The sequence below is a fragment of the Bos indicus genome, chromosome 13, assembly GCF_029378745.1.
Source record: "Bos indicus isolate NIAB-ARS_2022 breed Sahiwal x Tharparkar chromosome 13, NIAB-ARS_B.indTharparkar_mat_pri_1.0, whole genome shotgun sequence".
Taxonomy (NCBI): domain Eukaryota; kingdom Metazoa; phylum Chordata; class Mammalia; order Artiodactyla; family Bovidae; genus Bos; species Bos indicus.
Window position 1 is genome coordinate 40,653,715 of NC_091772.1, and position 144,179 is coordinate 40,797,893.

Genomic DNA, 144,179 nt, shown 5'->3' on the forward strand with positions numbered 1-144,179 from the left:
AGAATGCCTGTGTGTGTGTGTGTGTGTGTGTGTGTGTGTGTGTTTATGTGTTGAGGGGATGGGATCCCTGCAGTTAATTAATGCATGTCGTTCTAGTGAAGATCTTACCTACTGGCTCATCCTTCAAGATTCCTTCCAGTCCTGCTTCCCATGAAGTCTTACTTGAGCTCCTGCCCACACCAGCCTTTTCCTCTTTCTCTCTTCTGAACTCTTACAGTAAGTCCTGTTTGTTTAATTTGTTTGGAGGTAACTATGGCTTTTTTTTTTTTCTTCTTCTTGTACTGCTCTTTCAGTTGCTTATTGCTACTTAATTTGAAATGTGGTTACACTTTACATCATCTTCTACTGCCAGGCCCTGAAGAGGGAACCACTGTCTGGATCCCCCTCAGTGCCTCCAGAGAAGTCAGGCAGTATTTGTGTACGTTCTTGATTCATGTTGGTTTTCACTTCCTAAAACTGGACTCTGTTAATAATTTGGCATAAGGAAGAGACAGCTACAATTCTGTTATGATTGAACTTAAGGGCTAAGTAGGGAGATACTGGGGCTTCCCAGGTAAAGAACCTGCCTGCCAATGTAAGAGATGTGGGTTTGATCCCTGGGTTGGGAAGATCCCCTGGAGAAGGAAATGGCAACTCACTCCAGTATTCTTGCCTGGAAAATCCCATGGACAGAGAAGCCTGGCAGGCTACAGTCCACGGGGTTGCAAAAGAGTTGGACATAACTCAGTGACTAAACAACAACAAGAGATACTGAGGTTTGTGAACCCTTCGGTAATTCATCTCTGTTTCTACTTTAATTGACTGACGATAATTTCTACCACAAAGCCAATACCCTATTCAGGCGATGTTGTCTCTGCAGCAAACTGAAATCAAGTTGATGTATTTCCCTGATGATTTCATATCTCCATCATTTTTTTTTTTTCAATCCTGAATTTCAGCCAGGGCAGTCACATTTGTATTCGAAGCCTGCCAACTCTGGCCAGAAATCAGGTGTCCGCTTAAGACACACCTTGACAAGTGGATTAGATGTTCCAATGAAAGGCAGATAAATGTCACTCATGTCACTATAAATAAAAGTCTAGGCCTGCTTATCAGCTTGTAGGGTTGAGGTTGTACCTTCAATACTTCTGAGTGCTTCACGCTTTATTATCCTTGAAACGAGGCTGTTTCCCTCCAGTCTCTCCACTTACACACCCAAAGGGAATTATTACCATTTGACTCCTTGAAACATGTGCCTTCTGTCAGTGTCCTGTCTTTTGCTTTAGGAGACAATATAACCTGTGGCCTTAAACAGAAATCTGCCAGGATCTTCTGAAATGTCATATTATGGGGTGAAATGTAGCAGGAGTCTTTCATGGTGCTGACCGAGAACGTCTAGTACCTGCTTTATAAGCAAATCACATTCTAGCGGACTTTGACTGTTTGGGGTTATGTTTTAGAGCATGGGATTTGTCACTGAAACCCATGTAATAATAAGTATGATTTAGATTTGTGGTTTTGGTCAAATCCTGTTCTTTGAAACCAAACTATGTATAGCCAGCCAAACTTTGCGAAAATGTCAGTCACAACGTGTCACACTTACAAACATACAGCATCAATTCTAAAAGCATCTGAGGGATACAAGGCCTTGAAAAAAAAAGAGAGATTTTTGTGGTTGGAGAAATTGAGAGATGAGGCATGAAAAAAGGCTCTAAAATGGCCACAGAAATGTAAGCCACTTAATGCAATTTAACCCTAACATCATTTCATTACAGTTTCCCTTTCTCAACACTTTGGGGTACGATGCTCATTGTTTAATGTCTTTGGTTAACTTAAGGTGTGAGCACAGATGGAGAAAGTTGAGAAGGAAATAATCTTTCTGAATACATTCATCAATGTGTACAGATGGAGGCCTTACAAATGCATCTTTCAGTTATCTACATTTCTGAGCTGCATTCTGAAGTTCAGCCAGGACAGGACTGCATAGGAGCACACATGCTTTCACCAACGTCATGTTCATTTGTACCCGTGAATTACACTTGGTGATGATGATTGCCTATTGCGTAAGATCTCAATATATCAAAATCCTAGAAATCTGAAAAAGTAGCTTTGGATTGGGTTCTAAGAGCAGAAATTTGTTGATTCTATTTCCATTTCTTATGTCTTAAGATAGAGGTTCTCAAAGTGTTTGGCCTTGGGACTCCTTTATACTCTTACAAATTATCCAGCACCCCAAAGAGGTTTTGTTCAGGTAATTATACCTGTCAATATTTACCATGTTTGAAATCAAACCTGAGAAAATTTTAGAAATATTTAAAATGCTAAAATAAATAATTATTAATTCATTTAAAAATAACAAGAAGCCCTTAACATGCTAACAGAAGTAACATGCTTATGAAAACAACTATTTTTCCCAAACCCAGATTAGTGAGGAGATTGGCACTGTTTTATATTTTTTGAAATTCTTCAGTGTCTGACTTAACAGAAGACAACTGGGTTGCCACAGCTGTTTCTGATTGGCAATTCGTTGAGAGATCCCATCACATAGCCTCTAGAAATTTCCATTATATACTTTATACACTTGGAGAATGAAAGTGAAGACAGAAAATCACACATTTTTTTGGCTGTGCAGCATGTGGGATCTTAGTTCCTCAGCCAGGTGTTGAACCCATGTCCTCTGCATTGGAAGCTTGGAGTTCTACCCATTCGACCACCAGGGAACTCCCCCAAATCACATCTTAATATTATCATAAAAAGTTTTAACATCATGGACCCACTGAATGAATCTCTGGGATCTTAGGGATCCCTTAACCACATTTTGAGAACTACCGCTCTCAAAATTCAATACCATGAAAATATTAACAATCTACTGGATGCTCATCACAAAATCAATAAAGACACATCCCTGCCTCCAGGGAACTTACAATGTCTTCTTCCACACACATCTCATTTCCAACCCAATCTCACTGAGATTTCAAGACTCCTTGTCAATCTATTTCCTCCCTATCATCTCTGACTACCCCTTTAGATGACTAGATCTGTATCTTTTTAAAATGTCTGTAGCAATTGTCTGTGCAGTTCATTTGGGATATTTAATAAGACTTGTGGTATGAGGCTTGTTTATTATTGGTCAAAATGTGACTTAATTACTTCACTTATTTCATATGCCGTGGCTGTACTTTGTCCTTGCTAGTGATGGATAAGACAGGTGATGGTAGCAAGACAATGATTTATTTTGCTAATGGTGCCCACATAGGCAGCAAAGGCTGTGGACTTTAAATAGATATTTAATAATTTGATTTGCGGCTTAACTAAGGAGTGTGGCAGAGACAATGCTGTGTTCCCCCATCCTGTTTCCTTTTTCTATTTATTGAGTACTCCAAAAGATGAGATTGGGAAATATTTCCCCACAATATTTCCCAATCTTGTCTTCAGCTGGGAGCCAAGTGATTGGAATTTGGTCAAATGAATGTAAGTAGAAATTATGTAAGCCACCATCAAGCCTAGCCCTTCAGAACATTCAGGGCAGCCCTCTTGCCCTGCCTTCCTTTGGTAGTGGCTGTGGTGGTCACATGTTGAGCTAACAGAACCTCAGGATGAAAACAGCTGGATCCCTGAGTCACCATGTGGAGGACAAATAGCCCTGGAGGGAGCTCAACCACACTTTTGGTCAGCTGATGAGATTTCAGCCATTATTTATTATCCCAGCAAAGCGTAGCTTGTCCTGATATATTAGAAGAAAGAGAATATTTACAGATGAGATAAGGAAAATGTAAGATGCAATACCACACGTTAGAAGTCAAGGAGAGCTATGGAAGATGAGAACTGGCAGGAGCCTTGGGCTCTGTGCTGGGAAAAATTTATGGAGAAGAGGGGAAGTGGAAACACGTAGGATTTGAGCTGGCACAAAGACTCTTTCCTATGCAAAGGAGAGGAACTTAGCTCCAAACAGCTTAGGGCAAAAGGATCATTTATTGGCACGTGGAAATAAAGAACAGGTTTACCAACCAAACTGCAGGAAGAGGGATTTAGCTGTACTCGAAACCCACTGCAACCAGGGACTAAATCTGGTTCTCTCATTGCAGACCGGCAAGAAATCCCATTGTGATCTTTCAGCCTCAACCATCTGGGAGGTACTGCCTCACCTTCCTTATGGCTTGAAGTTGAAAAACACTGGGCAAGGACTCTCAGGGACTCAGCTTTCCCAGCTAACCATCCCCATACCAAATGCCTACTGGACATGTGTGCCTATGAGAACATAGCACTGCCCAGGGAAGTCAAATACTTGAGGAAGGGCTCTTTGTAGGAGAAACGAGGGACTTCACCACAGACACAATTCCAGGTAATTATGTTCTTAGGTTCCAGGTTTTGACTGTTCTTAGGTAAAACATGGGCTAACCATTTCTTTAATTTCTACACCAGTGGTTTAAACAAAGTGGCATCAGACCACAGAGAAGGGGGCAATGAATACTGCCAGGTGGCAGGGAGAAACACTTCCCTAGAGACCTCTTGAGGTGAGCCTTTAGGATTGAGTGTGATTTGTCAAGGCAGGAGGGGATTCCAGGGAGACAGACTTCCAGACTTGAGCAAATGGACATACATTCCTCCTCTTCCATGCCTCCCTTCTTATATGTTGAAAAAAAAAATGTATTTAAAGCCATCAGAAAACAAAGGATATAAGTATCCTCTTAGTGCAAGGACAGAGTATTAAATGATCTTTACTTGGACTGAAACAGAAGCAGTGTGAATAAGCAAGAGACTTAAGCCCCCTCTATCGCGGCCTCTCGTCTGTTACAGGAAGATGATGAAAGCACCCTCAGAAGGCCCAGTGACGATCAAATTTGATAATGCCTTGCTGCTGCTGCCGCTAAGTCGCTTCAGTCGTGTCCGACTCTGTGCGACCCCATAGACGGCAGCCCACCAGGCTCCCCGGTCCCTGGGATTCTCCAGGCAAGAACACCGGAGTGGGTTACCATTTCCTTCTCCAATGCATGAAAGTGAAAAGTGAAAGGGAAGTCGCTCAGTTGTGTCCCACCCTCAGCGACCCCATGGACTGCAGCCTACCAGGCTCCTCCATCCATGGGATTTTCCAGGCAAGAGTACTGGAGTGGGGTGCCATTGATAATGCCTTTGTCAATGCTTTAGCACAGTGTAAACTTGCAAATAAGTGCTGGAGAGTGACACCAGCAATTATTTTACATTCATAAATGTAGCTGGAAGGTTGAATTACATGCTACATTGCATTTTATAACCAGTGATAAGTGAGTTGTTTACGCAAACCAGCCGTCATCAGTGCAAAATACTTTAAAAAAAAAAAAAAAAAAAAAACGGTTGCTAACCCAGATTCATGCTGTGGCATAAAATCGGGAGAAAGCAGGAAGCAGAAGTAACGAGTGCGTGTGGATGCTTAGATTCTACATGAATCGAGGTGGGTGAGAAGGAGGAAACCAGTCCGCCAAGGTTCCCCTGGAGCAGCCTGGTACGCAGGGTTCCCGCCCGAGGGTCGCCGGTTGCCGGGGAAGCTCCGAGTCCCGTGCGGCCGAGGACGACGAGCCACGCGGGTCACTGCTCCGGGCCACCCGCTCACTAGCCCCGCCCCTTTCCGGCCCCGCCCCACCCGGCCGGCACCTCCTTCCTGGTCTCTTCCGCGGCGGCGCCGTGACCTAAGTTCCGGTCGCCGGGCGCACGTGGGCGGAAGCGCCGGTGCCCGCCGCGGCTCGTCTCTGTGGTTACCGCGCGTTCGCTGGCCGGGCCGCCGCCCGCTGCTGCGCCGCCGCCATGGGAGTCCCGGCCTTCTTCCGCTGGCTCAGCCGCAAGTACCCGTCCATCATTGTCAACTGCGTGGAAGAGAAGGTGAGGGGGCGCCAAGCGGCCGCCACGCCGACGCCTAGAGCACGCCCCTGCCCCGGCGCGCGTGCAGGCCGCGGTCCCCGGGGGGCCCGCCGCCCGCCCGCGGGGCCCGCGCCCGCTGCCTCCCCGGTCGCCGCGGGTCGACGCGCGTCGGGGGCGCGGGCGCTCGCACTCCCGGCCCGGGAGCGGCTCGGGCGGCGCGAGAACCGCCCCTGCGCTGCCCGCGGGTTCCCGGGCGGCAGACCCCGCCCACGGCTTTGTCTCCTCCCGGGGCGGCCGACCTGAGAGGCTTTCGGCTCGGGGAGAGGCAGTCTGTCGGTGTCGTGTTAGGGGTCGCGCGGGGAGAGCAGCGCCTCGGGAAGGTCTCGGACAGCACTCAAGTCCGCGAAGGGGCCCCTCCCTCGTTGTCTGACTGTTGGGCTAAGCCTGTCTTTGACATTTTCAGGGTTCCTGGGCGCGCTCGATCGGCGCTATGCCTCTTGCTGTTGGTTTCTTGGCGTTTCTTATTGGTCGTTTCCAGGTTTCTCCGTCCGGTTTCGATTTGGTACCCGTGCTTTCAGTTTCCAGATCGGGGAGGTTCAGGGACACACGATGCCCTGCTTTTGAACGAAGTGCCCAGCCGACACTGGGAACTTTCTGCTTAGGCTAGTGAGGGTTTTTTTTTTTGGGGGGGGGTGGCAAAGGTTTGTTTAGTTTTTGTTTGTTTTGGACAGGTAGATGGGTCTTCAGACTTCATTCATCATTCTGTGTGAGATCTTGACCTTGCTTAGTTCCTGTCCGAGGAGAAACCGAAACTGATGGTTCTGATGAAATTTCCAGTACCGCCTGTGTTTTTCTCAAAGAGAAACTGTGGAAACAATGCTCATGTCCTTTGCGTTTAAAACTTTTCTTAACTTTATATCTTACCTCCTTTCTGCTCTGCAGGGATAACTGCTTTAAACTTATTTTTGGTTCTGTCTCTGAGTGTCATGGTTATGTTTGATGTATTGCTTCTGGATGTATCTGTGGAATTGTAGCTGTGTTAGGAGCAGTCACTTGTACAGGCCCCCGCCCCCCACCCCCCCCCCCCCCAATCAGTGCCTTTATTCTTCTACTGATAAACTATAGCGTTAAGTAATATATTTTTTTTTTCTTTTTCCTCTCCTATACAGAGTACCCCTTGACCCTTCACATGCTGAGGTTAGGTATTAACTTTTCTAAACCCCTGCTGTCCTTACTCCTCATACCAAGCTTGTCAGCTGTGCTTTTTGCCTTGTTGGCATCCAGGATTAAATTGTCAGGGCTTTGGCTATACAAGTTTGTTTTAAAAGCTGAAGAATCAAGTAGTGTTGGTGATTATTGTCACTATGTAGATCTAGGTTGTGTACTAGGATTCTCTTTTCTGCTACGTTTGTCTTTTTGCCTGTTGCGTGTTTTCCACTGTACATGGTTCCCCATCCAGACTCTTATATCAGATATTCTATCAAGTCCTCTTTCTAATTGGAGACTGCTTGAAGTCTGTATTTCTGCTGCTGTGGCACCTGGTTATGTAGCCTAGCTGAAAAGCTGCTTCTTGATATTTTTAAAAATTTCTGCAGTTGGAGGTACTGTTTTTTAATCATTTTTCTTGGTTTTTGTTCTTACTTGAGTTCTTAAGAAGTGCTGTTGTAGTATGTGAGTTTTCTAAGTCCATTCTTCCTCGTAAACATGAGTAATCATTAGCTAGGCAGAGGTTGAGTTTGAAAATTGCTTTCCCTCAGAACTTGGAAAGCATTGTTCTTTTGATTTTTGTCATCCAAAATTGTTGATGAAAAGTTGAATGTTAATGCAGTTTATTTATTTAGCTAACACTTAAATGCAGTATATAGTAGGTACTAGGCATTTCACCAGAGAAGGCAATGGCACCCCACTCCAGTACTCTGGCCAGGAGAATCCTGTTAGGAGGAGCCTGTTAGGCTGCAGTCCATGGGGTCGCTAAGAGTCGGACAAAACCGAGCGACTTCACTTTCACCTTTCACTTTCATGCATTGGAGAAGGAAATGGCAACGCACTCCAGTATTCTTGCCTGGAGAATCCCAGGGACAGAGGAGCCTGTTGGGCTGCCGTCTGTGGGGTTGCACAGTCAGACACGACTGGTGCGACTTAGGAGCAGCAGGCATTTCACAGATGAATTTATTAAATCCCCATAACAACCACGTAACTATTTCTTCTCCTCTTCGTCTTGCTTCTTATTACAGGTGAGAAAACTGAAGCACAGGCGGCTTAAGTAATGTACTCACGGTCATGTGGTTTTGCATGTCAGGGCCTGTGTCAGCCAGGAAGCCCATGCTCTTAATTTCTGTGTTCCTTTGCTTTCACTCTTTTGTAGTTGATCGGTTTTTCTTTCTGAATTTTAAAAAGAGCTTTATCCTTGATAATATAAGCTTGTGTGACTGTGTATTACAGATTTTTTTTTTTTTTTTAAGATTCTAATTCCTTTTCATCAGTGCTTGGCTGACTGTGAGTCTGGAGGCTTGTGTTCTGTAGTTATGGGGAATGCTTTTTTATTTTTTTCCCGTTTTCCTTTTACTTTGTTCTCTGAACTCTGAATACTGGTCCTTCTAGTTGATTTATTTTTCTTTTCTCTCTCCTCCCCCGAGGTGTAATTGACCTAGAACAAATTGCACTTTTTTAAAGTGTACAATTTTATACATTTTGACATGTGTCTATCCATGGACTCAACACCACAATCAAGGTAATGAACATCACCTCTGAGACATTCCTTCTGCTCCTTTTTTGTTCCCCCAGCCCCTTCCTGCTGCCCATCTTTGGTCAACCACTAATTTATTTCTATCGATGTTTTCATTTTCTAAAATTTTATATAAATGGAATTATACAATAGGTACTTTTTTAAAAAACCTGACTCAGTTAACTTGGTTACTTTCATTCAGAGTAATTATTTTGAAAGTCTTCCATGTTGCTACTTGTATCAATAGTTTCTTATTTTAGAATTGTATTCTGTGTTGTGCATATATTACATTTTGATTTTCATTCATTGGATTGGTTTTCATTCACCTGATTGGTGAACATTTGGATTATTTCCAGTTTGTGGCTATTAAGAAAAACTGTGAACATTGGCATACAGATCTCTGTGTGGACATAATGCTTTCATTTCTTTAGAGAAGTGCTTGCATTGTATGCTGGTGTTTGATTATTTAAAAAGAAAAAACTAGCCAGACTGTTTAATAAAGAGGCTGTACTGTTTTACTGCCAACAGCAGTGTATGAGAGGTCTGGTTGTTGCTCTTCCTTGTCAGCACTGAGTGTGGTTAGTCTTTCTGGTTCTAGCCATTCTAGTGCAGTGGTACTGCAGTGTGAGTTCAATTTGCATTTCCCTGATGACAGATGATGCTGAGCATCTCTTTAGGTGCTTATTTGCCTTCCATATATCTTCTTGAGTTGGGTATCTGTTCAGATCTCCCCTTCCCCCCTTTTTTAAGAGTAAGGACTTTTTTTTTTTTTTTTTTTCCTTTTATGAGACTTGAGGAATCTTAGTTCCCCAACCAGGTATTGAACCCAGACACACAGCAGTGAAAGCAGAGTCCTACCAGGGAAGTCCCTTTTGCCCATTATTAAGTTGGATGGTTTGTCTTACTGAATTAGAGTTTTTTACATATTGATTTTTTTGGTAAATATTTTCTTTTAATCTGTGATTTCCTTTTTCATGCAAAAAAGAGCAAAAGTTTTTAATTTTAGTAAAGCCTGCTTTCTTTTTTCTCTATATTACTGCTTTTTGTGTTATGTTTAAGAAATCTTTGTCAAAGCCAAGGTCACTGAGATTTTTCTTATTTTCTTAAGAGTTTTTAAAATTATACTGTTATAAAATTACACTTTATGCTATGCTTTCTCTTTTTTAGTTTTTTTTTTTTTTTTTAAATGGTGAATCACATTGATTTTTAAATGTTAACATGAGTCTGGTATTTCAGGTAAATAAACCCCACCTGGTCATGGTGTACTATTTTTTTATATACGTGGGAGTCAATTTGCCAAATTACTGCTACTCATTTCTAGAATTTTTTTATCATTCCAAATAGAAATTCTGTACTCACCTAAACAATTCTCTGCTTCCCCTGCCACCTACTTTCTGTCTTATGAATTTGCCTATTCTAAGTACTAATGTAAGTGGAATCATATATTTGTTATTTCGTGTCTGGTGTATTTCACGTTTTCATTTCACATAATGTTTTTAGGATTCATCCTTGTTCAGCATGTATCAATTTATTATTTTTTTTTTCAGGATTTTTGGAAACCTTTATATGCCATATTTATAAGCAAACTGGAGTTTCTTGTATTTCACAACCCCATTCCTACAGTCCATGCTCTGGTCATTTCTGTATGAGAGCTGACATAGGGCAGAGTGCTGCCTTGTTTAACATCAGTTGGGAGTGTGTGTGTCGGTGGACTCAAATTTTTCCATTCTGCTTGTGTTTGTGAATGACCTCGAGACTGCAACAATATTAATTTGGGGTATAATAAAATTTTAGTGAGCAGATGAGTTCGCAAATTGGAATTCGTGAATAAAGATGACCAGTTGTATGTGCGCCACAGAAGTTGGTTGTGTGGATTGAGTCAGTAAATCCAAGTTAACAGCTTCGAATAGTGCCTTGCATTGATTGATAAGTTAATTTTGGTAGTTTATATATCCAAGTAAAAGTGGAGATAATTTTGTGTCTAGTTCTCAGTAGCATTGCGTCGTATAGAATTATGCTGTTTGCCTGCAGTGAAATCTAGGTTTCCCACCTTGTTTTTTTCTTTCTTGGTCAGACTTGTCAATTTTGTTGATCTTGTAAAACAACCGCCTTTTGGTTTCATAGATTATTTATTTGCTTGTGGCTGCACTGGGTCTTGATGCTGCGTGAGGGCGTTGTCGAGTTGTGGTGTGTGGGCCTCGTGTAGTGGCTTCTGCTGGTGCAGAGCTTGGGCTCTTGGCACATGGGCTTCAGTAGTTGCAGCACAAGGGCTCAGACTTGCGGCTCACAGGTTCTGGAGCAGAGGCTCAGTAGTTGTGGCGCACAGGCTTAGTTGCTCTGTGGCACGTGGGATCTTCTGGGATAAGGGCTCGAACTCGGGTCCCCTGCACTGGCAGGTGGGGTATCCACTGTGCCACCAGGGAAGTCTAGTTTCATAGATTTTTTTAGAAAATTGTCCTTTTTATTCTCTGTGTCATTTTCTCTCATATTTGTTTTCTTCCTTCTGCTTGCTTTGGATTTATTTTGCTCTTCCAGTGTCAAGTTGGAAGGTTAGGTAATTGACTTGGAATCTTTCTTAATACAAACGTTTACAGCTATAAATTTTCCTCTGAACACTGCTTTTGGGCTTTACAATGTTAGTTTTCATATGTCGTATCCTGTTTTTCATTCATCTTAAATCATTTTCTGATTTCCCTTCTGATTTCTTCTTGATTGTTTGTGAGTGTGTTGTTAAATTTCCCATGTTTACAGATTTGCCAACTTTTCTCCAGTTATTGAGCTCGAATTTTATTTACTTTGTTGTGGTTGAAGAACATGCTTTGTATTACTTTCATGCTTGTAAATTTATTGAGGCTTGTTTCATGGCCCGGCGATTGGTCTATCCCAGAGAATGTTGCACACGAAGTCGAGAATGTATATAGTCTGTTGAGCGTTCCACAGAAGTCTGTTATAGACTAATGCAGTGACACCTGCAAGGCTTCGCCTCTGAGATTAATGTCTGGTATCTGTTCTAACCCCAGTTGGAGGGCGGCTCCTCCCAACTATCTTAAACGCCACTTCTGTCCCACAGACTAGCCAGTCTGTGGTCTAAGCTGTATCTTCCTTAGGTCCCTGATTCTTTTCTTGGTCCCTTTTCGCCACAACTTACACAGTTCTTGAGAATGCCCTTGGGTGTGAATTTCTCCACGTTCTGTCACAAATGAAGTGAGTTCTGAATTTTCAAAGGTTTTCTTGACTAGATTGCTCTTTGCCTCCAGACTGTTTCCAAAGGCTTTTGTCTTTTTCAAAAGATTCTCACTAGTTCAGCTGGAGAGCAGGTGAGCAGAAGTCCTCATGCTGTCATGTGGCAGCTCTCCTCACCAGTGTGCCCTCTGGGCAAGTGAAGATCAGGTTCACACGTCAGCACGCTATGTGTCCCCTGTAGTTCTGGCTGTGGTCCTTGATGCCCGTTACAGGTGTTGAGTTCATGCTGAATCTAGTGAAATTGCAATTAATCAGCCTGACATACGGCTTAAGGTACCAGCTCTGAATTCAGATGACTGAGTTCAATCCTGGTCTCTGAACTTGACAGAAGTATGACATTGGAAAGCCACTTAACCCCTCTGAGCATTTGTGTTCTCATTAGTAAGTGAGATGCTCTATACCTCACAGGGTTGTTGTGAAAAGAGAGGGAAATAATCCACGAGTAAAAGCCCTGAGAACAGTGCCTGTCCCATTTTAAGTATTCTGTAAACGGTGGTGGTAATTAGTAGTCCTTGTTGACTGACACCATATAAAAATGGAGAGCTGACATACTACGTGAAAAAATACTAATCACTAAAAATATGAAGCTTTTCTATTTGGCAACTACATCAAAATTTATGGCCTGAAATTTTAACAAGAATACTGTAATTTAAATTTTTCAGTAGCCTTGTGACCCTTTCTCCCCAAAATATCACCTGTGTTTTGTAAGTCTTTTCTGAGCTGCTTTTTTTTTTTTTTTTGTAAGTTCTGAGCTGCTTTAAGGGAAATCTAAAACCAAGTTCTACAATATATTATCTATCAAGAATCCACCTGCAATGCAGGAGACCCCAGTTCAATTCCTGGGTCGGAAAGATCCGTTGGAGAAAGTATAGGCTACCCACTCCAGTATTCTTGGGCTTCCCTTGGGGCTCAGCTGGTAAAGAATCTGCCTGTAATGCAGGAGACCTGGGTTGGATCCCTGGGTTGGGAAGATCCCCTGGAGAAGGGAACAGCTACTCACTCCAGTATTCTGGCCTGAAGAATTCCATGGACTTTATAGTCCATGGGGTCGCAAAGAGTCGGACATGACTGAGCCATTTCACTTCCCTTTCATTAAATGGAGGGAGCTCTTACTGCAGCAGAACCTCAGGCATGAGTCCTGATTTTTCTGTGTCTGCGTGTGCTGTACCCTTAGTTGCTCAGTCGTGTCCAACTCTTTGTGATGCTTAGGACTGTAGCCCACCAGTCTCCTTGGTGCATGAGATTCTGCAGACCAAAAACTGAAGTGGGTTGCCATGCCCTCCTTCAGGGCATCTTCCCAACCCAGGGATCAAACCCCCATCTTCTGTGTCTCCTGCGTTGCAGGTGGGTTCGTTATGCTGCTGTGAAATGTGTGCAGGCTTACACAAAAAAATGCATTTACTTAAACATTACTGATAGTTGGGGTTTCTACCTTACATGTGAAGAGCCAGAAAGTTGTATATCGTTGACTAGAACAGCAGGTTGGTGTGGAGTTTATTTTAGGGGTTTTGCATTAAAAACTGTGGAGTGTATTTTTATACAGAGTCACTATTTGTGTGTGGACCATATTTACTTTTTCACATACCTTCTTTATCAGCTTGTGCAGAAACAGGGTGATCTCTCAGCTGCTTGTCTGGGATACAGATAGTTCTTTCTCCCCTCGTGCCGTGGGCCGTGGAGAAGTGGGCTTCCCACGGGGTAGGACTGCCCTGATAGCCAGCCTTCCATCAGCCAGGGTGCTGACTGCCCTTCCTCCGCAAGCACCCTTGTCCTTTGAGAATAACGGTCTCAAGGTGCCTGGTCCTCATGGGGCCTGAGACGGTGAGCGGAGGGGAGAGTGCTAAGTTTGACCAGCTGGACTGTTCCTGCTGTTGCTGCTTCTGGATCCTCCAGAGGCTCTTACGTGAGCCCCCTGTGGGCCTGGAGCCCTCAGATTCTCCCACATCTGCATGTTCGAGGCACGTCCTCTGATCAGATCTACTAGTTTTCCACGTTTTGGGCGTCCCCTGTGATTTACCAGTCACCGACGGTTCTTCTCTTGGTTTTCCAGCACAGCTCTGTAGTTGTGGTGGGATGTTTTTAGTCTTTTACGTGGTCCGGGGATAGAAAGGAAAGGCTGCGATGTGTGCTCAGTTTATTACTGGAAACCCCCAAAGACAATGAAAAGCTATTTGAGATGAATTGGTTTTCGTGTTCAGAGTAGCTGTCCGTGTAGCTACTCTTTGATTAAGAATCTCTCGAATCCAGCAGCAGATACACTCACATTGTAGTTAATGGCCAGCCTCTTGAAGAGTAAGTTCCTTTGTTGAGAATCTTCTCCTGAAGAAAGAAACTCTAGGGTTATGTAATTAATGTGTTGAAGATATCCTTAGAACTCCCAAGAGGAAAATGTGTGTCTTTCTTGTTGGGAATGCCTGGCGCTCTTTTCTCAAAATCAGGACCCGCCTACACCTTCCCTAGGCTCTGCTTTCTAGGCAGGGGAAGTGGAAACTCATCAGCTACACTCAGCATTTGTTGAAAAGCTGCAATATAGCAAGCCAGCGGTCTATACTGTTTTTGTAAATAAAACTTTATTGGAACACACCTATACTCATTCATGTCCATATTGTTTAGGGGTGCTTTAATTTTATAAAGGCAGAAATGAGTCGTTGCAACTGAGGTCATAGGTCAACAAGTCAAAAATACTTAACTGTCTGACTTCTTGGGAATCATAGAGAAAGTGGGTCTGGATTCTCCTGAGTGTGGTGTCTGGTTGGTTCAGGAGGAAGGGAGGTATGGACCTTGAGTGTAGAGCAAGTGGAGCGGCACAGCCTCCTGCCTTTATAGAGCTTGTTTTTGTTTGAGAGTCATCAGACGATCTTCTCTGATAGACCTCAAAAATTGACTTGCTTTCCTTCTGGTTCACTGCTTCTGATCAAGCCCCTCTTTCCTGATTCACAGGGTGTCTGCACAGAACTCTGATAGCCTCTTTCTTTGACACCCAGTTCTTCCGATTAGAAATGCAAATTGAAGCCCAATCTCATTCCTTCTCTCTCGAGGATCACCACTGTCCTGAGATTGGTGTTCATCCTTCATCTGCTCTTCTCTGTAGTTTCTGTTCATCCCTGAACAGTGCCTAGCACTGTTTTGATCATTTATAATTTCCTGTAAGTGGTATACAGGATGTGTTTTTCTTCATCTCCTTTTTTGGCTTAAGATATTTGTGACCATCCAGCTGGATGTTACTTTTGTAACATTTGTACTTATTGTTACTTTTGTACATTTGGAATGTACTTTTGTCAGACATTGCAGTATATGGTTGTACTACGGTTTCATCAATCCTTTCTGTGGGCCCTGTTTTTTTTCTCATTAAGTTGACCTTTTGTCTTTATATCTTTTTAAAATAGCTTCATTGCAATATGTACCATATAATTCACCCTTAAAATGATACGGTTCAGTGCTTTTAGTATGAATGCAGTGGTATAGCCAGCACCATTACTTAATTTTAGAACAGTTTCCTCATTTCCAAAAGAAATGTTGTAACCATTTTCTGTCACTTCCTATCTCCTCCCTTCCTTTCTGCCCCCACTGCAGATTGAAGCTAATCTGTTTCTTTCTAAAGATTTGTCTGTTCTGAATCATGTAAATAGGATCTTTTGTGGTCTTTTGTGACTGGCTTTTATTTAGCAGAATGTTTTTGAGGTTCATCCATGAGGTAGCATGTATATAATGGGTTTTTAAGTTCACAATTTTTTTTAAAAATGATACTTTGCATGTGTTATTTTTAAAGTACCTTTACTATTATTAAGAATAAAAACCTAGCTCTTATCATTTGCTAAAGCTCTGGCAGAAAGAAAGATAATGCTTTACCACAAAAATACAGTTGAGAGCCTCCAGGAGTGAGTGTAGCACAGTCCTTACCTTTTGAAGAACTTGCAGTGTAGTTGGGGGTTAGAATGGCAAACCAAGTAGAAAAACACAGAATAAGAAGAATTGTGAGGACATAGAAGAGGAGCAGTTAATTCGTTGGGGGGATGTGTTCAAGGTGTGATAACACGGTGGCATTCGATCTGAGTCTAGACTTTGGAAAATGAATAAGATGTCAGGAAGGAGTGTTGGTCAGGAGGGAGAAGGAGGAACAGAGGTGTTGAGAGATGGAAGAGCATCTTCTGGGAACAGGGGAGGTGGGGTGGCCTGAGCAGCGTTGTGGCAGGACCGAGGGCTGGTAAGGGCCAGGCTCGTGGATCTGCACGTGCTGTGGTGGCACTGGAAGATGAAGGCAAGAGAAGACACAGCCACGTTTGTACTTAAAAGAAAACTGACAGCATAGAGGGTGGGCTGGAGAAGAGAGAGCCTGGAAGTGGGGCAGTCCATCCAGAGGCCGATCTTTTGGGTGAGAAGTGATGCCTGATGCTGGTAGCAGGAGTGAGAACATGTGGCATGGAGAGGCATCTTTCAGGTTAAGTTGAAATGGGCGGTAAGGAAGAGAATTCTGGAAAGACTCCCTGGTCTGTCTCTTGCACAGCCGAATGACTTGGGAATTTGGTCACTATCCCCCACGTAGTCAAGAGTAACTTGTGCTGGAAGCTTTAAGGAGTAAAAATAGCCTATCTTGTAACTTAAAGATGACTAAAAGTATTTTATTTCCAATTCAGAAATGAAGCACAGGTTCATACTGAGCCTAGGATATGTCAATTTCAGACTTGAACAGTCAAACCAAACTACTATTAATTATCACTTCCTCATAGCCAAAAGAATGCAATGGTGTAAAGATTCCTGTCGATGCCAGTAAGCCTAACCCCAATGATGTGGAGTTTGATAATCTGTATTTGGATATGAATGGAATCATCCACCCCTGTACGCATCCTGAAGACAAGTACGTAACCCATTTTTGTCGCTGATAGCACAAGTCACGGAGGAGTGCTATATGATATTACACTATTTGCTTGTCATTGTAGACCAGCACCAAAAAACGAGGATGAAATGATGGTTGCAATCTTTGAGTACATTGACAGACTCTTCAATATTGTCAGACCAAGACGGCTTCTCTACATGGCAATAGATGGAGTGGTAAGTGCTGAATGACTTAAAATCAGTTCCCCTGTGTTTGTTTTTGCTGTGTTCCCAGTGTCTGGAATGAAAGTCAGCTAAGTGAAGAATGGTTGACGATAATGAGTTTGAGAAAGAAAGCCTCACCTTTCAGCCTCTCATTCAGCTGTGTTTTGTGAGTGTGCCTGTTTTGTGCCAGAGCCCATGAGGTCCTGGGGGTGTTGGTGGCTGCCACTGCAGGGGCAGAGGCAGGGGTAGTTGGGTACGGTGAGTTACCCAGGGTCTTCCTGAGCATCAGCAGCGCATGCAGGGCATTGGGGCGTGGAGTGGGCAGTGCTACATGGCAGTGAGGCAACAGAGAGGAGCGGGCGTTTGTCCCATTTATTTATTTATTTATTTTTGAAGAGTTAAAAGTAATGAATGAAATAATTTTGAAAATCCAGAAAGCTTTGGGTTCGAGAAGATTAACTTTTCTATTTATTCAAGGAAAGAATCTTAGCTGCCTAAAAACTTAAGCTACAAGTAAAGTATAGTAAAAAAAAGTAAAGGGAACGGGAGTATGTCTTTCTTGGAGCAGATTACAGCTCACGTTAGCTAAGTTTCTTGCAGAATCCCTTTCACTGTACTCCACTGTGTTTTTCTGCTGGGTCAAGGATAAGTTATGTGCACATTTGAATGTTTATAGATATGTACCCATTCTTGTCTGTAACCCTTTTTTTTTGTTTATGTTAAAAATATAAATGTAGATCATAGCACTTGAAAGAGTTAGATTAGGTGGTCTCATTTTACAGGAAAGGGAACTGTTTAAAGAGAATATGAAATAGCTTACTTTATGCAGACAGGAGGCTTGAGAGTCCCTTCCAAACCCAGTTCAGTAATTGCAAAACCTTGCAGTTCAGTTCACTTCATTCACACTTACTCAGTGATTGAAGTTACATTTGGTTAGAGTGATATAAGATAAAGTGTTCTCTTTCTACCCGCTGTGCTTTATTATAGAGACAGCGTGATAATTATGGTCTTGTGAATCCCATTTAGAGACCTTTCTTCCTTTTAGGTGTGGGCTCAGAGAAGGTATTCCTGATCCTGGCTCTGTGGCAACTACTCCCTCTTTGTGTGCTGAGTCTCTGAGTAAAGCGAGCTTTCCATCTGGGGTGCCTGAAAGTATTGTAGCCTAATGGAACTGTCCTGGGCCCGCCCTTGTGCTGTGCGGCCCTCAGTGCTGTGGCCTTATAGAGGGGTTGTCCTTTATTGACACGTCACTCGTTCACCTGACTGCACTGCGTTTAAGGGTTTTGGTCCAAATTTAAGCCCTCAGGTTCTACTGTATGTGGTAAAAGGATTGTTTGGACGTATTACTTAGCTTTTCCATTTGAGTGCGCTATTTTTATCAGAGTAGCTGGTTCAAAATAATGTACAAATATAGTTATAAATGTTTGAAATAGTATGTGAATATGAAATACCCATTTTCAGGCACCGCGTGCTAAAATGAACCAGCAGCGTTCAAGGAGGTTCCGAGCATCCAAAGAAGGCATGGAAGCAGAGATAGAGAAGCAGCGAGTCAGGGAAGAGATCCTGGCGAAAGGTAAAGAGCATGCACCTTGGGCTTAGATGTGTTACACGAACTGTGTGGAGGGGGCAGGGCTGGTGCCTTCTCCTTACAAGTAGGCAGGGTTTTAATTTAATCAAGATCCCAGGATATCCAGGAGAAGTTTATGTTCACTGTTGAGGAAAAGTAGTTAATAGAATCGTTTATTCCTTTAATAAGCTTTTTCGTTTCTGAACTCTGTAGTAAAAGGGAAGTGAAAGTCTCTCAGTCGTGTCCAGCTCTTCCGAACCCATGGACTCTACAGTCCCTGGAATTCTCCAGGCCAGAATACTGGAGAGAGTAGCCTTTCCCTTCTCCAGGGGATCTTCCCAACCAGGGATTGAACCCAGGTCTCCCACACTGCAGGCAGATTCTTTACCAGCTGAGCCACCAGGGAAACTTGTGGACAAAAGGAAGGAATTAAGTAGGGAGAGCAAATTGTCAACTTCTGTCAGGGCGAGTGCAGCCCTTCGGTTCAGTTTCATCTGTCTGTAAACTAGAAATACATTGAGTGCTTCTTATTGCCTTTTGCTGTGGGGGCTGTTAGGAAGCCGCACTACTGTAAGCGTTTTCCTCCCATCAGTCTTGGTGGCTTGCTTGCTGCTTCTCCGTAGCACTCAGGTCTGTATGCAGAGGCCTGGGATGATGGCACCATGTTTCCAGGCTGTACTGGGATCGTGCACACTCACTGTGCCCAGGGCTCCCTCAGTTCAGGAAGGGGCTTGTGGGGTCGAATGGGGTCGTCTTTGCAGTCCGTCTAAGGCCTGATGGGTCGAGGCAGGAGTTGGCTGCGACTCAGAGAGGAGGGAGACCAGGGTGCTGAGCCCCTGGGACCGCTTCTTCCAAGATCCCTGTGGGTGAGGCGGGGTGAAGTGTGGTGCCTGCAGGGTGACTCGTTTGCTGTTGTGTTACCTGAGGCAACGTGATAGACCAGGAGAGCCACCATTATTGGTTCAGGATGTTGTGTCTGGCAGGTGGAAAAAGAGGCGTAGTGTAGTCGTCTGAGACTTGTAGTTACTGTGCATTTCATGTTTTTTAATTTGCTGGAAGTGTGCAAGTACATACATATTTTAACAGCTTGTAATTAATATTCTGATTACTGTTTGTATTTATAACAGGTTGTCTTTGCTTCTAAAGATGTCTTTTTTTCTTGAAGATGTTAGAAGCTCAAGAAAAGGCTTTTCAGTGATACAGAGGAAAAAATAGAATTTCTAAATCGCTCTAAGTGATATAAAGCTGTGATAAACTTGGCTTTTTAGTTTTTTCTTGGGCCCCTTCATCTTAAGAACTGTTACTGGGATTAGAGCTTCTACCCTGTGTGTGTGTGCACACGCACGCGTGTATGCCAGGTCATTAGGAAGAATGTCATTTTTACATAACGATAGAGTATCTTCCGTGTACCATGTCTTGTTTGACAGTCATGTTAAAGCAGCTTCATGTAATTTGAGGGGAGGAATCTTATTTTCTTCGAAAAGGGGGAACATTGTTCCTCAGGTGACAACACTTCTCTTTCTTTATATTTCAACTTTCTGTTTTTGTTGTTCTGGTCTAATATTGAGTAACTTACCTCACTGTTTATGGGGAGAACAAAGCATTGCCCCTTCTTCTCTAGGTGGCTATCTTCCTCCAGAAGAAATAAAAGAAAGATTTGACAGCAACTGTATTACACCAGTAAGTAGTCTCATACTTTGCTAGCTATTGCTAACTCTTAAATGATAGGTTAATTTATTTTTTTCTATCATTTTAGGGAACTGAGTTCATGGACAATCTTGCTAAATGCCTTCGCTATTACATAGCTGATCGTTTAAATAATGACCCTGGGTGGAAAAATTTGACAGTAAGTTTCACATTTTGGTACTTCAAAAAGATGAGGGTGACAATTTGAGTCATATCAAAGTCATGTCCTTTGATAGGACTGATATGTCTTTTTCTCCCTCCATGAAATGCTGATTGATGTTAGAGGAACGAGAAGCTTCTAGGGTTATTAGAGATGGGGTACCTTGCATGGTCCAGTGACCGGCAGCCGAATTTTCTCTCAGTGCCAATTTTGTCCTCTTACCGTCACCGTGAAGCTGTAAGATGGGACTCATGATTTAAAATACATATATATGAAAGTAATTTCTGTTGTTAGAAATCAAAATACAGCAAGATAAAAAGCCCTGGGGCTGCCTTTAAAGAATGGCTGTGTGCTCCTGAGTGTTTAAGTAAAATTTAAGCAAAATGTTTATATAATCTTGGGTTCATAAGCCCATTTCCCTGTTAATTAGATGTGGTACTCTGTATTTAATGGGTATCTCTTACCAATTACTCTCAGGGCTTGTATGGCTCGGTGCTGTATACTTGAGTAGCAGTGAAGAGTAGAAACTTGTGAACTGATCTGTTTTTCTAATGGCTAAGTTTGACCCAAACATTTCATTTTTTCTATTTCAAGTAGTCAGTTAACTAGTGAAATAATTTTGATGTCTAACACACACCTTATTAAGAAAAATTTCCAATTAGTAACACTGTTTTAATAGAATTATCCCAGTTTATTTTAAAATGTTCAGTTCTGTTGATTTTTGAGCTTGAAAAATGGGAATGAGCTAAAAATGTTTAAACTGTTTTTTGTAGGTTATTTTATCTGATGCTAGTGCTCCTGGTGAAGGGGAACATAAAATCATGGATTACATTAGAAGACAAAGAGGTAAAATTCATACATAAATAGTTGATTATATGTTCTATTAAAAAAAAAAGACAAGCCATTGTGTAGAAAATGTTTGGTAAAATGTGATATTCCTGTGGTATGAAATCTATTTACATAAATATATATTTCCCATCTCTCTAGCCCAGCCTAACCATGACCCAAACACTCATCACTGCTTATGTGGAGCAGATGGTAAGTTTCTTCTTTGGGATCTGAATCTCTTTGGGTTAAACAGTAGCGAGTCCATGGTTTGGTGTGTAGTAATGAATTATTCATGGCTGCCTGGAAATTCTAAAATGCCATGCTTATTTTATGTTTGAGAGAGAACTAGTGTGGAGTCATTTAATCTGTGTTTAATATTCACCTATCTTGATTTTTTTTTTTTTTCAACTTTTTAATATGGTCACACATATTTTTAAAATGGAAAGTTGCCAAGTGTTGACTTCTGAGTGGTAGTTACACTCTAAGCCCATGTTTCTGGAGGTCCTGTTCTTGGCCACTAGGAAGTTTTAGGCTTTTCAGCTTTGCTCTCTGTGTGATCCTTGGGGCTTTTCTTTGCCTTGCTGTCTTGTGTTACGATAATATCTTGCCTTTGGTTACAGTAAGGGTCTTCCGGAAATGCTCACTGTTTGGTGTTTTGTTGTTGTTGACTGATAGCTGATCTTATTATGCTTGGCCTTGCTACACATGAGCCCAACTTTACCATTATCAGAGAAGAATTCAAACCGAACAAACCCAAACCCTGTGGTCTTTGTAATCAATTTGGACATGATGTCAAGGACTGTGAGGGTTTGCCGAGAGAAAAGAAGGGAAAGGTAAGAATTTCAGGATGGTAGTAGCCTCATTTAATATTTTTCAGTTTTATTTTTGTGATCAAACATACATAACAAACTACCACTTTTTAGCCATGTTTAAATGTGCAGTTCAATGGCATTAAGTATATAACTGCCTCATTTTAAAAATGGATAAAAAGAAGACTGGTTGATTTGATTTTTCTTCTGTTTGCTCTGTTACCCCTCACAGAGATGTATCTTTCCAAACTCCTTAAACACACATTCACAACCTTGCACGCAGTCAGATTCTTTCTCCTCCCCGCTTTCCTAGCACAGCTTACATCTGCACAAGGCTGAGGTCTCATAGGTAATGATGCCCATTGTGCATGATTTGTTTGAACTGTAAATAAAGTCCATTAAACTTCTTGATACCTTTGAGTAACTCCTAGTTTCTCCCTATTATGAGTTCCCTTGGTTATATCCGTTTAACCATTTATATCCTTTTAAAGGGTGTCTAAGAATATGGTACCTCTTTAAAAGACGTGTTGAGTGAAAACTGGTAAAAAGTATACATATTCACAGAGAAGGGTGAGGCATGTACATTAAAATGTTAATATTGGTTGGGTGTAGGTCAGGGTTTGGCAAACTATAGCTCTCCAGGTTTGACCTATGAGTTTAGAGGGTCTTTTGTTTTTAAAGGGTTGTAAAAATAAAACATGAAAGAATATGCAACAGAAACCATACATGTCTCCCTCCGCAGGCTGAAATAGTTAGTGTCTCACCCTCTGTTAAAAACATGTGTGTGCTCCGTCAGTGTCTCAATAATAAAGAACCTGCCTGCCAGTGTAGACCCGCAGGAGACGCAGGTTCAGTCCCTGGGTCGGGAGGGTCCCTTAGAGGAGGAAATGGCAATCCACTGCAGTGTTCTTGCCTGGGAAATCCCATGGACAGAGGAGCCTAGTAAGTCCCATGGGGTCGCAAAAGACTCAGACACGACTGTGCGTCTGAGCGCTCAGCCCCTGGTCTAGGTGTGATTGAAATTGTGGGTAATTTTTATTTTTAAAATGGTTTGGTAAATTCTGCTCTTACTTAATACTTGTAATATTAAAATGGGTCTTGCTTTAGAAGAAGCTGTGCTATTTGTTTGGATGAAGGAAGTTCCAAGATTCGGAGTAGATATATTGAGTCTTCCCCCCTTTCTTACAGCACGATGAACTGGCAGACAGCCTTCCTTGTGCAGAAGGAGAGTTTATCTTCATTCGTCTCAGTGTTCTCCGTGAGGTATGTGGCGGTGACCGTTGGCATGGGTGCACCAGTAATAAGCCAACTGCTATTTGATGGCTTTAGTGACAGCATTCCTTTTTGGTCGCAGTATTTGGAAAGAGAGCTCACCATGGCCAGCCTGCCGTTCACGTTTGATGTCGAGAGGAGCATTGATGACTGGGTCTTCATGTGCTTCTTTGTGGGAAACGACTTCCTTCCTCACCTGCCATCCTTAGAGATTAGGTATGTGTGTGTGAGCTTGTGTGCTCAAGCTCCTGTTTAGCCCTCTGGCCTTTCAGTGCAGTCTGGTCCTAATGCTTGATGTTTGTTTCCTGGTGGCAGGGAAGGTGCCATCGACCGCTTGGTTAACATATACAAAAATGTGGTACACAAAACCGGGGTAAGTTCACTCTTGAATAATTTCAAAACAGAAGTGTTTGCTTTTGTAAGAAGGTCATTTTACATGTATTTTATCACTTACAGGGTTACCTTACAGAAAGTGGTTATGTCAATCTGCAGAGAGTACAGATGATCATGTTAGCAGTTGGTGAAGTTGAGGATAGCATTTTTAAAAAAAGAAAGGATGATGAGGTAAAGTGTTTCTCTTGCAGTAGCTCAATTGCTCCTGTCTCTCATAGGCTGTGATGATCCTGTGATTGTCCTTTTAACCTCTCTGAGTGCGCTGTTAAATCAATGTAGTGTATCAAATACCAGTGTAATCACGAGTGGTCAGTGCTTTGATGATTTTATAAAGGCTGTGATGCTTGCTGTGTGGAATTATGTATTGCACCCTGTGTGAGTTGCATTGTACTTTCTCTCTTTTTAATCTCAAGTAAGATATAAATCCAAATACCTGCCTAATCAATGGGCTGTGAAATGAGGGTTCCAAAGCTAGAAGAATGCTGGAATTGAACTCCTGGCTGCCGTGTTTTATAGGCACTGTGTATGCTCTGGACTTTGCAGCTCCGTACTCTGGTGGCGGAATGTAGGGGATCTGGGATGGATTGACTGCATTGGCCAAGGTAGAGGGTTGCAGCTGGTGTAAGAAATGTGGGTGTAAAAGAAGGAAATAAAGTCGCAGAGCATTTTGGAATTATTTATGTGGGATAGGGTGAGTCTTAGCATGGGCAGTGGGAAGTTTGCTGGTGCCATTCACCCAGGCAGTGAGCCCTGCAGGTGGAGCAGATGGGGTGGAGATAAGGTCGAAATGAGTTTCGTTTTGGAGGTGCTGCAATTGAGGGGCCACAGGACACCTGAGAGGAGAAGTCTATGAACCAGTCAGATGGATCCATGTGGAGCTCAGGTCAGAAATCCTTCAGAAGGAGATTTGAGAACGGTGAGCAGATAGGATATGGCTCCTATCTTGAGCAGAAACTTGACATCTCTGTGAGTTTATAAAGAGGGAAAGTGCTTTCCATCAGGGGTCTCTGGGAGTGTAGAGGTTTCAGGAGAAGGTAAGGCCGGGGGAGGAAGCCCCTGGAGAGAGGCGAAGCTGTTGGTGCTGCCTGAGGTTGTCAGAGTGGGATGGATGGGCCCCTGGTCCTCAAGCTAGAGGGAGGGGCCGCAGCCTGGAGGCAGAGTGGGCTGGAGGGAGGCCGACAGTGGGTGAGAGGAGCAGAAAGGAAGCAGAGGAGACCCTTCAGCTTCTTAGTCCTATAGATCTTTATGAGCAGATGGCAACATAATATTGATACATAACTTCCTGATCTCCTCAAAGATTAAAACATGTTATTGTATCTGATAAGATTTTGTGTTTTCCTCAGCTTTGCTACTGTAGCTAATGGCCTCTTCTTTAGAATCTTGGGTACCATTTTGTATAACAGTGAGTGGCCTGTAGGCATTTTTTCAAAGCCTTTGGTACTTGGTAATCGTCACATGTAAGATTCAAATAGCAGAAATAACTCACTCTGAAGTGTGAAACACCTACCAGAACAGCCATTTTACCGAGTCTTCAGCCGTCACAGTGGCTCCACTTGAGCTGCTGCTCTTTATGCTGAAGAAATAAACTACACACATTTTGTATTACTTGGTATAAAATCTCATCTTAGAAAAGTCTTTTTCTGTGACTTTAGCAGACTCTGTAGTGTTAAATATTGATGGTATTTGGCATTAGACTGGGATGTGTAGGATTTGATAGAAACCAAAGTGCTTCAGACTTCAGTATATCATGTGGTTTCTGGCTGGCCTGGCAGAGAGGGCATTTGACAGCTTTGGGTCTTTGTTGGTGTCCATGACTTGTTACGACGTTTTTTGGCATGGTTGGGCATTGTATTGGACAGATTTATGAACCCTCAGAAACTCAACATAAAAGTATCTGAGTGTATATAATTTCCAGGAACGTGTGTCCATGGCTTTTGACAGATTTCCAAAGGAATTCATAACACACAAAAGATGAAGTATCAGTAAGGTCTTGTCCAGGTAGATTTGATCTGCTTATGTGGCTGCCGCCCTTAAAAAGAGCAAAATAGTAGAATGGGAGTCTATCGATACTTGTTATTAAAATCAAACAGTTAGGTCAGAAATGTCTTTTTTATTTTATGAGCCTTAATCTTTGCCTTTTATCTTGCAAATGTTCATTTATTCAGCACACATTTCCTGTTTACAATGTGCCTGATAGTATTCATATTCTGAGGGTTAGTGATACAACAAAAAAATAAAATAAAAAATAGATGGAACTTCTTAGCTCGTGGAGCTGACATTCTTCTGGGGGAGATGGATAATTAACACAAAGCTGAAGTGTAGTATGCAGGGTGTGAGAGAGTGACACGTGCCGTGAAGGAAGTTAAAGCAGGGGACGAAGTGTCTGGGGAGGTCACAGCCCTAGGAAAGGTGGCTGGAGAAGGCCTTGCTGATGTCAGGGAGTGGACCATGCAGATGTTTTCAGGAAGAGCACTGCAGACGGACGGAATCACCCACCAAAAGGCTCTGGTCTGGAGCACGTATGGGATGTTGAGAACAGCGAGGAGCCCGTGTGGGAGCAGAGGATGCAAAGGGAAGGGAATAGGAGAAGAGGTCAGAAAGGTGGTGGATGTGGTAGAACCCTCACGATCATTAGCAGGACTTCAGCTCTCAGTCTGCATCACTGAAGCATGGAAGTGACAAAGTGTGACACGAACTAGGAAACATTAACTCGAGCTGCTGTGTGGAGGCAGAGACAGAAGCATCAAGCCCAATTAAGAGGCTCCTCTGCAGTATGCTAAGGGAGCCAGCATGGTGGCAGTGAAGGTGGTAATAGATGGTTGGATTTGAGATAGGTTTTGAAGCTAGAACCAGTGGGATCGGCTGATGGATTAAATCCTAGGTGTGAGAGAAGGAAAGGTATCAAGCATGACTCCAAGGCACTTTTTTCTGAGCAACCAAAAAATGGTCTGGTCTGAGTAGCTGTGAAGAGAAGACTGGGAGATGGAGAGATGGGGGTGGCGATTCTGTTTTGGACATGTCAGGGTTGAGACACGTAGGTGGGGGTGTTGAGTTGGCAGAGGCTCTGGTTGGAGACTCATGAGACTAGGTGATTATTGTTAGGAGAGCAGAGAAGTGGGGAGGTCCAGGTGATGGGCCCAGGGGAGCAGCGGCTTTCAGAGGGTGGAAGGAGGGCCGAGTGAAGGCAGCAGCAGGAGTGAAAGAACAGGTGAGTGTGGTGTCCTGGCAGCGAGGTGAAGAGCGTGGTTTCAGAAGGAGGAGTCACGGCCAGATAAGAGATGGCTCATTAACTGTGTAAGCAGAGTGTGGTTAGGGAAATTGGCAGTGTTCGGATCTTAGGAGGTTTTAAGTGGTCAGTCAGCATGTATCTGGCATTCAGCCCCTCCTGGCAGAAAGTGCTAACCTCCCATCTTGTTAAGTGTTCTCTTGGAGTGGCAGTTCTGCCTTGGAGGGTGGAAGTGCCAAGAGGAGGGTGATGGTCATTATAGTACCTGCTGTGGGCACCTTCGCTGTCGTTTCAGTGCCTGAACACTCAGGCATGGGCATGGGAGGGGTGCTTTCTGGGGAAGGACGCCTTTGAATGACTCAGTTAGTGGGGAGCAAGGTCAGCCCTAAATCCTGTCTAGTTGAAACCATGGCTAGATTTCAAAAATGAGTGGAGGGAAGAATCAAGGCAGATTGGACCCTTTCCTGTGAGTTAAACTGGCCCAGAATAAGCAGTGCAGACATCTGTCTTTTCTTCCTTCTCTCATTGGGTCTATTTGGTGGTGGTCATTGAGGGGAGCATCTGAGTGGTAGTGTTTTCCTAGAGCCCCACTGTTCTCTTTATCACTTGTGCCACACATGTGATAGGGTAGGGACTGTCCAGCCCTTTGTAGGTAATAGAGGCTCATTATTAAATTGTCTTATTGAATTTTTAAAATTTTCATCTTGATTATGAACTATATTCAGCTACAACTTAAAGAATTGTTTTCTTATGTGTATCTTCTCTATACTGACAGCCTGTTCACTCCAGGGTAAAACCAAGGGTCTTTGTCATGACTCTTACATTCTTCCCTGAAATGATATTAAAAACTATCTGCAAAAAAATTAAGAGGAACCATTTAAATTGTATATAAACCCAATTTAGAATGCCCTCTAGCCATGTGCAGTTCTGATAAGCAGCACTTTGAACATGCAGTCTATTGCCTGGTTTCATTATGTACCTAGGTTTCTGGGGTCTTCCTTTAAAACTTTAATTGTCTCTCAAATCATTCCTGGTAATGTTTAACTCTTACATTTTTGTGTAATTATTTGACAGAATATGTGGATTTTATACTTTTAGGACAGTTTTAGAAGACGACAGAAAGAAAAAAGAAAGAGAATGAAGGTGAGTTTTAATTCATAAGACTGGCAGTGGTATAAGTTTACAATTTGGGAGGAATGTGTTCATGACAGTAGCTTTTTATTCTTTACCCAGTAGGATCTGGTTAGAGACATGGTACCCACCCAACTGCCTTCCTGCCTGGTATTGATTTTAAAGGAGTCCTATCTAAGCTCTGTCTCAAGTCTGAAGGGAAATACTTGATGGGCAGGTGGTACTTAGTTATTTGAGTTTTTTACAATGATCAGTTATTATTATTGTTTTTGTAATAAAAGCAGTCAACCTTTGGTATCTCTTGAAGTCACTATGCTCTGTCTTTAATTTTGTCAGGTTAATCTTCCTAGAATAGAATGCGTGCATGCTTAGTCGCATCCTATTTTTTTTGCAACTCTGTGGATTGTAACCACCAGGCTCCTCTTTCCATGGGATTTTCCAGGCAAGAGTGCTGGAGTGGGTTGCCTTTCCTTTCTCCAGGGGATCTTCTTGACCCAGGGATCTAACTCACATCTCCTGCTTGGCAAGTGGACCCTTAACTGCTGTGCCACCTGGGAAGCCCACAGAATAGGATGGCTACCTGGAGTTTTGTTGTTTCTCTGCTCAGAAATTAGCAGTGACTTCTTAGTCACCCTCAGAGTCCATTCTCAGTCTGGCTTGCAGAGCGCCCGCCGCCAGCTCCTCCCTTCCTGTCCTCTCAACATCCTCTAAACAAGCCAGGCTGTTTTAGCCTGGCCTCCGTTGCCTCCTCCAGAGGTTCCTCCTCCCATCTCTGCACACTTTGCCTTCTCCATGGCTTCCCTTGCTGCCTGGCTGGTGCCTGGGTTGAGCAGGCCTTTCCTTTACCTCTGGTGATTCTTGTTGTCCTTCCTAGATTTTAAACTCAACGGAGTTGAGGGACTGCCTTTTATTTTCAGATTTTATTGAGTTTGAGCAATTTCAGGAACCTAGAAAGGAGAAGAGTAATTTATTGCTGAATTAGTTCCAAACCACTTAGATCTGGGGAGAAGCCTGTTTGGTTACTGCTTTCTTTTTTCTTTTATTAATTTTTTAAATTGAAGTATAGTTGATAACTGAAGAAGGGAAAGGCTTATCCACTCCAGTATTCTGGCCTGGAGAATTCCATGGACTGTATAGTCCATGGGGTCACAAAGAGTTGGACACGACTAGGTGACTTTCACTCACTCATTCATAGTTGATATATAATATTATGTAAGTTTCAGCATAATGATTCACAGTTTTTAAAGGTTATAATCTATTTACAGTTATTATAAAATGTTGGCTGTGTTCCCTGTGGTCTTGCAGTATATCCTTGCAGCTTATTTATTCTATCCATCATAGTTCATACTGTGTATGATTATTTTCTTTCAGTCAGTATTTGTTTTTAAAACATCTGTCAGTCACAGCTGTTGTTAATAGCTGTTGTCATAGCTCTGATTGGCAATAAAGAGTTAAATTCTAGCAAGGTGAAGAGTGAATAAAAGCTGTATTTCCTAAGTAGAAATCAAAGGCTTGACTTTTTTTTTTTTTTTAACCATTAAGGTAAAATGTTAATGTTATTTGTTATTTTTATTTGACTAGAATTATGTCTCGAACGTGTAGCGAAATTATAAGTAAGAGAACAGCCTGAGACTTGAATAGTTCCATAGAGTGGAACTGAATGTGATGATGGCTATTCTCAAACTTCCCATGTATGTACCAGAACAATGAATTATATGTACTTTTAGAGCAGAGTTGCTATTACAGACTGTTTACAGGGTGAGTTACCATCATATCAAAGGGTAAACAACCCTGAACGTCAACAGAACATCCCATCTTTTCCATGCTTGTAGTGGGGTCTCTTTCCATTGCCCTCTTTTTTCCCCTGTCATCCAGTTGTGTTGTGGTTTCATTTTAATTTCTACATTCGTTTGTCTTCATTTATTTTAGAGAGATCAACCATCTTTCTCTCCTGGTGGAATATTAACCCCTCATGCCCTTGGTTCAAGAAGCTCACCAGGATCTCAAGTGGCCAGTAATCCAAGACAAGCGGCTTATGAGATGAGGATGCAGAATAACTTGGTAAGGGACTCACTCTTCATGTAGCCTGAAAGGCTGGTGGCTTACCAGGTGCCCCTTGTAGTTGTGTGTGAATTTGATCATGTAGCCTGGAGGTGTTTTTTGTTTTACAGCTTTTTTCAATGTCTTTTGCCTTGGGATATTTTTATTTCTGTTAAATCTATCTTTATTAATATGAAATGATCTAAATGTGAATATGAAATATGAAAATACCTAAATGATGTGAAGGGAACGAAAATGCATGTAAATAAGATGGCTTAGTGGCTGCAGTGTTTCTGTAATGAACATGGGCCTCAGTGCTTCCAGCTCCTCCCCAAGGCACGATGGTGATGGTGATGGAAGCGTGAGGGGACATCCACATGTCTCATAGCTGGGGCAAGAGAGGAGGGAGGGTTTTGCTACCTAATTTCCCCTTTCTTCCAGGGATCAGTTGTGGGCATTTTGCAGAAGGGTATTCCTCAGTCTGTTAAGTACAGGTGCTCATTACTGCCTAAAGTCTCGCTCTCTGATTCAGTCATGGAATAGATCCAAGTATCTATTTTAAGGTAGCTCTCACTACCGAAATTCTAGTTGCTGCCTGTTTGTAAACTCAGGAACTAAATGGATTTGCCTTGTGATAGCCCTCTTTGTTTGAACTTTGTAATCCAGACTGCAGGAGCGGACCATCTCAGCCGGCAAGTCTCTACTCTGCCCATTAGCTTTCTGTTGTATTGACAGAAGACCCAAGAGCCTGGGGCACATGGCGGACAGCAAGCAGGGATGAGGGAAGAGACCATGAGCTAACGCAGACAGACAGCAGATGATCGAAGCTATTGCTTATTTCAGTCTAGCAGGCCTGAGAGAGAGAGAGTTCTGTACAGGGAAAAAAGATATATAACTTTTTACTATGGTGAATTCAAGGAAATTGTGTAACTTTGGATATTTAAGTTTTATTATTCCTTTTAGTTATCCTGTTGATGTTCAAGTTCTTTATTATAGGGCAATCCTACATGTGGAATTTTTGCCATGTCAAGAGACTGAATTTATATTCCCATTAACTCACAATGAGAAGTTTTAGGACCTTAGATTTGAAATTGAAGAAACAAGGTTTTGCATCTTCCAAGAGAAGAAGCTTGCCTTACTGTTGTGGGTTTGTTATTTTTATTTTTATTTATTTATTTATTTTAGTATTATTTTTATTTTATATTGAAGTATAGTTGGTTAACAGTGTGTTGGTTTCCAGTTAGATTCAGCTGTACATATATACATGTATCTTTTCTTTTTGCTCTTTGTTTTCTTGTCTTATTTCTTGCACCATTAACAGTGAGCTGCAGAGGGTCAGTGAAAGGGATTGCAGTGAGACTCTTGAGTAGGACAAAAGAAACTGATATTTGTCATTGAAGAGCACAGTGGCTACTGTCCCCACAGAATGGACTGAACGTGACTGGCAACACCATGTTGATGATGGAGTGCTGTTTTCTTAACATCAGGGAGGCATTAGGTCTAAACTCTGTAACCTGTGACACCTGGCCATACAGTATCATGAGTAAAGTTGATGCTCTACATTTTTAAAAGAAAGGGTTATAAACACCATGTGAAACAGAATTTTGCTTTGTTGTAACAGACTTTCTTAGCCTATGGTTTGAACTGCCTTTATGCTCAGATTTTACAGTTTCATCAAAATAGCCTCTTGAACTTCTCAATTTAAAAAGTTCAATTTATTCAAAATATCTAATAGATTTTCACTAATAGAACAAAACCTTTACTATGAAAACCTTTTCTGCTGCATATGTTTTTGGTCACTTAAAACTAAAGTTGCAGAAGATTTTAATTTTTAGTTTAAAGGATAGGGTGTGCCTATCCTCACTGAGTTAGGTACATAGAGAAGAGAACACTGAATTTAAACTGGTATCCAAGTCTTTGAAATACTAATGTATATTTTTCTAAGATGACCAATAGATTTTTATTTGTACACTGAATTTTAAAGCAGTGTATGTAAAATATTTAATAATTTAATAGTTACCTGGCTGAGTCTTATTACTAAACTGTTGCTTTCCAGAGTGGTTATACTATGCTAGGTTGAACACGTACCATTTAAATTCATTTTCATCTGCTTGGCTATTTTATAGTTAATTTATATATTTATCTTTTCCCCCTTTTACAGTTCTGCTGTTTGATTAGTAGAAAGTGATTGTGAATTCGTAAGATCAGGGAATCAGCAAAGAAAAGAAATATTTAGATAATAATTTTAAAAATCTATAAAATTCAGTTTTTCTTTTCAAGCAGTTTTTGCCCTAAGAACGTTCAAATTCATTTAAGCATAGGAAACTTGGTACCATATTACTCTTTTTGGGGAGAAGTACAATAGGCCAAAATCAGTCTTTATGCTTTCTAAATATATTCACCATATCCATTTAACAGGTTTAAAAAATAACAGCTTTAAATAAGGTATTACCATGAAGCATGGTGGTAGAAGCAGTGGGATGTAGCTTCTTTTGTGAAATGAATAATTAAATCCTTCCTCTGTAATGTCATAATTGTCTGCAGAGTCCTTCAGTCTCTCCTAATACGAGTTTCACTTCTGACGGCTCCCCATCTCCGAGAGGAGGAATTAAACGGAAAGCGGACGACAGTGACAGTGAACCTGAGCCAGAGGATAACGTCAGGTGAGGCCATTTTTTGGTAGCACTTTGTTAGCAAATTGCTGAAATAGAGGTGGTCTAATTAATGCTATTTAGCTCAGAGAAGCAGTGCTTTCAGTTGCTTGCCTGTGATCTTTTTATCCAGCAGTAATTAATGTGGAGGGTTAGGATAGTCAGTAAATTCCAGTGAGATGTGTAAGCTATAGCTGTTAAACCTAAGTATCTAGATTAGTATGCGTGCAGGTTCTCATCCTCCAAGCCACTTTCCCTCTGAGACCAGGCGCTAGATAGGCTAGGCATGAGGTGTTTAGCTCTGACTATGTGATCTGAATGTGACTGTGTGGGGATTAAATTTTCAAGCTGCTTAACCCAGAAAGTTCAGTAACACTTGGATACTTGATATAGTTTGCTTTAATCTTCTCAGTTGAAAAGTTTCTTCCTCAGGATGAAATATGCAGAAATCGTTTGGTTAAGAAATATGTATATTTTTAAAAACCACAAATTTGTATATGCACAGTTCTATTTCATGACAAAGGAGTTTCCCTTTAACTGTACACTTAACATTTATGATGGGAAACTTTGATTCTTTCATTTGTCCAGATCAGAGATTAATAACCTCTTTTATAATTAAATCTAAGCTTGAATCCTAGACTCCCAAGTACAAAAGGCCAACAGTCTCAATAAATGTAACTCATTAATAATTTAGCAAAATAATAGGTAGTCCAAAGTTAAGTGAACAATAGTGGTCCAAAAGCATGCACAAAAGCAGCTCATGCTTCTTATATAGGTTATGGATGGTGCGTTTGTGTTTATGATTAGAAACCTCACAAATGTCGTGTGGTTCTGCATTTTCCAAACAACCTTTGATGTCAGGTACTGCAGTCTGTGATGACGTGTCATCATACTTTTACCTTACCTGAGTTTTTGTCCTCTGCTTCTATGACAATGGATTTTCCTCTTTAAGTGTTTTTTGTTTTACTAAGAAGTCATCATGATCTGGCTAGTTTAATAGTAAACTAATTAATGCTAGCTTAATAGTAAACTTGATTTATTTAGTGTTTTATTGTTTAATTTTGGTGCTGGGAATAATCATGATGGAAATGCTTCTATCAAGAAATGCTTAGGATTCTTAGCATTTATTTTCTTACTGTCTTTTGTATAATGGTGATGTACATCATGAATAGAGATATTTCTCCAGATTGGTGTTCTGTGAATCCTTTGTGTAGCTATGAAACCTTTCATAGCTAGAATGGCATATAGTGAAGAACCAGTTACCCCAGGTCGCATCTTGCTGCACAAAATAAATGGAGATCAGGCCCAGCTGCTCACAGACACAGCTCACAGCTCTGACGACTGATGCTCAGACGCTGAGTGTGGTTCCTGAGGAAGGAGCTGGCAGCTGGCAGGGCATCCCACTCCTGGGGTGCACCCTGAAAACAAATGTGCTAAACAAGATTCCTACTTTTGCCTTTTTAAAAAAAAATGAAATTGTCTCTTCACTTCTTTCACTTAGGGAAAACAGGCATTGATGGAGGTCTTTTGCACAAGCCAAGTAGTGTAAAGGGAACTTTGGAAAGGGTTTACCTGTATTCTGAAACATGACTGCAATTACTTTGTAAGGTCTGGCACGTGGTAGAAAGTGGCCTTACTATAGAGGCATCTTGAGATCTGTCCTGATGAAAAGAAAATTATTTTGGCTTCTTTGTGTTCTATCAAGAAAATGTTTTAATCTCTCAGAGAATGAGAAATCAGTACTTTGTGGTTCTTCTCATTGTATGTTTAGTAATTAATGATAACTTAGTGAATTGATTGGCCTGCTTCTAAGTTTTACCAGAACATGCAAATATACATATGTACGTGTGCATGCATGTCCTTCCCTTTAACTCTTAACTTTAAGATGCCCAAGCATGCAGAGTATAGATTAGCTATACCAAGTTTCTGCCTGGTTTTTACTCTTTTATAAATTGTGTTTTACCTTTAAAAGAATTACCCATAGCAAATCTTTTTTTTCCAAAGTAGTTTAATTGACTTGTTTCGTACAGTTTAGATATATCCTAATAAACTGAGGAACTTGAACTATATAAAAATATATTCAGTATTTGAATCTTAAAATGTAGTTTTAGAATTACTTCACGGTCCAAAAGCATATAAAATAGTATAAAATTTCAAGCAAACAAGTGTTATGTATCTGTGCTTAGTCACTCAGTCATGTCTAACTCTCTGTGACCCCATGGATTGTAGCCCACCAGCTCCTCTGTCCACAGGGATTCTCCAGGCAAGAATACTGGAGTGGGTAGCCTATCTCTTCTCCAGGGGAATGTCCTGATCCAGGAATCAAACCAGGGTCTCCTGCATTGCAGGTGGATTCTTTACCAGCTGAGCTACCCAGGAAGCCCTGTTACGTATCTACTTTAGCATAAGTGATGATCCTTTTTTAAAATGTAGTTTTAGAATGATCTTACTGGAATCAGTGTTTTGAATTTTTGATGTTTAAATATCTTTAAGTTGGTAATAAATCCTGTGAAAGTGGAGGTTTTAGAAAATAGTTAAATGAACTGTGTTTGCTAGCGTTACTGTTGAACTCATTTACATTTCACCTGGACATTAGATGTAAGTTGATTGGGGTGATAAATAGGTGTACACTTACCATATTAAATCAGGATAAACTGATCTTGCCTGGTTTTTTAGGTTATGGGAAGCTGGTTGGAAACAGCGATACTACAAGAACAAATTTGATGTTGATGCAGCAGATGAGAAATTCAGACGTAAAGTTGTTCAGTCTTACGTTGAAGGACTCTGCTGGGTTCTACGATATTATTACCAGGTACAAAGGATATTTTCCTCTAAATTTCTAGCTGATAATTTTAGAAAGATAATTTTTGTAATAATGTGTATTATTGAGCCTAATATTTGTTTATAAAGCTCATTAATGTATACACAGAGCTCATTTTTGTTGTTAAAGAATTTCAACATAAAGGAGTGTTGTTGAGTATGCTTTGTCTTGCAAATGACTACAGTTTAGTGTTTTTTTTAATTGGAATAAAAAAACAACTGAATAACTAATAGGTAGTCACTAAATGAATTGGAAGAAAAAAAATAACTGAGCAACTATTAGATAGTCACTAAATTACAGAACAAAAGAGAAAGCCTGGAAAATACTAGTAAGAATTGGAAAGGAATTTGAATGATACCATTTCTTCCATGTAAAGTAATGATGTTATTGAAGTTTGACTTAAAGCCTTTGGTAATTGGGATGTCAGATTGGTGAGAGGTTAGGTAGACATGGGGGTTGTAACTCATAGTTAGTATCTGGTTTTGTGTTTGTAGAATGAAGCAAGTTCAGTTTGTTGTAATCTGAAATTAGTAAGTAGAAAGTAATTTAATGTGTTAAGTATTAACTATAGAATTTTTTAATATAGTGTTTTACTTCTACAAAGATTAATTCCCCAGGCACATTGTCAAAATACATATCATTGAATATTTTTATAAGAAAAAGAAAGTTCTCACTGAAAATCTAGGGAATTCTCAAATGAAGCTTTTGCTGGTTTTGCTGTCAATCATGGTGATGTCCCTTCTCCATCTGTAGGCTCAGTGTCAGCTACACTTTTGTTCTTCATTTTAACTGGAAGCTCTAGAGTTGTAAAGAAATGCCACCAAACGCATTTGAAGGACAAAAATTTCACCAAATTGTGTTTGTCAATATAAAATTTGGTATTAACTACTGATTTTAAAGGTGTTTTGCAGTATTTTTTTAAATAAAGGGGCCATTGATATGAAGTGAAAGGTTCAAATTGAATCAAAATAACTTTTAGAACTCATGGAAAAATTAATACATGGACTATCTACTAGAAATCATATGTTTTATAAATAGAATATTATAGATTAATAGCCTCATATTTTTTGGTTTTCTATGTATATCATTAACATAGATTTGTGGCTTTGCTGTTTTGAATGATTCCAGGGCTGTGCGTCCTGGAAGTGGTATTACCCATTCCATTATGCACCATTCGCTTCAGACTTTGAAGGGATTGCAGACATGCCTTCTGATTTTGAGAAGGGTACCAAACCGGTAAGCTGAGCTATTTAGAGCCATAAAATTTATAGAATTTTGGCATAGATCAAAATTGTGTGTCATATGTTAACGTTTTTTGTTTGTTTTGTTTTTAATAGTTTAAACCACTGGAACAACTTATGGGGGTTTTTCCAGCTGCTAGTGGTAACTTTCTACCTCCATCATGGCGGAAGCTCATGAGTGATCCAGTGAGTCTCTCCCTACCCGCCCCTGCCAAGTCTTAGACACGTTTATTATTTTGCAAAATAACAGGTGCATTCTATTTCTTCAACCTGCTAATAACTAAGTAAACTTCTTAATATTAAATAGTAAATTTAAGAATTTTTCTTGATTGGTGTTAGTGGTGGTTTGTTTTTTTTCTTATGATATAGAAACTTTGCTGTCTGGCTTGAGAGAGTAAATCTTTGGAGTTGTTCACAAAATTAGCCAAATTTAAATTATTCTATATTATCAACATGTTACTGTATTAATGTTAAATTCAATATGATGTATCCGATATATTCTGAGATATATTTGCCATGAGTCTTGGTGTTTTGAGTGTGTACCTGGGTTTTTGTCATACACTTTACTAACATGAGTCACAGTTGCATTTGCATTTCATAGTTAAAAGACTGAAGTACAGAAACAGTGCAAATATTTGAGTTCTTCTGTATTTTTTCACAACTTTATTATTATTTTTTTCTGCTTTTCTTGGCTATCAGTACCCTATTTAGTAAATAAAATGCATTTGTATTTTGAAGAAATTCTTAAAACAGTTATTTTGTTCTCCGCCTACCTGTAAGCCCTTATTTTTGTTTGTTCCGGGCCTTTGTGGTGGCTGCCAGACCTAAGACTGGCACAGCTGGAATCCCCTCCTAGCTTATCTTGTATGTGAGGAGGAGTGAGGCACAGCTGGGAAACAGGGTTCTCTGTGAATTCTTCACTCTACACTGGATCCACAGATATCCACTCTAAAATTCTTCTGTGTTAATATCTTTTATTTTTATCTTTTAAAATTGTTGATTTTTTTCTCCCTGGACCTGCAATTTAAAGAATACTATTTTAAAAGGAAAGCTTGTTTTCTTATCATGCATGATAGTGTGATCAAAAGTTTTATATCAAATTTTTCATAACAGAAATGTGTGACTTCATTTTGTGAATCTGTATTTGTCTCCCTGCTATAGGATTCTAGTATAATTGACTTCTACCCTGAAGATTTTGCTATTGATTTGAATGGGAAGAGGTATGCATGGCAAGGTAAAATTTAGACAGTATTCCTTTTTGTTAAAATAATTTTCTCTTTCTGATAAAACTGTGTACTAACATGACTTTTTCCAGAAAAACATCTGCTGCTTCTTCATTGACTACGCTAAAAGCCTTTGACTGTGTGGATCACAACAAACTGTGGAAAATTTTTCAGGGGATGGGAATACCAGTCCACCTTACCTGCCTCTTGAGAAATCCTTATGCAGGTCAGGAAGCAACAGTTACAGCCAGATGGAACAACAGTTAGTTCGAAACTGAGAAAGGAGTACATCAAGTCTTTATATTGTCACCTTGCTTATTTAACTTACGTGCAGAGTACATCATGCAAAATCCTGGGCTGGATGAAGCACAAGCTGGAATCAAGATTCCTGGGAGAAATATCAATAACCTCATATACGCAGATGACACCACCCTTATGGCAGAAAGCGAAGAGGAGTTAAAGAGCCTCTTTAGTGAAGGAGGAGAGTGAAAAGTGAAATAGTGAAAAGAGAGTGAAAGTAAAAGGGGAGAGTGAAAAGGCTGGCTTAAAATTCAACATTCAGAAAATGAAGATCATAGCATCTGGTCCCATCACTTCATGGCAAATAGATGGGGAAACAATGGAAACAATGAGAGACTTTATTGTCTTGTGCTCCAGTGCTGGGCTACACCATCACTGTAGATGGTGACTACATGAAATTAAAAGACAGTTGCTCCTTGGAAGAAAAGCTATGACAAACCTAGACAGCATATTAAAAAGCAGAGACGTTACTTTGCCAACAAAGGTTTTTGCCAACAAAGGTCTTTGCCAACAAAAGTCAAAGCTATGGTTTTTCTACTAGTCACGAATGGATGTGAGAGTTGGACCATAAAGAAAGCTGAGCACTGAAGAATTGATGCTTTTGAACTGTGGTATTGGAGAATACTCTTGAGAATCCCTTGGACTGCATGAAAATCAAACCAGTCGATACTGAAGGAAATCAGTCCTGAATATTCATTGGAAGGACTGATGCTGAAGGCCACCTGATGCGAAGAACTGACTCATTGGGAAAGACCCTGATGCTGGGAAAGATTGAAGGCAGGAGGAGAAGGGGACGACAAGGGATGAGATGCTTGGATGGCATCATCTACTCAGTGGACATGAGTTTGAGCAAGCTTGGAAGTGGGTGATGAACCAGGAAGCCTGGCATGCTGCAGTCCATGGGGTCACAAAGAGTCAGACACAACTGAGTGACTGAACTGAACTGGACATGACTTATGGAATGAAAGAATTTTCTATGTTTTGCCATCCAAACTGGGATTAGCCATGATTAATGTAATTTTAATAGTCACATTATGATAAATAGTAAATCAGGTTGAGACAGATTAATCATTTTATCTTTCATCTCCTTTGAATTAACTAATGGAGCCTGGGACTTGGCTCCTGTTAGTCATTGATGCCTTATGAAGTTGCTTGGTGATGTATTAATAGAAACACAAGGGTATCCATGTGGAGATTTACTTACACTCTTTTGAAAAATATATTAGACATTTAGTTTAAATGTTTAACATTGATCATCACTTAAAGTTTATTATTTATCTATATATTATTTTCTCATTTCTTCTGTTCACGGACTTTGTAGAAGTAAGGGCAGTAAAAATTAGTATTAAATTTAAGGTGATAATTTAGCATTCAAAAAATGTGTAATAACAGTAGAACACAAGAAAGTCTCAAACACAGTAAGCCAGCTGTTGTTTCCCATCAAAATCCCTTTCAACAAGTCATTTTAACCTCTCCTTCCACCATTATTGTTCTAAAATGATAAGTGTGTTTAGTACTACCATTTTTCACACCTTTTCCTTGATTATTCTCTGTGGTGCAGAAGATCAATAAAATAACTCAGAATTGTGGAACAAAGGGGAATAAGTAATAATTTACCAATTGAAATAATTATTTTATGAGATTTTAGAGTTGACTTACGCAGTAACTGGAATTTCGTATTAACTTGAAACAGAATGGTAGTGCGAAATGCAGCCCATTGCTTGGGGCTATGCAAGTGTAGTGCTCTGTGGGCATATTGTGTTACACATATGAATTGGGATTTAGGTTGCTTTTGAAGATGCTTTGTGGAGGAGTAACAGGGAGAGGAGACAGGAGAATAGGAAGTAGTAAATAAAAATGAGTGTATTTATGTGAGTGTGTGTTAAATGAGTAAGTAAATACATACACATGCAGACAACCTGCTACTACTGTAGTATAAATTACCCAGAGGAAAGGTCAGGCAGTGTGCATTAGTTACAGCTTCTCCACATCCTTACTGATAGTAGCTTTCTGTTCCCTTTGATAGTAGCCATCTGGATGGGTGTGAAACGGTGTCTCATTGTGGTTTTTATTTTCATTTTCCTAGTGATTAGTGTTATTGATCATTGTTTTCATGTGCTCATTAGCTATTCCTGTATCTTTTTTGGAAAATTGTCTGTTCAAGTCCTTGGCCCATTTTTGACTTGGGTTTTTGGTACTGTATGGTGGATGTCTTTTGTATGTTCCAGTCTCTAATCTTTTATCAAATACATGATTTGCATATATTTTCTCCCATTCTGTGTGTTTTCTTTTTCCCTCTGTTGATAGTGTCCTCTGATGCACAGAAATTCTTAATTTTGGTGAAGTTCAGTTTTAGTTGGAGTGTTTTGTTGTTCCTGCCTTTACTTTTGGTGTCTTAAGAAATCACTGCCTGGCCCCGTGTCATTGAAGTTTCCTCTGTATGTTTTCTTCTAAAAGCTTGATAATTCTGGCTCTTTACATTTAGGACATTTGAGCCATTTTGAGTTAATTTTTGTACATGGTGTAATGTAAGGGTCCACCTTCTTTCTTTTGCGCGTGGATATCCATTTTCCCAGTGCTGGTTGCTGACAAGACTGCTTTTTCCCCACTCAGTGGCCTTGTGGGGGTTTATTCCTGGGCCGTCTGTTCTATTGGTCAGTAAGTCTGTCTGATGCCAGTACCGTATACTGTTTTAATTACTGTACCTTTGCAGTAAGTTTTGAAATCAGAAGATTGGAGTCCTCTAACTTATTTTTCTTTGTCAAGATTGTTTTGAGTCCCTTGAGAGTCCAAATGAATTTTAGGGTGGGTTTGCATGCGTGCATGCTCAGTCATGTCCGACTCTTTGGGACCCCCCCTGGACTGTAGCCCGCCAGGCTCCCTCTGTCCATGGGATTCTCCTGGCAAGAACACTGGAGTAGGTTGCCTTCCTTCTCCAGGAGATCTTCCCAACCCAGGGATTGAACCCATTTCTGCATCAGCAGGCAGATTCTTTACCACTGCATCACCCGGGCAGTCCCAGCATGGGTTTAACTCAGACCTTTAATATTTTTATATCTTATATAAATATTTTCACTTAGTAGACTCTGTACCAAGAATATACCTTTCTTGAGGTAAAACTTACTACTATTAGGAGGTATAGTTTTTTTCTCCATACATGTGTTTAAAACTTACGGAAGGTAATGATAATACTTAGTTAAGTTCTTGCCTAAATTGAGTACATCTAGCATATTCAAAAGCAGAGGCATTACTTCGTCTAGTCAAGGCTATGGTTTTTCCTGTGGTCATGTATGGATGTGAGAGTTGGACTGTGAAGAAGGCTGAGCGCCGAAGAATTGATGCTTTTGGACTGTGGTGTTGGAGAAGACTCTTGAGAGTCCCTTGGACTGCAAGGAAATCCAACCAGTCCATTCTGAAGATCAGCCCTGGGATTTCTTTGGAAGGAATGATGCTGAAGCTGAAACTCCAGTACTTTGGCCACCTCATGTGAAGAGTTGACTCATTGGAAAAGACTCTGATGCTGGGAGGGATTGGGGGCAGGAGGAGAAGGGGACGACAGAGGATGAGATGGCTGGATGGCGTCACTGACTCGATGGACGTGAGTCTGGGTGAACTCCAGGAGTTGGTGATGGACAGGGAGGCCTGGCGTGCTGCGATTCATGGGGTTGCAAAGAGTCGGACACGACTGAGCGACTGAACTGAACTGAAAATGATAGAAGATAAAACTTATCTGGGTATATTTCCAACATTTATTGACCATACAAATACTATATGTAATAATATAACAGATATTTCAAGTGTGTTTTTTATATGAACAGAGAATATAAGTTATTTGATCAGAGTCACACAGTGTCAGAAGACCAGAACCTGGAAAGTGTGACCACTGTTTTTACCTAAATACTACCACCATTTGGACTGCCTCTGGGCTATTGAGACGATTAAACGAGCCATTGGATATAAGTGCTCAGGAAAAAGTCACCACTGCTGTCGTTTTTACTATCATTTCATTCTCAAGCACCACCATCTTCATACCTGGGTGCAAAGTGTTCTTTTTTCCACTGGCCTGTAGGGCTTGTTTGTTACTTATTAACCATATTGCTGTCATCAGCACTGCAAATTGCTTACTATTTGCTTCTGGAGTTGATATTGTGGGAAAGTCTCTCATAATTTGTTTAGATCCTGAATCTAGTAGGTGGAAAATGAAAGCCAGGTAGTGTTTTAGCTTTTCATGGTAATTTATGTGTGTAGACTAACTAAACTCAAACAACTCTTGAGGTTTTTTTCCATCTAAGTGTTTATCAGCTGTTTTGCCCTATGAAATTCACACTAGAACTTAGTTTCTTTTTAACTTAAAAAAAAAATATGTATTCTCCTTAGTAGGTAGTACACATTTCTTAACTTTGAAAATACGGCAGCTAAATCATTAATGACAACTTTGGAAACTTTCCACTTCTAATCATTTTAAAGGGAACAGTCATAAATGCAGCAGTTTTGAATGGCAGTTTCAAAACTGTTTAGCTTCATTTAGCATTTCTCTTTGCTATTTAAGTTTTTTATTTGGCAAAGATACTATTTATACTATAGGCAGCATAACTTTAGTTTAGTTTTAGTTCAGTCACTCAGTCGTGTCCGACTTTCTTCAACCCCATGAATCGCAGCACGCCAGGCCTCCCTGTCCATCACCATCTCCCAGAGTTCACTCAAACTCACGTCCATAGCTTACTATGCTTCAGAAGCTTCATATGTTTTTCTAGTAATGGATCCTGCATTTACTGGTGTGCTTCTTTGAAGATGATGCACACAGGTCTAGCTAAAACAATGACCTTAATTTTTAACACTCCAGAGGACAATTTTCAGCCTGAAAATTAACATTTCTTCTACCATCCCCAAGTTATTTAAGCAAACAAATCTCTAAAATTTTTGTGTAAGTTAATTATTAGGTTTTAAAATGTGATAGAACTTCTAAATACTTTTGTTGAATTATCTTGTTTTATAAAAGAATCCAACGTTCTAGAATGATGAATGGATAAACCCAAGCCCTTTGGGGAATTGACTAACTTGCCCAAGGCCATCTCATAAGGAAGATGAGAACAGGCTGCTATCTTAAGTGTTATTTTAACTTAAAATTTTTATTGTCACAGAGTTAAGATCAAAGATGGTTTTCCATATGAGTTGTTTTAAGAATGGAAAATTGGAAGTTTTTTCCTTCTGCATTTGAATTTTGGCTATATATATAGTTCAATTCCAGGATGTTTTTATGTTTGTGGAAATACTCTACTAGAAATGTCCACTTGGATCAGTTGCTATTTAGGTGACTCACACTTGGGCGCTTGGTGTGCTTTTGTGTCCCCAGGTGTGGCTCTGCTGCCATTTGTGGACGAGCGGAGACTGCGTGCTGCCCTGGAAGAGGTGTACCCAGACCTCACCCCTGAAGAGAGTAAGGCCGTGCCCACCGGGCAGCACAGTCTGTGACACAGGCTTCACGTTTGCTTATAGAATTAATTAGACCTTTTTTTTTCATTTGTCAAAGTTTTCATAAAGGAGGCATAAATCATTGATTTTACTTCTTTGTAACAAAAATTAGTTTCTTAAAATTAATACTATCTGTACATTGAGTAGTAATTTAATAGTAAATTAAATTGAAAGTTTTTAAGTTATAAGTGTTTGATTTCCTCCATCTCCCTTCTTCCCTTCATCTTCCCCCACCTCCCAGATTATAATTTTGCTTGAAGGTTAAGATGAGTTGTAGGCATTTACTCTCAGATTGTTAACTTGAAATGTTATTTTTCACAAGTGGGATTTTTGTCATTATACTGATAGTTAAAATATTAGGAAATTGCAAGGTTGGGTTCAACTGGAAAATTTAATGTAAGTGTACCAAACCTATAGAAATAATTTATCAGCCATCCTTAGGATAATTTTTGTTCTTAGATGATACAATTTGTATTTTCTTGGGGAATGTTCATATCTTATAAGAAATTGAGTTCTACATAAATAAAATCTTGCAATTCTATATGCAGGTATCTTTTAGTGACTTTTCCTAATAGTCATTGATTTTTAAAGTTTTTTTGAGATTAAATTTTTTTTTGATAATAATTGATTTTTGAAACCTTATCTTCAAAGTTTTGTTTCTTCTGCAGAAGCACATCACCTAAATTTAGGCCTCTTCTTGTTATTTTCTCACAAACTCTATAATTAAGTTTTTAAAAAAGCATTCATTTATTTATTTGGCTTCGTAGGGTCTTGGTTGCATTATGTGGGATCTTTTGCTGTAGCGCTTGGGCCCTCTAGCTGTGGCGCTCAGGCTTAGTTCCCCTGCGGCCTCTGGGGATGCTGGTTCCCTGACCAGGGATCGAACCCGCACCCTGCACTGGCAACAACTGGATTCTTAACCACTGGTCCACCAGGGAAGTCCCTATAATAAAGCTTTAAAAATTTAGATGCATCTTCTAATTTTGGTCTCATAATAAAAACTGGTCTTGCGGATATAACTTTGATCTTGTCCTGCATTCCCCCCAGCCAGAAGAAACAGTCTTGGAGGCGACGTCTTATTTGTTGGGAAACATCACCCACTGCATGACTTCATTTTAGAGCTGTACAAGACAGGTTCCACAGAGGTATGGTTTCTTTTCCATCATGATGCGTTGCTTGACAGTACATTCATTTGATTATTTAATCAGGAATGCATTTTTACAATTTTGGCCAAATATAAACCTAATTTACCATTCGGAGCATTTTTAAGTGTGTAATTTTGCAGCATTAAGACCATTTACAAAGTTGTGAATCTTCCTGATCAGAAACTCTGTACCTGCCAGACAGCATTAAACACTCCTCTGCATCCTTCCCTGCCCCCAGCCTCTTACAACCTCTGCTACATGCTGATTTTATGGAGTCGCCTAATTTTAACACCTCCCCTAGGTCACATCATACAGTATTTGTCCTCCCACTTCGTTTAGCAGAATTTTCAAGGTTTAGCCATCTTACGTCAGTGTTTCTTTCTTTTATGGCTGGATAATACTTCATTTGTGTATACACTACATTTCATTAGTCCACTCATCTGTTGATGGGAACTTGCATGGGTTCTACCTTTGGGGTGTTAAGGATGGTAGGCCTGTAAACCATTGGTGAACAAACATGTTTGAGTTCCTGCTTCCCATTCTTTTACCTGTATAATCAGGACTGGGTTGTTTTTTTTCCCCATAGTCAGTGGATGTACCACCTGAACTGTGTCATGGGATCCAAGGGAAGTTTTCTTTGGATGAGGAAGCTGTTCTTCCAAATCAGTAAGCATCGTTGTATATAATTGAGGGGGTGGGAGGATGTTTAGTTAGCATTTCTACTTTGTTGCCTAAATGTTTCATTTTCTAGAAATAATAAGAAAGTAGTGAGAAAACAAAACAACATAAAACCCTTGGACTCTTGGGGTCAGAGCCCAGCTCTTGAGGCGATCCACAAGGTCAAAATTACTTTCATAATCTTATTAAAGTGTCAGGATGTTGTGTACCTTGTTGTGTACCTGTCTCTCAACTGTTTGGTGTTCCTTATTTATGAAATACCTGTTGTATTTTTCTATTCAGTTATCTGTTCCCCCACTGCCCCCTTTTTGGTTTATAGAATATAAAGAATTCTTATACCAGAATTCTTTACAAATTCTGATATAAGCCCTTGTTCGTAATTGTTTTCTATTAGTGAAAATACAAACAGGGCCCTTTTTAAAAGTTAGCTATGATTATATTGTTTTTATTGGTTTAGTGATTTCTCTCTCTCAAAGCCTAAGAAACATAGCAACATTTTGTTTCCACTTTTCCCAAAGGTTACAACTTACAAAGGGATGGTTCTTTTGTTTCTTTTTAGAGTAGTATGTTCTCCTATTCCTGTGTTAAAGGATCTGACACACAATGCTGTGATCAGGTAAGTTTCCCCAAATTTCTGACATTTGCCCAGAGTACAGCTCTGAACTTGCAAATAAGTGTAAGAAGACCTGTGATTCACAGGGAAATGGTAATTATTATTCCATCAAGTCTTTGATATTTGGAGAGTCCCTGTGTTACAGACCTCCAAGTAGAGTAGAGCCTCTTGACTTTAAATTATGTATATTGTTAAGGTTACTGACTTAACAAGCTTACTTCTCTGCTTTCTGGTTTCCCCTAACAACCTCTAATTCTTCCTGGATTAGAGAGGTGGGAGATAGAAAGTAGGAGTTTCCAGGAGTTGTGTGCTATGTAGGTTCAAACAGACCTCTGCACCCTGGAGGCCCCATGGCCTCACTTTATTGTAATGTAATATAAACTGTATTTATGTTCGTGGCCCTGTAGAGTTCAGAAACAGAGCTGTCAATATACTTTATTTTGGTTAAGATGAGATAGAAGGAATTTGTGGAATATTTTTTTTATCAACAGTTACAAACTTTTAAAGGGCTAATTTCTGCTCCGTGGAAAACTCCTACTTCATTTCCTCAATGGTGACAGCATTTTCTGCCAAGTATGTAAAATATAATACGGCTCTTTAGAATAAAAATCAGCAAACTCGCTACGCATCTGTGTAACTGTTGTATGAATTCCTAGTCTTGATGGCAAGGTTTATGTTGTTGTTTCCCTCCCTCTTTAGATGAGAACAGGGCAAATGTTCAAGTAACTCGAGGATTTTGTAAAAGCTGTTCCTGAATACTGTTTTCCCACATGTTATTATTTCTCTCACTCTCAGGGACTATTTTGGATTTTATTTAGATTTCTCATTGTGAAGTATACGCATGTTTATTTTCCTATCTTTAATGGATTTAGATAGCAGCTGCCATTCTAGGAGGGTTTTCACTTATAGAAATCCTTTGTGAATTTGAAAAATCTTGCTAGATTAATTGTCTTCATCTCTCACCACCCCCATTCTTAAATTTCCGGTGGATCATTTTTTAAATTAATTTGTATTGGCATATGGTTGCTTTACCCTTTATCTTTACCCACAGTTTTTGTTTATCTTGGCATATAATCTGCCCTGGCTCTTTGTCTTTTGGCTCTTTTGTTAAAGGTGGGATTCAGAATCATAAGCTAGATTCCTGTGTCCGCCACAAACAGTCTGATTCCGGCAGAGCCAGTGTGGACTCTGTGTTTAACCCCTGGGTCCCTGGCTTGCAGCAGCCCTTCAGGCCGGTTACTGCCACCAGTCCTCTCCGGATTGGCACGTTTGCTGTGCTCCTTAGTTTCTCAGTGTGTTTCAAGGGTGTTCCTTCGCAGCCCCCTAGAAATAGTGAGTTCTACTTAACTTTCTAATTAGGACAGAGACTTGCCCAAGTAAGAGTTCCAGAGTTGACAAATCCTGGAGTTTGGTTTGTATAATTATGATGGTGATGGTGATTTCTGAGCCTGAAATTTCCTTTAGTGTTATTTGGTATCCATTGTTTTCACAAGATTATTAAATTTATAAAAGAAATCTCAAATTCAGCTGGATATTCAGGTGTATATTGAATGTAACTTCATAATAAAATTGAGTTTATTTCCTGGAGATGCCTGAAAGACCAAAAGTAACTCTTTTCTTATGAGGTCATTTTCAGTCTTTTCTCTGAGGGGTCATGTTGAGACCGATGCAGTTTACTTTAGCTTTTTGGGTGTTTGTTTCAGGGCTTCTTCTGTATCTCAGTGTTGTTCTTGCTTTACAAACAAAAAATCTGAACATGCAGCCTCCAGTGCCCCCTGCCAGTTATTCCTGTCTACGTTGACTCCTGGCATTTCCCCCTTCTCTGTTTGCGCTCATCTGGTGTTGGAGTCCGTATTTGAGAAATTGTCTCCTTGAGTCCACTTTAGTGGACTTTCCCTCACCTCCTGTTCCCATCACATTAGGTCTTACCTGTTGAGGAAATATATTTTAGAAGTTATTGAAGTGTCTTAAATTCATGGAAGGACTCTTAGAGAATACAGTCAACTGTGACCTAGGAATTTCTTTCAATTCTGATTCCATAAATCTTTCCACATAGTAGTAGTTTAACTGTGAGTAGAGCTGAGTCATCTCCCAGAATTTCTCTCGTCCTTTTCTTCTTCCACCATTGTAACTTGCTTAGGCCTGGTATTTTTACAGTAACTCTTCGTTAACTGTAAATATATAAAACTTCTGTTTGATTCTCAGTTTTCTTCCCATCTGGAGGAGCAGGTGCCACCCTCTGTGTCACCCGGGCTCCATGTCCACACTGGCTGCTGTGTCCTTCACCCACGCACACCTCCTTGCCCATCTCTCCACCTTTCTCTCACCTCTTGTTCCCCTGTTGCCCAGACTTAGGAACTTCAACTTCTTATGGTATATGACTCTGTGTACTGATACCACTGCTCTGGAACCGTCTTTCTTTCCAGTTATTTCTCACATCTGGCTTTTCCCAGTGAGCCTATTTGTATTTTCTTCTCCTGGATTACTGTAGTGCTCTCCCAGCTGATTTTTTCCCCAAATCCCACCTACCTTCCCACTGAATCTTCTCTCATCTTTCTTAACCATGGCCACCCCTTGGAGACCATTGGTTCCTGCCATAGTTTGGTGGAGCCGTGCTCTGTATCTGGGTCCCCACAGCTCCGCAGGGACGCCTCCTCCTTGCTCTCCAGATTGGTCCCTCCGTGAAGACGCCCTACGTCACATACGCGTGCATTTAGCCCACACTCACAAGGTCCTATGTGGAAGGCAAGTGACAGGCTTTGATAGCATCTTTCTTGTGCCTGTTGTGGCCTTTTCCACTTTCTTCCTTACTAAACTGTTACACTTTTCCAGTCTGTCTCTCCTGTTAGAAGAGGAGGCAGGCCCCATGGTTGGGCACTGTTTGTGCCTCTGCGCCCACCTTGAGACCATGTATACAGCAGGCATGCTGAAAATTTGTTCGGTAAACTGCCGAAAAGGCTGCTGACACTAAGAGAACTGCTCTGAGATCCTTTAGTTGCAGGCCTTGCTTTATTACCAATTTTCTCTGTTTACTTTGTGTCTAGAAAGCCCCAACAAATCCACATACCTACCTACCACCTTGTCTCTCACCCTCTTAAACCTTTCACATTGCCTAGTATGCCTGGCCTTGCCTTAAGCCACCTGGAGTAGAGAACATCTGAGATAAAAACAGTCATGGTGAAGAGTGAGTTTATAAGAGGAACAGATTGAGTCAATGAAGTGCTGTTCAGCTGTTCTTGAGCTTATAGCATCTTTATTATAAATGGAACCATTTTTTTGTACTTAAAATATACAGTTAACAAAAATTTCTCTATAACAGATGGGCCCTAATTATTTTAAGTGGCATTATTTGAAGAGAAAAAAAGTTAGCTATCTAAAATGTCAACCAGTTCAATAAAACCCTTTTTCACTGATTGCAACTGTAATCTGTAATCTTCAGAGGATCTTTGGAGAATATAAAAAAGCACAGAGAAGGAAAGGAAATGGCTGGAAATGGTTGTCTGTACAAATAACCTTCTGGTGAACGTGTGTCTAGTCTGTTGCCTGTATTTCCCCCTTGTCATTAAGTATTTTGTTAAATTTTAAGAAATGCCAATTGAGGATACCATTTCTATTTATTTATTATTTTTAAAAAATTGAAAATTTATTTTTGGATGCCCTGGGTCTTCCTTGCTGCATGTGGGCTTTCTCTAGTTGTGCTGAGCAGCGGCTGCTCTCTGGTTTAGCTGCACAGGCATCTCATTGAGGTGGCTTCTCTTGCTGCAGAGCACAGGCTTTAGGGCGTGTGGGCTCAGCAGTTGTGGTGCACAGGCTTAGTTGCCTCTGACATGTGGGGTCTTCCTGGACCAGGGATGGAACCCACATCCCCAGCATTGGCAGACAGATTCTTAACCACTGGACCACCAGGGAAGTCTCTGAGGATACCATTTTTAGAAAGAACCATAGTTTCTTTAACCAGTCCACTATTCGCCCATATACTTAGGTTTTACAGTTTTTCAGCATTATGAATCCTGATGTTATGAGCATCCTTAGATATAAACTAGGTGCATATCCAGAGTCCTAGAAGAGACATTGCTTTGTCAGAAGGAAGACTTGGGTGCTTTGGGTGAGACACACACACACAGACACAGACACACACCGCCCCCCCACACTCAAAAAGGCAGTTTGGCCCAACTTATTAAAAGTCTGTATATTCAGCCATCACATCGTTTCAAGTTGTGACTGTTTACATTCTCACAGAAACACATTAGTCAAGCAGGATATGGGGCTTCCAACAGGGAGGCTTTGTGTTTTTTTCCCCTGTGGATTATCTGTTCATTGTTTTTGATTTTGCAAATGTTTCTACTGTTTCTTGTAACAAGCTCTGATCTTGAAGATGTTCGAGGGAGGGTCTTTGCCATGGACTGAACAAAAGGAAAGGTGGTTTTTATTTTTGTTGTCGCAAACCTCTTGTACCAGTATTTGGTATCATACCGGAGTTTCTCAAGAGTTGGGCTGTGTCTGTTGTTCTTTCTCTGCGATCACCTACAGTTAGGTGGAGCATGACTTTACATATAAAGTTACATGAGGGCCATCCTGGGGATTAGTGGCAGTTTCGTGAGACAGATGTATAGCCATTTGGCAGTTTGGCAGAATCTGCTGACTCAGATAATTTTGGGAGAAGACTTCTGAATTGTAGTCATTCTGTTTAAAGAGCCACAGTATCTAGTTCCCTGGTGGTGTAGTGGTTAGGATTCCAGGCTTTTACTGCTATGGCTTGAGTTCAGTCCCTGGATGGGGAACAGAGATCTGCAAGCCATGCAGAACAGCCAAAAAAAAGAAAAATAAAAAAACTTTAAAAATAGAACCAAGGTCACAAGTACCTGAATTTACATGGTAGTGAAGCAGGCTAATCTAGTGAAATCATTAAATTGTTTCTTGTTCTCTTCTAGTATCAATTTTAAAGACCCACAGTTTGCTGAAGATTACATTTTTAAAGCTGTCATGCTTCCGGGAGCAAGGTAACAACTGTACAAGTTAGAAAATATAAACTCTTAAAGTTTATTTTGTGTAAGTGAAGTCCATCCCTGTAACTAAATATTGTATTTTCAAATGGTTAGAAAACCCGCACCGGTCCTGAAACCTAGTGACTGGGAGAAATCCAGCAACGGACGGCAGTGGAAGCCCCAGCTTGGCTTTAACCGGGACCGGCGGCCTGTCCACCTGGATCCTGCAGCCTTCAGGGCTTTGGGGTGAGTGGTAGGTTTTTCTGTCTGTGTATTTTGATTGTTCGGAATCTTCCATGGAGCATTTTCAGCACTTACACCACAGATATTCGAGATCATTAAATATAACTGTTCTGCAGCTATTTTAATGACTTTGATGCTTTTCTGCTTTTCTTCATTTTTTAAATTCAATTCTGTGTCTTTGGTTTATCTATTGTTTTGTGTTGCCTGAGAATTCCATTATTTTCTCTCAAGAGATCTTGCTGTCTCTGACCGTTATTTCAAAAGAATGAAACATGCTCTTTACTCTCAAGAGAGTTGTGACTGAGTTAACCTCTGGGTGTCACAGTCCCTCTATGAGGAGCCGCCAGCTCCTGGGCTTGTGCCCGTGTGTTGAGGCGTCCGTGATGCCTGAGTGTATCTCCTGGCGTGTTAGTGAGGTCAAGCCTCTCAAAGTGTCTGCTGGCCTTTTGTATCTCCTCTGCTGTGAATTTGTTTTTTATTCTTTGCTTTCATTAGCTTCAAATTTTCTTTTTTCTTGGCTATAAAAGAGGGAGCTTTGAAGCAGAAACACATAAAGCTGAGATAAAAAGAGCAAAGTGCTAGGGCATGTATTAATGAGTTATCATCTGTGAATTGATGTTGGTAACTCATAAATAGATATTTCCAATTCATAGGAAAGCTTTAAGATTCAAAGTGGGCTTTAGGCAGTAGGTTACCATCAGTAGCATGTACTTTATGTGGTGACTAGTAAGGGACAGTGGCATCATGGGCTTTGAGTCCTGAGTGTCTGGATCAGACACTTTGTCTACCACTGGATATTCTTGTTAAAGTTACAGAACCTCTCTCTGCCTCTGTTTCCTGTGTGTGAAATGGAGGTTATAATCACACCAGCCTCGTGAAGTTGGGGGGATTAACTGCTTGGGATAGTTTCTAAACCACTGTATAAATGTGAGGTATTTGGCAGGTTGCTTGAAAGTCTTCATTTAATAGTAAAAAAAAAAAAAAATGCAAGTCTAAAATACTCTCTAGATTTCTTTTTTGCATTATTTCAGCCACTTTGGAAAGCAACGTAGAAGTATCTCTAAGTAGGGTGTTAAGTTCTGAGGATCCTCTGAACTTTTGATTCAGATTCCTACTTCTTAGAATTTATCCTGAGAAAATATTTTAAAGGAGCCTAGTAATACACCCATGTCTCTAGGCATTGCTGTCTATACTACTAGTACTAAATAGTACTAAATGAGTGGACAGGTTTAGTAATGTATGAGACACTAACATGTAAGTATTCTGTAATACTTAATACACATTACACTTAGGAAGACTATGAAAGGTATATGGAAATGTTTGATGCAATAAACTGAAAATAGTAAAACATAGAGTAGCAGTATATACAGGTGAACCCTGAACGACTGTGGGATTAGGGACGCTCACTCACTGAACATCTACAGCCATGGATTGTGGAGGACTCTGGTGTTTACTGTTGAAGACACTCCACGTATAAGTGGACCTGTGTTGTTCAAGGGTCAACTGTATAGTGACAGCCACAGCATAGGTCTTTGAGGGAAAAAGTAAATAGAATGCAGAAAAAGAGAAATAGACTGAAATGATTTTTTTGCATAAAGTACTAAATAGTTACATGATTATCAGGAAGCTTTGGTGTGACAAATGAACATTTGCTGTCTTCATTATCAGGTAACGTTTTGAACTTTGTTCATTATAAATCTTTCAACTTCGCGTTGTCTTGGTCAGGTCTAGTAGTGACGAGATGGCTGCCAGGATTTGTTTTATTATAATAGTGATGGGTGTGTCTGTGTCTAACTTGTTTTTTGGCTGGGGGGTCCTTTCACAGCCACGTTATGCCGAGAGGCTCCTCCGGAACTGGTGTCTACAGCAACGCTGCACCACCACCTGCAGCTTTCCAGGGGAACATGTACCGGCCACTCTTGCGAGGACAAGCCCAGATTCCAAAGCTCATGTCAAGTATGTTTCCCATAATGGGTTCTACCTCCTAGATTAAGTACTGCGACAAAGTGTGGTTTCTGATCTGCATTGCTAAAAGGGTGGACCTAACAGCATAATTGCCTTCATTTTAGTTCGTATCCCCATTTAATGTTACGTTTGCGCTCCATGGCTGTGCTCAATTTTCTAGAAAATACAGGCCATGTACAGGCCATCTCAAAGCCACTTTTCTTCATGAAGACTTTGCATCTCCATTCCTGGTTGTCCGATTGCTTCCCAACCAGTCAGCCCCCGGGTGGCAGGGGAAGATACAGTGTGGCCAGGATGCTGACATTTTTGTTAAGTCCAAGTGTCATATCATTTAAATTTTCTTCTGAATGTTTCAAAGAAACATTAAATTTAGAAAAAGCAGGAGGGGTTACTCTATTGCAGAGAACCCTTAGAACTCTTTTAAAATCAAAGTTACACCTGTCAAAGAACCAGATTAAAGTAATGATTGTTGGGAAATATTTATGCCATGTATTTAGTATTATTTCATGCTAATTTATTTACAAGAGCATTTTTAACCTGAAGCCCTGTAAGAAAGGAGTTCTGACAGTCTCCTGCTCTCAGGGTTCTGTTTTCACTGTGTTCCGTCTGTCTGTATGTTTCTCTGTGAATCTTAATGATAGTGAATGGAGCGTTCTTGCCTCCATTGTAAAGTCTGTGGACTTGAACGGTTCTCTTCTGTTCAGTGAAGGAAGCACAGAGGGTGTGGCGTTTAATAGGCTGTGGAGAGCTCCTTGGTACGGTAGTTTCTTTAGCTACTTTCCCCCCAAAATTGAGCAAATAGTGTTTCTTAGCATTTCCATTTATGTCTGTATGTGGAGTATGTATCAGGATGTACCACATACAACTGAAGCATCTAATCAGTTTGAAAGAGCTGTCTGTGCCCCGGGAGCTCACCAGTGGGTGAGGGCACCTCCGGCGGCTAGTTAGAGCCCACTCTTCACTCACACGCTCCTCGTCAGTGCCTTTCTTCTGTGGCTCTTGGCTGTTTACTTCTATCTGCTGGTATCACGGCTTCCCAAGAGGAGAACAAAATAAGATGCAAATGCTAGACCCAGGTGTAATCCATCTATCACTGTGTCTTGGTTTAGTCAGTCATTCTCAAGACTACGGTTGTGATTGTGGGGAATTTTGGAGGTCAGTGTGTCGAGTAGAGAGTCTGAGGTTTGAGAAAACAAGTTTGAATAGCACAGGTGAAAGAAAGCACGGGCTCCGTGTTAAGCAGCTTCCTTCCATCATCGATCAATGCATTCTGGGTTTGATGTCCTTGATGTATTTTTTTCAAATATACATCAAAGTGAATACAACCATGATGATAACAGGCTTTTTCATGGACCTCCAATAAACCATCTTTTATATCACCTGTGATATGCAACACACTTGGGAAGTATTACCCAGGTCATTAGTTCTTAACAGGGCATCACAGACCCAAATGAGAATCTGTATAAGTGGGCCTGGTTCGAGTCCTGGTCAGGGAACTAGATCGCACATGTTGCAACTAAACATCCCACATACCCCAAAGAAGATGGAAGATCCCACATCCTGCCACAAAGACCTGGTGCAGCCAAAATAAGATAAATAAAATTTTTAAAATAAAAATTAAAAATAGGAAATAGGCTTTGTAGAGTAGGGATTCACTTTGAGCAAGAAACAGGTGGCCCTCCCTGCCTGGTGACTTATAAACATCATTTTCCAGTTGCTTGCTTGTATATATAGAGAGAGAGAGTTGATTTTTGAATATTGACTGACAGTGTCACTAAAATTCATTTACTCTGAAGTCTTGTCTGTATGTTCTTTTGGATTTTGCCCTTTTCATTCATGTCATCTGTGAGTAGTGATAGTTTTATGTATTCATTTTCTGATCTTAATGCCTTTGGTTTTTTTTGCTTTATTCCACCACCTAGGACCTCTAGTGTGATTGAACATAAGTGGTGATGCTGGGCATCCTTGTTTCATTCCCAGTCTTCAGGGCAAGACTTATTATATTTCACCATTAAATATGATATTGGCTATAATTTAATTTTTGGGTAAATTTTTAATTTATATTTTAACAACTTAAAAATCTTAATGTATAGATAACCTTTGTTAGGTTGGAGGAGTTTCCTTCTATTCCTTGTTTCTCGTGGATGTTGGATTTTATCAACTGCTTTTCCTCCATTTCTTGAGGTGATAATGTTTGTTTCTTTGTTTTTTATTTTTTCTTCTTCTGTTACGTGGTGAATGACACAAACTGATTTTTGACTATTACACTAACCTGGCATTACTGGAATGAGATTAATGTTGATTTATCTGTGTGTGTGTGTGTGTGTGTGTGTGTGTGTGTGTGTTAGCATTTTGTGGGATATTGATTCATATCTATGATTTGAGAGACAAGTTTGCAGCTTCACACATTCTGGGCTCATAAAACAAGTTAAAAAGTGTTTCCTACATTTTTATTTCTCTAGTAAGGGTTACTGTGAGATTGTTGTCATGTCTTAATCCTTCAAAGAATTCAGTGGTTTGTGTGAGTTTCTTTTTTTGCAAGAGCTTTTTGAAGCTTTTTAAAGGAGAAAAGTACACAGTTACATCTCATTTCTAGAACCACAGATCGGTTGTGGAAAGGCTTGGTGGTGGTTCTGGTTAGGGAGAGAGGTGAAAGTCTGCACTCATCTGTGGCCACACTTGTACAATAAGCACAGACAAATGCTGCAGCGGTCAGGAAAGGAAATCCCATGTCCTGTGAAGTTTTCACCCATACTCTTCACACACAGCTCAACATAAGATTTGGCTTTCCTTCTTTCTTTTGTTTTTTAAGTTAACTGTCATTAAGATCTTTATGGCATATTTATCTCATGGCCACTTGTGACCTCTCAGTTTCTGTTTATGCAGACAGACCTAATCCCTGCACGTATGCCAACCAGTCTGTCCGTCCATCCATCCATCCATCCGTCCATCCATCTGTATCTCTCTCTATATTTCCTATCTGATTTGTATCTGATCCTTTACATTTACACTTTCATATCTTTTTTGAATACCAAATGTTTTAGGGTGGAGATATCCTTTTAAGAAGACCAGTGATAAGATCTTTTCTTATTTTCTCCCCATGAGTCTGTGTTGTCAAGACGCTCACTCCCAGAGTGCATGTGTGAAGTGTGCTTGTTTCCCCTCCTATTTTAATTAGATGTGTGTATTCTAAACTGAAAATACTGAAAGTAATGTGCAGAGCCCCAGTCTTGCCTCCTGGAGATCCTGAGCTTCTGAGTCTCTGGTTGAGGAGGCAGCTCTCCTGGTGCTTCTGACATAAAATAACGTGAGACTCACCTCAGCCAACAGCGCGAGTGCATGTGGACCGTGCGGGGCACGGTGTGGTGGGCGTGGTCCTGGCTTCCCCTCCACCCCTTGACAGCCTGTGACCTCAGGCAGGCTCTGATCAGTACTCAGCGTTTCTTCATTTCTGAAATGGTACAGAGAACACCCATCTCACAAAATTCCATGGTGAATGAGTTTAAGTTATTAAGTACTTGAACCAGTACCTGGCACATGGTGCGTGCTATGAAAGTATTAAGTGATAAATGATCCTCTATATAGCGTTCCTCTCTATAGAATTTTGAACTTTAAGTTTTGGTTAGAAATAGTTTTAGTAAAATTGAGATCTAAACTGGTTAGTCAGTCTTTTAAAATATTTGTAGTATCACAGCTGTTTCTTCATGTGGTGCTGAGTTCCATCAAGGAGAGCCACTGGTCACAGAGCCAGTTTCTGTCAAGTGTCTGCTGCAGGCGTCTCTCTGTCGGTCTTTGATTTGTCTTTGATGTGTCAGTTTTTGGCTGATGGGTGATTGTCCGGGGACTGTTGGGAGTCAAGTGCAGCCCTGAGTGCTTGGCATGAATAAAGCATTCGCTTCTGCAGCCTGGAGAACATGGCATGTCATTTCTCTTCATTTCAGTCCGTAAACTTGTCAATTATCTGCATTTGAAAAGTGATTTTTGATTCGTGGCAATCAGTAAACATGAAATCTTTTCTGTGATTGCCACGCTGATTAGGTAAATTGTCACTTGAGGAACTGTTGGTAAAGCCTTGGTTTCTGTGGCCGGAGAGCTCTAGAAAACGGATGTGTTTTTAAAGATCATGGGAAAAAATTAGCTCTCATTTTTTTCTCTCTTGTGCTTCTACCTTTCTGAAGTGCAATTCAGTATCTCAGAATTTTTTCTCTCCCTCTCTAATGGATCTTCTGTTAGAGCCATACAAATGAATGATAATAAGTTTGTTTTGCATTCTATTTCATTACTTCTCAGCCAGGAAGTATTTCTGCTTTATGAACACTTACGTGCCATATATATTGTTCAGAATCACATGAAGAGATTTGTTTAAAGGTAGCCTTGAAGTTTGTCAATCCTCTTTAGTTTTCTTCTTTGAGAGCAAGAGGTATTTTAATAGTCATGTGATAGAATTTTTAAAAGTCGTATAAAATTTGCTTAGGTTTTTAACAAAAAACGATAGTTTTTGCATGTGCTGAGTTTGGAAAGAAGATTGTCTTGGTGGTAAGAAATAGTGAACGAGAAACAGAGGAAAGCACCTGGCATACCAGAGTTGGTGGGGTAGGAACTCCGGCTGCTTTCCTGGGCACTTATAGGGATACAGTTAGACTACTGAGAAGGGCTCTGCCTCTCCGAAGAAAACATTTGTGCACAGTGAACTTTACATTCCAGTTCTCCTTAGAAATATTGGTGTGCTTAATCTAACAATGTGGCATATTCAGATGTAGTGCATATTCTAGAATGTTGAAGACTTTGCCTCTACTTACAGTGTTCCTGGGAGGAAATACACCTGCTTTTTTTCCCTACCTTTACTTTTCATAAAACCTTAGGATAAACATTTCTGAAGGCTTTTCTTAATGTGACTGGTTTTTTTTTATTATCTTCATTCAGTTTTCTTCGTATTAGGGGGCAGTCCCATGGAGAGTGCGTACTCTGCCATGACACCGTATATAAAGAGACACCATGCAACCCAAATCGCAGAATTAAGTCTGTTAAAAAGGAGGCCTGTTTCTGGGCTGACCACAGTGATTTTGGAACGTGTAAAGTACAGAGTTAGACAGGGGTCCGAATGAAATTTACTGTATTTCTTTTGATCTTTTTTTAAATTATTAATTCATTTTTTGGCTGTACTGATTCTTCCTTGCTGTGTGAGCTTCTCACTGCGATGGCTTCTCTCGTTGCAGAGCACAGTTGAGCTTCAGTAGTTGTGGTTCCCAGGCTGTCAAGCACAGGCTTATAGTTGTGGCCCTTGGGCTTAGTTGTTCCATGGTGATGTTTCTCATATTAGCTAACTTTGTATAAATAAGACGCTAAACTATAATGCTTCTGGGAACATTTTACCAGTTTTCACAAACTTAAGTTTGGTACAATATCTGAATAGTTATGGACTACAAGTTTAATAAAGTAATGATTAGAAAAAGTGGCCCAAGTGTTGGTTTTACTGTTGGTAGATTCCTTTTTCGTAATTCATTGAAAATCATAGTGTTTTGGGGTATGTGTATTTTAGATTTCTCTATAGAAATAAACCACACAGGTGAAATGATTGCTGTCTTATAAGAAGTTCTGGTTTTACCTCCTCTGATTTAGATTTCCTGATGGTGCATAGTGATTCAGACATTACTCCGGCCCGGGCCGGACTAGGGTTCCTGGCCTTGCTTCCTGTGAATTGTGTGGTGATGAACTTCTTGAGTTTCCATTCAGGTCTGAATATTAAATGACCACAGAGAAAGGTCATCAGCATTGTTCTCGGTTTGGCTGCTACTAATTTGGTTTTTAGGGCTTCCCGGGTGGCTCAGTGGTAAAGAATCCCTCTGCCAGTGCAGGAGATGCAGGTTCAATCCCTGGGTTGGGAAGATCCCCTGGAGAAGGAAATGGCAACCCACTCCAGTGTTCTTACCTGGAGAATCCCATGGACAGAGGAGCTGGTGGGCTATAGTCCATAGGGTCACAAAGGGTCGGACACAACTGAGCAACTAAACAACAGTTTGGTTTTAAAGAGATGACAGGGAGGCATAATTCAGATTGATTGGAAATGCCATCCCTCTTTCAGTTTGGAATGGCATTCTGCTTGGGAGTGATGGAGGTGAGGGCCTCACTCATGCACGTGCCATTGGCCTGGGACTGGGTGGCTCCCCTAGGCTGGTTTGTCCACCTCGGAGGCTTTCTTTGGGCCAGCACCTTGGCCATGTTGCTTCCAGAGCGGAAACAGCCAGGTGCTTCCTGCTGGAACCCTTGTGAGCAGCCAGGTGCCTTTACTTGTTCCTGATTCTCCTTGGCAGGAGGTTTTAAAACACCGTTCTACTTCTCTTTCTTTTTCTCCTCAAGTAAATCCAGGTTGCATCTTTTTGGTTGCTAACCAGAGATAAGCTTTCATTTCTTCTTTCCTTTAAGAAAGTAATTTTGAAAAGCATGTTTCTAGTTTGTGTTTCCATTAAAATGTGAGCTTGAATACATTATGGTAAGCCTTGTTGTCCTTGGGCCTTGGGAGTCTGGAGGCCTTACTGTCCTCACACGGAGACCTCATTAGACAACTCCTGGAACAGCTGGTCACACTCAGACCCTGCCAGAAGGTGGCCGAGAGTGGGGGCCAGAGCGGCGGACAGTTGATACCAACTGTGGGCCGCGCTGGGGGTGCCCTGCAGCCCATTTACACAGAGGGCCGGCAGCCACTTACCTGTTGCTTGTCATTCGTTCAGTGTTCCCGGCTTCGCTTCATGTTAGGGGAAGAGGTTTGACTGTCAGAAAACAGCAGGAAAGTAGGCGATCCCTTGTGAGCACATCCTCTGGCCTGTTTTGGAGAGACTGCTGTCTGCGTCCTGTTGGCATCGCTCAGAAAGTCAGGGTGCTTTCAAGTTGACATGTTTAAGGGGCAGATTTTAGGCTTTCTATTAAAGTTACTTATTTGTTCAGTTTTTGTTTATGGATAAAGCCAAAATACCATTGTTTTGCACAGCATTTAAAATATGAATGTAAAATACATACATATGTCTTTGCACACACACGTACACACACAGCAAGGGAGGGAGAAACGTGAGTTTAATGAGAAAGGCTTCTCAAACTAAAAGCTATGTTTTCTTATCAAAGGAGAAATAATTTTACAGACAAATTTGTTGACTTTGTTGATTTCATATCTTTTCACTTTTCCATGGTGTGTAATTATGCTAGTTAGTATATTCAGTCTCAATTTTTCCCAAGAATTGTTAATTATAATATATGTGGGTAGCTGAGTAATAATTACTTTTCCAAAAAAAAAAAATCTGCTGTTTAATCCTTTCCTGTTTATCTTCCAGATGTGAGGCCTCAGGACTCCTGGCGAGGTCCCCCTCCCCTTTTCCAGCAGCAAAGATTTGACAGGTAATGCAGACATGAGTTTTCACTAATTTTTCACACCAGCATTTGAGGTTTGGGCTTTCTCTGTAGTATGAAATGTACTTTCTCCCCTCTAAAGAATTTCTTTTGGGCCTGTTCTTTAGGAAAATACATGGTTAACACGTTGAAGCAAAAGATTCATATTTATATAGTTTCCTGCTTTTCTTGGTTCCTAGCCTTTACTTTATTGATGCTTTTGAGGTGCCCTGAAAAATGCAACACAGAGAGCTTAAAATTGTTATTAGGTTTTGGTCAGGCTAAACAAATTTCTTTTTAGAAGAGTTGTGCAGCTTAATGAGGCATAACTAATGGGGTTCCACTTTTATCATTTCTTTGCCGGCAACACAGTGTCAGTACAGACCCACCATTGATCCTTGCTGCAGACCTCTTGAAGTCCTAATCAGCTTCTTTGGTACAACTTTTTCAGGGTTGACAAGCTTATTGTGGTGCAGTGTCACTGTAGGTCAGTAGTTATTAGTTGCCACTGAAAACAGTTTCTTCAACTACTTAAGACTGAACTGAATTAAACGCAGAAGGGACTCAGAAGAGGATTATGGGATCTGCAGTCTAATAAGTACCACGGACGAGGAAGAATGTGACATGGTTTAATAACAAGGGATGTTTGACATGTGTTCTTTCATTGATAAGTTGTGCGCGCCTAAGTCAGGTGGTCTCTGCACGACAAGGCAGCCAGGCGTGTTATGAATAATTATATTAACATCTGAAGAATAATTTTTAAGGGTAGCTTTAAAGTCTGTCGTCTCATGCTGGTCTTGCCCGCATCGGTAGATGCTGAGACGAGTTTAAGCCTCCTCCTAGCACAGCTTCCTTCTTTGCCTTCCCAGTCCTAATCTGTTTTGTTCGCCTCTCCTTTGCCGTTTTAGCAGTCTGATCTGTTCACATCCGAAATGAATGAAGTGTTGTTATTTGAACAGGGTTATAACCTCTACCCCCTTTAAGAAAGTTCTTTTTTTAGAGACTCCAAAACCTCATTTCATTATTTTCTTCAAGAAGATAAAAGAAATTATGTTATTCAATTGTTTATTAATAGTATCAGCTACTTAGTGCAAGCTGCATTTTAATTTAGAACAGCTGCTCTTGCCTGTGTTTATGTTCTGCTTTCAGTGTGAGTGCTCAGGGCACATGGTATGTGCCACTTCAGCACCCTCAGAGTGGCACCATCGTCACTAAATGAGTGAGGGGTGAATTTTTCTAAATACATATTATCACATTCACACTGATCTAACCTTAGATGACCGTCTTCTGCAGAACGTTTGTCACGTTTGATGTTTAAGATTTGGTTTCCCCACTTTGTTGCTTGCTTTTTCCCTTGTTATTAAATACTCACCAATATTAATAATCACCAGAGAAACATGAATTCATTTATTCCTCCTGTCACCCCTTTGAAGTAGATATTGTTACTTTTACATATGAGGAAACTGAAGCCCACAGTTCAGTAGCTTATCTGAGGTCTCTCTTCCATACCGTTCTTTACCAAGAAACTTTTCACCCGAGCAAAACTCATCAGAAAACTGCTCTGAGCATCCTGTCCCGTGAAGCCACAGGGACTTCAGAGAAGTCCTTCCCCTTCTGAGGCACCCTTTCTTCAGTTCTGCAGCTTTCCTTCCCTCTCCACATTAAGCCCCCCTAAGATCGTCACTTATGTCCTGACATCCGTGGGGTTTTCTTTGATCTATGATCTGTGCCCTAGTCAAGTTGGTATCTTCCTGATTGACTCTGTGAACCCAGCAGATGTGAGGTGTGTTCTGTTGGAGTTTTGGTTTACTTTCAGTCAGAAACTAAAACCGTGCCATAAGGCAGAAGTTACGTGTGAGCTTAATAGAATTCTTTCTTATGTCTTAGAGCGCGGTCATTTAAGAAACACACTGTTTATTCTTAAAGAAAACAAAGTTTGAATTTAGCCTCCTAAACTTCTCCATTAGCCAGCCTTTCAGCAGATACATCACTCATTTCTGTAGCCTGTGTCAGTCTAACCTTTCTGACCTTACATGACATAGAGGAGAAAATACAAACTCACTTTGCCTTTGCTGAGATGTCACAACTGGTAAGTAGAATTCTTGCTAGAACCAGGTTTCACTGATCATTAGTTCAGTACTTTTCCACTGCACTGTTAAGTGTTTGGTTGAGAACCCTATTAGAGGAGAAAATTTTTTAAGTGTACTTTTTTTTTTAAACATAAACTACACTGTTTATTGAATTAATTCCTACTTTGAGATAGTATTTATAATTCATATGTTCATTTCACTTAAATTACAACAGGAACACCCTGCTCCCACCTTTGCCTCCCCTCAAAAGGACAACCTAGCCGTCATCATGATGGTGATCGAGGTCCAGGTCCAGCTCGTGCCTCCTCCTCCCCTGGGTGCTGCCCTGTTGTCTGTGTCCTTGCCAGTGGGGAGTCTCTTTTCTGGCCATATCTTATCCAAAGTGGCCATTTAGTTTTTTAACTTAATAGGTACTAAGCTCAGTCGTAGATTTTTAAAAGCTGATTTGTTATATACATATATATGTGTGTGTGTGTGTGTGTGTGTGTATTTATAAATTTAAAATATTTTAAAATAAATTTAAAATAAATTAAAACAATGAGTAGTATATAGTTATGTCATACTGCCAGCTACTTTCCAAAACAGTAATTCAGAAACTTAAGAATATTTTTGCCATCCATGGTGCGGAATGCCTCAAATAAGTTGCTTCAATCATTAGCTACTCATTAAAAAAAATGTGTGTCAGCCTCAGCACTTCCATCTCAGATTTAGAATGTATTTTCCAGGGCAGATTTCAGTTTGTAAAAGTATTTGCAAACTGATATAATTAGTATAGAAATATGATAAACTTAGGTAAAATAAAGGCCTTTCTGCCACTATCAAGCAGAAGAGGGTAGTTCATACAAGTCCCTCTTACATGGCTCTTTCCATTTAATTAATTATTTTTGTAACTATTTGACTATTATTTTTATAAATATTTTTGTCAAAACCCATTTCAGGTAATCGTTTTAAACCAAAAGGAGAACTTTGTGCTCCTACATTGTGGCCTTGTTCCTTTCTTTAGGTCATAAAATAATGGAGAAGTGCATTTATAATGTATTTTAGCCATGCCAGCTGATTTTCCTGAAACTCAGTTGACTTAGTTTTACTGTTGTAAAACTGTGGAGAAAACATGATCACAGCTCATAAACAGCATGTGAGCTGTACGTAAAACAAGCGGGTTTTGCATTAATGGCCCAATTTTCACGAGCCTCCTTGGTCACAGCACGAACCTTAACTGCTCAGTCCTGCAGAGACTGGAAGAGACCGTGTCTTCTCTGCATACAGAGCCGTTCCTGCTTGACAGTTGAGCCATTCTCACTGAAATATATTTGTATTAGTGAATTCAGAAATAAGTAAAAGCCCCGAATATATGCATATTCTTTCTGAGGTACAGATTTTTCAGTTTATTTCGACTCACAGCAGATTATATTATTAGAGTTCTGGTCCCACCACTAACTGTGAAGAATAGCACTGGCCTTTCTAGGATTCTTTAGAGAGCACTTCTTGGAGACATCACACAAAAATAGTTATCTTTGCTGGTTTTGTTTGTTTTTTTTAAAGGGCAAGCTCCAAGTGAAGGAAGGAGAGTGGGGGTGGAGAGGATGGATTCAGGCTTGAATAGCTGTGAGAAGAATGCATTACCCGGTGAGCCCAGCTTTGGGCTTTCCCTGCTAAGACCTAGGCAGTGAGATTCATATGCTGATGTGGTCATAGCTAATACCAGCTACTCAGTGCTTTAGCAAATTTCAGGTTTTCTTATAATTCCTCTCAGTGTCTGTAACACCCCCCAAAGCTTCTACTGCTGAAGTACACTAGGGAATTTTGCTACTGTTTATTCTTGGTAGTGACTGTTGAATAAAATGGAAGTTGAGGAAAATACTTCAAGAAAGCTGTGTCATACAGGGTGATTGCCTTTAGAGGGTAAATCTTTGCTACACTGTTTATGTGACAGCTTTAAATTGTTATGATTTAATACTTCATACCTGTTGTTTTGTATCTGCAGAGTTAAAATAGGCACTTGAAAACAATTAAAACATTTCTTTTGACCAGTAATCCGGGCCAGCAAACTGGGTTATAATAGCTTTTGAATCTGTGTTCCCATGTAAACTGTACACCAAATGCCAGTCAGTCCATGCCAATTAGTGCTCATGTTGCTAGGTCACCATGGTCAATTGAAAGCCGCATCAATAGAACTTGAAAAGGTTTCCTCCTGATCAGACCTTCTGACATATTGAGCAGAATAATGGATGGGAAAAAACAGCCAAGTCCCCTACCCTAGATTCAAAATACTCAGCAGTAAGAATTCATTTGCAGCATGCAATTAACTAGAAAGAATGGACTCGAAGAACGAGCCTGGACATTTTAAAAAATAAAGCTTCATTCTCTTGTCTCGTGCATGTTTACTCTTTGGATAGCATCTTAAAATGTAGCCAGCTTGGTGATCTTGGGTCCAAAACTTTAGTGACTAAAAAGGAAACTTTACAATTGAAGATGAACAATTTTTTTTCTTAAGTCAGATCTTTCTGATTCAACTGAGTTTTAAACAGATGCTGATATTTCATGAAGTATGTTACACTACACTCGCTGTGAGGGACCTGAAGGCCACTCTGGTCCTATATATCCCATATGACAAATCCAGGCACACTGGATTGTCCCAAATTTGGAAATGGTACCTGCCAGATTTTTGACCTTTAATGTAAATGTGATGCTTTTCCACAGAGGTGTTGGGGCCGAACCTCTGCTACCATGGAACCGGATGCTCCAAACCCAAAATGCAGCCTTCCAGCCAAACCAGTACCAGATGCTGGCTGGGCCGGGAGGGTATCCACCCAGACGTGACGATCGTGGAGGGAGACAGGTGATGGATGTGGTGTGGGCTTTGGGGTGGAAAGCTTACTGCTCACTTTGTCCTAACCGTACCTCTTGGGACTCAGTGGTTGGTTGGTTGTTTTAAAATATCTCTGTGTAAGTACTGTTAAGAGTAGCTCAGTTTCCCTTGGATCTCTCATTAAAAATGTTTATGGGGTGAGTATCTGCCTCACTAAATAGGTTGTACTTTGAAGATGCTGAAGAATTTTCAGACCAAAAGCCCCTTTAATCACAGCAGTCCAATATTTAGCACAAATATGGTCCAGCACCAAAACATATTGTTTCTCTTTATAATGTTGCTTTTTGTTGTATTAGAAACTGGATCTCTCAAAATGAATGGTAATTTTATAGAAGCCGAAAGTAATCTCTCACCTTTTCAGCTGTTACTTTTATTCCCCTTAGGAGTTTTCTGTCTTGATTTATCTGTTGTGTCTTCATGGAATGAAATCTCTCCTAATTTCCCACTTTTTTAAACTAAATTTAAACATACATTGAATGAGTATAGTAATTCCTAGACAGATTCAGTAAGAGGAAGCTTTATTTCCTTCTCTTTATAATACATCCATTTATAGCAACATTTAAGCCTGAGGTCTGTTTGCCTCAGTCTGTGCCTCAGCCATTTGACACCCTGGCCAGTATTTACATGCTCCTTAATCCAGTGCTTGCCAGAGAGCAGGGTCTGAATGCAGTGATTCAGAGTGTGTAGTATTCGTGGAGTTGCTGATGTGAAGTGGTTATTAAATTGCTTACCTTGTGTTACCTCAGCCTTTTGCAGTGCTTCGAGTATTAATTTTCTAACTCACGTTCTTGCCATGTGTCCCTTTCTTCTGACAACTGAGAAGAATCTCTTGCCAGCTAAGAAAAATCTTTTCTTCACACTTTTTTTGGTGTACTCTTAAAAGTCTCAGTTCACTTTATAAGAAAATAATCATCTTAGTTGTCCTTTGAGAGAATTTTGTTAACAGTTCTTTAGATGTATAATATTACTTTACATACTGTCTGCCCAGAATCTCTACAGATGATATCAGCAGGTTCTTTAGATTGAGACTTTATGCTGCTAGAGTCAAGGTGAAAGGAAGGTGTACCTGCAACTAGAAGTTGCTCTGGAGAAATTTGAGTCCAGTCCCCTCATTTTCCAAGTCAGGAGTTAAAACCTCATATCTGCTGTTCAGCAGCAGAGCTGGGGGTGCCTGTTAACTTCTGACCCCAGTTCAATGGCTCTCCTGCCTTCTTTAGGGGAGACCCTCCCTTTAGAGGAGCTTTCTGCTGTTCCAGGAGGTCTAATTGTTATTCACTCAGGAGATCTAAATCATTTAGGACCTTTTGGAAATACATTTCTTTTTCAGCCTTTTTTCTGCAAAGATTTCTTTTTCAAGTAGAATTTTGAAGCACTGTTAAATTGTAGAAGCTCACTGTTAAAACCAGTAAAACTATACTTTCAGTATATTTTTAGTGGAGAACTAGTAAAGTGCTCTGAGCCAGTATGGGGAAAGGGGTCCATTTTAGAATCCTCCCTAGAAACGAGGAGTTGTGATGGCAGACACATCACATTCATCTTTAGGTTGTACCTAAATGGTGTTTGGAAGCATACTAGGAAATGTTTTGAAAGTTCGCTATAATTGATTATGTAATAACCTAATGTGGTCTACTATTATTTATAGCTAAACAAACAAAAACGCCTAAGGGCTTCAGCTGAGGCAGCAAGCTCCTTCCTTGGTTAAGCAAAATGGCTTTCCTAGTCTAATATGTCTGAGGATGACATGGGCACCTTCCCACAATGTGGCCTGAAACACCATGGGGGCTGGGGGAGGGGCTGGTGGTGGGCGAGACTGACAAGTGTTTTACACAAGACACTTAACTGTCCTTCATTTGTGTACATTTTAAGGAATTTCTTAGGTTCTTGTTAAGGCTGATTTGGTTAGTTGTCAGTGATAGCATTTATGCTAATTTCCACTCACGTGCAGCTTTGGAAAAGGCTGAAAACCAAATACACGTGTTTATGGAGACCATCCATGTGATATACCTATAAGAAATAGTCCCTTTCTTTTTGGTGTGTTTTTCCATTGAGAAGTAAGATTAATTTCTTTGCAGGAGTGTTAATCCACAAAGTAAACTTTTGCTTTTTTTTTTTTCCTTCAGGGATATCCCAGAGAAGGAAGGAAATACCCTTTGCCACCACCCTCAGGAAGATACAGTTGGAATTAGGCTTTTGTAAAGCTTTCCCAGATCCTTTCATCATTCTACAGTTTTATGCTATTTGTGGAAAGATTTCTTTCTCAAGTAGTAGTTTTTAATAAAACTACAGTACTTTGTGTATTTCTTTTAACTGTATATTTCTACTGATCCGATCTCACTGTTTTATGTTGCTTTCCAAAGATGTGTGTTGCATAATACAGTGGATCTGAATTTATTATTGCTTGTAAAACACATTTGATGGAATAGGAATACTGGTTTTTCATTATGGTTAAAAATCAAACCAGCTGTGGATTTCAAAACACAGTGTATTCTAGATCATCTAAGATCCATGCTGATTTTTAATGCACAAGAATTAAGTATGAACTCTTGAGCTGGAACCCTCAGCTAACTAGAGTGTATATTGTTCAGTATTTCTTTGGGAACATTTCATTGATGTACTTGTCATATGGAAATTTCTGGACTTTAGTAAAAAACAATGCAAAACTTAGAACTCTGGTCTCTTTTGTTGTTTTTCTTTTACAGTATTTAAACTTTGAAAATCTTGGCAAGTGTATGGTTGTTTTTTTTTTTTTTTTTACCACTATATCAGAATTTTCTACAATTAGATGTCAAAAGAAAATCAATGAAGAAGTAGATTTTAAGAGGATATGGTCAGAAAGACAACCCATCCGACTCACGTATGCCTTTCCACTACTAATTTGGCAAGTTATAAAATCTTCATGAGATTATCTACATTTTACAAATTTCATGCATATTTGTGCTGTAGTTTTAAAGATTTGTTTTAAATCTTGGGGAATTCTCAAAGTTTGAGAAAAATCTTTGAGAAAAGTTCAGGGGGTGGTGATGAGAGAGAGGTGAGGAAGACTGTGGTATAAACAAACTTCTAGTTAAAAAATAAATGAGTCATAGGATGAAATTTACAGCATGGAGAACATAATATTATTTTTGTATGGTGACAGATGGTAACTAGATTTATTGTGGTGATCATTTTGTAATGTATAGAAATCTGGAATCAGTCTATGCCCCTGGAACTAATGCAGTGTTGTAGGTCAGTTATACTTTAATTGAAAAAAAAAAAAACCACAATGGAAGAACAGAAAGAAGAAAACTTGAAAAGTTTTGGACTTCCCTTAGTGGTCCAGTGATTAAGAATCTGCCAGCCAGTGCAATTCCCAGTCCAAGAAGATTCCACATGCCATGGGGCAACTACGCCCCAGCACTGCAACTACTGAAGGCCACTTGCCCTAGAGCCTGTGCTCAACAACAAGGAAAACCCGCACACCACAACTGGAGAAACCCAGAGCGCAGCAATGAAGATCCAGTGCAGCCAGAGATGAATAAATAAAGGATTTAAAAAAGAAAACCTGAAAAGTTTAATTCCTAGCTAAATTGCCTATGCTCCTTGGTATATTTTTGCATTATTTCACAATAGATTCCAATTTGTACTCATTTTTTCCTTGCTAGTAAGTACACTCATTCCTTAAATGTATGCTTACAGGTCACACACAAGCACTTCCATATGTGTTTTTCGCTTTCCACAACAGATTTAGACACATGTATGAAGATTTGTCCCCTTTTCCATTCTAGCCTCAGATTGTAAAATCAGATTTCTGTCTTTCTGACTTTTGACATTTTTGCTTTAATATTCAACAAAGGCAACTTGTTAATCTTAAATCTCTTCAGGAAAAATCCCACCTTAACCTTGGATAGGAAGGTATTTTGAAGCTATTGAGTTCATTGCTGATGATGGGTGAATAGAGCAGAGTTCTTTATTGTTGAAATAAAGAGTCTCTGCTGGGAATTAACCATTATATATTACCATCACAATAGAATGAAGGAATGATGCTGTTTATCTGCTGAGTATTAAAAATGTGTAACACCTGAATCAAGTATTGCATATGCAGAAGGAGCCCATGTACACGTCTTAGGGTATACAGCTTCAGTAAGTACCCTATAGCCATGCTTCTACAGGACCTAGATTTCTCAGATCATTAATTTTGGTCTAGTTTTTTAAGTTTTCATGAGCATATCTAAAGTAATTTTGACTTGGTTTTTTGCACCATTGCACATAACTAATGAAAACATTAAGTTTGAAAATGTTTTTAAGTGTTTCAAAGACATCTATCTAAGCAAAAGCCTGATGGGAAAACTAAGCCCCTAGCTTTCCTATAGCAGGTGGTGAGCCCTTGCTTCCTTCTCTCTCCTTACTCTGACATCTCTTTACAACGTCCCCACGTTTGAATCTTTCAGAAAAAGTCCCCGTTATTTCAACAAAGGCTTTTTAGAACTTTCAGTGGCGCGTTTAAAGCTGTAACTAGCCCTCTCCACACTCCGGAGTAAAAGCCAAAGGATCGATTTTGTGTAGTTTACTCCACCTTACTATGCTTGAATAGGGCCAAGGTTTTCAAGGTCTCATGTTGAAGGTTTTTAAGCATTTAAGAACCTGGGGACAGCCCGACTTTATCGCGGCGCTGAGAGCCGGTGGTGAGCGTCTGTCTTCAGGGTAAGGTCGAGGGCAGCACACGGCCATCCGTCCATCCCGGAGCGCTGTCCGGCCGCGCGGTGTCGGGGAAGCAGGTGGGGAGGTGACCTGCAGGCTGACCCCGAGCCACAGCCGGGCGGGCGGCTCAGGGGGGCGCGCGTCGGCGGCATCATCACCTGGGTTCCTTGGGTCCCCGCATGGATGCGATCATCGGCCCTGGAAGGAGGCAGCGGAAAGGGTCTTCTCCGAGGCTGCTGTTTTTTTTCAGTTCTAAGCCTGAAGGTAAGTGAATTTCGCTTGGCTTGGAAATCAGAATGTAGTCGTTCTCCGACGTAACCTGGAAGCCGGGTTAGCAAGCGGCGCGGTCCCGGGCGTGGTCTGCATCCGGCTCGTCCAGCTCCGCGGCTGCCTGGAGCAGATTCGCTAGCCTTCGGCCCGCGAGTGCCAAAACTAATTTAACTAGCAAGCGGCCCATTCTCGGCGGATTTCTTCTCCACTCAGGGTGAGGTGAACATCTGCATTGCTAGTTATCTGATACCGCATGTATGGCACGAGGGCCAGAGGTAACAGGCTTTAATTAGTGTGTGTGAAATGGGAATGGAACCATTTACTACCGCAAAACAGTTTGCACAACTTAAACTTAGGTAACATTTGTGATTCAACGTTTATTAGAAATCACCGAAGCAACTACTGAAAGAGGTTACATGGAAATTTAGAAACTGAAAAGGCATTTCATTCCAACATTCTAAAGCAAAAACAAAGGAAACCAAAACACCTCTCTCAGAAGCTTCCAAATCTCCGTGCTCAAAAAATAATGACATAAAAGTGATCCTAAAATCACAAAGTGATCTCAATACTTACTGGAGTGACTCCTGACTTCGTCTTCTTTGAATCTTCTCCAGATGCTCACCCATTTTCACTAGCAGCAAAAGTCTACTTATTTAATTCATTTTTAATAAAATGTATCCTAGTGCCCTGTTTCATTGGATTTGAGCATGGCAAGTAGCAGTATTTTTAAAAACTGGACTTGAGTAATTAACATACAGAGTTTTATCCACATATTAATGTTAACATTAAAGAGTTGGGCGGTATCATTCATATTCTCAACTACATCTGAAACTTTTATCACCATTACACTGTGCATTATCTTATGCACAAATTCATATCTTAAAATCCAGTCATGGGTCTTTATGTGATTATAGTTCACATATTTAAGTCTTTCTAAAAGTCATCATTGCGAAATGCAGCTAACAAAGCAAGTCTTTGGAAGGTGCTTGCATTTAGTGAACAGGATTGTGTCTCTGATTTGCCTTAAATTGAAAGTAAACAGTCAATAGCAGAATGGAGTTTGGACACAACATCTGTGTTGATAAAAGTCTGATTGACTTACTTGTTTTGACTGTTAGGTTTTAGTTCTAAGCAAAGCCTCAAACAGAAGACAACTGGGTTACACCCCCCTCTTCCATGTACAAAACACCCTTCCTGTATCTTTCAACATTGGGCGTGCGCGCGCGCGCGCGCACACACACACACACACACACACACACACACACACACTACTTCAATTTACATCCCAACACAGATTTCAGAAAAGTACCTGCAATCTCCGCCGTTCCTCTCTGCAACTTGGATTCTGGATTTTGGTTTCTGTGCCTCAACTGGGAAAAAATAGGTTAGAGTGTTGTAAAACCCCAAAAACCTTTAGGAAACTGTGACATCCTCAGTTAGCATTTCTCAAACTGAGTTTTGCTGTGGCCTCTGCTAAACTTTGGAGGGGCTTTGTTCCCACTTAAACCCTGCGCCAACCTCTCTCTTGGTTGTGAAGACACTTATCCTCCTCTTCAGTTAATGAGTTTCACCTAGTCTGGCTGTTTGTGTTTTTATAAAAGATCTGCAAAGCACTAATTGCAAAAGAAGCAAAAAAAGCTTTTGTTTCACATTAATCAGAATGTGGAATTCTACAGTATAAACATTTTCTATTTTAATGTTTCAAAAGCAAACCTTATCCTAATTTCTGGATGTGCACACATAAACTCAGTACATTTCTGGGTGCAGAATGTTAAGCTCTCTGCGGCAATTACCTCTGGCTTGAGTCCCTTACTATTTAAAGGAACGCTGAAAGGAGAAAGATATGCCTGTACCAAATACACTTTCAGAAAATATTGTATAAAGAAGGCTGTTTCTTCTTAATGGTCTTTTTGATTGATAGTTCACTTAGTCTAAGGGATTTTTTTGTTCCAGAAATTATCAAGGGAAAAACTGTGCATGAAGATTTATTTTCTTTAAATATGCTACTCGGAACCCTTACTCCATAAGCTACTGGTTTTGTTAAGTATTGGGCTGTAAAAAAAAAAAAAAAATTACAAACCATGTGAACTTTTGTAACATGTTTTCTAGAAGTAGAATTTCAGAAATTGAAGGAATCAATATAAAGAAGCATTTTTAAACCTGGCACATCGGTAATAGTTATGCTAGCCTGGCTAGCATTTTGAAAATCAATTTTATTAGTATGCAAAAACTCAAACTGGGAGAATTTTCTGAAAGTGTACTGCATCATTTTCATATTTTTTCTGCTCAAATTTTATGTAAAATGTGTTAAAAATCAGTTGTCAGTTTACAAAAATGCATTCACAGACCCTTGATAAAGATTGATTCACTTGCTTCTGTAGTGTTTTTTTTCTCTTTGTGAAAGGAACTGGAGTTTTTAATTATTATTACTGTTTACTGTAGAAAATATAGAGAAAGTGCAACTTTTAAAAACACTTTGCACAGTTCAGAAAAATACCCAAGCAATGAAATGAAATAAAATGTTTCACTTCAAACTATAATTCTAAAATTTCAAAAATGTAGAAGAGGTTTAGGGTCTCTGGGAAATGTTTTGGTCATTTGTAAAACATGCATTATCCATGTTATGTCTTTAATTTTTCTTCATTTTATGAACTCACTTTCTCCAGCCTTCTTTTAGCATTTTTAATCTACTACCAGTTCTTTAAATCATGAATAAACTGAGCTGTGTTGTCACATCATGCCAACTAGTATAAAAAAAAAAAGCCTATACAACGTAGTGAAAAAGAAATGATCATTTGACATTTACCAAAAAAAAGTTCTTGAATTCTTTTAAGTTATATTTAAATATCCTTTTGAAACATAGGAAATATAAATCAGCATATTAAAGAGTACATTATTTGTACAAGAAAACACCAACAAAATCGGTGTGTAACCCCTATTAACTTCTAAATATGAGAAAATAATATTTTACTGATTCTTTACACACTGATTACCATTCAATAAGTCACCTTATTTTCTTCCTTGACATGCTTTGAAAAATAGATTAATTGATGTCTGTCTTAGCAATTTTGCTTACTTGTTCTAGTGTTTTATCAAGGTACTTTAATTCAGATAATCAAATACCTTAGAAAGAGTAAATAACATGTCTGTAGAATAGGGTATAATTTATTTTGTCCGTTGATTTTGGGAGACCAGTTTCCATATAAAAAGTAGCTTACAATCCTTTCTTTTGATGAGCTGCATCTTAGGAGGAAAAGCCTCTTTTAGGATAATATACAAACACTCATTGCCAAATCATGATCAAAACATTTAAAAACAGCATTAAGTTTAAAAAGCTATATCAATTCGTATAAGCAATATTTTGATTACGTTTATTCCATTTCTCTAAATGGCAATAACTCCTCTGCAGTAATGTTGCTATGTGCATGATCCATCTTGAGCTACAATTCAATTTACTTTCCATCAAACATTAATGAAATTGCACTTAAGCGGGGGCGGGGGGAGCGGTGAGGGGGGGGTTTCGAAAATTAATCTCCCAAGGTAAGTTCCACTTCAAGAAGAAAACCTTGTTAAAGCTGGGTTGACTTTTAGAGCTACAAACACCACCTAAGTCTCCAACGTTTAAAACTCCGAGAGCTTTGGTTAGGAACGTGGTGGTGGATGTGGACTCGGCCGGCTTTTTACACAATTTAGGAACCTCCGGAAGGAGGAAATCACCTCAAAGCCTCCTGGCCGGCGCGATCTCAGGATTCGATCCTGGGGCTTGTCGCGTCCCCACCCGCAGCGGAGGCCCGGCGCCCGCCCCTCTCCGCGATCCGTCCGTTCTCTCGCAAGCAGCTGCCCCGCCGTCGGCGCGAGCAGACCCTCGGGCGGCGGCGGGACCCCCGGCCAGCCGCGCCGTCACCACGTCCGGCCGTAGAGCAGGTTGGCGCCCAGCGCGCTGCCGCCGTAGTCCCCCGCCGCCGCCGCGTCCAGCCCCGCCAGGCCTGCCCCCGCCCCGTGCAGAGCAGGCGGGCTGGGCGACAGCTCCTCCAGCTCCGGCGTCGGCGCGGGGGGCTGCGGGCCGGCCTGGGGCGTCGGCGTGGCCGCGCCGTTCTGGCAGGGCTTGCCGTCCTTGACCAGCACGGGCACGGCCACGCGGCGCGGCGACGGAGGCGGCGGCGGGCCCAGGACGGCCTCCTGCTGCAGCTGCTGCGCCGCTTTGTCCTTGGCCTGGCGCTTCATCTTGTAGCGGTGGTTCTGGAACCAGATCTTCACCTGAGTGGGCGTCAGGTGGATCATGCTGGCCAGATGCTCGCGCTCGGGCGCCGACAGGTACTTCTGCTGCTTGAAGCGCCGCTCCAGCTCGTACACCTGCGCCTGCGAGAACAGCACGCGGCGCTTCCTCCGCGGCGCCGCTGCAGCGTGCAGGGGCGCCAGCGACTTGGCCGCGTCCGCGATGCCCGTCAGCGACCCCATGCCGGCTACGTTCACGCCCGCCGACGGCCCCATGAACCTGGAGACTGGGGAGGGGCCCAAGGGGAAGACCAGTCAGCAGCCGCCGCCCCGCTCTCTTCACACCGCGGCGGCCGCGACGCCGGCGGGGCCGGTTGGGTCCCAGGACGCCCCGCGCGCTCAGTGTTTCAGGGCCCCAGGGTCCCAGGACGCCCCGCGCGCTCAGTGTCTCAGGGCCCCAGGACGCCCCGCGCACCCTCGGCCGGATTCCCAAGCGCTCCCCGCGCCCCGGGCTGCGGCGGGGAACGCCCGCGCCGTCCTCGGCCCTCAGTCCCGCGCTCCTCGCCCCGCTCACTTGACGAGTAGCGCGGGTCCGGGTTGGCGCCGTACCAGCCGGTGGCCGCGGCGGCCGCGCCGCCCCGCACGCCGTCTGTGTAGGCGGGCAGCTCGCCCACGTTGCCCAGGCCGCCGTTGCAGTAGCCGCCCACGGCGCCGTGCGGGAACTGCGAGACGCCGGGCGGCATGTGGTAGGTGGCGGCCGCCGCCGCTGCCGCCGCCGCCGCTGCCGCCGCCGCCGCGTTGTGGCCCGCCATGGCGTGCGGGGGCTGCATGCCCGCCGCGGCCGCCGCCTGCGAGGAGGGCCCGGGCGGCGGCGCGCGGTAGGCGGCCCCCAGGGGTGCCCCCAGGCCGGGCGGCGTGCCGTCCATGGCGCCGCCGAACTTCTTGTAGGTCTCCTCGATGGGGCTCAGGATGTCGGACACGGAGAAGGGCGTCGTGTGCTTGGGGCTCAACGACATGGCTCGGCGGGCGGCCAGGTAGGGGGGCCCGGGGCGCGCGCGGGTCGCCGCCACCTCGGCCGCGGCGGCTGCGCCTGTGACCAGGAGTCGGCGGCGCGGCGAGCCCCCCGAGCTGCGGGATCTGGGGTTTATTTTAGTCCGGCGCCGGGTTTACGACAGACTCGGGGGGCGGAGCAACATCCCAAACGAGCAAACAATGGTCCTTGACATCTTTTTTCCCTCGCCAACACCCCCACTCCACCCCCACTCCCCATAGAGGAGGCAAAAAGGTAAAGGGGGCAGTTGGATGTTTCTTGAAAGGATCACTCCCTTCGCTTTCTCCATCCTTCCTGCTTCCATCCAGACTTCCTGTTACCCTAGCCCTGGAGCATCAGAAACAGGAACTCTGAGGCTGGCGTCGAGGCTGGATGTGAAGGACTCCGCGCCTCTGCCCATCAGACCCCAGTTTCCTAAAGTGATTTAGTAGCAAAGTCCAGTGTATTTGGAGTTGGGGGGGAGGTGGACAGAATGGTGCTAAGTTGAGAGCGGATGGCGGTTTCGCCTAGTCCTCTCCAGCTATCAGCCTCTCACTTGCTCCATCATCTAAAGTGTTAAAAAAAAAAAAAAAGAAAAAAAGCTCTTGGGTCCCACCGTAAGAGCGCATAAAGAGATGAGGTACAATGACCGTCCTCTCCCTTTGTAGGGTTTCTAATTTATGCGTCTTTAGACTCTCAAGCATCATTTTGTGGGCAACCAACCGGGCACTTTCAAATTAGCTCAAAGTATCCAAATCCAAAGAAGAGAAAACACACAGAGACACAAATACACGGATGCTAATTTGTAAGTATTCTGTTTCTGCTCTGTGGGGATAGAGGTTAGATAAGGGAAAGAGGTTAGGTTTTTATGTGTTCTAATGTTTCCTGTTCAGCTCGCACCTGTAAAGTTCTGTACAGGTTTCTTTCCCTTTTGTTTTCCTCCCGCACCCCACCTCCCCCGAGTGAAAATATCCAACTTGGGGTTTACTGGCCTATCACTACAGTAATCAAAAACAAAACAAAACAAAACCCAAAGTCCAAAATTTCTAGCTATTCGAAATGGGCCTTTTTACTGTTCAAAAAATATAATCTGCTTAAAAATGTGAAATGGATACAGAAATCAGGTGAGAGTGGTACTTTCGCTTGAAAGATACTCAACTGTAGATAAATGATTAAAAAAAAAAAACATTTGTCAGCTTTTGATTTGTAAATTTACCTGCATAGCATAGAAGAACTTAGACATTGTGAACTTTTCTATGAATGCTGAACATGACAAAGAATATGACAAAGTCTGTGAAGCATATTGACTAAAAATTGAAAAGTCCTTCACTTAAAACACCCAGGGAAACGAAGATGCAGTTTTTAAGGTTTCCTGGAGACTGGGGCAGGAGAAAGAAAAACAGGGAGAATGCTTTCTTAAGCAAGATTTTATTGTTTAAAACAGAAGAAGAACAGGATGTAAGAAGACAATTCCAGTTTAACCTATTAGAACATAAAATCTAATATACACATCTTGAAGGTAAGAACAGTTACCTATTCCTTGTTTGGTTTCAGCACTTTGATTGGAATGTTTTCCATGGGTTTGCTTTTATTGTTTTAATCATTGTTTTGTTCATTTCAGTGAGTTTTGCAAAGAATCTATGGGTGGGGGGATGGGGGAGAAGGGACCCATATTTACCTATGAGAAAAAAGTGTCAACCGGGCAAGTGTGTAGAGTATTAGTATTTTAAAATACTGAAAGAACAAAAGACAAGGTACCATGATTATTTGCAGATGTCAGTTATTAGCAATATTAGTATTGGTACAATTTTAACACCATGCCACTTTTACAGGTCTTTCCTGTGCTTGAAACATTTGGGCTGGGTCTTCATCCTTACCTGCAGTTGAATTGCTTACTTAATTTTTTTTTAATTAATGAATTACAGAGAAGCATTTATGTATGTATTTAAGTAGTTGCTGGAATCTTGAAAACTGCACTTTGGTTTTTAAGTTTTGGTTTAATTCAAAATGTATTGTTTACTTGATCCAATTAAATAAAAAATAATAGTCTTTCATTTCAAACTTTCCTCAAAGATAACAGGGTAAGTAAAAATAGTTGTTTTAACATCCATGGACAGAAAAAGTCATTTGTGAACCATTATGTTTTACTTTTAAAGTTCAAACATGTTTCAAAAATGAAACCTATTATCATAGTCTTTGTATTGGTTAGTTATCCAAGCTGCAAAAGTACTTATCATTAGTTTTTTCCAGACAGTTATTATTTGCTCTGTTTTCAGGCTATACATTTCATCTCATGTAATATTTTTATAAACTTTAGCAGTTTGCTCGGATGGTTGAACTACAAGTTGTTGCTTATTTTGTTTTTCAACTGTAGTGGCTCCTGCTACAAGTTCAATGACATCTGGAAAGCTCACACCTTTGAATAAAGAAAGCACCTTATCGTGTCTGGAGGCTCTCTGCAGACTGTCACTTTCTGACTGCTTGGGAACTTGATACCCTAATTAGTACTCCTTTACTAGAGGTAAACAGTTATGGAAAATATCCACAATCTTCAACAGTTCTTCCTCTCAATTGTCTGGGTCTCGTTCCAGAAATTGCATATCTTCGTGCTGAAAACACTGGAAGTGTGCAGATGATTCTGAAAACATGTATTCTGGAGGATGTGTATATACAGATGCAAATTAGAATAATCCAATTGATACTCCATTAAAGGTTTTTATCAAATTCATTTCATCATATTATTGTCTGCCTAAATTATGTATGGAAATTAATACTCAGTAGATTGTTAAATACTGTTGACCAAACTGGATTTCACAGGAAATATATTTCTGAGAAATGTTTTCCTGTTGGTTTTTTTCTTATCTTAAAAACAATGCTGGCACTCAGCAAAAAACAACAACAACAAATACTACCAAAGAGAACACGGTGAAAAGAGATGGCCCTGCCTCCCCATCCTCCAGCCTTCTTCTTTCCCCTCAGAGGCACGGTTACCTGATTCTTCTGGGTGAGTCTATACATCTTGAAACATGCTGCCATTTTACACACGGGAGGTGGCATGTGGTTTGATACCTTAGTTTTTTCACAGCTTAGGTTTTTGTACGTTTGTATACCACACCACTGAAAACTTAATAATTGGGACTGTGGCAGACATAGAAAAATTACCTAAACAAAAAGATTTAATAGAATCTCTTGGCTTTCTGACAAAAATGTGGTATTCATTGAAAATTTCTCATGTATTAGTTAACCTTAGGGCCACAATTATTTGGCAAAACAGTCCTGAGGTAGGAGCCTTACCCAAATAGGGGATTTGCTGTTGTCAAACAGAAGCTCAGAGAAAGAGGCCTGAGAGACCTTGCAAAACCAGTCAGTTACTTAAAGGGCAATGTTGTTTTTCTAAGGTAGCAAGTAGATATCTAATGTGTCCTGAATTTACTTATATGGGAAAATAATGTTTGAAAATACAACTTTCTGCTTAATATTCAAGATCCATGCCTTTTAGAAATGAGACACTTGCCACATTTGTGACTAGTTTAAAATAGTTGTTAATAAAATTCTTACTCTTTGGAAGTGCCTTTAAAATATCGCCTTTGCAGTAGGGAAGGAACAAAAAGAATATGTCAGGATACTAATATTTTGTAGCAAAATTGAGATTATAAAGAGGAAACAAAATTGCTATAGATATGAAACACAAAGTTTTAAAAATTGTAAATGTTTATGAATTTCACCAATTTCTGAAATTTGATCTCTTTTTATTCCTCCTAAAAGACTCTTTGTTTTAGATGTTCATTTCAATTATTATGAGTCTCTTGTGTTAATTTTACCCTTTGTTATTAACAGAATGACTCTGTTATTTCTACCCCACCCTCAACCCTCGTGCTTCCCCACCAGGGTTCCTTGTCTTAACCCTCCGTTCTGCTCTCCCTGATGCCCTGAAATGCAGCTAGGGCCCAGGGCTGAGACTCTCCTTGGGAGGACAAAAAGAAGAAGTTAGAGAACTTGAACCACCTCCCCCCACACCTCATTCTTTCATAATTTCTTCACAAATGCAAATTTCTTGCAGTTTAACTCCTCTATTAAAAAAAAATTTGAGTCAGTGTTGCCTGATCATCAGATTTTTAGATTGAAAATATTTTTCTGATCAATGAATATATTTTAAATTGAAGTGGTTATTAGTACAATGTGAGAAAGAGTAGTAGGTGTTAAAGATGTGATTGTTGTTAGAATCCTAATAATGAGACCAATTAAATGATTCCTAAAAAACACACACACACACAAAAACGAAGTCTTCCCTTTTAGTGTCAAATTGTAATACTAACTTTTACAGTCTAGGTAGAGAATAAGGTTATGCTACATCAGAGGTGTAAAAATATTAGTCAGTTTTCAAAAATATGAAAATTGACCACTAGGGCACAATTCTCCTACCCTAGGATTACAAGCTTTGGCTAGAAATTTAAATTTTTCTGTGTTTTAAAAATTATTTTTAGAGTAAGTATTAAATACATGATATGGGAAACAAGGGCAGGCAATATGGAATTATATTCCTTATTGCGGCAACAAGTTTACTTGTATATTTTGCTTACACAGAATGTTTAAACTTTAAAATAGCATTTTTATTGAACATTATCTGACATTTTTACATGTCTTGGAATGTAATTGAATTGTTCTTTAATAGGAAGAAAGAATTATTTGAATTTTAAGCAAAATTGTATTTCTATTTATTATTTTATGTGAGAAGCTAGTCTAAGTTTGCACTATATCTCTACACATAACCTGAGGGATTACATACAACTTTTTAAAAAATACAATTTTATAACTTTTATTCTCATGTGCACTTAATTTTTCCAAATCTAAGAGGTTCATTGAATTTACTGTAAAGTCTCTTTCTGTCCTACAAGTCCCATTAAAGATGTATCTTTTAATGTTTACAAATTAATTTGTGATTATCAAGGAACGTATTTGTCTTTCCACCTGAGTCAGGTACTGGGGTTATTTCTTATTGTCACTTACTTGAAAAAGAAACTTCAGTTTGGGGTATTTTGATAAACTATGTGTCACATTTATTAACAAAGTTTTACTGTGTATATTTTTTGGGCATGAATTGAATTTGAGCAAACTCTGGTAGATAGTGAAGGACAGGGAAGCCTGGCGGTCTGCAGTTCAAGGGGTTGTAAAGAGTCGGACAGGACTGAGCGACTAAACAACAAGATGTATATTTTAAAAGAAAAACAACTATGACAGTAATATAATTAGAAAATGTTGCCCAATTTTGTTGTGTTTGTTCTGTGTACTACAAATGTTGTGGAGGTCTCTGCATTCTAGGTTGAGAATTGTACTTGATGCAATAGTCTGGTGTTCATGTCATAAATCAAAATCAGTTTTTGGACATTTTAAGCAATTTAGTTTCTGGTTCAATAATTTACAAAGCTTGATATGAAATACTCTTTATTAATGTGCTTTATATAGACACTGAGTGGCATGAAGAGAACTAATTGATGAAAGTTGCCTTGTAAGGTTTTCTTTAAAAAAATTTTTTTTTTAAATCTAGTAAAATGAGTCTTAAATTATAACAAACCTGTCAGATGAACTTGATAATTACTAAATATTGACTCAAAATACCCAGTTTGTAAAGTAAACTAACAGTGAGGTGACTCTTCAGTAAAACTAGTGTTTATTAAGTATTTGAAAATTAGTCCTAAATTTGATCTTGTAACTGTGTAGGGAATTACAGAGGTAATACTGGAAACAAGTATCATGAGACAAGAGCTGTTGGAATTTGGCCAAAAACGCCACATAAGAATTACTTGAGAAAATCAATACAGCCTGAATGAAAGCAACATTGGTATACAACAAGTCTTTAAAAATAAGTAATTCTCTCACGGAGTAAATCATCTCTTCCAAAATAAAAAGCATATGTGTACATGCAAAATAGTTTAAAAAGCTAACAAAACTATCTTAACTATAGGAAAATGGCAAATTTTAGTGAGTAAAAGATTGTTTTTAATTACAAAGTAAAAGAAATTTAGAATTTTTAATTGTTCACTTTTTAATGGGATAAATAAATGTTGATCTGTGAAGCGTAGTTTATGCTTGAATGTTGTGCATAAGTCATTCTAGGAGTTAGATGATGGAAAATGTGGTCATTGTTTTGTGTTTTATGTACTTACCATTATAAACATATAAAATACTCTCAAAGATCTGAAAGAGAACTATTTCACATACGAAGTTTTAGTTTTCTGTAAATAGTCTGGTATGTATGAAGATTTCTTCTGGAGTTAATTCTCTTAAATGCAGTGTTTCTTTAGAATAATCTGTGGTAGTGCATATATGATTGAGCTGTCACTATGAACATAATTGATGACCGTCTGTCTGCCTGATGCAGCTCTTATGAACAATTTGCAGAGATTAAAAGGGTGATGGAAATGGTGCTTTAGGAATTGCTTTCTAAAGACACCAGAGGATCGAAAAGAAACCTGGGGTTTCCAGTGCCCTCTGAAATCATTTTCACATAAAACCCAGATTTAGTAGGTATAAGTGTTGTTTAAGTGCTCAGCTCTTGAAAAAAAATATTTATGTGGCATAAAGAGATGATTTGGTCATGAATCTTAAATGATCAAATCAGAGTGTCTGTTCTATACCTGTTTCAAAAGGAGAAATGGAGAATCTTTTACCTATTCAGTATTCCATATGTACTTCCATTTAAGTACATAGGCAATAAAAGAATATAGATAAATACTCATGAAAGTAAGAAGCTAAGATGTGGCTGAAAGAAGCATCAACTCTATGGGTCATAAAGCCTATTGAGTTCCTATAGTTGAGCCTCAGTCTTGGTTGTAAGCTGAAAAGCCAGTTAAACTTTTTTGGGGGAGGGGGGGTGGTAGAGCAACCCCCCTCCTCTGATTCCTCAGGAAAAGAAGGACTTCCTAATACTGTGCTCTGAAAGAAATTCCTCATGGGGGCTTCACATAGGAAACACTGAATATAAAATTATTAATAGTTCTCTAGCAGATGGAGTTATTTCCTGAAGTTAGCTTGTTATAGTGGCTATTCGTCAACAATTTGAGACCTCAACACCAGCTCAACTAAGGTAACTCCAAGGTGTGGGTGCAAAGTAAGCAGCCTGGTCTAGATGTGTAACCTTCTGATGGCCAAGGAATAAACTCCACACCTTTCAAAGAAGACCTCATAAAAACCACAACATTGTTATGCTTTCCCTACTACAAAGTTCTTATACTGAGGCTATGACCCTCTTAACTTGCAGGTATCAGTCCAGTTCAATACTTTGATGCCACATTGTAAGTTTGGTTTCCTCCCATAAAGCCCTCTAAATATAAGAAGGTATTATATTAATCGTATTATCATACTGTGTCTCTCCTTTTCACAGAAAAATTCCCCAGAACAAAAACATCTATAATGAACATACACAGTTATTACCCAAGAATTTATCAAGTGATTACTATTTATCAAGTGATTATCAAGAGTGCCCTGAGTGCTTTAGAAAATTGGAAATGGAACCTGTCTGGTACCAGAAAGGGGAAACTTATTTTTGTCATCCTTATCCTGATCTTGAAATGGTTCAGTTCAGTTCAGACAGACAGTCGTGTCTGACTATTTGCGACCCCATGAACCGCAGCATGCCAGGCCTCCCTGTCCATCACCAACTCCCGGAGTTTACTCAAACCCATGTCCATTGTGTCGGTGATGCCATCCAACCATCTCGTCCTCTGTCATCCCCTTCTCCTCCTGCCTTCAATCTTTCCCAGAATCAGGGTCTTTTCAAATGAGTCAGCTCTTCACATCTGGTGGCCAAAATACTGAGGTTTCAGCTTCAACATCAGTCCTTCCAATGAACATTCAGGACTGATCTCCTTTCAGATGGACTGGTTGAACCTCCTTGCAGTCCAAGGGACTCTCAAGAATCTTCTCGAACACAAGTTCAAAAGCATCAGTTCTTCAGCACTCAGCTTTCTTTACAGTCCAGCTCACATTCATGCATGACTACTGGAAAAACCATAGCTTTGACTAAATGGACCTTTGTTGGCAAAGTAATGTCTCTGCTCTTTAATATGCTGTCTAGTTTGGTCATAACTTTCCTTCCAAGGAGTAAGCGTCTTTTAATTTCATGGCTGCAGTCACCATCTGCAGTGATTTTGGAGCCCCCCAAAATAAAGTCTCACACTGTTTCCACTGTTTCCCCATCTATTTGCCATGAAGTGATGGGACCGGATACCATGATCTTAGTTTTCTGAATTTTGAACTTTAAGCCAACTTTTTCACTCTCCTCTTTCACTTTCATTGAGAGGCTCTTTAGTTCTTCTTCACTTTCTGTCATAAGGGTGGTGTCATCTGCATATCTGAGGTTATTGATATTTCTCCCGGCAATCTTGATGCCAGCTTGTGCTTCATCCAGCTCAGCATTTCTCATGATGCACTCTGCATATAAGTTAAATAAGCAGGGTGACAATATACAGCCTTGATGTACTCCTTTTCCTATTGGGAACCAGTCTGTTGTTCCATGTCCAGTTCTAACTGTTGCTTCCTGACCTGCATACAGATTTCTCAAGAGGCAGGTCAGGTGGCCTGGTATTCCCATCTCTTTCAGAATTTTCCAGTTTATTGTGATCCACACAGTCAAAGGCTTTGGCATAGTCAACAAAGCAGAAATAGATGTTTTTCTGGAACTCTCTTGCATTTTTGATGATCCAGCGGATGTTGGCAATTTGATCTCTCGTTCCTCTGCCTTTTCTAAAACCAGCTTGAACATCTGGAAGTTCACAGTTCATGTATTGCTGAAGCCTGACTTGGAGAATTTTGAGCATTGCTTTACTAGTGTGTGAGACGAGTGCAATTGTGTGGTAGTTTGAGCATTCTTTGGCATTGCCTTTCTTTGGGATTGGAATGAAAACTGACCTTTTCCAGTCCTGTGGCACTTTAAAATTATATGTACATATATGTGTATTACTTTATCATTTTAAGTTTTATGTATGTATGAACATATGCTTATGTATACATATATGTGTATACACACATGTATACATGCCAGGTTCTAAACAATTGACTTACTAATGAACTTTTTAGAACATATCCTACTTGTTGCTGGCAGATTCTTTATCAGCTGAGCTAACAGGGAAACCTTGTAAGGTGGAGATAAGGCTAAAATCCTATAACCCACTAACAATCATCTTTTATTAATATGCTTTATACATGCGTGAACTGTAGGTGCTTATCTCATTTGATTGTTATAGTAGAAGGGAGCTTAAAATGTGATCAACATTGATAGTGATTCAAGTGAAAAAAATACTTTTTTTCTTCCAGTTATATTGAGATATAATTGGCATACAGCACTGTATAAATTTAAGGTATACAAGAAAGTGAAGTAGCTCAGTCGTGTCCGACTCTTTGCTATCCTGTAGACTGTAGCCTACAAGGCTCCTCCATCCATGGGATTCTCCAGGCAAGAATACTGGAGTAGGTTGCCATTTCCTTCTCCAGGGGATCTTCCCAACCCAGGGATCAAACCTGGGTCTCCCGCATTGCACGTGGACGCTTTAACCTCTGAGCCACCAGGCTAAAGCACAAATCCAATCTCTTTTTCTGAGTTTGTTTTTGAAGTATAATTTACCTACATCACTATGTTAGTTCCTGTTACATGACATAGTGATTTGATATTTTTATACATTTCAAGCTGATTAATAAGTCTGCTGCTGCTGCTGCTAAGTCACTTCAGTCGTGTCCAACTCTGTGAGACCCCATAGACGGAAGCCCACCAGGCTACCCCGTCCCTGGGATTCTCCAGGCAAGAACACTGGAGTGGGTTGCCATTTCCTTCTCCAATGCATGAAAGTGAAAAGTGAAAGTGAAGTCACTCAATCGTGTCCGACTGTTTGTGACCCTGTGGACTGCAGCCTACCAGGCTCCTCCGTCCATGGGATTTTCCAGGCAAGAGTACTGGAGTGAGTTGCCATTGCTTTCTCCAATTAATAAGTCTAGCTTTGATATATTATTTAATACACACAAAGACATTACATAGTTATTGACTGTATTCTCCACATGGTACATTTCATATTCATGACTCACTTATTTTGCCATTGGAAGTTTATACCTCTTAATCTCCCTCACCTATTTTTTTTCCTGCCATTTCTCCCTTAACTCTGGAAAACATGTTTGTTCTCTGTTTATATATTTTGCTGTGTTGATTCTTTTTTTTTTTTAGATGCCACATGTAAATGAATAAATGTAAATGCTCACACAGTACTTGTCTTTTTCTGACTTATTTCACTTAGCACATTACCCTCTAGTATGAACAAATCTAGTGGAGGTGACAGAATTCCAGCTGAACTATTCAAAATCCTAAATGATGATGCTGTTAAAGTGCTGCACTCAGTATGTCAGCAAATTTGAAAAGATCAGCAGTGGTCACAGGACTGGAAAAAGTCAGTTTTCATTCCAATCCCCAAAGAGGGCAATGCCAAAGAATGTTCAAACTACCGTATACTTGTGCTCATTTCACATGCTAGCAAGGTTATGCCCAAAATCCTTCAAGCTTGGCTTCAGTAGTACATGAACTGAGAACTTCCAGATACACAAGCTGGGTTTTGAAGAGGCAGAGAAGCCAGAAACCAAATTGCCAGCATTCTTTGAATCATAGAGAAAGCAAGGGAGTTCCAGAGAAACTGCTGCTTCGTTGACTATGCTGAAGCCTTTGACTATGTGGATCACAACAAACTGTGGAAAATTCTTAAAAGAGATGAAAAAGAATACATTTGAATCAGTTCTAATGAGATGGATAAAACTGGAACCTATTATACAGAGTGAAGTAAGCCAGAAAGAAAAACACCAATACAGTATACTAACACATATATATGGAATTTAGAAAGATGGTAACAATAACCCTGTGTACGAGACAGCAAAAGAGACACCGATGTATAGATCAGTCTTATGGACTCTGTGGGAGAGGGAGAGGGTGGGGAGATTTGGGAGAATAGCATTGAAACATGTATAATATCATGTATGAAACGAGTCGCCAGTCCAGGTTCGATGCACGGTACTCGATGCTTGGGGCTGGTGCACTGGGACGACCCAGAGGGAGGGTAGGGGAGGGAGGAGGGAGGAGGGTTCAGGATGGGGAACTCGGGTATACCTGTGGCGGATTCGTTTCGATGTTTGGCAAAACTAATACAATATTGTAAAGTTTAAAAATAAAATAAAAGTTAAAAAAAAAAAAGAGAGAGATGGGAATACCAGACCACCTTACCTGTCTCCTGAGAAACCTGTATACAGGTCAAGAAGCAACAGTTAGAACTAGACATGGAACAATGGACTGGTTCCAAATTGGGAAAGGAGTATAACAAGGCTATGTATTAATTAATACATAATTTGCTTATTTAATATTATTAATATATGTAGAGAAGATCATGTGAAATGCTGGGGTGGATGGAACACAAGCTGGAGTCAAGATTTCTGGGAGAAATATCAACAACCTCAGATATGCAGATGATGCGACTGTAATTGTGAAAAGTGAAGCGGGACTAAAGAGCTTCTTGAGGATGAAAGAGGAGAGTGAAAAAGCTGCCTTGAAACTCAACATTAAAATTGTATAAAGTTTAAATTTCAGTGTTCATAAATAAAATTTTATTGAACAGAGTAGCATACCTTTATCAGTGGCAGAGTTGAGTACAGTAGTTGCAACAGAGACCATATGGCCCACTTGTCTAAAATATTTACTTGCTGGTGCTTTTACAGATAATGTTGGTCAACCTCAGCCAAGTTGAAAGTGAAAGTCATTTTTCCAAATATGCAGTCCCACAACTATCTCCAGAAGTAATCACTATGGAGGGTTTTCTGGGTATGTTTTTCTAGGTGTGTATGAATACACGTATATTCTGTAGTTCTATTTCTTTATGTATCTATAACTTATGAATTCACAGTTAAAAAACATAATGGCATCATTACATATATATTCTGATTTCTTCACTTAACTGTATTGTATATCAGCTTGCAAATCAGTACTTTTACATACGTTCCTCATCAGTACAAATATGTGCTTTAATGGCAGTGCGTGTAGGTGTTCTCTTTCTAATTATTAATGGTCCATGATAGTTTTACTGTATTTTATTTCATGGGTCTCATGTTAACGAGTGTACTTTCTTCCGCTCCTCTTCTCTCTATCCCTCCCTCTCCCTTTCCACTTGTTTCTTACTATTACAAACAGTGCTGTGGTGAGTACGTGCAGATCTGTGTGTACTGGTACAAATAATTCCTCAGGATGGATTTCTAGATGTAAAATTGATGGAAGGATAAGTTTATTATACATTGTGGAAGAAGTTGCCAAATTACCCTCCCAAAAACCTGTACAGTTTACATGGCAGCCATGTGCGATGTAACTTTTTGTCTCTCACCAACACTGGATGATTATTTAAAAGTGCGTTTTTTAATCAGTCTAGTTCAGTTTTACATATGTAACTTAGTATTTCCTTAATAGTCTTCTATTTACTAAGTTACTATTGCTCATTTAAAAAACCAAAAGAAGGAAAGAAAATTAACCAAGACATACATAGAGTGCAAAGGGAAAGTCCTTTGAAATAACATTCAGAAATAACCATGCTTAAATAAATATTCAAGCTAGAAATTTTAGCTTAGGGCTCTGATATATTCATATTTTCATTCTTGTAAGTTTTCTATGAGAGGAATATGGCATAGTAAAAAGCAATCATGCTTTAGAATTAGACTTCAGTTGATTCCTACTCTTTTGAACTGTAAAACTAGATGGCAAATTTTACTAAAACTTTCTGAACTCAGTTTTCCCAGCTGTAAAAATGTGAAGGGTAGCTTAAATAGGTTTAAATAGTAGATGAAATCACTGATCATAGCTGTTCCCTAGAATATTTGCTTTATTTCTTGCTTCCTTTATTTTACTCTCACTCACTGCTTTCTTTCTGAGAACAACAGAAAGACATATTTCCTGAAATACCATGTAGTATTGTAGAGGTTGGCAACCCACAATATGTCAAAGGAGATAGATGAGAAGTAACATTAATATAATAACGGATATGGGCTTGTGGAGAGATTTATGCCTTTAAGGGCTGAGTATTCTCACCATCTCCTGACATCTCTTCTTCAGTTCTTCTCTTGTCCCATGACATTCTATAGCCAAAATGTTGAATAACATTATCCCCGCTTTGGAGAAAGCATGACTCTTCAGGCATAAAGAAAGTACTTAAAAAATTTTTTTAATTGAAGTATTGTTCATTTACAATGTTATGTTTGTTTCAGAAGTTAAAGTAATTCAGTTACTTTTAAATACATAGATAAGTTTTTTCAGGTTCTTTTCCCTTATAGGCTATTATAAAATATTTACATAGTTTCCTGTGCTGCAGAGTGGGTCCTTGTTGGTCATCTGTGTTATGTATAGTAATGTATACATGTTAATCCCAAACTCCTAATTTGTCCCTCCCCAACCTTTCCCCTTTGGTAACAAGTTTGTTTTCTAGGTCTGTGTGTCTATGTGTGTTCTGTATATAAATCCATTTGTATCGTTTTTTAAAAGATTCTACATATGGGTGATATAATATGGTATTTCTTATTCTCTGACTTACTTCAGTTAGCACGGTACCCTCTGGGTCCATCCATGTTGCTGCAAACAGCATTGTTTCCTTCTCTTTTATGGATGAGTAATGTTCCATGGTATAAATATACCACGTCGTCTTTATCCATTCATCTGTCGATGGACATTTAAGTTGCCTTCAGGTCTTGGCGGTTGTATATAGTGCTGCAGTGAACATGGGTTCACATACCTTTTCAAATTATGGTTTTTCTGGATATGTGCCTTGGAGTAGGATTGTAGGATCATATGGTAGCTCTATTTTTAGTTTTTTAAGGAATGTCCATACTGTTCCCCATAGTAGCTGTACCAATTTACATTCCCCCCAACAGTGTAGGAAGGTTCCTTTCTCTCCACACCCTCTCCAATGGTTTATTGTTTGTAGAGATTCTGGTAATGTCCATTCTGACTGGTGTGAGGTGATACCTCATTGTACTTTTGATTTGCATTTCTCCAGTATTAATAGTTGGGGCTTCCGTGGTAGCTCAGTTGGTAAAGAATCCACCTGCAATGCAGGAGACCTCAGTTCAATTCCTGGGTTGGGAAGCTCTGCTGGAGAAGGGATAGGTTAACCACTCCAGTATTCTTGGCCTTCTCTGGTGACTCAGCTGGTAAAGAATCTGCCTACAATGCAGGAGACCTGGGTTCCATCCCTGGGTTGGAAAGATCCCCTGGAGAAGGGAATGGCTACCCACTCCAGTATTCTGGCCTGGAGATTCCATGGACTATATAGTCCATGGGGTTGCAAGAGTCGGACACAACTGTGTGAAAAATTACTGATGTTGAATATGTTTCCATGTGCCTTTTGACTATTTGTATGTCTTATTTGGAAAAAGGTTTAGGTCGTCTACCCCTTTTTGATTGGGATTTTTGTTTTTTTGATTTTGAGCTGTATGAGCTGTTTGTATATTTTGGAGATTAACCCTTTGTCAGTTGCATCATTTGCAAGTATTTTCTCCCATTCTGTATGTTCCCTTTTTATTTTGTGTGCAAAACCTTTTAATTAGGTCCCATTTGTTTATTTTTTTATTCCATTACTTTAGCAGATGGTTTCATAAAGATATTACTACTCTTTATATCAAAGAATGTTCTGCCTATATTTTCCTCTAGAAGTTGTATAGTATCTGGTCTTACGTATAGGTCTTCAATCCATTTTGGGTTTATTTTTGTGTGTGGTGTGCGGAAGTGTTCTAATTTCATTCTTTTACATGTAGCTATCCAGTTTGCCAAGCGCCACTTTTTGAAGAAACTGTCTTTTTTCCATTATATATTCTTGCCTCATCTGTTGTAGAGGAAATGAACATAAGTGTGTGGGTTTACTTATGGGATCTGTATTCTGGTTGCATCACTTCATGGCAAATAGATGGGGAAACAGTGGAAACAGAGAGAGACTTTATTTTGGGGGGCTCCAGAATCATTGCAAATGGTGACTGCAATCATGAAATTAAAAGACACTTGCTCCTTGGAAGAACAGTTATGAACAACCTAGACAGCATATTACCCCACTCCAGTACTTTTGCCTAGAAAATCCCATGGACGGAGGAGCCTGGTAGGCTGCAGTCCATGGGGTCGATAGAGTCGGACACGACAGAGCGGCTTCACTTTCACTTTCCACTTTCCGTGTTCATGCATTGGAGAAGGAAATGGCAACCCACTCCAGTGTTCTTGCCTGGAGAATCCCAGGGACGGGAGGCCTGGTGGGCTGCCGTCTACGGGGTTGCACAGAGTCGGACACGACTGAAGCGACACAGCAGCAGCAGCAGCAGCAGCAGACAGCATATTAAAGAGGAGAGACATTACTTTGCCAACAAAGGTCCGTCTAGTCAAGCTATATAGTTTTTCCAGCAGTCATGTATGGATGTGAGAGTTGGACTGTGAAGAAGGCTGAGCGTCGAAGAATTGATGCTTTTGAACTGTGGTGTTGGAGAAGACTCTTGAGAGTCTCTTGGACTGCAAGGAGATCAAACCAGTCCATCCTAAAGGAAATCAATCCTGAATATTCATTGGAAAGACTGATACTGAAGCTGAAACTCCAATATTTTGGCCACCTGATGCAAAGAACTGACTCATCTGAAAAGGCCCTGAAGCTGGGAAAGATTGAAGGCAGGAGGAGAATGGGACGACTGATGATGAGATGGTTGGATGCCATCACCTACTCAGTGGACATGAGTTTGAGTAAACTCTGGGAGTTGATGATGGACAGGGAGGCCTGGCGTGCTGCAGTCCACGGGATCGCAAAGAGTCGGACACAACTGAGAGACTGAACTGAACTAATTTTGTTCCATTGATCTTTGTGTTCATAATCTTTTTAATGTATTGTTGTATTCAGTTTGTTAACATTTTGTTGAGGATTTTTGCACCTGTACTTATCAGTCATATTGGCCTGTCGTTTTTTTATGTGTGCAGTATCTTTGTCTGGTTTTGGTGTCAAGGTGATGCTGGTCTCACGGGATTAGTTAAGAAGCATTCTTTCCCCTGAAATTTTTGGGATTAGTTTGAGAAGGATAGGTGCTTACTTTTCTATTTCTTCCTGGTTCAGTCCTAGGGAATTGTACATTTGTAGGAATTTGTCCACTTCTTTTATGGTGTCCATTCTGTTGGCATATGGCTGTCCTTTAGTAATATCTGATGATTTGTTGTATTTATGTGCTGTCAGTTGTAACTTCTCCTTTTTCATTTCTGAATTTATTGATTTGAGCCCTCTCTCTTTTCTTCTTGATATATCTGGCTAAAGATTTATCAAGTTTGTTTTATCTTTTCAAAGACCCAGCTTAATTTTGCTGATCTTTTCTATTATTTTTTAGTCTCTACTTCATTTATTTCTGCTTTGATTTTCATGAGTTCTTTCCTCCTGCTAACTTTGGGTTTTTGTTTGTTGTTTTTCTAGTTTCTTTAGGTGTACAGTTAGATTGTTTGTTTGAGATTTTTCTTATTTCTGAAGTAGACTTGTGTCACTAAAAGTTAATCTCTTAGAACTTCTTTTGGTGTGTACTATAGATTTTGGGATCATTGTGTTTTCATTTATTTCAGATTTTTAAAAAGTTTCCTCTTTGATTTATTCAGTGATACATTGGTTGTTTAGTAGCCTATTGTTTAACCTCCACGTATTTGTGTTTTTTAAATTTTTTTCTTGTACCTGATTTCTTGTCTCATAGTGTTGTGGTCAAAAATATGCTTGATGTGATTTCAATTTTTCACATTTACTGAGGCTCATTTGGTGGTCTAGCATGTGATCTATCCTAGAGAATGTTCCATGTACACTTGAAAACAATTTGTATTCTGCTGCATTTAGATGGAATTTTCTATATATATCTTTTAAGTCCATACAGTCTATAAGGCCAGTATCTCCTTATTGATTTCCATTTGAATGATCTGTCCATTGATGTAAATGAAGTGTTAAAGTCCTATACTAATATTCTGCTACTGTCAATTTTTCCCTTTATATCTGTTGATATTTGCTTTATGTGTTTAGGTGCTCCTATGTTGGGTGCATATATATTTACAATTGTTATATCTTCTTCTTAGTCTGTTTTGTGTGATACAAGTGTTGCTACCTTGGCCTTTTTTTTTCTGTTTCCATTTTAACGATAATCTGGTTAGGAGTTGTGCTGTGTTTAATGTTTTCTGCAGTTGTAGGACATATTTCTCCAGTGTCCTTACTTTTTGTCACTCCTGTTGTTTTAGGGCCTCATTAAGGACTTTCTTAAATAGAGCCTGTGTCTCAAAGCTCTTTCAACTGCAATCCCACTGTTATTATACCATAATAGTTATGATGTGGTGGTCAGTCATGGGGTGGGGGGAAGTGTTCTATAATCTTATGATTAAATCTCAGTCTTTCAGTGGGGCTGTGTCCCTGGATGTGACCTTCACAAGTTGTTTTAGTTCTCCCCTGCCTGTAGAGAGGCAAAAAAGCTAGAGAGGGCTGGGACTGGAGAAAGGCCCTTCCCCCAGGTCAGAGAAGTCTCCAGCAAAGTCCTTGCCCTTGGAGAATGGGCATTTGCAGGGCAACGGTCTGGGTGCATTTCACAATGGCTACTCTCCCCTCCCCCTACCATAACCCTGGGGGATCTTTCTTGGCTTTTTATCATCAGAACCTGGGGTTCTTGGCGGTAAAACCCACAGAAGTGTGGACCCGTCTAAGGCTGAGCACCCCACGAGACTCTCACTCTTACGTTATTCTACCCTCAGCCTCCAGCGATTCACCACATTGCCATTTGTGTGCCCCTACCAGCCTATGGCTCCTGCACTTCTACTCCAGCTAGACAGATCTCAGCTGCGACTCCCAGGGCTCTCTCATCTTGCCAGGTTTCAAGGTACCAGATAGCCTCGCGTCCTCAGTTCTCTAATGGGTCTAAGAAAGGCCACTGATATTTCAGTTTGTCCAGATTTTGCTTGTTGTAAAAAAGAGAATGATGACTTCTAAGCTCTTTACTTTTAGAGGTGAAATGTGCTGAGCACTTAGTAGCCACTAAATAAACAGTTTATTAGTAGAATTTTGTGTATTTGTTTAAAATTTTTATTTTTTGTTGTAAAAATTACCGTCTTACATTAAAAAAGCTTAGTATAAAATTAAAGCTGTCTTAAAATACTTAGAGAGTTATAAAAGGGAGATTGGATTTGTTATCAGTAGCATCAAAAGATCTATTTGGTTAATATGATATTGCTAATCAACTATACCTCAATTAAAAAAAATTTTAAGATCTATTGGTGGAAATTTTATGTGTGTAGGCAGATCTTAATTCAACATAAAAGTCTGGGAAAATTATTCAACAATGTTGGGCATATAGGTGGCAGTTTACTAATTTTAAAATCCATTCCTAATTGTGAATTGATTTGGGGATGCCACTAAATTTTTTCTGTTCCCCCAGGTGAGTAGGTAAAAGCAGAAGTTAAATGACAACTCTTCAGGTGCTGATGATAAAAGATAAACTATCTTGGATGAGAGGGGGCACTGTGTAACTTCCAATGGGGAGAGTCTTTGTTTCTCAGACACTGTCCTTTAAAAGGGGAGAAGTCCACTTCTCTTCCAAAGTTTTGTCTAACTAGAGTTTCAATCCATTTACACACTTTTAATGGTGATGGCGCAGAGGATGCTGATGTTCAGTGCTCTAAACCCCATTCCAGCTTTGCTGCTAAGGGTTAGGCATGGAACCCAGCAGTGCTGGGCTGTGGTGATATTGCTCATGTTACCTGTGAGGCAGAGGACAGAGAAAGTGTGCACAAGCTCCTATGAAGTGACTTTCCCCTTTTGCAGGAGGTCAATGGCAACCCACTCCAGTACTCTTGCCTGGAAAATCCCAAGGACGGAGGAGCCTGGTAGGCTGCAGTCCATGGGGTGGCTAAGAGTCGGACACGACTGAGTGACTTCACTTTCACTTTTCACTTTCCTGCATTGGAGAAGGAAATGGCAACCCACTCCAGTGTTCTTGCCTGGAGAATCCCAAGGACAGCGGAGCCTGGTGGGCTGCCATCTATGGGGTCACACAGAGTCGGACACGACTGAAGCAACTTAGCAGCAGCAGCAGCATGTGCAGAGAAGAGATAAGCTCAGGATGTCTTAAAGGTGATCTCCATTGCTAAACTGCCAAACTCCACTGTAAACTGCTGCGTGTAGCAAGCTTGCTGAAAATACAAAGCTTATGTGCAATATAGCTATTTTGTATTGCCTTTGTACTAAAAGCTTTATTGTTAATGACAAAGGAGAGAAAGACCTTGGTTGGTTGTTTTACTACTTACTGTTTTATTTTAAAGAAACAATCATGTTCCCAAATGTTGAAAAATAAAGCAAATCTTTTAAATATTGTTTTCAAGGGCTGAGAAAGATCATTTTGAAATAATGATGTTTCTGAATTTTGTATAATTTATATACAATTTTTTTCTTCTCTAATCAACCCCAGATATGTTTGTAAACATATTTATATGTTTCAGGAACCAGTGTATTTCCTGAAGAGTTGAGCCCAGAAAATTTAGGGCTTTGCCCAAGTCACTTTTGATAGTTAGTGGCAGAGTTGATAGATTTTACATAAAGTGATCCTCTCTTAGCAGTCATAATTATAAAACTTTTTAAATTAAGGCATAATTAAGATACCTTAAAATTCACCCTTTTAGTGTTCAATTCTGTGAGGTTTGACAAATGCATGTAGTCAGGTAGTCACGTAATCACCACTACAATAAAAATACTGAATATTTCCATTAACCAAAAAAAGATAAACTGTGGCCTTATAAAGATTTAGATTTTGCTTTTAGGTCTATGATACTTTTGTGAGAATATAGGAAGTGTGGATCTAATTATTTATTTCCTTCTTCCTTCCCCTTTCTTCCCCTCTCTCTCCTTCCTCCTTCCCTCCTTCCTTTCTCTGTTCCTTTCTTTCACAAGTGGATATCCAGTTATTTGAAGACCATTTGTTGAATGGCCTTTCTGTTTTTGTTGAAAATTAATTCACCACATATGTGTATATCTAAAATTTCTGAGCTCTCACTTCTGTTTTATTGATCTACATGAGTATAAATCTCAAAGGTTTTAAATTCATTAATGTGGTTAAGATATGTCTTTGGTTCCATAATTACTTTCTAGTTTCTAGAAAATCTGTTTCAATGTTAAAAGTATTCAGGAGTAAAACATTACAAAGAGGGTAGAACTGTTTCTTTCTTTGAACTCCAGTCGCTTTGTTTTTGTCTCACTCCGTCTTTCTGGCCTGAATTTGAACTGCAGCGCTTGCATCAAGATGTGAAGGCCCTAGCTTCTCCCCTGCCTACGTTCAAAGCAAGACTTCTTTGGTTTCTTGACAAGAGCTGTATTTCATCAGGTATTTTGTTTCTGAAGTACTCTGTCTGCAAGTCCATATTTAGCTTTAGGTAGATTTTATCTCTGTTGTCGGGGGTGGTGTGGGTACAGAAGCAAAGGATAGAGCACCAGCCACTCAAGGCCATGCTCCATACACCTCCCGGGTCTTGGGTCTAAGTTCGTCCTCACTCCTGGGACCCCATGTCTATTGAAGAGAGGAATGAGAGGGGAAGGGTTTTCCTCAATGGCTCTTGTTCTATAACTGCCATTGAGTGGGCTTTCTGTAGCTTTGCAAACATGCCCCTCTGCCTTGACACTGGACGAGCAAGGTCACTCACAGACTGTAGGGGCCTTCCACACGGCTCCATGCACACAGCTGAGCACCAGGTTCCAGAATGTTGCAGCTAGGCTTTGCAGATAATGACATTCACTGCCCCTTCAGTGAGTGGCACTCGGTTGCCTCCACTAAACTGTGCTGTTTCCTGCTTGCCAAAGCCTGTCTCTTTCTCTTCCAGTCGGCAGCTCACAGCAAGCCTCCGAAGGGACTCTGCCCCGACATGTCCCCAGAAGCAAGCCATTGCCCTTTTCTCAACATATTTCCCCCTTCCCTGATAAAGTGGGTAGTCTTCCTCACCATCCCCTCTGCTGAGATCAGAGCCCACTGATTAAGCCAGCCTCAGGCAGTTCACGGTGCTCTTTAGCACTTTGCAGCATCCCCAGCTCCCAGCCCCATACCCCCCAGAGCTACAACAGACCCGTTCATCTCCCTTTTCTTGAGGGCAGCATAGCCAGGAATAACTAGCTGGGTGGTGGTCAGTGAAAATGCAGCTAAGCCTCCTGACTCAGCCGCCCACCCTTCCCGTGCTCCTGGTTCCTTGTTTGCTGGGCTGCTGTTGGTGGGCGGCACCTTCCTCTGCCCTAATGGCTCAGGACTTGGAGCAGCAGTCTTCCAGGGCTGGAGGTGAAGCAACTGATTTTTATCTGCAGCCTTCATCACTCCATTTCGCTTTTCAGACTTCAGTCTCCCAGGAAGGTGCCTGTGTGAAAATGATCCCAGGGCCTCAGTCACGCCATCCCTTGTCCTTTCCAGGACATGACCCCCCAGAGTCAGCCATTTTAAAATGTGTGTAGTCTTCTAGATTATGTTATGTGTTAAAAAAAAAAAAAGCAAACATACATGGGGTGATAGACACCTTACAGACTGCAGTCTTCTTTATTCACCTAGTGTGTATGGCATTTTTCATGTTGTAGGCTGCATGGAATGCCAGTCTATAATTACAGCATGGTTTGCTTCTCCAGAGCCTCAGTGACCGATGTTCACATTGCCCCAATTTTCAGATGTTGTGAATAATACTCCCTTGAACATCCCTGTATGTACACGTCAGTGCCCCTGGATGATGACTGACTTAGGGTGTATCCTTAGAGGTGAAGCTAATAACATTTATATGTTGATACACACCACCCTTTAGAAATAGCACCATTAACACTCTCCTCAGCAGTACAAAAGGGTCACTGTTCCCAGAATTAGCTTCATCATTCTTTTTCATCTGTCTCAGACCGTACCTATATTAGGGCAGAGTATTTTATTGTTTCAGTTTGCATGTCTTTGCTTATTAATGGGGTTGGTTATCATTTCATATATGTAATAGTCAATTGCCTGTTCATATCTTTTTTTCATCCCGGAGAAGGAAATGGCAATCCACTCCAGTATTCTTACCTGGGAAATCCCATGGATGGGGAGCCAGGATCACAAAGAGTTGGTCACGACTAAGCAACTAAACAACAACAGTTTTTTTTCTACTATAGTGTTCATCTTTTTTGTTTTGATTTGTAAGAGTTCTTTATATCTTTGTCTTGTGTGTGTATTGCAGGTATTTCCCCTAGTTTGTTTGTCTTTAATTTTGATTCCAGTGTCTTTTGCTAAATGGACTTTAAATTTGTATACAGCCAACTGTGCCAGTATTTTCTTTTGTGGCTTCTCATTTTTCACTCATTTCCTATGCAAAGATTATAAAATATGTAATTGTATTTATTGCCATTAATGGTGCTTCACAGGTGGCGCTAGTAGTAAAAAAACCTTGCCTGTCAATGCAGGAGACTTAGGGGACTCGATTTGATCCTCGGGTCAGAAGATCTCCTGGAGAAGGGCACAACAACCCACTCCAGTATTTTTTGCCAGGAGAATACCATGGACAGAGGAGCCTGGCGGGCTATTGTCCATAGGGTTGAAAAGAGTCGAATGTGATTGAAGTGACTTAACATTCATGCATGCATTGCCATTAATGATTTTAAAAAATCTTTTAAGCATGGAGAAGCTGTTTTGTTAAAGGAAAGAATATTGTGGCATAATTTCCCAGGCTGAATGGAGGTGGGGAATGTAAAGTCACTTCTTGACAGGTCTTTTGAAATAGACTCTCCTGAGCTCCAGAGAAGTTGAGTAGAACCAAGAGCTCAGTTTAATGACATTGATTGTGTCTACAAAGTTAATACAAGCATCCCAAATGCTTCATAAGTAAATGAAAGGTAGAACCTATGATTCTCTTGTTATTAAGTTGAACTAATTCCAATCCCAAAGAAAGGCAATGCCAAAGAACGCTCAAACTACTGCACAATTGCACTCATCTCACACGCTAGTAAAGTAATGCTCAAAATTCTCCAAGCCAGGCTTCAGCAATACGTGAACCGTGAACTTCCAGATGTTCAAGCTGGTTTTAGAAAAGGCAGAGGAACCAAAGACCAAATTGCCAACATCTGCTGGATTATGGGAAAAGCAAGAGAGTTCCAGAAAAACATCTATTTCTGCTTTATTGACTATGCCAAAGCCTTTGACTGTGTGGATCACAATAAACTATGGAAAATTCTGAAAGAGATGGGAATACCAGACCACCTGACTTGCCTCTTGAGAAACCTGTATGCAGGTCAGGAAGCAACAGTTAGAACTGGACATGGAACAACAGACGGGTTCCCAGTAGAAAAGGAGTACGTCAAGACTGTATATTGCCACCCTGCTTATTTAACTTATATGCAGAGTACATCATGAGAAACGCTGGGCTGGAAGAAGCACAAGCTGGAATCAAGATTGCCGGGAGAAATATCAATAACCTCAGATATGCAGATGACACCACCCTTATGGCAGAAAGTGAAGAGGAACTAAAAAGCCTCTTAATGAAAGTGAAAGAGGAGAGTGAAAAAGTTGGTCTAAAACTCAACATTCAGAAGATGAAGATCATGGCATCTGGTCCCATCACTTCATGGGAAATAGATGGGGAAACAGTGGAAACAGCGTCAGACTTTATTTTTTTGGGCTCCAAAATCAGTGCAGATGGTGACTGCAGCCATGAAATTAAAAGACGCTTACTCCTTGGAAGAAAAGTTATGACCAACCTAGATAGCATATTCAAAAGCAGAGACATTACTTTGCCAACAAAGGTTCGTCTAGTCAAGGCTATGGTTTTTCCTGTGGTCACGTATGGATGTGAGAGTTGGACTGTGAAGAAGGCTGAGCACCGAAGAATTGATGCTTTTGAACTGTGGTGTTGGAGAAGACTCTTGAGAGTCCCTTGGACTGCAAGGAGATCCAACCAGTCCATTCTGAAGGAGATCAGCCCTGAGATTTCTTTGGAAGGAATGATGCTAAAGCTGAAACTCCAGTACTTTGGCCACCTCATGCAAAGAGTTGACTCATTGGAAAAGACTCTGATGCTGGGAGAGATTGGGGGCAGGAGGAGAAGGGGACGACAGAGGATGAGATGGCTGGATGGCATCACTGACTCGATGGACGTGAGTCTGAGTGAACTCCAGGAATTTGTGATAGACAGGAGGCCTGGCATGCTGCGATTCATGGGGTCGCAAAGAGTTGGACACGACTGAGCGACTGAACTGAACTGAACTGAATGTTTTGTTTCCAGCCTTGACCAAATATGTACTAACTTTATAATTTTAGACCACTAACCAGTTGGCCTAGAGTTTTCTGTATAAGGGGAAAGAAACCTGGCTAAGCAATGTGTTATTAATTACTGTTGCAACCAACCATTTCATCCTCTATTGTCCCCTTCTCACCCTATCAGATGAGATGGTTGGATGGTATCATCAACTCAATGGACATGAGTTTGAGCAAACTCCAGGAGGTGGTGAAGGACAGGGAAGCCTGGCATGCTGTAGTCCATGGGTTCACAAAGAGTCAGATATGACTAAGCAACTGAACAACACCATTGCAGCCACTCTGAGAAACAGAATGGACACTCTCTTAAAATTTGTCTCAGTTGTTAAGACTGTTGGTGGCACACACACATGAAGAGGGTATGAAAAGTTTAATTATGTCCTTAATAGGAGGTCTCTAGGGAGGGCAAGGCCAGGTAGTCAAGGAGGTCCAGAATGGCTCCAGAGTGTAAAGAAAGGAGACACATGTTTATCATGGCTGGGGTGGGGCTGGGAAGAGGGTTCCCACATGTGGGCAGGGCCTTGCCTGATTTGAGTCTTTCTCTGGTGTCAACAGAGGGAGGTGGTTGTTGTTCATTCTCTACTCTTTGTGCTCCCATGGACTGTAGCATGCCAGGCTTCCCTGCCCTTCACCATATCCCGGAGTTTGCTCAAACTCGTGTCCTTTGAGTCAGTGATGCCATCCAACCATCTCATCCACTGTTATCCCCTTCTCCTCCTGACTTCAGTCTTTCCTAGCATCAGGGTCTTTTCCAATGAGTCAACTCTTCTCATCAGGTGGCCAAAGTATTGGAGCTTCAGCTTCAGCTTCAGTCCTTCCAATGAGTATTCAGGTCTATTTCCTTTAGGATTGACTGGTTGGATCTCCTTGCAGTCCAAGGGACTCTCAAGAGTTTTTTCCAGTACCACAGTTCGAAGTCATCGATTCTTTGGCGCTCAGCTTTTTTTATTGTCCAGCTCTCACATCTATACTTGACTACTGGAAAAACCATAACTTTGACTAAACGGACCTTTGTAGGCATAGTAATGTCTCTGCTTTTTAATATGCTGTTTAGGTTTGTCATTGCTTTTCTTCCAAGGATCAAGCATCTTTTAATTTCATGGCTGCAGTCACCGTCTGCAGTGGTTTAAGCCTCAGCAGAGGGAGGGGAGTGGCTTAAAAGCTGATAGAAGACACAATCCTTATTGTAAGCACCAATCTCTGAACAGTTATATTTACATATCCTTAGGTTCCTGGAAGTGCTGAAAGATGGGAGCACCTTTGTGTATTCAAGAGTTCACCCCTACAGAATTCTAGTTCATACTCAGGTGTTTTCTGTAGTTACTGATAGCTGGAGATAGCCAACAAGCCAAACACCTTTAGAAAGCTAAAAATATGTGTCTGGAACTCCAGATAATCACATTGTGGGTGTTCATCACATCTAACCTCAGGTTCCTTGATGGCCCAGATATTCATGTTGAAACAGATTTTATTAATAAATGACTTCCTTAGCCACACTGATGTACATGACCTTATACTCCTCTGATGATAATGCCTCAGCCCTGAGTTTTTCCATTACTTGGTGATTTAGTTACTAATATCCTATGAATCAGATGTCAGCAATGCATTTATTTCTAGTATGCTGAGTATCAAAGCTTGGATAAACTATTTTCTTTTGTAAAAATTCTATTTGTTGATATATGATTTTCTCATTTCCTCCTGAAATCACTTCATCATTGTCAGTAATTTCATTCTGTCTCTTTAGACAGCCATTACTGCCCTTGACAACTTGCTTTTTAGATTTTCTGCTTTCTTGGTAAGCACTTTCAACACTACACACTGACATCATGGAGTATCTATTTCTTAGATACTCTTGCTTCTGTTGATAATATAAATGGCCATTGGATTTCAGTGGTTCTTTGATTTTGATTAGTTATGTATGTGTTTGTGAACATTTAGTTCTGAGGTAAATTGGGCTTTATGTCCAATACTAATTTTCAAGGCCCACATGATTGGTTTGGAAAACTGAAAAACCAAATATTACTCTTTTTTCCCCCACTATTTAATGCTATGCTATGTAATTAATTTTTGCCTTCTGTGAAAGCTTGTCATGAATTCCATTTGCAGTTGTTTTTAGAGTTTGTATCTTCTCCTTTTGTTTTTATACTACTGTATCTTCTTTAATCCTTTGATCCATGCTTCCAACTTAGGTTTTTATTGTATGTTCAAATAGTTTGCTTTTTTTTGAGGTATTACTCAAGTGCCTTTCACTGCATAAATCCTTTAAATTCCACATTTCTGCTTGTGGGAATTCTGGAGATTTATGAGAGATCAACAGGAATTTCACACTTAGATCAAGTTCATTGAGGTGAGGGATTTTTTACTAGGCATATTTAACAAATATAGAAAGTGTTAGTACAGAAACCTCAAAAACTAAAAATAGGAAGGGTCCTTGGTCCAGTTTTCCTGGAAAATGTTGAGTATATTTTCCCTTAAAATGGAACAAAAATCTTCCAGTCAAAAGAGTGATGTTTGCTCCCTGTAAACCAGAAACTTGATAGTAAAATACAAAGAGATTATGCTGTTAACATTAACACGGATTAGATTTGTTTCTTTAGTCAAATGGAATTAAATCACTAAGCTCTGAACTCAGAAAAATTTGAGCAAATACAATACAATCCTTACAGCAGTTACACTATAACATGACCAACGTAACCATTATAATCTTCCCTGAAAATTACATTCAGCATAACTACACATCAATTATTGAAGGATAACTATGTCTTGTTCCCTATGAAAATTGGCTACTATTAATATGATAATGAAATAATGCTGTAAAGGTGTAATCAGAAATACCTTCCAAGAAAAGGTGTCTAAAATGTAAAACTTTAATACGATATAATAATCTTCAAATATTACTATTTGATGTTCTAGTTTATGCCTAAATCCATAAGATACTATGGCAATATTTAATATTATCTCACTCACCATTAGAATGTTTCTGTTGCCTTTTAAGAGTCCTTAATAAATCATGAAGCCTTTTTCAGGGACTGCTGTATTAGTAAATAATCACATATTTCTCTTGATCAGTGAATCAGATTTCAGTTTGTGATTGCATGGCATAGTAAAGCACTTGGAGAGGCTGGAATTAGGAGTACCACGTTGTTTGTATGTTTCTAGTATATAGAATCCATACTAATTCTATTCTCTTTTATTCTAAAATTCTAAAACTCCACTGGTGTAATGGTCAATTTCATGTGTCAACTTGGTGAAGCCATTGTGCCCAATTGTTTGGTCAAACTCCAGTCAAATACCTGTGGAGAGGGTATTTTTTTATTTAATAGATATGATTAGCATTTAAATCAGTAGACTTTTATTAAGCATTTTACTCTTTTTAATGTGGGTGAGCCTCTTTCAGTCAATTGAAAGCCTTAGGAGAAAAGACTGAAGTCCTCAGAAGAAAAAAATTGCCTCCAGACTGTACCCTGGCTCAGGGCTGCAGCATCAACTCTTCCCTGGGTCTGCAGCCTGCCTGCCGCCTGCTCCACAGATTTCAAACTTGCCAACCCCACAATCTTGTGAGCCAATTCCTTAAGTAAACTTCTCTCTCTCTCTCTCTCTCTCTATATATATATATATATAATATATATATATATATCTCCTCTCTATATATATCCCAGTGGTTCTCTTCATCTGGAGAACTCTGTTACAACTCTTAAATTTAAAATAAATAATCTAAAGTATAAAAGACCTCAAGAAGAAAACACACAGGCAGTAAACTCCTTGACATTGGTCTTGGTGATACTATTTTAGAACTGGTTCCAAAAGAAATGCAACAAAATAAAAAGTAAACAAGTGGAACTACATCAGAATAAAATACTTTTGCATAGCAAAGGATATCATAAACAAAAAGAAAAGACAGCCTACTAAATGGAGAGAAAGCTTGACTTATTTGTTATAAGTTTTCCAGTTCATAAATATATCTCTCCATTTGTTTAGGTTTCTCAATGTTTAGTAGTTTATTTTGTAAAGATTTTTGCACATATTTTGTTAGGTTTATTTCTAGGAAAATGATTTTTTAATGTATTATTTAAGGAGTATTCAAAATTTTTTATTTTCTAGTGATTGTTCATTATGGAAATACAGCTATATAGAAATCCAACAAATTTGCTGAGTATATTAATTCTAATAATTTATTTGCAGTTATCCTTTGGTTAGCCTGTATATCATGGCATTAGAGTCAGACAGACAAACCTGGGTTCATATCACTACTCTAATATTTACAACTGCTTGACCTTGAGCAAGTTAACTTCACTTATCGAACTCTCTGTCTTTTAGAGTAGAGATTATTTTTTAGCAGTAGTCAGATAATGTGTACACTGTGCCTGGCATATAGTAAATACTCCATAAGTGACAGCCATTATTAAAACTTTATTTCACTGTCTTTTCATCTCTTTCTGTTACCTTTTTATTTCAGCCTATTATTTCCTTACACATTTCTGCTACCATCTCTACAGGTAATAGATTCTTGGACAGCAACAAAATATTACTAAAAGCCTTTTTTTTTTTTTCCCCCTGTATACTGAATTACATCATTCTCAGAGAAAGAATCTTCCTCTGGGTCATTTAGAAGCAGTTTTCTTTCCCTCTCTTCATGATATTTCTTCATAAGCTCCACGTGGATTTGTGTATCCTTTACTTGTGTTTGGACAAGGTCAACTGTGTTCCAGTTCAATGTCCTGAAGCAGAGTGGGGGATGCTTGCCATAGCTTGGCCTCTGTCCTCCTCCTGAGACCTAGCCCAGGGGAAGTGGCTGACGGGCATGTGCAGCTCTCAGACTATGACTGAGCTGTGGCAGCTTTCTTCAGTGCCCTGTGCTCCAGGGAAGTAGCGTGGCTTTGTCCCACAGCCCTTGGTCCTCTGTGACTCTTAATGGATGGATGTACAGAAACAGAAGCCCCCGACTCCTAGAAGTCCTGTTACTGAGATTCTGCCTGACTCTTCCGGGAGCTTTCCTTCTGGTTGCCACTCACCACTGCCAGCCTCATCGTTTTTCAACTGTTACAGTAAACATAGGGTTAGACAAGACTCACCAAAGGGTACCAACTCTAGGGGAAATTTTGATGAGGAGGAGTATGTTTGTAGGATCTTAACGTATCGCCTCACAGATTGCTTATCACTTAGAAGGTGAAAAACAAACCCAGGTTTATTTCAGTGAAGGAAAACGGAGAAATCAGGTAGTGCCTTGGCCATCTGTCCACCAATAAGGGACAGATCGACACTGTTTGCCTCCAATGGGATACCCTGAGAAGGATGTGGCCTCATCCATGAGCATTCCAGCTGAGGAAAAAAGTGTTAGTCGTTCAGTCGTGTCCTACTCTTTGTGACCCCATGGACTGTAGCCCACCAGGCTCCTGTGTCCATGGGATTCTCCAGCCCATCCATCAATTATTCAGTTTCATTGTGACACTTAGATTGGATATACATTTAGCAGGGCAATTTATTTCTCCCTCCCTCCCTCTTTTTCCTTCCTTCCTTCCATCCTTCCTTTCTTTCACATTGAGCACCTACCACATGGCACACTGTCTGGTAGGTGATGCAGTGATGATGAAAAACAGGCATAGGGTAGATAAGCAATAAAGATTTACTCTATAGCACAGGGAATTATACCCAATATCTTGTAATAACCTATGATGGAATATAACCTCCAAAACAAAACAAAAAAAGGCGAATCACTATGCTGTACACCTGAAAGTAACACAATATTGTAAATCAGCTATACTTCAAGAAAAATAAATGGTTAAGGTTTTTAAAAAAAAAAGGTTTAACCATGTGTGTATTACCTATTCAATACACATCCATTGATGTTTCTTAATAGGCATAAACTATTACAGCTCAGCTGTGGGTGCCCTGCCCAGATGTCCTTTGCATTTGTACCATCCCTGTGTATGTTGACACTATGGCTGCAAACACCAGCATCTTGACTTCTTTGCTGAAGGTTTTATTTGTCCTCAGGACAAAATAAATGGGGCTTCCCAGGTGGTGCTAGTGGTAAAGAATCTGCTTGCCAATCCTGGAGACATAAGAGATGCAGATTCCATCCCTGGGTCAGGAAGATCCCCTGGAGGAGGGCATGGCAACCCACTCCAGTATTCTTGCTTGGAGAATCCCATGGACAGAGGAGCCTGGAGGGCTACAGAATATGTGGTCACAAAGAGTCAAACATGACTGAATCGACTTAGCACAGGACAAAAATACTGCAAAGTTAATGCCTCCCTGCCCCAGCTGCCCTCAAGCTACCCAGCTAGGGGTGGTTAGTGTGAAAATCTCCAAGGGAAACAAGGGTGAGGCACGTTCCACATTGCATTCCAGACGTCCCCAGCGGCGCTGAGCCCAGAGGCCCGTAGTGGTGACCTACTCAGTAGTACACCCTCTTTTTACTTCCTTCTTTTCTCTATCACTTTCCCACTCCCAGAGGTGCTTCCGGGGGTCACCCCCCAATAAACCACTTGCGCTAAAATCCTCAGCTCAGGACTTCGCTGTCTGGAGGAAGCCAAACCAAAATGTTTGTTAATATTGATGCTTAATGGCACTTACTGAAGAGTGAGGAAGACAAGTCATCACACCAACAGTTGGGTAATTAAACTCATACTGGGCATCATTAAACTCTCATTTGTAACTGAATGTACTCAAGTACTGACAAAGACATTTTGGTTTGGAAATGGCTCAGGCATTGTTTAGAAGATTTTCATTTTTGATAAAAGCAATTAGTACATGCCAAGTACAAAAAACATTTAAGTAAGGTACAGGAAAGGTAGATTTATATAAAAAGCTAGCTATTCCCCCCCAAAAAAAATAAAATAAATATCAGTGAAACTGAAAATAAATCGTTTCTGCCTTCTTTGATTTTTGAATTCTAAAGAAAAAACAGATACAGACATACATGAGGCGGTCTGAATATAACACGGTTTTGTGGATTTCTTCTTAATCGCTGCTTTCTGCTTGTTGTACTTTTAGGCTCAGAAAACACCTGAAAATTGTAGTTGCTTATACAATCAGACGCTTGACAACAATTCCAGGAAAATTATCCTTATCTTTCTTTTATAATGAATCCTAGGAACAATCAGGTCAATGGAGAATCTTAGGTGCTGCTGAGAACTACCAATTTTCTGACAATCATTGAAATTGTGCTGCATTAAAGCTTCTTTGAGGACACACAAACAAAGCAGGATGTAAATAACCCTCTTTATTTTTCTCATTTCAGCTTTGGTTTTTTTCCCCATGTTAATCAAATCCAGTGTTATTGAAGACAATATGGCATAGAAAACTATATCTGATTTTTTTCCCAGGTGGTTATTATTTTACAATTATCTGGCAAAATAAGGACCAATATTTAGTCAGTTCCCATCTGTGAGACTTTGTCCATGCATGTTATTTACAATACATGAAAACCTACTTAGCAAACATAGAGAAATATAATATATTCAGCAATCAAACACTGGAACATGACTGCCTGGTATTAAATAAGATAAGCCAGTGCTGTGAAATGGCCTTTTATGGGAAAACTGTTTCATAATCACGATGGTAGGTAAACCTCTTCCCAGGTGCAAATTGGGGAAAGCTATGCCCTCAAAAGACTGCTGGCAACTGCCTAGATGACCTTAGCCGAGTCTGTTTCTCTCTCTGAGTCTGAATTTTCTTATCTGCTTGTTGAAGGGTTTCTACCAGATGCTATGTGGGGTCTCGCTGGGAGCTTAAAGTCAATGTCTGTTTAACCCAGAGTGACCCAAAGCAGAACACAGCTCACCTGGCAGGGGCTAGGTTATGGGGACAAAAGAACACAGTGACAGTCTCTGAAGAGAATTGCATGGTTACTTCTATGCATCCTTCCAGTCAAATTATAATCCCACCTCTTCCTGAAGCTCAGGTTCCAGAGAATAAGGCAGGAAAGAGGGAGATGGGACATCAGGACATGTGGACCATCAGCCTGACTGATATTCAGGGCAGGGGTAGGAGCTGGAGTGGAAGCCAAGGATTATGCCTGGAGCCAAAATGAGGAGCAGAGAAAGGAGTGACGAGCTGTTATTAATTGACTAACAAGCTCCCAACAAAGGCGCTTCAAAGTAAGATCCAAGGACGTTTGTTAGAAATGTTCTCAGGGCAGCTACCATCATTGCCGCAAACAGGCATGAGAGTCCATGCCAACACTGGTGGGGAGCCTACCGTGTGCTTGGGAGTTACTGGAAACCAAAAGTGAATTACATGTAGCCTTGTCTCCTGGGAGTTTAGAATGTGGATGGACAGATACGTATACCACTAATCAGCAACACTAGTTTGCAGATGGCACTAAAACAAGCATCTAATCAAGTGCTGTGGGAGCTCGGAGAATTAAATCTGGTTCAACCAAACTGGGAAGGATAGAGGAAGGCTTTGTAATGGAGCTGGTATTGAAACTGGCTTTTCCTTGGCAGGTGAGTAGGATCCTCAGGTGGAAGATTAGGGAAGAGAAGAAAAAACAGCATGAGAAGAGGGGTGAAGGAACGAGACGATGTGATGTGCCTGGTTCCAGTGAGAGGCCGAGTGTAGCTGGAGAAGGAGGCTGTAGAGGTGGGAGCAGGTAAAGCTGGAAGGGAGGCTGACTTGAACTGGGAAGTGCTTTGACTCTCATGCTAAGGGATCTGGGCCACAACCAGCTGCTCCATCAGGTGTCCAGGTGGCCAAGCCTAGCTGCTATAAGTGGCCATAGGAGAAGAGAGAATGAGGGACCCAAGAGAGGAAGGGAAAGAGAAGTTACGGCCACCTTGCCGTTCCAAGTGAGACGAAATGCTTAGAAATGTTAGTGACTGAGACATGGGCTGCAGAAGAAGGTTTGAAGAGAGAGATAATAAATTCAATTTGGTAAAGTCTGGAACATCCATGAGAAGCTCATAGACCATTGGTAACGTGGTTCTGAAATTTGGGAGAGAGCCAGGGCTGGATTAACTGCTTAGGAGGAAGCAGTGGGAGTAGATGACATTTCAATGTAGATTTCTTATGAATAAGGACATTACTTTCCATTACAATAGTAAAGTGACCAGAATAATAATTTCATACATTCTGTATTCAAATTTCAGTAACTATATCTAAGAAGTCCTGTTGTAGTTATTTTTTCTTCATTTGGATCCAAGCTGGGATTGTGTATTTCACTGAGTTGTCATATCTCTTTGGTTTCCTTGAAATGAAACAGTTCTTAAGAGCTTTCCTTATCTTGCATGACATTGACACTTTTGAAGAGTATGGACTGGTTATTGTATAGAATGTCATTCAGTGTGGATTTGATTATGCTTCCTCAAGACTCGATTAAGCTTTCTAATTTTTTTAGGATGGCCCCAGAAGCGATGTGTTTTCTCACGACATCCTATCAGGAGGCACATGATGTTGCCTTATTTCCTTATCAGGGACAGAATCTTTGATCACTTGATAATGCAGGGTCTGCCACGTTTCTCCACTGTGAAGCTATTTTCCTTTTAAAATCAGTAATTTATGAAAAGATACTTTGAGACTATGTAAGTATCCTACTCCTCATTAGACAATCACCTACCATTAGTGTTTAGTATTCACTGAGATGGGCTCAATAAAGGACAGAAATGATACGGACCTAACAAAAGCAGAAGATATTAAGAAGAGGTGGCAAGAATACACAGAAGAACTATGCAAAAAAGATCTTCATGACCCAGATAATTACGGTGGTGTGATCACTCACCTAGAGCCAGATATCCTGGAATGTGAAGTCAAGTGGGCCTTAGGAAATATCACTACAAACAAAGCTAGTGGAGGTGATGGAATTCCAGTTGAGCTATTTCAAATCCTAAAAGATGATGCTGTGAAAGTGCTGCACTCAATATGTCAGCAAATTTGAAAAACTCAGCAGTGGCCACAGGACTGGAAAAGGTCAGTTTTCATTCCAATCCCAAAGAAAGGCAATGCCAAAGAATGTTCAAACCACTGCACAATTGCATTTGTCTCACACGCTAGTAAAGAAATGCTCAAAATTCTCCAAGCCAGGCTTCAGCAATGTGAACCGTGAACTTCCTGATGTTCAAGCTGGTTTTAGAAAAGGCAGAGGAACCAGAGATCAAATTGCCAACATCCGCTGGATCATAGACAAAGCAAGAGAGTTCCAGTAAAACATCGGCTTTATTGGCAACCCACTCCAGTACTCTTGCCTAGAAAATCCCATGGATGGAGGAGCCTGGCAGGCTCCATACAGTCCATGGGGTCGCAAAGAGTCAGACACGACTGAGAGACTTCACTTCACTTCACTTATGCTTTATTGACTATGCCAAAGCCTTTGACTGTGTGGATCACAATAAACTGTGGGAAATTCTGAAAGAGATGGGAATACCAGACCACCTGACCTGCCTCTTGAGAAACCTGTATGCAGGTCAGGAAGCAACAGTTAGAACTGGACATGGAACAACAGACTGATTCCAAATAGGAAAAGGAGTATATCAAGGCTGTATATTGTCACCCTGCTTATTTAACTTATATGCAGAGTACATCATGAGAAACACTGGGCTGGAGGAAGCACAAGCTGGAATCAAGATTGCTGGGAGAAATATCAGTAACTTCAGATATGCAGATGACACCATCCTTATGGCAGAAAGTGAAGAACTAAAGAGCCTCTTGATAGTGAAAGAGGAGAGTGAAAAAGTTGGCTTAAAGCTCAACATTCAGAAAACTAAGATCATGTCATCTGGTCCCATCACTTCATGGCAAATAGATGGGGAAAGAGTGGAAACAGTGGCTTACTTTATTTTTTTGAGCCCCAAAATCACTGCAGATGGTGATTGCAGCCATGAAATTAAAAGACGCTTACTCCTTGGAAGGAAAGTTATGGCCAACTAAGACAGCATATTAAATAGCAAGACATTACTTTGTCAACAAAGGTCCATCTAGTCAAGGCTATGGTTTTTCCAGTAGCCATGTATGGATGTGAGAGTTGGACGATGAAGAAAGCTGAGCTCTGAAGAATTGATGCTTTTGAACTGTGGTGTTGGAGAAGACTCTTGAGAGTCCCTTGGACTGCAAGGAGATCCAACCAGTCCATCCTAAAGGAAATCAGTCCTGGATGTTCATTGGAAGGATTGATGTTGAAGCTGAAACTCCAATATTTTGGCCACCTGATGCGATGAGCTGACTCATTTGAAAAGACCCTGATGTTGGGAGAGATTGAAGGCAGGAGGAGAAGGGGATGACAGAGGATGAGATGGTTAGATGGCATCACTGACTCAATGGACATGAGTTTGGGTAAACTCCGGGAATTGGTGATGGATAGGGAGGCCTGGTGTGCTGCGGTTCATGAAGTCTCAAAGAGTCAGACATGACTGAGCGACTGAACTGAACAGAACTGATGATATTTTTAAAATATATTTATTTATTTATTTTTGGCTGTGCTGGGTCTTCCTTGCTGCGCCGGGGCGTTCTCTAGTTGCAGCGAGCGGGGGGTTAATCTTTGTTGCCACGTGTGGGCTGCTCGTTGCTGTTCTCTTGTTGTTAGCACAGGCTTTAGGGCGTGGATTCAGTAGCTGCCCCTCGCCACGTGAAAACATCGTGGACCAAGGATGGAATCCATGTCCCCAGCATTGACAGGGGGATTCTTTGCCACTGGATTACCAGAGAAGCCCCTCATTGATGACTTTTGCCTGAATCAGTTATTACTATGATGGTTATAAAATGTGTTTTTTTCCCCTAAAAAAATGTATTCCTTCTGCATTTATTGGTTGGTTTATTACTATAAAGAAGAGCTCCTATTAACTTATTTATATCAGTGTGGATAAATGTTTTTAGAAAGAAGGTGGGCAGACATGAATTTTCTTAGAGATGGAATGAAAAGACTCAGTAAGTAACATAGGGAATAACAGGGGGTAATTTAAGCCATCGAGTCTAAAGGAGGAGTGGGATGAAGATGCAGATTGAAGAAGCTGGTCCTAGACTGGTGTGGGAACTCAGCAGTGTGAAACCAGAAGGGAAAAAAAGGTGAGGTGGTGGTGGTGCTGCATCAGGAGGTTCAGGGACTCATTCCTGATGCCCTTCACTGGGGACATGAGGGATGTGGTGACGTCAGCCACACATGTCCTTGGTTCTGTTAAGAGGAACTGCAGGTGGCTGGCAGGATGAGTAGTAACAACTACCGTTAATCCCAAACACTGTGGCGAGCACTAAGTACAGGTCTGCGATCCATCATCTGAAATCACTGAGGCCAGAGGTGCTATGGAGTTCAGAACACAGGGCAACGTGGTGCATAGACCATGTATTATGTACCACTCCCAGCAGAATCTGGGGCAGCACGTGGTAATCACCCCAGTTTCTATTTCTAAAGTGAAGCCAACATTTCTAAAGAAAAAGGTAACATTTCACACTGACTATAAATGACAGTCTCATGTCAGCTCAGATTAGGTGAGGCCACCAAAAAAAGTCTGCATGGAAGTTATCAAATGAAGTTTGGGGCTTTCTAAGTGTTTTACATTTCTGAACTGTGAAAAAAGGAATGGGGGGTGCGCTTATGTAAACAGTTCTGTGAGAGCATGTCCTCCCAACTCAAGGAGTCAAGGCTGGCTCTGCACCTGAGCAGGGCCTTGAGGAAGGTATAGGCTTTGATTAGCAGAAACTGGGGGTTAGAGGTAGGAGAGAGGAAAAGGACATTCCAAACAGAGGGACGGATTTAAGCAAAAGCATGGAGTCAGGGAAGTCCCCAGCCCGTCTGGGTGATTATTGGTAATTTCGGGTCACTAGACCTGAAGCTGGCAGGAGGAGTGGCGGAAAATCCAACAGGAAAGGTGGGTTGGAACCTGAACACACAGCTCCGAAGGGCATCCTCGGGGCCTGAAACCTGATTCTGTCATCAGCGAGGAGTGACACATCACATCTCTGCCTTTGTTAAGCGGAACCTGGGCTGACTGCATCCTTGCTTTGTGCCCATGCAGAGGATTAATTCAAGTCAGGGGACACTGAGGCAGGAGGCAATAGCAGCTGTGCAAGAGATGTGTTGAGAGCTAGGGTGAGCCCAGCAAGGGGAGGATGGAGATTTGAGAGCCAGGTTACACTCCATTGGCCTTGAGTAATTGAAGAGAGGGGGCAGAGGAAAGGGAGATTCAAAGCTTCGCTGCTCACTGAACCTCTAGGACAGAAAGCTGGCCAGCATATGTGTGATGAAGACTGAGGACTCAGATATTCACTGGCCTGGACTTATGTCCCACTTCCAGCTTCCTACCTGCCAGAAGTGCAGCCAAGAGCTCAACCTTTCTCCCATCTGCAAAATGGAAATACTAGCATCTTCCTGAAAGGATAATAGTGTGGCTTAAATGAATTAATCCATATAAATACTAACCATAGGGCCTGACACACAGGAAACATAGCACAGATGTCTGTGAGTCTTGTTGATGGTTTTGATGATGATGACATTGAGTGAGAAAGAGGTCTCAAAAGATGTTTTCATTCTGGAATTGTATATAGATTGACTTGTAGTTATAAGGTCATTTGAGGAAATGACTTTTGACTATTTAATATTCCCAGCTGCTTCAAAAACATTTATGTAGAATAAAACAAAAACCTATTAATATTCTTCAAGACATATCAGGCCCTGTGGTTAGTATTGCTATATGAATCGATTCATTTAAGCCAGGCTATTATCCTATCAGGAAGATGCTATTATTAGAGAATTGTTTCCTGGCCTTAAGATAGCATGCATACTCTATACCCTTGCCTATTATGTGTACTTAAAAATTTATTTTAATTGGAGGATAATTACTTTACAATATTGTGATGGTTTTTGCCATACATCAACATGAATTGGTCACAGCTATACATGTGTGCCCCTCCATCGTGAACCCCCCCTCACCTCCCTCCCCACCCTATCCCTTTGGGTTGTCCCAGAGCACCAGCTTTGGGAGCCCTGCCTCATGCATGGAACTTGCCCTGGCCATCTACCAAACACTACTATTTATTGGGAAGAAATTTTTCTAGAGGGCGTGGTTGCTGTAGACTCTAAGGTGATGGTGCAGTGAAGAAAATGAACTAATAGACTTTCATCAAGGGGAAATTCAAAGAACTAGTCATACTCAAAACGGTATTAGCAGTATGGCCAATATAGAAAGATGACTTGGAATTTCAATGTGGTTGGAGGGCTGCCTTCACAAGAAGACCTTTGTGTCTTGGACTCTTTAAAATTCTTCGAGAGAATTGCTTAGCCTTCTGGATAAAAAAATACCATAATTGGACTCACCCCTATGGGGCAGCATCCAGATCTCCTGAGTTTAGGTCAAGGACCTTGATGTTCAGCCACCTCTGGAGCAGAGATGTGATCAAGACTTGTGAATGTCCTTCAAAAAACATCACAGGGAAGCGGGCAAAGTTGATACAGACGTCTTTCGAGGTATGTCTGAAGTGGAAACTTAAGCAAACTGTTAAAAACCCTCAAAAGTCACTCCCCACAATCAAGTACTGAAGAAAGAGTTGCGATTGCTGCGACTCTAGGTAGAAAATTCAAGTGCAGATTAAGAGACGTGTGGGAGCATGGTCCTGCAGCAGTTAAACTCCATGTATATTAAGTTACACAAACTTACGAACATGTGGAATGAAAAACCAGTGTTCTCTATAAAACACTTTCTCTTATGTGCCATCATCTTTAGCAAAATGGAAAGTGTCCTGCATTTGGAAAGCAGTTTCTTCTATGTGAAGAATGGAAGTTTTCTGATATATAAAAAAACATTATTGTATTCTCTCAAGTTAAAAAATGTTTGAGGGGCTTCCCTGGGGGGATTTGCTTCCCTGAAGCAAAATTATTTGGGGGGACTATGAATACAGAGTAGTAATGGCAAGCATATAATATAATGTTATATTTCCTCATGGACCCCTGTATTTTGGAGGAAATGTGTTCTTCAGTGGCTTTAATATTAGAGAGTCCAATTAACTCAGACTTGTCTCAGCTCAAATAAGGTAAAACCCAAATGTTTTTTGAAACTTTGTGGTATAGGAATTATTTTCAGGAACCTAAAGCCATTGATTATACAGTGGAAGTGAGAAATAGATTTAAGGGCCTAGATCTGATAGATAGACTGCCTGATGAACTATGGAATGAGGTTCATGACATTGTACAGGAAACAGGGATCAAGACCATTCCCAAAGAAAAGAAATGCAAAAAAGCAAAATGGCTGTCTGGGGAGACCTTACAAATAGCTATGAAAAGAAGAGAAGCGAAAAGCAAAGGAGAAAAGGAAAGATATAAACATCTGAATGCGGAGTTTCAAAGAATAGCAAGAAGAGATAAGAAAGCCTTCTTCAGTGATCAATGCAAAGAAATAGAGGAAAACAACAGAATGGGAAAGACTAGGGATCTCTTCAAGAAAATCAGAGATACCAAAGGAACATTTCATGCAAAGATGGGCTCGATAAAGGACAGAAATGGTATGGACCTAACAGAAGCAGAAGATATTAAGAAGAGATGGCAAGAATACACAGAAGAACTGTACAAAAAAGATCTTCACAACCCAGATAATCACGATGGTGTGATAACTGACCTAGAGCCAGACATCCTGGAATATGAAGTCAAGTGGGCCTTAGAAAGCATCACTATGAACAAAGCTAGTGGAGGTGATGGAATTCCAGTTGAGCTATTCCAAATCCTGAAAGATGATGCTGTGAAAGTGCTGCACTCAATATGCCAGCAAATTTGGAACACTCAGCAGTGGCCACAGGGCTGGAAAAGGTCAGTTTTCATTCCAATCCCAAAGAAAGGCAATGCCAAAGAATGCTCAAACTACCACACAATTGCACTCATCTCACACGCTAGTAAAGTAATGCTCAAAATTCTCCAAGCCAGGCTTCAGCAATATGTGAACCGTGAACTTCCTGCCTTTTAGAAAAGGCAGAGGAACGAGAGATCAAATTGCCAACATCCGCTGGATCATGGAAAAAGCAAGAGAGTTCCAGAAAAACATCTATTTCTGCTTTATTGACTATGCCAAAGCCTTTGACTGTGTAGATCACAATAAACTGTGGGAAATTCTGAAAGAGATGGGAATACCAGACCACCTGACCTGCCTCTTGAGAAATCTGTATGCAGGTCAGGAAGCAACAGTTAGAACTGGACATGGAACAACAGACTGGTTCCAAATAGGAAAAGGAGTACGTCAAGGCTGTATATTGTCACCCTGCTTATTTAACTTCTATGCAGAGTACATCATGAGAAACGCTGGGCTGGAAGAAGCACAAGCTGGAATCAAGATTGCCGGGAGAAATATCAATAACCTCACATATGCAGATGACACCACCCTTATGGCAGAAAGTGAAGAGGAACTCAAAAGCCTCTTGATGAAAGTGAAAGAGGAGAGTGAAAAAGTTGGCTTAAAACTCAACATTCAGAAAATGAAGATCATGGCATCCGGTCCCACCACTTCATGGCAAATAGATGGGGAAACAGTGGAAACAGTGTCAGACTATTTTTCTGGGCTCCAAAATCAGTGCAGATGGTGACCGCAGCCATGAAATTAAAAGACACTTACTCCTTGGAAGGAAAGTTATGACCAACCTAGATAGCATATTCAAAAGCAGAGACATTACTTTGCCAACAAAGGTTCGTCTAGTCAAGGCTATGGTTTTTCCTGTGGTCATGTATGGATGTGAGAGTTGGACTGCGAAGAAGGCTGAGCGCCGAAGAATTGATGCTTTTGAACTGTGGTGTTGGAGAAGACTCTTGAGAGTCCCTTGGACTGCAAGGAGATCCAACCAGTCCATTCTGAAGGAGATCAGCCCTGAGATTTCTTTGGAAGGAATGATGCTAAAGCTGAAACTCCAGTACTTTGGCAACCTCATGCGAGGAGTTGACTCATTGGAAAAGACCCTCATGCTGGGAGGGATTGGGGGCAGGAGGAGAAGGGGAAGACAGGATGAGATGGCTGGATGGCATCACTGATTTGATGTACGTGAGTCTGAGTGAACTCCGGGAGTTGGTGATGGACAGGGAGGCCTGGTGTGCTGCGATTCATGGGGTCGCAAAGAGTTGGACATGACTGAGCGACTGATCTAATCTGATCTGAAGGCCATCAGAAGAAAAGTTATGTTCAACAAGCACTTGGAACATTTAACTTTGTATTAAATAACATTCTACACAGATGCATGAATATTAAGCTAGACAAATCACTGCAAAGTTAAATAGTCTATCTTTTTTTCTATTTTTTGCCACACGGCTTGCCTTGCAGGATCTTAGTTCCCTGAATAGGGATTTAATGCAGGCCATGGCAATGAAAGCCTGGAGTCCTAACCACTGAACCCCAGGGGATTTCCAGTAGTGTATCTTTGAATAAGCTTTGTCTATGTATGGAAAGTTAAGTCAAGACCTGTACCAATGATCCAGTTGAAATAAGCTGCACTCTCCTTTCCTTCCCTTTTATCTGAAATATCCATGCAAATTTTCTTTTGGTTTTCAGTTTGCTTCTTTACTATATTTTGCCTGTATAGATAGAACCCAAAAGATGATTAGAGGTTTACATTATTAAAATTAATATGGAAGCACATACATGCAAGCCAACCAGGAAAAAATCATTTTACCCTTTAAAGCTTCAAGCCTACTTACATAACATCTAATTTGAAAATATTGCAGATAATGGGATTAGTGTACTTAATTTTAAAAATAAATCTCTAATCTTAACAAGAAATCTCAGTAATGAAAAGGAAATATAAAGAAAGCTTCAAATAAATGACACTGTTTCTGAGAAGGATGGTTAATGGCCATGAGTAATGAAATTTAATTCTTCTTAAATTAGATCATTTATTTAAGGCGATTTAAGGTCTGTTTTTCAGGATCTTGAGGAAGTAACACTAAAGTTTTATCTGAAAGAGATAAAAAGGCAGATATTGTCAAGCCAATGATTGGAGATCCCATATAAAAGCGTGTGTTAAAGCTATGCTATTTGAAACAGAGTGGTTAAGGCATTCAAATAGATGAGTGTAGCAGAACAGCTAGCTACATGATTGTAATTGTACTTGAAAACAACATTTGATAAGAGAAGCATCATGGATCAATAGGTATAAAAAGAATAATTCAATATGTGGTTTGAAAAAGTTGACAAGCTATTTGCAGAAATAGCAAAGGAAAATATAGATTCTCCTTCTCTGCCAAAACTTTATGTATAAATTTCAGATAAATTTAGAATTAAATATTTAAGAAAATTAAGTAATAGTATTTGAAAAAAATCGATAAATATGTAACTGATCACTAGAAGAAAAGACCATTTGCTAAACATAATGAAAAATCACAAGGGAAAATATCAGTATTTTTGAGTTTATAAATTTTTATCTCTATGCTTAAGAAATGATAAAATACTAAAAGTAAGCAAAATGTATGAAAAAATATGACTTTCAAATATGACTTTAAATTATAAAAAGTTCATACATTAGAATCTTGATAAATTCATGGCTAAAGAACAAGAATAGATAATATGAAAAAATAAAAGTAAAAAATAAATTTGTGAAAAAATTCAGACTCATCTGTAATGAAATGTCAATCAAAACAGCCATGAGATACCATTTTGCTGATGAAATTATGAAAGATTGAAAATCAGTGATGTTATTGAGGCTTCAATTAAGATTGGGGCTTCCCTGGTGGCTCAGAGGGTAAAGCGTCTGCCTGCCATGTGGAAGACCCAGTTTCCATCCCCAGGTCAGGAAGTTCCCCTGGAGAAGGAAATGGCAACCCACTCCAGTACTCTTATCTAGAAAATTCCATGGACGGAAGAACCTGGTAAGCTACAGTCCATGGGATTGCAGAGTCTCACAAGACTGAGTAGCTTCACTTAAGATTGGGGCTTTCATAATGGCTGGTGGGAAGTGAATTGGTACAAATAATCTGGAAAAGGATTTGGCAATGTGAACCCAGAGTAGGATTACTGACAAATTATCCAAAATTCAGTCAGAAATACAGGGTTGTTCGCTGCAGTATTATCATTATTGTTGTCATAGCAGCAAGTGTCGTGATTTGGTTTATTAGAAATACAGCACATTATATTTGCATTTTACCAAATGCCAAATATACAAAAACTGAAATTGTCATGGACAATGAAATTTCAATAGAATTATATGTACTGAGTTTAATAATCAGAAGCAACTGGGTAAGGTTTTTTTTTCAATTGAGATATAATTGACATAGAATGTTGTGTAAATTTAAGGTGCAAGATGCATTGATTTCATCCATTTATATATTGTAACATGATTGCCATTGTAGCTTCAACTAAACATCTCCATCACATTACATAATTATCATTTTTTGTGGGGAGAGAACATTTAAGATCTAGCTTCTTAGCAGCCCTGAAGAATGCTAAATCATTGGAAAGGACCCTGATGCTGGGAAAGACTAAAGGCAGGAGAAGGGGATGACAGAGGATGAGATGGTTGGATGGCATCACCGACTTGATGGACATGAGTTTGAGTAAACTCTGGGAGTTGGTGATGGACAGGGAGGCCTGGTGTGCTGCAGTGCATGGGTTGCAAAGTGTTGGACATGAATGAGCAACTGAAATGAGCTGAAATGAACTGATAATTATACTACTGTGTCCCAGAAGTTATTCTTCTTATATTTGGAAGTTTGTGTCTTTGAACCACATCTCCTGAATTCCCCCACACCACCTTCAGCTCCTGGTAGCACCATTCTACTCTGTTCCTATAAGTTTGGCTTTTTTAGATTCCAAAAATTTAGATCTTTATAAGATCTCCACATATAAGGGAGATCATACAATATTTGTCTTTCTCAGCCTGACTTAACTCACTTAACATAATGCCCTCAACATGCATCCATGTGTTTGCAAATGGCAGCGTATTCTTCTTTTTCATTAATGAATAATATTCCATTGTACATATTATCAGAACTTCCCAGGTAGCATCGGTGGTAAAGAACCTGCCTGCCAATGAAGAAGACATCAGAGGTGCAGGCTTGATCCCTGGGTTGGGAAGATCCCCTGGAGGAGGGCATGACAACCCACTCCAGTGTTCTTGCCTGGAGAATTCCATGGACAAGAAAGCCTTATGGGCTACAGTCTACAGGGTCGCAAAGAGTCAGGCACCACTGAAGCGACCTAGCACGCACACACACATATGTGTATCCCGTCTTCTTTATTCATCTGTTTTATTCATCTTCTTTATTTGTCTGTTGACAGACACTTCAGTCGTTTCCATATCTTGGCTATTGTGAATAAAGCGGCAATAAACATGGGAGTGCAGATATCTTTTCTATATCCTGTTATCATTTCCCTTGGATATATACCCAGAGTGAGACTTTGGATCATATGGTGGTTCTATTTTTAGTTTTTTGAAGAACCTTCATACTGTTTTCCACGGTGGCTGGACTAGGGAAGTTTTGTGATGGACTGAAGACATTAAGGACCAGAATAGGGGCATCTGATGCAGCCTGGTTGGAAGCAGAGGCTGGAGAAAAAACAATTTCTGTCCGTGACCTACGAGCAGGGACGATTTCATCATCAGTGACTCATGTATCACACCCCTCCCCCAGATTTTAAGGAGCTCGAGGGCAGGGAGTGATTCTAATGCTTTTGAAGCAGCCAGAGGCCAGCTCTGTGCTGGACATAGAAGAGGACCTTCAGACATGTGCTTTCTGGAGGAGAGCTTCTCCAGCTGGCTTCTGCCCACCTACACTCTGGGCTGTATTTAATTTCTACTTAGTCTGTTGCTGATGCAGGTTTTGTTCGTTCGTTTTAAACTAGGCTCTGATTTCTGAGGTGGGGGAGGTTATTATAAAACAAATACATCTCTCAGCTAAGCTATTTACAGCACCCAACACTGGCAACAACAGCAAGAAGTAAGCTACTTTATAATTCTAGAAGGTTATGTTTGACTCAGAGGCTTGTCATCTCTGAGCCCACAGATACTCTGTCACTGGCGCTCCTTGCAGCCATGGTGACGGTTAGGGCCCATGGGTGTCAGGTGTTTTTGTATTGCCCCTCTAAGAGTGAGCAGTCCTGGAGGCCCTTTTTCCCCCTCTTTTAAATCATGTCTGTCTTTATTTTTGGCTGTGCTGGTCTTGATGCTCAGGCTTCCTCTAGTAGCAGTGAGCGGGGCCACTCCCCCTTGTGGTGCACGGGCCTCTCCTTGCGGTGGCTTCTTGTTGCATGGGTTTTCAAGTGCAGGCCCAGCAGCTGTGGCTAACGGGCTTAGTGGCTCTGAGGCATGTGGGATCTTCTCAGACCAGGGATCGAACCTATGTATCCTGCATTGATAGTCAGGTTTTTAGCCACTGTGTTGCCAGGGAAATCCTCTGAAAGTCTTATTAATCTCTTCAACCAACCAACCTCTCTATTTAGAATGCTGAAAGGGATTGCAAAGTGGAAAGGTCCTTATTATTGAGTGGATAGTGCAATTACACACCCTGAAATCATTATTCTGAGGAATAAATTAGATGAAACCATGAAAGACAGTTTACTGCCTCAACTCTCCTGTGTGCTCAGTCACTCAGTGGTGTCCGACTCTTTGCAGCTCCTCAGTCCTTGGGACTTTTCCTGGCAGGAATACTGGAGTGAGTTCCCATACCCTTCTTCAGGGCATCTTCCCGATCCGGGAATCAAACACGTGTCTGCTGCATTGCCGGCAGATTTTTTACTGATGAACCATCAGGAAAGCCTTTATTCTGAGACTCTTGGATGTTTTCCTTGGGAATAGGAGGGAGGGACTTCTACACGCTCCCCTCCAAGTCAAAAGAAGAAACAAATGCTGTTTTTAGTGCTGAAACTAGTGTTAATACAAACATTTACTCCTTTGTTTACACTTATGGTCTAACAAACAATCTGAAATTATGGCCACTGGGAGAAGGGTTGCCAGGAACGACAGTAAAGTAGTTCAACATGCAGAAAGCTGTTTCTAAGATAGATACTAGCTGCTGCTTGTTGAGGAAAATAATTACTCTTAAGATTGCACCCTGCTTCCTTTCTATATCTTTCTTGGTTTTACAAAAGTGTTTATCTTAATGGTATATTTCCCTAGAGTCTTTTTTGTATTCACATTTTACAAGGCTGTCAATTTTTAATTAATTTAACATCTAGCATAAATATTTCCATGTTATTAATTTTGATGGCCATAATTGTAATTGCTGAAAAATATTTTGTTGGGTAATTTAGTGTAATTTATTAAATATAACCTAATGTAAGGATTTAGACTTGCTTCCAATTTTAATATTATAAAAACACCACTTTTGCTGTGGTAAAATGTATTTTTGAGACATGTCTTTTTATTATTTTAAATTATTTAAAATTAGATTCCCAGAAGTGAAGTTTTGGGGCACAATGTTTGAAGTCTTTTTGTTTTTGTTTTTACTGAAGTATAGTGATTTACAATATTACATTAGTTTCAGGTATATGACAGTGGTTCAATAGCTTTATAAACTGAAGTCTTTTTGGTTCTTGATAAAATTGCCAAATTTCTTTCCAAAGTGGTTGAATCAGTATATATTATAAGTCTACCATCTACAACCTTCTTTTGTTGGTCTCATGAAAGTCTCCTTTTATTTACTGAGAAAAGAGTAAAAGCAACTTGTTTGATGATATGCATGATACGTCCCCCAGAGAAGCCCCCAAATCAAAGTGGAATTTGTGCATATCTGCAGAGAGAAGAAAAGGTGGAGAAGTTTGGTACAGGACCATCACAACAGTGCCCACGTGCGTGCATGGTGGGCAGTGTGGAGAGTTGGGGCTTAATGTACCTAACAAGAGGGTACTCTTCTGCCTGAAGGACAGGCTCAGCTGACCAGATGGTGAGTGAGATGAAGTCACTTTCCTGCCATTTGTGCGCAAGATTTCTAGGTATTTGTCATGACTCTGTCCTTAGCTAGCGAAGTCAATGGCCATGCCTCCCTGCAAATGGCAGGAGGCAAAACCCCATTTCTGCCCTAATTTGTCATCATTTGCCCAGGACCTATTCATTTAGACTTTTGTTTTTAATACACGTATTCTCCTTTGGCAATGCTATAATGCCTTTCTTCCGCCCTTGGTCTCTCTCTGCCCTAATCACAATGAACACAAATGTAATGGCGCAGTATTCCTTCATTTGAGTCTCGCTTTTATTCTTGTAATTCTCAACTGCTGCTCTTCCTGAAGGAGGACTGTGTTACAAAAGAATGGAATTTTCCCGACAATGTTTAGTACATAATAGTTTTAAGAGGCTTCATGTTTGCAAGAGACAAATTAAGCAGCCTCCTCTAATATGTAGACAACATCTGTTACACAAAGTCACCATTAATGATAACACCAGGATCTCCTTTGTAGCTGATTTTCACCCAGCTGCACCGACCCATAAAAGGCGCCAGCAGAGAGGGCTGCATATTCATCTCTCAGCTCAGAATGACTTTGGAAAACGGCACATAAACCCAAAGCAAATCTTTGTTAACCTCTGAAGTCAGAGCTCCCATAAATCACTGCTGAGGACAGCTTCTAACCTCCTCACAGCCAACTCATCATGTCTATTTGGTGTTTCATAATTTGCTCCAAATTTCAAATTGATAATCCAGAAGAAAACCATACAAGAAATGGAGCCGTATGGGACCCTCCCATAAGGGGATCAGCATGCCCCTTGGTCTGTCAGTTACAAGTTGATACCCTAAACCTTTATTCAGACAACATTCCCATTTGTACCAGCAAGTCTATCACTCAATAAAAACCCTGTAGAATCCTTGAGAGGGCTAGTCAGCTACAGCTAATAGTTTGATTTAATGAATTGTCATTATTTTCTTTGATATTAAACTTTGAAATTCTTAAAGGAAAACCATCCAGAAGACTAGTAGGGAGGGTTCCACTTTCTTCATAAGAACAAGTCTATTAACTCTCTCTCTTACAGTTTGGTTGTGGAATGTATTCGGGCATGTTTTCTCTTGGTTTCTCTGTGGATGTGTAACTTACAGGGTAATAGATCAAATTACTCATTTAATGCCAACTGGGTCCTTGCTATCTCAGGCTTGCTGCTGGATGCCAAGAATGCATGGGAAACAGGATAAAGGCTCTGCCCTCTGGTCATCTGACCCCCAGATGGAGAGAGAACGAACGACTAGACTTATAAATAAGGCAGGAGTGATGGAGAGATGGCACTTTAAATGAAGCATTTAGAGACAGACTCTTCAGCATCTTAAATGAAGCAAGGGAGCGCTTCATTTAGTGTGGATCTGCAGGAAACACGTGATCCAGGCAGAGGGAACATCAACTGCACAGGCCTCAGACTTGGCAGGTGCAGGAGATAGGATGGAAGGCTGTGTGGCTGGATGTAGGGAGGACAGGAGATGAAGGTGAGGCTGTGAAGTGGGCAGGTATCAGCTCTCAGAGGCCCTGAGGCCCACAGGAATGGGTGGGATTTCACACCCTGTGAAGGAACGCCTCTGGAGGCTTTAAAGCAAATCCAAACAAGTGCACCTATTTTACACCAGCTGAAAGATCTCTCTGAAGCATAAAGAAAGAATGTAATTCAGTTTGCCCACCTGTCACAAGAGATGGTTTCCTTAACAAACGACTTAAAACACAATTTTGAATCAGTTCAGTCCAGTCCCTCAGTCGTGTCTGACTCTTTGTGACCCCATGGACTGCAGCACACCAGGCCTCCCTGTTCATCACCAATTCCCGGGGTTTACCCAAACTCATGTCCATCGAGTTGGTGATGCCATCCAACCATCTCATCTTCTGTTGTCCCTTTCTCCTCCTGCTTTCAATCTTTCCCAGTATCAGGGTCTTTTCTAATGAGTCTGTTCTTTGCATCATGTGGCCAAAGTATTGGAGTTTCAACTTCAGCATCAGTCCTTCCAATGAATATTCAGGACTGATTTCCTTTAGGATTGACTGGTTTGATCTGGTTAAAAACGCAATTTTAACTGAGGCTTATGGATGTCCAGGAGTTTACAGATGGTTTTCAGATAGTCCCCAGAAGGCTTACAAAATGTTATATGTTGTTACACATGTGTAAGAAGAATCCAGACCCAAAAAATGCTAAGAACCACTGGTTTAGATGACTCTAAATTAACGAAGTTCCAGCTGTACATTACATGACCTTCTAGGTCCTGAATATAGCTGCTGGTCTTCTATCAGTAATTTTTTAAAAAATGCGGGACTTCACTTTTCATTTCCTTTCTTTGTCATTAATCAGGTGTGTCTTTTCCAGTCTCTTTGTCCTCTCTGGTACATTATATTCCTTTCTTTATCCCCTTTTGTTTCCGTGCTCTTCACCATATAACTCTGCAGGGCAGGACGTACTTCCATGTGTCTTGGCTCTGGGCAGATGACTTGATTTGGCCAATGGGATGTCAGGAGACGTGACACAAGCAAACTCGTGGACAGCACTCGTGAGCTCTTACTCTTTTGCATCCGCCATCATCAGGAGAAGGAACTGCCTAGGCTAACTTGCCAGTCCCTGGGGGGAGAATGAGAGTCCTGTGGGCAGCTGAGTCATCTAGCCACACCCAGGCTAGATTGGTTGATGCAGATTTGTGAGCTAAATGAGTGCTTATTTATGCCACTAAGACTTCCCTGAGAACATTTATTACACAGTAAGAGTTAACAGATATTGCTACCATACTTGCAGTCTCCTTTTAGAAACACCAGATTGGACATCCTGAAAGTCATGTTCATTTGTACCCATTTAGGGTTCCGATTCAAAACCCATTTTCAAATTTCATAACCGTGTTAATCAACCCTGGTTGTTTGCGCTTCCTTCTTGGCACCCTCTCTGGCTTTGCCTTCAAAAAAACTGGCACAGCTGCTCTCAGAGGCCAAGTACTAGAGGGTTCCACTGGTAGCAGAAGGGTGAAGTTTGCAGCCCTAATCTCATAATACTGTGACACAGCCTGGCGGCGGCGTATGCCACAGCTTCCTAGCCGGGTACAGGATGCTAATGAAGGCTACAAATCCCCCTTCAGAGAGGCGTGTAAGCTGCAGAACCTTGCTAAATGCCTGTCATTAATGTAAACTGCAGCACACCAGCTGAACCTTGGGGTACGCTGAATCGCCCGGGGTGGCTTAATCTTCAGCCCTGCCAGTTGCAGAAGGATTACTTGTCTTTGGTGAACTCAGTTGAGAGTTGAAAGTAAATTTGCTTAAATAGTAGAGTTTAGAAGAGGAATAACATAAATAGGAAGAATCATAAATAACTGCTACTGGAAAGTAAACCACAGCTAACTCTAACCAAGGGCTGCCTCCCAGAGAAAAGCATCAGAAACTCTTGATTTAGGCTTTCGTTCAACTACCATATGAGTCACAGGAGAAAATGGGTTCTAGTTAAAATCATGCATGGGTGCATGCTAAGCCGCTTCAGTCTTGTCTGACTCTGTGTAACTCTATGGACTGCAGCCCGCCAGGTTCTTCTGTCCGTGGGATTCTCCAGGCAAGAATACTGCAGTGGGTTGTCATGCCCTCCTCCATGGGGTCTTCCCAACCCAGGGATTGAACCTCTGTCTCTTACATCTCCTGCATTGGCAGGCGGGTTCTTTACCAAGAGTGCTACTTTACCACGAGTGCCACCAGCTAAAGCCATAGTCATGACCAAAACAGTATTACCTTAATCTCAAAGCTACATTTCCCTGTGTGAGCCTTTGACAGTAGAGGGATATAAGGGTTTTGCTGATACTGAGCTTCACTGTTATCAGTACTGTTATGAAGACAATTCCCTGGCTTCAACTCCACAGAATCAGTTTAAGAGCAAAACAATTATAAGCATCTTTTCCAAACAGAGCTGTCATAAAGAGGTTTTTTTTTAAAAAATATATATAACTAATTCTATTAGTATTGATAAATACGTGTTGAGGATAAAATTGTTGTAAACTCTTCATATATGTTGACTTCTGCAGACGGCTGCTGTTTACCTACCAACCACTGACCTCTTCTTTCCTTCCCCCTTTATAATAGAAGTTCAGTTTTACTTAGGACAAATATGTGATCCACTGAAAGGTGATGTTTTCAACTTCCCAGATGGGCATGGCCATATGACTTGGTTTGGGCCAATGAGTTGAAAGTAAAAGTGTTGTGTGAGGTCTCTTCAAGAGCAGATGCACCTCTTTCTCTGTTCCTTACTTTGTCAGTGGGCCTAGAACATGGATGTGATGGATGGCCTTCCAGCAGCCATCTTGGATCATGAGGTCTAGGGTCATTATAGGGACAGAAGGACAGAGAGCTCCAGAGAGCCTGGGCTCCCAAGGACTGTGCAGAGCAGCCCTGCCATCATGTACTGTCTGCCTCCAGATTTATTTCATGAGGGAGAAAAAGAAATCTGTATCTGATATAAGCTACTGTCATTTGGAATTTTCTGTCCTTCCCAGACAAACCTACTCTTGGTTGTTATGTTTCCATATTGCTCTGAGCCTCTGAAGCAGCAGCAACAAATACTCTCAAGGCACCTCTTTTGGGCTCAGACAGCATTAGACAGCACAGTCATCTCAGAGCCAACACGACTTACACTCAGAGACTGCGAGGATGAATTTCAGATGGTGGAATAGGGAGTATGAATGAAAATTCCTTTTCTTTTTCCTTTTTGGCCACTTGGCAAATGGCATCTCTGTGTTTGCCCTGCCATTACCAATGGAGGGGTTTGTGAGGCCAGTGCTTTCCTAGTGGGGCTTCCCCGATGGCTCAGTGGGTAAAGAATCTGCAAGCAAAGCAAGAGGCACAGTAGACTCAGGTTCAATCCCTGGGTTGGGAAGAGTCCCTACAGAAGGAAAATGGCAACAGACCCCAGTATTCTTGCCTGGAGAATCCCAAGGGCAGAGGAGCCTAGCAGGTTACAGTCCAAAGGGTTGCAAAGACTTGGACATGACTGAGTGACTAAGCATGCAAAAAAAAAAAAAAAAAAAAAAGGACAGGCTTTCATAGTAGCTTTATCAGTCTTCAACATAGTCCCTGTTTCAAGAACTTACTCTGTACTCAGGATGTGGATGGCCGCTCCAGAGGCTGAGCAAGGACTCATTTCTGGGTCTTGCTCATTTATTTTTCCTTTTATCCTTTCTCCCTCCATCTCTCCCTCTGACCCCTTTGCTCCTACGCTGTCCCTGACCTGCTTTCTCCATCTCTCTTTCTTTCTCCATTCCTTCTTTCCTTTCTGGAGCAGAAGTGTTTATTTGTGTGAGATGTAATCTTGTTGGAAAAATTGGGGACTTTATTTTCTTAACAGAAAATATCACCTACCTCATAAACATTGCCCCTCATAAATCAATGGGGGTCATTTACCAAAAGGAATATTTAGTGAACATTCTCTGCTCATCTCCCCTTTCCCAGTCCCCACATTTTCCTCCCCACCATCCAGTACAGTTATTTGTGTCTTGTGTGGACCTGATATATTTGTTCAGTCTCTCAGTCATGCCCAACTCTTTGTGACCCCCTGGACTGCAGCATGCCAGGCTTCCCTGTCCCTCACCATCTGCTGGCGTTTGCTCAAACTCATGTCCATGGTGTTAGTGATGACCTGATATATAAATTCAAACAAATATTACATCTTCCTTCTGTGGTGTCCTTCAACTTGCATTTTTACACTTCATTGTGTGTTCTACAGATTTTCCATGTTAATTCACAGGGAGCCTCTTCATTCTTATTTTTTAAAGCGGTGTAATAGTCCATTTTAAGGAGCTGTCCAGGGTCCTGCTGGTGAGCACCACGATTGTTCTTACCAGCACTGCTGCTGAGAGCAGCCTTACACAGGTGTTGCATTTAGAAGGGAGGTGATAGTATCAGCTGCTGGGTGAATGTCTGGAGCTGAGTGGAACTGATGAACCACAACCACGTGTAACTATGTAGATGAAGTTCACAATTACAATCTTTTTTTTTAAAATCAAACCTGTGCACCCTGCAGTGAAAGCATGGAGTCCTAATCACTGGATCATCAGGGAATCCCCCACAGTTATAATCTTGAGTGGAAGAAACCAGACACAGGAAAATACATACCATAGAATTCTATTTATATAAAGTACAAAACTGGGCAAGACTAATCTTTGCTGTTAGAGGTCAAGATAGTGGGCACCCTTGGTGGGTAGTGACTGATAGGGCCCAGGGAGCTTGCAGGGATGCTGGGAATGTTCCCTTTGTTGATTGGATACTGGTTTCATTGATGTGTTCACCTCATAGAAATTCATCAAGTCATACACTTACAATGTGTCTTTTTTATTGTTGAGGAAACCCTGGCTTATATGTTTTACATGTATACATTATATTTGTGCTTCTATAGATGCGGTTTCAATCCCTGGATCAGGAAGATCCCCTGGAGAAGGGAATGGCAACCCACTCCAGTATTCTTGCCTGGGAAATCCCATGGACAGAGGAGCCTGGTGGGCTATATAGTCCATGGGGTCGCAAAGAGTCCAACATGACTTAGTGACTAAACAGCAACAACGATACATTCTAAGGCACTCTCCATCAAACTTTTAGTTTCTGTCCATCACCACGCAGTTGACCCCCTTTATTCATTTCGCCCTCGTGCACATCTATCCCCCCCCGCCCTGGGAGCCACTGCTCTATACTCTATACCTACATATTTGTTTTTGTTTGGCTTGGTTTGTTTTGTTACTTTGCATTCGTTTGTTTTAAAATATTTGTTTATTTATTTGGCTATGCCGAGTCTTAGTTGTGGCATGTGGGATTTAGTTCCCTGACCAGGGATTGAACCTAGGTCCCCTGCATTCAGAGCACGGAGCCACTGGACCACCAGGGAAGTCCCTGTTTGTTTTTCATAGTCCACATAGAGTGAAATCTGGGCTGATAAGGTGGGAAGAAGCCTTTGAAGAGAGGTAGGAACTCAGGGGCTGGAGTGCCAGCCCAGGGCAGGGTCTTGAGAGAACTGGAGTCCTCTCAGTGGTAGGTGTTCTGTCCATGATATGAATTAATTCAATGATACTGCTTTCCTCCTGACATTCAGAGCTGCTACTCTGGGAGAAATAAAACATTTTAGAGGACAACAAGTGGAAATCTAGTTGATGTTTGTTGGACCCTCTGAAGGAGGTGGCAGGCAACCTCTCCCCCCACCTCTTTCCTCCTCTATCTGCCTCTCCTTTGTCATTCCCATCCTGCCTCGTCCTCTAGGACACTGAGTCCCAGACTTCAATGCCTTGCAAACTCCAGCGGTTCCTTCTTCAGCAGGGGTCTGTGGGGTTTTCCCTGCCTGGGCTCTCCTCATCCAGAGGGTGAGGGGCCCTCAGGTGGTGGTCCCGGGGCTGGGAGCCTGCCTTGGACATGGCCCCTCCCGTTCTGACTCCCTGACAGCAATGCTGCAGCTGATCTCCAGGATCACCTGCAGGAAAACCCACTTAGCCACAGCCAGGGCTGATTAAATTCCTCCCAGAGACTCCAGACTCATGTAAAGAATGCATGTTCCTTCTGGTAGCATCACTGTAACCCACGCTTATCCACAACTATCCTCCAGAATAATTGCATTAAAAGAACTTTTGCCTGCTTTGAGATTTGCTTTCATTAGAACGGCCCTTGTGTTAGTTTAGATTGGTTTTGTCTGGAGCCAATCAGGACACTGAGCTGCTGATGACAAATGGATCCTTTCTGGTCCCCACGCTCCCTCCTCCATGGAAGGCGGCAGGGTTGGGGAGGGGGAGGACTGGAGTAGTGTTTCAGGTGAGCCGGCCTGAAGGTGTGAAATGTACGTTTGCTTCGTGCCTTCAGTGTGGCCTAGAGGACCCGTCCACCAAGACGCGTGAAAAGTGTAAGCGTTATTTGCTCAGTCGTGTCCGACTCTTTGTGACCCCTTGGACTGTAGCCCACCAGTCTCCTCTGTCCATGGAATTCTTCAGGTAAGAATACTGGAGTGGGTTGCCATGTTCTTCTCCAGGGGGATCTTCCTGACCCAGGGATTGAACCCAGGTCTCGCTTGTTGCAGGCAGATTCTTTACTGTCAGGGCTACCAGGTAAGCCCACCAAGAAGCATGCATGATGCTTCATGTGATACAGTTGTAACAACTTAGGTTAGACTTTTGATTGATAGACGGTACTGGTGGTGATTTTTCTGAGCATCCCTCTCTGACACTTCACATTGTAAAAGATAATATTTGCCTTTTATTTGGCATAACCTGATAAGCCACTTCTTTTGTGGCTAGTAGAGCAGGAAGACTAAGATACCAGCTCTTAGGTTTGAAACCAACATCTACCATTTACTATGCAATTTCAGGTGAGTAGTTTAAAATTCCCACGATGTGGTTTTCCCATCTGTAAACTGGGTGCACTAAGAGGTACCAACCACACAGGGATGTGTGTGTGTGTGAAGCAAGCTACGTTGCTTCGGTTGTGTCCGGCTCTTTGAGATTCTATGGACTGTAGCCCGCCAGGCTCCTCTGTCCATGGGATTCTCCAGGCAAAAATACCGGAGAGGGTTGCCATGCCCTCCTCCCGGGGGTCTTTCTGACCCAGGGATTGAACCTGCATCTCTTATGTCTTCTGCACTAGCAGGTGGGCTCTTTACCACCAGCACCACCTGGGAAGCCCACACAGGGCTGTAGTAAGGAGTGAATGAATGAACACCTAGTAACCACTTGGAACAGTGTCTGAGCATAGGAAATACTAAACAAATGTACGGTATGATTATTAAAATTATTTTTTTTCAAAGAATGATGAACAGTTGTCATCTAAAATTGACTTGTGACCTCACCACCCTTGTTTACAAACACAGTAAAAGACACAGCCCCCTGCACAATGTGGAAGCTTAAATCAGTACCCATATCACTTCTCTTCTTCAATATCAAGAACTCACCTTGCCAAGGTGAGGGTCCCTCTGAAACAACAGGATACTCGAGAATCAGGACTTTGGATTTCAGCTGACCTGGGCAGATCATGCTGTGACTCTTTTCTCAATCTGCTTCATTTCCAAATATCAGCTCATGAAGATCAAAACCATCTTTGCTCTCCCTGTGGGTTTTGAGTAACTTGGATTCTTTCTTATAAAGTTTTGTTATTTCCAGGTGGAAGCTTACTTATACCCTGTGTCCCAAGAAATGACCCTCACCCCTTGGCCACATTTCTCCTGGGAAACCGGAGACAAAGGTCTTCTCCTTGAACGTGAGTATTTGGAGCCATCCTGGAACCTGGGCAGAGCAGAGGTCTGTGGCCACCTTTGGCACATTCTTAGTTGTTTTGAGGCCCAGCTGCTATATCCTTGGAAATAAATTTCCAGTCAATAAACACAAAGATAAATACCCACAAATGAAGATACAAACAGCATATTTTAAATTTATCTCATTTATCTCATCTCATACGTGTCTCAAAAACGTTTAAAAGCTGGAGGAGGAGGGAAGAGCATTCTGGGGTTGACCCAGCACCCAGCTTTCCACTTCCTTCCAGCCCCTCTCACCGCCATCACGTCACTCTCGTAGACTTTCATCTTTGGGGTAGCCTTTAACGTTTGGTTTATCAAGACCAAACTGCCACCGTGAGAGATCACAGGTGAGGAGGGGGAAGGGATACCCAGAGCCGACCCTGGAGGTAATTTTGGAGATCACCTCGAACTCAGTCTCCAAGCGCATGAACTCTGTTCTAAGATATCTGCATATCCATGCAAAGGTGTCCAAGGTGAATGAGAGAAATACGAAATCACCACTAGGCCAACATCGCAGTAAAAATCTTCATAGGCAAGATCCTTCACTGGATGACAAAATCTGCTGGCAAAAGCTTGAGGAGGATAACTTCCATGTTTACATGCCCCCTCCAAATAAGATGCTTGTTCATTACCAATGGAAAGATGGTAACCTGGCCATGGAGACACCAGGAGGATCCCACTTCACCCAGATGGTCATCGTCAATGGTGAGACACATCGACTCCATGTCCCCCTGGCCTGACATTCTGAATCGAGGGGAACCCAGCTCCGCTTCTGCCGTGTGCTTCCCAAAGGGCACAATTTCAGTCTCAGGAAAAGATATCAGATAAACCCAAACCGGAAGACACTCACAGGCAAATGACAAGTACTCTCTCTCTCTCTTTTTTTTTAATTAAATTCTCTAGCTGTGGCATGCAGGCTCAGTTGCCCTGTGACATGTGGGATCTTAGTTCCCCGAGGCTTCCCCGGTGGCTCAGATGGTAAAGAATCTGTCTACAATGCAGGAGACCCAGATTTGATACTTGGGTTGGGAAGATCCTCTGGAGAAGGAAATGGCAACCTACTCCAGTATTCTTGCCTGGGAAATCTCATGGCCAGAGGAGCCTGACAGGCTACAGTGCATGGGGCTGCAAAGAGTCTGACACGACTGAGTAACACTAACACAAAGGGATCAAACCCACAACCCCTGCATAACAAAGCAGATTCTTAACCTGGACCACCAGGGAAGTCCCTGACCAGAACTCTTAACTAAAAGTTTCAAAGTCACGAAAGACAAAGGCTGAGCAGCTGCTCAGATTGCAGACCTTGCACCTACATGGAAAGTGCGATCCTGGAGTAGGTCTGGGGCCAGAAAAAGGACGTTAGTGGGAAAAGTGGCGAAATCCAAGCAAAGTCTGTAGTTGGGCGTCTGGTTCTGACGTTCATCTCCTGGTGGTGCTGATCACCCTGTGGTGATGGGATAGGTTCGCCTCGGAGGAATCTGGGTCGGGCGCAAATGGAAATGCTCCCAAACTCTCCCCGAAAGTAAGGCCTTTCCTGATGACAAAATGTGCCATTGTTTGATTGGTGGATGTATCACAGACTAGCGGATTGTCAAGTGCATCACAGCAGTGCAGAAAAGAACTTTGTATTTGACAGACGTCTTGTCAAAGAACATCCCAAATCTCGTCTTCGGAAAGCACTGTGGGGAACCCAGCAGTGTTTTCTTCCATTAAAGCTGTCTTCACTCCGGAAAACAAGATGAGCAAAGGTTCATCCAACCTGGTTACCAGCTTGAACACCCACTGGGGTACTGACCTTGAGGGACACAGGCAAACGTGTGTGTTTTTACTTATTGGAATGTAGTTGCTTTACAGTGCTGTGTTAGTTTCTGCTGTATAACTCCGTGGATCAGCTGTAAGTGTACATATATCCCCTTGCTCTTGAGCATCCCTCCCGCCATCCCCCCATCTCGCCCCTTTTGGGTGGTCACAGAGCACTGAGCTGAGCTCCCTGTGCTGTACGGCAGCTTCCCGTGAGCTATCTACTTTATGCATGGTAATGTATTTATGTCAGTGCTGCTCTCTCCATTTGTCCCACCCTCTCCTTCCCCTCCATGTCCACAATCCTTTTTCTACCTCTGGATCCCTGTTCCTACCCTGTAAACAGGCTCATCTGTACCACTTTTCTATGAATAGATTGCACATATATGTATTAATATATGATATCTGTTCTTCTCTTTCTGACTCACTTCATTCTGTATGGCAGACTCTAGGTCCATCCACATCTCTACAGATGACTCAATTTTGTTCCTTTAATGGCTGGGTAATATTCCATTGTATACATGTACCACATCTTCTTTATTCATTTATCTGTCCAGGGACATTGAGGTTGTTTCCATGAAACTATTTTGTTTTTTACAAAGTTGATCCAGAGACTTTTGTAAGATTGCACTTTTCACCCCTAGCGATTCCTGCAGGAGAGCTGAGCACAGTCTCTTCCTCAGGTTCATGGTAAACCAGAGCTCTCACAGTTACATGAGACTCGTTAGGTGACAAAACCAAAGCAGGAAGAAGTCTGGGTCCCCCGCAAGAATCCTGGATTCATTGTCAACACACCTCAGAGTTCTTTCATCACGACAATGGCTAAAGATCTGTGTAAGAGTGACATTAAATGAACACCTTCAATTCCCACACTGCTGTGTGGCTTTCTCAGCACTTTCTCATTTTATTTCAGCAGCAGCCGCAGACTGTGGAGGGCCTTTGGGGCCCTGACTCCTGCCCTGGGTCACCACCACCCTTGCTGAAGGGGGGATGAGAGCAAAGAAAAGCTGAAATATCCTGGTCCTACTCCTCAAACCTGCCCTTTTGACCCTCTTTGATTTTGGTTCCACGTCAAAACTCTTTATTTCCTTAGAAAGGATACATATTGTGAAGCTTAAAAAAAATTGAATTGTGTGCACATGGCATGGCATATTGTGTTGTTTTACTAAGCGTAAGTGAGCCATCATAGCTTTTAGGATCAGACTTTATCAAAATTTCAGAAGAATGCTCTACAACATGGATATTTAATGTTAAACTAGGTTTTTAGCACCTGACACAACCATGAACAGCTTCATCGTGGCCATTACTAAACAGACATTAAAGTATTCATGTAAATTCTATTTGAATAACTTTCACGCCTTGTAAAATCTGAAGAACCTTTGAAATTGATGTGAGAATGTTTAAAGAAATAAATTTGCTTTTAAGACCAGCTTTATCAGAATCCATGAAGGTTATACTGTGGCATCAATATGCATAGTATAAATGCTGGGGGAACAAAAAGAAAAAAAACCCCAAAGAATGAAAAAATTCCTGTTGGATGTCACGTTCCCTGTTTATTATTCTGCTGCTGCTGCTAAGTCGCTTCAGTCGTGTCCGACTCTGTGCGACGCCATAGACGGCAGCCCACCAGGCTCCCCTGTCCCTGGGATTCTCCAGGCAAGAACACTGGAGTGGGTTGTCATTTCCTTCTCCAACGCGTGAAAGTGAAAGTGAAGTTGCTCCCTCGTGTCCAACTCTTAGTGACCCCATGAACTGTAGCCCACCAGGCTCCTCCGTCCATGGGATTTTCCAGGCAAGAGTACTGGAGTGGGGTGCCATTGCCTTCTCCGGTTTATTATTCTGGGATCATCACAAAAGCACCATTAGCACTGCCGCCTCCCACTTCTCAGTCGCAGGGTTGAGCTCTATCAGAGTCTCTTCCTCCAACTCAGCCTTTAGGAGGAAGGATTCTGAGGAGAAAGGGTTGCCTTGCATGTACTGCACCCTCTGCTTTCGCCGCTTTAGGTTACTGTTGCAAGATGAATGTTTATCCCATTTCCTCACTGGATTAATTAACCCAGCTTCCGCCTTGGTTTGAGCCCCCACCCCCATTGCCCAAGTCTCCATTAGAGCTTGCACTTCTCCTGTCCAGGTTGGGGGAACTTGACAACAGTGTTCATAATTGCTTTGTCTAATTGCGTGGGATCAGGGCTGTAAACTTTGCAAGGATATTTGCATCAAGAGTGCTCTTTCAGTTTGCCTTGTTATTCCCTCCTGTGGCTGATCTCATACCTCATTTCAGCACACGACATCATGTCCCCTGAGGGAGTGACGCAGAGTCGGGAGGGGCTGACAAGGGAGCCCCTCACCCTCCCACACGTCCATCCTGCCAGGGACAGGGCTGTCCCTCTCTGTCACCAGATGCACCTTCCAGGGAAGAAGGCAAATCCTGACTAGTCTCGTCCTGGTTCCCCCTGAGGTGATGAAGGGGACAGCTAGTAGGAGAGAAGGGGTGGCTAAGAAAAGGGCTTAAATTATGGAGCTCTTCGTTTGCAGTTCCTCATCCCTGAGACGTAGAACTGTATTCCAATCTAATTTCCTTTACAATCTAAATTCATTCTTCTGAGAAGGGTTCTACAGGATTCTGAAGCCTGTCTAAAGGGCCTTTGGTCTACACAAGGTCAGGAACCTATGGGCGGGGGCTCCAGCCCACCCTCCAGCCAAGCAAGAATGGGGGCTTCTGAGTGCCCCGTCCTTTCTCACCTGACCACAGCCCAGCCCAGCCCACCCCAGCCAGATATGTAGTCAGGAATCAGCCAAGACTGTCCTAGTATATATATTTTAAAAACCTCTGTTTTCTTTAATGGAATTTTACCTAGCCTGTAGCGTTTGTGACTGAAGGCAGAAAGTGTGTGAAAGGATAAACACACATCCTCACTCCCACTCCATGCCCACCCCTTCTTCACCCCTTCCCCACCCCTTACTGCCATGGCCATTCATTTCAGAGCAAGCGGAAGGTTTCAGGAGAGCAGAGGTGTTAATTAGCGTTTTATCAAGGGGTAAATGTTTTTCTCTGTACGGCTCCTTCCTAACAGAAGATCGGTATGGTTCAGATCTTCCCAGTCCTGTACGGAGCCTCTGGCCACATGTGATTAAACTTAAATTGGTAAAAATTAAATAAAATGGAAAACTCGGTTCCGCAGACTCACTAACTTCACTCCCAGGGCTTGACAGCCAACATGTGGCTGGTGACAACCACACTGGAGAACCAGACAGGAGGCACTGCCCTCGCTGCCCACATAGCCCCCCGGACAGAGGGTCTGAATCTTCCCTGCTCACTGCTCATCCGGAGCCCAGCCCAGGCCTGTCCGTCCATTTCATCCTCTTGTCTCCAAACTCCTCGGTCCTCACTCCTCTGTGTGTTTGACCCTCCCCTCCTGCACCTCGATGAAATCCTCTGCATGAAGAGCTGTGTGCCATGGTTCCCATTCAGAGGGGCAGGTGAGCCGTAATCAGGGGGGAAACAGGCCCAAGAGAATAACCAACCTGTCCGAAGTTGCACACAGACACAGCCATCTCCTGATTTTGGGTCCAGGCTCCTCATAGTCTGTGTATGCATCACAGTCACACAGTCCTGGTTTGAAAGACGGGGAGTCCCCTGAGGGCCGTGTGGATTGAGGTGGGAAGTGTGTAGGCGCTGCCCCTGGGCTGTGCAGCGGGGCAGACTGCTTCCCTCCTTGGGCCTTGGCTTCTTATTTGGAAATTCCAGGGAGGGAATTGCTATGAAATGAGGCTAAGATTTCTTCCATTTGGTCTACAGAAACTTTGGATTAACTTTTTACATGTATGGATTACTTTTTACTCTTCTCTCAAATGATTCAAAGACTATTTTAAGATTTCATGCCCTCATATTTGGGGTGGCCCCCCCATCCAATGGTCATCATATTGATAATAGAATAATTGGATAATGGATAATAAATGGATAACGGATAATTGATAGGGGCTTTGGGCTATCCTGATAGTTCAGCTGGTAAAGAATCGGCCTGCAATGTGGGAGACCTGGGTTCGATCCCTGGGTTGGAAAGATCCCCTGGAGAAGGGAAAGGCTACCCACTCCAGTATTCTGGCCTGGAGAACTCTATGGACTGTACAGTCCATGAGGTCACAAAGAGCTGGACACGACTGAGCTACTTTTTCACTTTTCACCTGGTGACACACTTGGGCTTGTCATCCAGGCCTCCACTTCCTGCAGCAGCAGCTCCAGTCTCCCTCCCCGTGGAGCCTGCCCGTCTGCCAAGTCAGAAGCTGCATTTTTCCAAAGTCTCAGGGGATTGGTTTTCTCTAAGTCTGCAGAACTCTCATCCATGCCCCGGGATAAGGACAAATGCAACTCAACAGAAACCTGCCTCCAGGGGACCAAGTGGACACAGGGAGCTTTGTCAAATCCTCCCAGTTCGGCTCTGGGGAGGGGGTCAGGAGTGGGGGTTCCCTTGGGGTCTGAGCCCATCCCTGTGCAGGAGTCCACGCCCTCCTACATCCATCCCAAACACGTGAGCGTGTGTTCAGAGAGCACTTTGGGCTCTGGGATCCACTCCCGGCCCCGTTCTTCCATCTAATTAATGCTGCCATGGAAGCTTTCTGGTGGGGGTGGCCTTCCCATGTGCACCCTGAGGCTCTGTGATGCCTGTGAAATTGGGAACAGAAATTGGGTCTGTGGGATACACAGGAATCAGGTGGATGCTGGGCAACGTGGCTGCCAGGCACTGAACGGCCTGAGGAGACACCACCCCTGGGGCCCTCCAGAGACCTAGAGAGACCCACTGTCTCCCATGTGTGGGAAAAAAGAACTGGACAGTTCTAATCCATCAGATTAGAACCTCTGGAAGTGGATATTTTAGCCTAGAAGACAGGACCAGGTGGGAGTCAGGATAAAAATGTCTAATGAAGCCAGAGTGAAATTCAAAGTGAAAGATGACAAGGCTGAGACTCTGTCTCCATGGATCAGCCACTCGGGCCCCCGTGACAACGTCCCACAGACGTGTGTGTTGAACAAGAGAAGTTTGTCTTCTCAGCTCTGGAGGCTAAAGCTCTGAGATCAAGGGGTCCACAGCGCTGGTTTCTTCCGAGGCCTGTGTCTGCTGCCGCCCTGTCGCGTCCTTCTCGTGGTTGTCCCCCTGCACACATCTGAGTCCTGGTTTCCTCTTCCTATAAGGACAGCAGTCATATTGAACCAGCACCCACCCTAACAATCTCATTTTTAAAATGATCTCTTTAAGACCCAGTCTCTAAACAGTCATGCTCTGAGGCCTGGGGGTTGGGACCACGACGTGTGAACCTGGGGACACTATTTGGCCCATCTGCACAGCCGTCTTGTGAATCACGAGCGGCTTCTGCCACACGTGGACATATGGTGTCCTGCGCGCCTGGACCAAGAGTCACCATGAAGGCTGGAAGCCAACTGCCTCTCGGGTGTTTTAGCTCCAGAACCTGCCCAGTGGGTACCCTGCACACCACAGGGCACTCTCTGACCCCTCTCGGGGTGTGGGGGGGCGGGAGGCAGAAATGTGGCCTGAGCTCAGAGATGCTGGGAGTCAGGCTTTCTGATGGGTGAGACCAAATTGCTGGTCTTGAGGATGGGTCCTGAGGGGGACAAGCACCATCATTCTGATCAGCTGCCCTGGGCTTGGCCTTGAGGAGCCAGAGTGACTGGGCAGCTGGTCTCTAGTCTGGAGGTCCCTCGCTACACAGTCACCTGGCTCACAGTTTTCTTGCCATCCCAAACTCTAGGGGTGGCATCCTAACATCTAGTTAGGATGGAAAGATGCATGAGCGGTGGTCACCCCAAGGAAGAGGCCACTGGGTGAGTCAGAGGTCAAGGGTAGTCCCGAGAGGCCAATGCCAGTTCCAGAATGAAGGTACCCTGAGAGCTCAGGTAAGTGTAGTGCAGTGTGAAAGTGACAGTGAAGTCGCTCAGTCCTGTCTGACTCTTTCTGACCCATGGACTATAGCCTACCAGGCTTCTCTGTCCATGGGACTTTCCAGGCAAGAATACCAGAGTGGGTTTGCATTTCCAGGGATCGAACCCAGGTCTTCTGAATTGCAGGCAGATGCTTTACCCTCTGAGCCACCAGGGTAGCAGGTATGGGGTCCCCTAAATTAGACCCTGAGACAAAGATTCATGTGCAAATAGTTAATAAGGGAGAGGGCCCTGGGAGGACCATCAGGAAGTGGCGGGAGAGATGGAAGGGGGCTGGTTTCTTGTGTAGGCCACCACTGAAGGGAGCTAGTGACCCCAGGCCTGGCCGGCATCCTGGGCTCTAGCATCCTCCTGCTCCTCCTGCCACGTGACCTGGAAGCCTCACCCACGTGACCTGCGGTGCTGGCACCTGCAGCAGTCCCTGGAGCCACTCCCTCCATCCAAACCCACCAGAGTGGGACCTTCAACTGCAGCATTTCAGGTTGGAAGGAGCTGGCTGTATGACTGCTGGAGAAGGGCCAGCTATTTCTGAAAGGTGTTTTCACAGTTGAACTATCCGGTATCTGAAACAAAAATTGGATTTCTTGGGCTTTGCCTTGTATGTCTATCCCTATCCTCCCAACTTTTTATGTTGGTATATGCCAAGGCCATTCCTTTATGTTGCAGCTTGCAGAGTTAAAGAAACATGGAGAGGTCTGGAAGCAAACACTTAAGTAAAATGCCTTTAATACTTCTTGTTAATTTCTTAGGTTAAGACCAGCACCACAACCAACAGAACATAACTTATTTTCCGTTTCCCACACATCAGGTAAAAGATGGATAATCATTTAAAGATACAAATATGAAAGTGAAAGTTGCTCAGTCCTGCCTGACTCTTTGCAACCCCATGGACTATACAGTCCATGGAATTCTCCAGGCCAGAATACTGGAGTGGGTAGCTCTTCCCTTCTCCAGGAGATCTTCCCAGCCCACGGATGGAACCCAGGTCTCCCACATTGCAACGGATTCTTTACCAGCTGAGCCACAAGAGAAGCCCAAGAACACGGGACTGGGTAGCCTATCCCTTCTCCAGGGGATTTTCCTGACCCAGGAATCAAACTGGGGTCTCCTACATTGCAGGTGGATTCTTTACCAACTGAGCTATCAGGGAAACCCTAAGATGAGATCCTTCGGCAATTGAAAATCAATTGCCCTTTGTACAGGGCAATTGTCATCAGTCTGGGGGGGGGGGCAGTGTGCAGAGGGGAACTGTGTCACCAGACCTGGGGAGATGGCAGGCCACAGGCCTGGAGCTGAGAACAGACTCAGAGGGAGGACCCCCAGCCTGTTCTCCCTCAGTTCTTGGGGCGCACTTGCTGGCCCAGCATGGCCCCAGGGAGGGAGCTGCAGTGCTGGCTTCTCTGAGGGAGTCAAGGGGCTGGGGCCTGAGTGCTGGCTGTGGGCTGGAAACCCCAAACTCTGCTCTGTGGAGGAGCTTGCCTCCCAGCCATCTTCTGCAGAACAGGAGGGAGCCTCCAGGCACCCCCACCCCGCCCCCTCTCCTGAAGTAGCAGAGCACCTGCTAAACCTCCTTCCACCCTCTGGACCACTTCTTTGCCAGGACACTGCCTGGTTCCTGGGGGTAGGTACTTCTTGGAGACCTAGTTTCCTCATCTGCAGGAGCACAGGTTAGGGGTGATGATCAGGTAAGATGTAGGAAGAACAGCATAAGATGCATAAGATGAAGTAGGCAGCAGCGGATACTCAGTAAACGGTGGTTGCCACGACCTCCTGGTATGGGGCTGAGGTCAGAGAACCCGGTTTCCCACTATTCACCCTACAAGGTGAAACAGCAGCAAAGGAAGGGGTGGTGGTTTCTTTCACCTAAGCCTTTCAGAAACATCCCAGCAGGAAGGAACACTTTGGGATTGATGGAAATGTTCTGCATCCTGATTGTGGAGTGGCGGTGACACTGGGATGGCGTCAGCAGCCCGGGGAAGGGAAAAAGTGCTTGGGCTGGGTGGATATACCTTTAAACTCTTCTATCACAGCTCCAGGCGCCGAGTTCAAGGGCAGAGAGTTTTAAGTTTTCTGGAATCAAGGGCAGAAAGTGTCAAAGTTTCTGGAATTAAGCCTGAGCAATCTTTCTTGCCTTCTCCCAAATAAGTGGACACACCCACCCGCACGCCCCAACCCTGGCGTAAAGGACGCCTCACCCACCCAGCTCCTGTCCGCGGGTGTCCAAGCTCCACTGCCCTGACAGTCTGGACGGCGCCCGCCGCCGGCCTTTTCTTATCCAATCGCGCCACCCCGCGGACACCCTGGGCACTGCCGCCTCCCCGACTTGCCACCCACCTCGCGGCGGGTGTGGAAGGCGGGGGGTATCAGAAAGTAAAGGCACGCACGTGTGGGAGACTCGCGCTCCTCGGACAGGAGGCAGTTTCACGTCGGGCATTCCCGGGACAATCAACCAAACGCGCTGCAGCTGCGGGCCCTGGGCTCGGCGGGCGGACGTGGCCGCATTGTACCCGTCCAGCCCCCAGCCCGCTGTCCCCCGCACCCAGCTTCTCAGGAGACACCCAGGGGCCGGCGCCCTTCCTACCATCGGCGAATCCGGAGCTCCAACCCGGGCCTCAGCGCCGGGGGCGGCTCTGAACAGGGGTGGGGGGCGCCGTCCTGCCTCCCTCGCTCGGACCCCAGCGTCCGGCGTCGGCGTGGCGTCTCCCTCTGGTGGCCGGACGGCGCAGCTGCATCGCCCACCTTGCGTTCCCCGGAGCGGCCAGCGGCTCGGAGGGCTCACCGCCCACCGTGCGCCCCCCGGAGCGACCCGCCGCACCTGCACCGGATTGGGATCCAGGACCAGCGGCAGTGGCTGCAGCCCCCGACTCGGTGGTGAGCGACAGGTGAGGGTCTCTCCTTCCTAGGACACTACCCCCCACCCAAGCCCAGCCCTCCAGCCCTCCAGCCCTCCATCCAAATCGGAATTCCCTTTCAGCATCGCTCTTTTATTCCCTGAACCACTTGGCGCCACCATTCGCCCGCCCTTACAGGGACTGACACGTGCGAGAGGTCGTCTCGGGGTGGTGGACCCCACTCCCTGAGGCCCGTCGCGGAGCCCTCCCCGTGGCCAGCGCGCGCCTGGACCACAGGACGGCTTTGCTGTTTATGCCCAAATGTAATGCAGACTGTGGAGAGGACTGGCACGTCCTTGTAGGGAGAAGGATGGAGGGAAAATTACAATTGAGTAAACGAGTGGTCCGCAAACGTAGGTAGCCCCATCGACGAGCGGCACCTGCCGAGCTCGCCGCCAATTTACACACTCTAATCCGGGTTCGGAGCCGCCGACTCCTCACTGGGCCTGGTTGCGCCTTGGTGGAAAGGCGGTCGGGGACCTGGAGGAGGGGCGCGGCTGCCTCCCGGCGCTCTCCCGGGGCGTGGGGCGAGGCTGGGCACGCCGAGGGGCTGGAGCGCCTCCTGGCGGCGGCGCGCGGCCCGCGCGGGGGTCTCCTGCCCCCTACCCCGGCCCGTGCGTCTCCGGGTTCCCTGCGCGGCTGGTGGCCGGCGGGCCTGCATTTCTTGACTTGCTCGGGTGGCGGCGCCGAGGCCTATTCGTCTTCTTATTAATAGTGATGCCCCGGGAGGAAGGGGGAAAAAAAAATTGAGTCCTTAAAAACCATACAGGATGGATGGGAGAGGAAAGTGTGTGTGTGCGTGTGTGTGTGAGAGAGAGAAAATTGGGGCGTTGGTGAAAGCAATAAAACTCAGATCGCTTCCTTGGAGAGATAGCGGTGGCTATAATGCGCTGGGGGATCAGGGGTTTATTTGCAGATCCTGGATAAAAGATGATATATCGACACAGTTTAGAGTGTCATTGCGCTCGGCCTCTCAGGAAGCCACAAGTACATATTTCCTGAAATACCGGCCAACACAATATCTAATCCACACGGCACTTAAGCACGGGAGAGGAACCTCGGCATCTCCAAAGTTCTGGGCCCCGGAGACCCCACCCGGGCTGGATCTGGTGCGCCCGGACACCCCCTCCCCTAGTCTTTGTCTTCCGGCCAAGTATCACTTAGTGTAGGGCCTTAATAAATACGTCTGAGAACTGTCCTTATGCTCGGTAAATATTGGATTAGCTTTTCAATGACCAAGCTCTTGAAAAGGCTGGAGAAATCCACACCAGGTCTCGACTAAGCCCAATAGTCAATAGGTAAGGAAAAGACTGTTTCCTTGGCTGGGGTGGGGAGTGTGGCGATGGGGGGTTCCTAC

The 144,179-nt window shown here is 41.7% G+C and overlaps 2 protein-coding genes across 6 annotated transcripts; one reads left to right on the forward strand and one right to left on the reverse strand.

Moving 5' to 3' along the window:
- Positions 1–5,650: 5,650 nt before the first annotated feature.
- XRN2 (5'-3' exoribonuclease 2) lies at positions 5,651–68,268 on the forward strand. Of its 5 annotated transcripts, none has more exons than XM_019973259.2 (30): positions 5,651–5,832; positions 16,507–16,634; positions 16,717–16,828; positions 18,278–18,389; positions 20,005–20,063; positions 20,140–20,229; positions 21,003–21,075; positions 21,217–21,267; positions 21,733–21,890; positions 23,055–23,129; positions 23,221–23,354; positions 23,454–23,511; positions 23,595–23,702; positions 27,856–27,900; positions 29,818–29,949; positions 32,473–32,591; positions 35,256–35,391; positions 36,529–36,636; positions 36,738–36,827; positions 37,803–37,875; positions 43,518–43,601; positions 44,684–44,781; positions 45,368–45,447; positions 46,019–46,075; positions 51,004–51,072; positions 51,172–51,303; positions 53,126–53,256; positions 60,588–60,651; positions 65,433–65,571; positions 67,722–68,268. In XM_019973259.2, the coding sequence occupies exons 1-30, from the start codon at positions 5,758–5,760 to the stop codon at positions 67,785–67,787; spliced, it is 2,856 nt and encodes a 951-aa protein (XP_019828818.2). In that variant the 5' UTR covers positions 5,651–5,757; the 3' UTR covers positions 67,788–68,268. The 5 variants fall into 5 exon arrangements, with proteins under 5 accessions (XP_019828818.2, XP_070657157.1, XP_070657158.1 ...); XM_019973260.2 differs by lacking the exon at positions 5,651–5,832 and adding an exon at positions 6,933–8,542; XM_070801056.1 differs by lacking the exon at positions 46,019–46,075.
- A 5,425-nt stretch (positions 68,269–73,693) lies between these two features.
- NKX2-4 (NK2 homeobox 4) lies at positions 73,694–75,992 on the reverse strand. Its single transcript, XM_019972650.2, has 2 exons — positions 75,338–75,992; positions 73,694–75,050 (listed from the first exon to the last, which is right to left on the reverse strand). The coding sequence occupies exons 1-2, from the start codon at positions 75,777–75,779 to the stop codon at positions 74,449–74,451; spliced, it is 1,044 nt and encodes a 347-aa protein (XP_019828209.2). The 5' UTR covers positions 75,780–75,992; the 3' UTR covers positions 73,694–74,448.
- Between the last annotated feature and the right edge of the window lie 68,187 nt (positions 75,993–144,179).

What these genes read in the sequence shown, in the direction of transcription:
- XRN2 (XM_019973259.2), top strand. Translation starts at nt 5,758, where the DNA reads ATGGGAGTCCCGGCCTTCTTCCGCTGGCTCAGCCGCAAGTACCCGTCC. An exon ending in ACAGCAACTGTATTACACCA is followed by an intron (nt 20,064 to 20,139) that starts GTAAGTAGTCTC and finishes CTATCATTTTAG; the next exon opens with GGAACTGAGTTCATGGACAA. An exon ending in CTGCCATCCTTAGAGATTAG is followed by an intron (nt 23,355 to 23,453) that starts GTATGTGTGTGT and finishes TCCTGGTGGCAG; the next exon opens with GGAAGGTGCCATCGACCGCT.
- NKX2-4 (XM_019972650.2), bottom strand. Translation starts at nt 75,779, where the DNA reads ATGTCGTTGAGCCCCAAGCACACGACGCCCTTCTCCGTGTCCGACATC. An exon ending in GGACCCGCGCTACTCGTCAA is followed by an intron (nt 75,051 to 75,337) that starts GTGAGCGGGGCG and finishes GCCCCTCCCCAG; the next exon opens with TCTCCAGGTTCATGGGGCCG.